We start from the raw sequence: 121,896 nt of genomic DNA on the forward strand, positions 1-121,896 counted from the left end.
TGGCCCTCAGAGGCCGTGTATGGGCTTTGGAGACCAGAGTGGCTGAGCTGGAGGAGCTAAGGGAGACAGAGAGGTACATAGATGGGACACAGTAGTATGGTTCCACCCTCTGTCTGACAGCCTCTGTGCTGTTGAGGAGGATCAAAGTCTCAGAGAAGGAGAACATCCAACTGGAGCAGAGGGAAACAATCCCATAGTTGGGACCCTCCTTCCAGATGATGGTGTGGTATTAGGAAGAGACAGGTATTAGCAATGGGCGATTTGATCATCAGAAACATAGCTGGATTTGCGATGACTAGGAGAATCGCATGGTGACTTGCCTGCCTGGTGCAAAGTTTACGGCTCTCTCGAGACATCTAGATGTCTCTCCTTATGTGCAGTGCTGGAGAGGAGCCAGTGGTTGTGGTACATGTATGTACCAATGACATAGGGACGGATAGGAGAGAGATTCTGGAGGCCAAATTTAGGCTGCTAGGCACGAGATTGAAGTCCAGGACCTCCGTGGTAGCATTTTCTAAAATACTTCCAGTTTCACGCGCAGGGCCAGGTAGGCAGGCAGAACTGCAGGGTCTCAATGCATGGATGAGAGGATGGTGTAGATTTGGGGTTTAGATTTATTAGGAACTGGGGAAACTTTGGGGAAAGGGCAAGCCTATACAGGAGGAATGGACTCCACCTAAACCAAAATGGAACCAGATTGCTGGCACTTAAAATTAAAAAGTTTGTAGAACAGTTTTTAAACTAAGGGCTGGGGGAAAGCTGACATGTGCGGAGGAGCACATAGTTCAGACAGAGACATACCTTAGGGGAGGCTCTACTAATAGAGATTGTCTATGTCCTAGTAAGGAGGAGATATTAAATAAGGATATTGTTATAAAAGGTGTCACTGAACTCTAGGGTGCAGATGTGGGACCTGCATGAAAGACCCCCTAAGCTTATTCTTACCATTCTCCCCAAGGTACAAACTTTGCCTTGTCCTTGAACAGTATGCTGCCACCACCAAGCATTTTAAACAAAGAACAGGGAAAGAGCCCACTTGGAGACGTCTTCCCCCAAAATATCCCCCTCAAGCCCTACATCCCCTTTCCTGGGGAAGTCTTGATAAGAATCCTCACCAATTGGTATAGGTGAACAGAGACCCAAACCCTTGGATCTTAAGAACAATGAAAAATCAATCACGTTCTTAAAAGAAGAATTTTAATTAAAGAAAAAGTAAAAGAATCACCTCTGTAAAATCAGGATGGTAAACACCTTGCAGGTTAATCAGATTCAAAACATAGAGAATCCCTCTAGGCAAAACCTTAAGTTACAAAAAGACACAAAAACAGGAACATACATTCCCTCCAGCACAGCTTATTTTACCAGCCATTAAACAAAAGGAAATCTAACACATTTTCTAGCTAGATTACTTACTAACTTAACAGGAGTTGGAAGGCTTACATTTCTGATCTGTTCCCAGCAAAAGCATCACACAGACAGACAGAACCCTTTGTCCCCCCCGCCCGCCTCCAGATTTGAAAGTATCTTGTCCCCTCATTGGTCATTTTGGGTCAGATGCCAGTGAAGTTATCTTAGCTTCTTAACCCTTTACAGGTGAAAGGGTTTTGCCTCTGACCAGGAGGGATTTTATAGCACTCTATACAGAAAGGTGGTTACCCTTTCCTTTATATTTCTGACAATAGGCATCACAGAAACTTGGTGGAATGACGATAATCAATGTGACACAGTAATACCAGTGTACAAAATATATTGGCTGGACAGAACAGGTAGTGCTGGTGGGTGAGTGGCACTATATGTGAAAGAAAGTGTAGAATCAAATGAAGTAAAATCTTAAATGAACCAAACTGTACCATAGAATCTCTATGGATAGTAATTACATGTTCTAATAATAAGAATATAGCAGTACGGATATATTACTGACCACCTGACCAGGATGGTGATAGTGACTGTGAAATGCTCAGGGAGATTAGAGAGACTATTATAATAAAACTTAATAATAGTGCAGGACTTCAACTTATTGACTGGGTACGTATCATCTCAGGATGGGATGCAGAGATAAAGCTTCGTGACACCTTAAATGACTGCTTCTTGGAGCAGTTAGTCCTGGAACCCACAAGAGGAGAAACAATTCTTGATTTAGTGCTAAGTGATCAGGATCAGGTCCATGAGGTGAACATCCCTGTGGCAGCGAAAACACCACAGCAGCCCAACACTGTAACATTTAATTTCAGAAAGGGGAACTATAGAAAAGTTAGGAGGTTAGTGAAACAGAAATTAAAAGGTACAGCACGAAAAGTAAAATCCCTGAAAGCTGCATTGAAACTTTTTAAAGACACCATAACAGAGGCTCAATTTAAATGTATACCCCAAGTTACAAAACATAGTAAGAGAACCAAAAAAGAGCCACTGTGACTAAACAATAAAGTAAAAGAAGCAGTGAGAGGCAAAAAGGCATTCTATAAAAACTGGAAGTTAAATCCTAGTGAGGAAAATAGAAAGAAGCATAAACTCTGGCAAATGAAGTGTAAAAATGTAATTAGGAAGGCCAAAAAAGAATTTGAAGAACAGCTTGCCAAAGACACAAAAAGTAATAGCAATTTTTTTTAAAGTACATCAGAAGCAGTGGGGTCACTGGATGATCAAGATGCTAAAGGAGCACTCATGGATGATAAGGCTGTTGTGGAGAAACTAAATGAATTCTTCATGGTTGAGGATGTGAGGGAGATTCACAAACCTGAGCCATTCTTTTTAGGTGACAAATCTGAGAAACTGTCCCAGATTGAGGTGTCATTAGAGGAGGTTTTGGAACAAACTGATACACTAAACAGTAATAAGTCACTAAGACCAGATGGTATTCACCCAAGAATTCTGAAGGAACTCAAATGTGAAATTGCAGGACTACTAACTGTAGTCTGTAACTTACCATTTAAATCAGCTTCTGTACCAAATGACTGGAGGATAGCTAATTTGATGCCAATTTTTAAAAAGGGCTCCAGAGGTGAGCCCAGCAATTACAGGCCGATAAGCCTAACTTCAGTGCCAAGCAAACTGGTTGAAACTATAATAAAGACCAAAATTGTCAGACAGATAGATGAACACAATTTGTTGGGGAAGAGTCAACATGTTTTTTGTAAAGGGAAATCATGCCTCACCAATCTCCTAGAATTCTTTGAGCTGGTCAACAAGAATTTGGACAAGGGGGATCCAGTGTATTTAGATTTTCAGGAAGCCTTTAAGAAGGTTCCTCACCAAAGGCTATTAAGCAAAGTAAGCAGTCATGGGATAAGCGGGAAGGTCCTCCCATGGATTGGTAACTGGTTAAAAGATAGGAAACGAAGGGTAGTAATAAACGGTCAGTTTTCAGAATAGAGAGAGTGGTGTCCCGCAGGGGTCTGTTCTGGGACCAGTCCTATTCAACATATTCATAAATGATCTGGAAAAAGGGGTAAACAGTGAAGTGGTAAAATTGGCAGATGATATGAAACTACTCATGATAGTTAAGTCCCAGGCAGACTGCAAAGAGCTACAAAAGGATCTCTCAAACCTGGGTGACTGGGCAACAAATGGCAGATGAAATTCAGTGGTGATAAATGAAAAATAATGCACATTGGAAAACATAATCCCAACTATACGTATAAAATTATGGGGTCTAAATTAGCTCTTACCACTCAAGGAAGAGATCTTGGACTCATTGTGGATAGTTCTCTGAAAACATCCTCTCAATGTGCAGTGGCAGTCAAAAAAGTGAACAGAATGTTGGGAATCATTAAGAAAATGATAGATAATAAGAGAGAACATATCATATTGCCTCTATATAAATTCATGGTACGCCCACATCTTGAATACTTGGTGCAGATGTGGTCGCCCCATCTCAAAAAAGATATATTGGAATTGGAAAAAGTTCAGAAAAGGACAACAAAAATGATTAGCGGTATGGAGTGTCTGCCATATGAGGAGAGATTAAGACTGGGACTTTTCAGCTTGGAAAAAAGATGACTAAGGAGGGATATGATAGAGGTCTATAAAATCATGATTGGTGTGGAGAAAGTAAATAAGGACGTGTTATTTACTCCCTCTCATAACACAAGAGCAAAGGGTCACCAAATGAAATTAATAGGCAGCAGGTTTTAAACAAACAAAGGGAAGTATTTTTTCACACAATACGCAGTCAACCTGTGGAACTCCTTGCCAGAGGATGTTGTGAAGGCCAAGACTCTAACAGGGATCAAAAAAGAACTAGATTAATTCATGGAGGACAGGTCCATCAATGGCTGCTAGCTAGGATGGGCAGGAATGGTGTCCCTAACCTCTGTTTTCCAGAAGCTGGGAATGGGCCACAGGGGATGGATCACTTGATGATTATCTGTTCTGTTCATTCCCTCAGGGGCACCTGGCATTGGCCACTGTTGGAAGACAGGATACTGGGCTAGATGGACCTTTGGTCTGACCCAGAATGGCCATTCTTATGTTTTTACGTCATCTTCTTGATTCACTTTGTTGAAACTTCACTTTCCATATTTCTTCCACAGGTTTCGGTTTCAAAGAACAGCATTATATAGCTAAGCACATATTTCTTTTGCTGGTCCAGAAGTGCAGCTTTAGCACTGTAGTTGAGTGCTAAACAACAACAAAATCGGACCAATAATACTATGGATAGTACAATGACCATATTACCCACAGATCACTAAGGGTTACATCCACTTCTCAGAATTGCAGCACCTAGCTTTTAGGCACCCTACCACCCCATGGAACCCTCAGCCCCAAGTTAGGCACCCAGTGTCCCTAGCCAATGTATGAGAAGAGTTAGGCATCTAAGAAGGGAATTCACACTCCAGCAAGCTGATCTATAAATCACCTAAGCTAGCTAGTAGAAAATGCCAGGGATGGGGGTGTGGCTTAAGCCTCCCTTGTCAAAAGTAATTAGGCATCTCCTTCCTCTCAGGAGTCACAGCCACGAACTCTCTCCTGGAATACCGTTCCTAGCTCAGGTCGGCCTTTTAGCATGAAAAATCACAAAGAGAGACTCATCCCATAATCCAGTGGTTAGGGTACACATCACAGATAGGGGAGACCAGTCTGCTCTGTCCAGTTTGGAACAGGGAGTTGAATTTGGATCTTTTCTATCCCAGTTCAATGCCCTAACCAGACTGTTGAACAAGTGATTCTCTTCTCTTGGAGCTGTTCCATTTTATATAAATAATTAGATTTTCACTGGTGCAAGAACTAAGAACTTGGGGCTAGATTCACAAAGGGTTGTGATGCTGATCATCACAATGCCTAACTTTTAGGTGTCTAGAAAATCACAGTAACACTGATTCACAGAGCCTGTTCATCACCTAGGGCTCCCTACAACATGAATGGAGAGAGATAGGTGTCTTAGATTGCAATTCACAAAAACCAGCATGATAGGCAGAGAGCTGCCTATGTTAGCCAGCTGGAGATGCCGAAGACAGGTATGTCCTTAGGCACCTATCTTCAAGGCTGGGGTTAAGTCCAAGCTTCATGGAGACACATATCTTTGCTTGCAATCCACAATTGGAAACCCCTCCTAGTGAGGTGGCTTAGGAGCCTAAGATATATCATTTTTTCAGGCATCTTGCTCCACAAAAAATGTTTAGAGGAGGCCCACATTGTTACTTTTAGCCTAGTGATTAGAGCTCTTACTTGGGAGGTCCAGGTTCAATACCCTCCTCTACCTGAGATAGAGAAAGGATTTGAACAGTGGTCTCTAGCATACCTCAGGCAATTGAGCAAACCACTGAGCTATGGGATAGTTCAAGAGTTATTGGGTTAGCAAGAGAGAATGATTCTGTCACATGGTGGTTAGGGCACCAACCTGGGAAGTGAGCCCCCCCAGGGTCCAGTCCCCCTGTTCCAATGGTTCTTCAATTATTTATACACAGTGGAACAGCTTCACCAGAGAGATTGAAAGAGCCACACACCAGACTATCTCACTGAGCTAACTCACCAGATTTTGAATGGGACCAGATAGGGACCTTTCCTGTGAAATAGGCAAGTGAATGCCTATCTTCCCTGCATCACTCAGGTCTTAGGTGGAAGATAGGCATCCATGTGCCTTGAGTGGGGCAGCAGGTGCTTAGGTGCTAAGGGAACTTTTACAGCAGAAAGGAGTTATGTGAATAGTGGTGGAGCCTAAGACTGGGATTTAGGTGGCTAAACCCCAGATTTAGGTGACTAAATCAAGGATTAAGGCACCTAAGTACCTTTGTAAAAAGAAAAGGAGCACTTGTGGCACCTTAAAGACTAGCAAATTTATTTGAGCATAAGCTTTCGTGAGCTACAGCTCACTTCATCGGATGCATTCAGTGGAAAATGATTTTCCACTGAATGCATCTGATGAAGTGAGCTGTAGTTCACGAAAACTTATGCTCAAATAAATTTGTTAGTCTTTAAGGTGCCACAAGTACTCCTTTTCTTTTTGTGAATACAGACTAACACGGCTGCTACTCTAAGTACCTTTGTGAATCCCATGGTTGGTCTCCCTCTTCCCAGAGAATTCCCTTAAAACTGGGATATGAAGTTAGTTGCTCCCTCTCTGGCCCTATGAATGTTTGTTCATTTATACAGTGGAACAGCTTCAGGAGGAGAGCTTTTCCCCTTCTATCATATAGAATACCCAATAGCTCAGTGGTTAGGGTACTCACTGGAGATGTCAGAGACTTGGGGCTGGCACTTAAGCCCAGATCTCACACGTCCCACTTGAGTATTGGGTATTCTAGGGGATAGCCCTGCCCCAGTAATTTTTTGGAGAGGCTCAGTTTGGTAATGTTACTCCTGTTTATTATTCATCTATACAAATAGTGTATAGGGGCTGAAACAAACAAACTAGCCTACCTCAGTACAGTGCATTAACTGATAAAAGTGCTTAATTTCATTTTTCCTTCCATTTATTTTACTTTCCTTTTCTTCCAAAAGAAGTCATCAGTCAACCCTTTTAACTGAGTGATGGAAACTAAGTAAGCTTCCTACCAAGGCTGGGGGATGGCTTTTTCTGATCAAAGCTGTTTAGGATTATTTTTAAGAAACACTTTTTAAAATATTTTATTATATTAATGTGATCTGAATGTTGCAAGATATTTTTTGTTTTCAGATGACAAAACTTTTGTAAAGTATCTGAGAACCCAGAGGTTTAATAGGAATCTACAAAGAAAACAAACTATTTGACCCTGAGTTACCAATTAACAGTATCTCTCTGTGTTCTAGAAATAAAGAAGAAAATCACAAAAAAAGGGCAAGGGAGATAGCTCCCTCTACATATCAATCATTCCCAGTTTTGGTTTTAAATTGCAAAACCTTACACTCATAAATTTTGGATGATGTAAAGTGATGAAAGCTCCACCTCTTTTCCAGAAATCTTCAGACTCTCCTCGTATAAAACTTGTAGAAGAGCCAGGCTCTGAATTATATAAAGTTTTTTCCCCCTATTCGTTAAACAGGAGGATAAAAGAATACCACACTTTGTAAGGATGTCAAATGCTCAGTCATTGGACATCCCTGAAGTTCTTAAAGAAGATGACAGACCGAAGTGGGATAATAAATTGCAGTATATTTTAAGCTGTGTTGGATTTGCAGTAGGCTTGGGAAATGTTTGGAGATTTCCATACTTGTGTCAAATATATGGAGGAGGTAAGAGCAAGTTGGGATCTTTGTCAGAAATTAAACATAGAATACTAATTTAACGATATATATAAAGCATGAACGGGCAGGGAAAATATGTTAATATCTAATATTCTATTTTTGCTTTTTTAATGTAACCTTTTCCACAAAGTAGAATAGCTTTCTCACTGTGTGAAAATTATATTTTAAAAAGATATATTGATTTAGGAAATGTCCACAAACTAGGAATACTTTACAGTAATCATGAATTAGGAAAAATCAGTGTTAAAACTTTTTGCAAACAATTTCTCATTATTACAGCTGTGCCATCAGAGCAGATTTAAACTTGGTTCTATGAGCTGAATTAAAAAGTGACACTTTGGAAAAGTGTCTGGAAGGCCTTTTGAAAGCTTCCTTTCTTTAGGAAAATTAAACCAATTGCTTCGTAATGCCATGCCTCATCAAAAGACAACTCAATTAAAATTCTAAATTATAAGTAAAATAAAATTGTATTTTAAATATATATCTTTAAATTATTTTAAGAAATGTTTGTTCACTATTGGATATTAAAGGTCTGAATACAAGTTGAAAAGGGCAACTGTGTTGACATAATGTACTCATACTTCTGTGAGGCATTTGATTTTAGTATTGCACAATTAATACTACACAAAAATAATGTAGCCCATATTAAGTGCATTCCCAACTGTTAAAAAGTAACTGCACCTGGAGAATCATCATAAAATGAGGTGTTTTTAGTGGGGTCACACAAGGATTTAGTTTTGGGCAATGTTATTCAATATCTTTCTCAATAACCTGTGTAATGCTGATGCCTTTGGGTTGATCATCATCCTCATCAGCAAATCAAACCTGGGACTTCTGGATCTTAATATCCACTACTACCTCAGCTGAAAGTTTCAGCTATCCTATGCTAAGGCTGTAGAAGGCTCACCAATGTCTGTGTGATTTAGTCCCCACCAGAAGGGAATATAGTGCCACGGTGAGTGGACATGGCTTACATCTGGTAAATGTATAAAATCCATGCCAGTACAGTTTGCAGATGACACAAAACACGGAGTGTTAAATGAGCAATCAGGATTGTTTGGTAAACTAAGTTTAGTTGAATAATATGCCTTTTGGTAGAGCTAAATACAAGATCAGACATCTGAGAACCAAGAATGTAGGTCACACTTATAGGATGGGGGTACTCTGGAAACAAGTGGCTCAGAAAGCTATTTAGGTGGCATGGTGGATAACTAAGTGAACGTAAGCTTCAAATGCAATGTAGTGTTTAAGAGTATAAACACTTGGAAGTATAAGCAGAGAACTATCAAGTAAATGTAGGGAGGTGTTATTACAACTAAATCAAGCATTAGTGAGACCATTTTTGAAATGGTATGTGTGACGGGTTGGATCACAGAAACCCTCTTGGGGCTGCCAACTGATATGCCAAGACTACTTCTTCCCCTGTTTTCCCGCCCTGGCAGCTTGGGACTTGAGTGCCCTGCATGGTTTGAGCCAGACCCGCTAGGCTGCTTCAACCCAGGCCCAGGTCTGAACCATGTCCCCTAACAACTGTAGGCTTAATTGAAAGCAGTTTAAGAAATGTTCCTGTCTTTAACACTCAGATGCCCAACTACCAATGGGGTCCAAACCCCAAATAAATCTGTTTTACCCTGTATAAAGCTTATACAGGGTAAACTCATAAATTGTTCCCCCTCTATAACACTGATAGAAAGGTATGCACAACTGTTTGCCCCCCGCCATGTATTAATACATACTTTGGTTAATTAATAAGTTAAAAGTGATTTTATTGAATACAGAAAGTAGGATTTAAGTGGTTCCAAGTAGTAACAGACAGAACAAAGTGAATTACCAAGCAAAATAAAATAAAACATGCAAGTCTAAACCCAATACAGTAATAAAACTGAATACAGATAAAATCTCACCCTCACAGATGTTTCAATAAGTTTCTTTCACAGACTGGATGCCTTCCTAGTCTGGGCACAATCTTTTCCATCTCTCTGGGTCCCGTCCCCCGCAATGGAAAAGCACCAGGTTCAAGATGGACCCCAGCACCAGGTGACATGGCCACATCTCCTGTGAGACTCCAAGCCTTCATTCCTCCCAGCCTGACTCACAATTGTCCTGGCTGATGGGAGCCATCAAGATTCCAAACCACCACCAATGGCCCACACCCTGCATAATCACAATAGGACCTCAGAGCCACACTTCACACTTCCAGCTTCAGACACAAGAGTGATACATTTACACAAACAGGATGACCACACTCAGCAGATCAGAAGCTCTGCAATGATACTCCACAAGAGATCCTCCACACGAAGCACATTCCAGCCACACCACATCCACACTCACCAGCACACCTTCACAGAATCATATCGAGTGCAACATCACAGTACGCACACCTTTTAAAAAGTAAGCCGAAAAATTCGAAAGGGTGCAAAAATGAGCTACAAGAATGCTTCAAGGTCTGGAAAACCTGCCTTACAGTGAGAGACTTAAAAAGGTCAATACAGTAGCTCACAGAGAAGGTTAAGAGGTGACTTACTGATGATTTATATGCAAGTAGTAGGTGTGATGGCTAGAAGCAGAAACTAGACAAATTTAGATTAAAACATTTTTTTTTACAGTAAGGATTGTTAGCCATTAGAACAACACCCCAGAGATATGGTGGATTCTCTGTGATTTGAAGTCTTTAAATCAAGTCTAGATATCTTTCTAAAAAGATATGCTCTGGCTCAACCAAAAGTTATGGGCTTGATTCAAGAATCACATTGAAATTCTATGGCCTGTGTCATGCAGGAGGCCAACCTATGTAACCTATCAAATTAATCAGCCTCTGACCCAGATGACTGGAGGATAGCTAATGCAACATTGATTTCTAAAAAAAAGCTCAAGAGGCAACTCTGGCAATTACAGACTGGTATGTCTAACTTCAGTACCAGAGAAAGTATTGAAACTATAGTAAAGAACAGAAATATCAGACACATCGATGAACACAATATGTTGAGGAAGAGTCAACACACCTTTTGTAAGGGGAATTTTGCCTCACCTATCTATTAGAATTCTTTGAGGATATAAACAAGCATGTGGGCAAGGGTGATCCAGTGGATATATTGTACTTGGGCTTTCAGAAAGCCTTTGACAAAGCCCCACACCAAAGGCTTGTAAGCAAAGTAAGCTGTCATGGGTCAGTTTTCACAATGGAGCAAGGTAAAACTGGGTTACTGGACCACAAAATAGCATACGAAATTCAATATTGATGAGTGCAAAATAAGGTATATTGGAAAATATAATGCCAACTATACATATAAAATATTGGGGTCTAAATTAGCTCTTATCACTCAAGAAAGAGCTCTTGGGTCATTGTGGATAGTTCTCTGAAAACATCTGCTCAATGTACAGCAGCAGTCAAAAAAGCTAACAGAATGTTAAGAAACATTAGGCAAGGGACAGATAATGAAACAGAAAATATCATAATGCCACTATATAAATCCATGGTATGCCCACACCTTAAATACTGTGTGCAGTTCTGGTTGCCCCACCTCAAAAAAGATATTTTAAAATTGGAGAAGGTATAGAGAAGGTCAGCTACAGTGATTAGGAGTATGGAACAGCTTCTATACAAGGAGAGATTAAAACGAGTGGGATCGTTCTGCTTAGAAAAGAGATAACTAAGGGAGGATATGACAGAAGTCTATAAAATTATGAATGGTGACAAGAAAGTGCATAGGAAAATGTTATTTTGCCCCGCACATAACACAAGAACCAGGGGACATCCAATGAAATTAATAGGCAGCAGATTTAAAACTAACATAAGAAATTATTTCTTCACACAACACACAGTCAACCTGTGGAACTTGTTGCTAGGGGGTGTTGTGAAGGCCAAATGTATAACTGGTTTCCAAAAAGAATTAGATAAGTTCATGGAGGATAGGTGCATCAGTGGCTATGAGCCAAGATGGTCAAGGACACAGCCCCATGCTTGGGTGTCTCTAAACCTCTGATTGCCAGAAGCTGGGACTGGACAACAAGGGATGGATCACTCAATAATTGCCCTGACTTGTTCATTTCCTCTGAAGCATCTGGCAGGGCCACTATTGGAAGACAGGATACTGTGCTAGATAGACCATTGTTCTGACACAGTATGGCTGTTCTTATGTCCTTAAAAATCTATGAATCTTAGTTATTTTATTATTTAAAAATGAACCAGAATATTATTTTCCCAAGTTTACAATAGCAGTACTTAGCAATAACATTTAAAAATCACTTGTGTGGCAGTGATTGAATAATTTTTTCTCTAATGAATCATATCCTGCCATGGACTCTTATTGGCCTCCAGCTTGAGTTTTTCCCTAAATGGGACTCAGACACCAGGCTAACCCTTTGGGCTTGGTTCCATCTCAGTTATGGGGAGAAAAAAAATGATTCAATACTCATCCACTTGTACACCAAAATGTATGATCTGTCAGCGTACACTCCGTTACCCTTCATAACTTCCTTTCCTTTCTTACATGCTTTGATAAACTGTGAAAAAGTATCATTCACACCTGCATTAACACTCAGATGAATGGATCCATTCACACCTCAGAGGTTTTGTTTCAGGCTCACTGCAAACATCACTGTATTGGTTACACAGGTCACATCTAAAAATTTATATTTCTTTCTTTCTTTTTTCTTTTTTTTTTTTTGAAGAGAGACTGTTCACAATCTGCTGCAAGGAAAAAAAATAACATCTTTGTCCTGAATTGAACTAAATCCAAAGAAAATCTTTCAGCTGAAATACATTTTCATATGCCTCTGCATTTCATGGTTCAATTTTGGACTAGAAGCAGAAGTGTAAAAATGTTATAAGCAAGTCCGTTATTCTGAGATTTATAAACCAATTTTTCAGATTCCAAATTGAACTTCTAAACCTTTTGTTTTTTGCTCTTCACTAATTTAAACATAATTAGGACAACTATGAAAAATGGCAGAATTATAAACTTGCATAAATGTCAAACAATGCACATTGACAAAAATAATTGAATTCATACAACAAAAGGCCCTGAACTTGCAGGATCCTCTGAGGAAAACACATTAAGAGCCGTTGTGGATACCTCAGTTGAGATGATGTCTTTTTTAATAAGGCCTTTGGGTGCTCTGGGGCGTTACAAGCCAGTAAACCTTATAGCTGTATCTGGCAAATTGGTTGAAACATTTAAAAATAGAAAACAAAACAAATGGAAGATTATGATATGGTGGCCTCTAACCAACACTGTTTCTGCAAAGGGACATTGCATTTAACTACGATTACAATTCTCTGAATATATCAAACAGTAGAAGATAAAGGAGAATCAGTTAACATTATTTATTTAGCCTTTACAAGGCATTTGACAAGGTCCCTCAAAATAGGCTACCAACAAAACTAAGTAATCATGGGATGAGAGATAAAGTACTGTCATGTATCTGGCTAAGACAGGAAGCAAAGGGCTTGTGTACACGGTGTGACAGCGTGTACTAGAGGTGTGTGATTCTAAAGCCCAGCAATGTGTTGCACACTAATTGATCCATGTAGACCCTGCTGGTGCTCACTATCATTAACATTGAAACCGTACTATATTAACTCATAACAGGAAACTTTTCGTTTATGCCAGCAGGATCTATACAGGCCCGTTACTGTGCAACACGTTGGTTGTGCATTAGAATTCACACCCCTGTAGTGAGCATTGAAAAGGTTAACAGTGGGGTGCCTTAAGTTTCCATACTATGTCTAGTGCTGTTTAGTGTGTTTATTTATGATCTAGAAAGGGGGTTGAGCAGTAAAATAGCAAAATTTGCAGATTACATAAAGTTATTTAGGTTAAACAATATCCAAAGGGCCTATGAGTAACTTCAGAGAGACCTAAACAAGCTAGGTAGATGGGCAGCACAACAGCAAATGAAATTCAATGATGAAAAATGCATAGTAATGCACAGTGAAGGGAAAAAATATACACCTTACAGGATTCTAAGTTAATAGTATCAACTTTGGAAAGGGACCAGGGCATCATTATAGACAGCTTAATGTGCAGCTGTGGTCAAAAAAACAAATAAGATATTAGGATTCATAAGGATGGAGAATACTACAGAAAATACTATAATGCCATTACATAAATCAGTGCTACAAACTCATTTTGAGTACTATGTACAGAACTGGTTACCCCCTTGCAAAAAAGATACTGCCAAACTGGAGAGGGTCCAGAAAAGGGTGAGAAAAATTATTAGGGACGTGGACAAACTTTCATCTGAAGAGTGACTGAAAAGAGTGGATAAGAGGGGCATAAAAAGGATATAAAATAGTGAATGGTACAGAAGATAATAGGTTGGGAGATTCTGTTCTCTGTCTCATAACACAAGAACAAAAAGACATTGAATGAAACTAAAAGGTGGCAAATCCAAAACTGACAAAAGGAAATACTTTTTCACACAATGTGCAATTAGACTGTGGAACTAATTGCCATATATAATTAAGGGCAAGAACTTAGCAAGATTCAAAAAGGAATTAGACATTTCATGTGGTTAACAAGAATATCCTGAGTTCGTAGTTAATGCTAACAAAATTTTGGAAGGAATATAAAACCTCATATTTCAGGGTTTACACCAATCTCTAAGTATTAGGGATTAGAATTAGGGTTCTTTGGGGGTGCAGTTATACTACATCTGCCTACTTAGGGGTTTCTTTCACTTTCCTGTGAAGCATCTGGTACTGGTCGCTGTTGGAGGCAGGCTATTGAACTAGCTGGAACATTATTCTCATCAAGTCTGACAATTCCCAAGTGCTTATGTTGTCTACCCAGCACACAGCAGCAGTCAGAAAAAAAAAAAGTAGAGTGAGCTAGATATTTTTAAAAGGGATTGAAAAATATTGAGATGTGATGCTTTGCAATTCCATAGTTACACCAGTGCAAAGTTGGTATAAAATGATATAATTATGTAGTAATTTATATCCACTTTGCATTGTTGTAAGCAATGACACAAAGTTACAGTGGTGAATAAGCTCTACTATATTGAACTGTAATCAGTGCTCCACACTTGAAGTTCCAGTTTGGTTACTTTACCTTAAGAAAGATGAAGTCATGAGACTAAAAAAGGTGTGGTGATACGGTGTGGCCTTGCACAGCACCTGACCTACCATTTGCTGCTCCATCTGAGGCATGGCTGGGTGCCCCTCTTCCTGTTGTCAACTACCTTCATTCTCTTTAGGTTATGAGCCCTCCATGCCCCGACTATTTATAATAAGGAATTATACAAACTAGGTGTTTCTTGTGCATTCAGAAACTCCCAAGATTATTTATTCTGGAAAGTAGAAATTAGAAGATGTTTTGCAGATTATAGTGAAAAAAAATGATGGCCACAAGGTTTATCAAGATAAATAAATAATGTGGCTAGATTGATTTATTTAAGTCTTGTTAATTTCAGACTAAAATGTGACTTTGGGTGGGATTTTCAAAAGCACTCACTCAAACAACTTAGAAGCACAAGTCCCATTGACTTTCAATGATTTAGGAACATAAATCCCATTTATGTACTTTTGAAAAAAATCTCATCTTTCAAACCCAGCCCTGAGCAAGGAATGCACTTGGCCATATGAAATCCTGTAAAGCATTGTACCTCAAAGCCAGTCTATCCTGGGGATATCTGTGCCAATGTAGGTACAACACTATAAACCCTTAGTGTAGCTGCAATGCACCCATGCAGTGTAGCCTAATTTGAACCTGGCATAGACAGGCCCTGAGGCACAGTGCCTTCCAAGGCATAAACTGCAATTCCCACAAGTGGTTCAGGTTTGGGTTTTATTCAAGTGTTTGGAAATCAGAGGCTATATTTTTCCTCATCTTTAAGTGCTCTACCAAACAAGATATAAAAAGCAGGAACATATTTTCGATTAATGTCAATTGCTTTTCATCAGACCTCTGAACCTTATTCACGGCAATTTGTGTTACTAAGTAACTTGGGTCTAACACACTCAGCTCAGTACATTTGCAATCACAGAGAAAAACACAATATCGGTGCTGAAACTTTTATCACCTTCTGTCGTTAGTGATTATTTAGGTTTATTGCCTGAGTTAAGTAAGTTATTTACTTGCTATGACTAATAGATATGGATGCTGTTTGCCAGAGTAATAGGAGGTAAACAGACAGGATCCCTGGCAACTGGGATTGTAAAGGATTATTTTTAAAGACCCTGTTATGTACTTTGGAACTTAAAATTGACACATGAAAAAAGGTTTTTTAAATAACAAATATGTATTGTGATTTGGAAAATATGTGGGACTTGAAAAGAAGTAGCTAGTCTAACAGCATCTTGGTGCAGTGTTTTATTTCTGATTATAGCCTACCATAGGTATGCCTGCCTCAAGCAAAAGTCCTCAGTAAGAGAGCTTATGGGTCATATCAACTATTACTACTGCAACTAAGCCCAGGCATGTGCCCTTACAGGATGAATTAAAAAAAATTACCATTCATGCAAACAGCAAGTTTTATTCTGGGGAAATAAAGTCACATTTTTCACCTTGGCATTCAAATCCCATTAGGGACGCAGTGCTACATTGCACCCAAACAACTGCTTTAGAAATCCCTATGGCCTACCTTATCCTCTGGCCTGATTTTGAACTAGCTGTCACAAAATACAAGAGTATCTGGAATAAAACAGATTCCTTATATTCTCAGCAGTGAAATATGACCTATACATATGAAATTCATTAGTTGTTTCAGTAAATGGGTTAGATCTTGAAAGTGAGAATTATGAAGTTATTGTAGGTAGAATAGATGTCTAACTTGCTCCTGCTTCTGGCCAAGTTTGAGACTCAGGAGGCCTCCATTTTACTGTACGGGAAGAGAGAAGTTAAAATTCAAGTGTACCTTTTTCAGAGGTGAAAGTAAGCTGGTCCGGTCTGGTATGGAGTACCGGTAAAAAAAGATGCAGTAGTGTACTGGCAAATAAGTGGAGCATTCAGTACTGGCTTACTTTCACCTCTTTTGGCTGCAGAACAAAAAGTTCAAACTAAAAGCTAATAAAAGCTTGGAAAGGGAAAACTCACTGTCAAATTTGTTTGTTGTTTCTCTCCCTCTCCTCCTCCAGCCAGGCTGCCCACGTGGCTAGGCTCCCTGTTCCCCCGACCCCCGCACTCTGCAGGGGCTGCGGGGGCTCCCCTCTAGCTTGTAGCAGGGAGCAGGAGGGAGAAGCCTCCCCAGGTAGCCTGCTGCCTGCATAAGAACAGTTTAAATTGAGCTGTTCACTCCCCAGTCTGAACCAGGGAATGAGGGGCTATTTCTGGCTTCCTTGTTAATTTCACTCAGGGTTGTTGCTGGCAGCGGGCGAGGGGGCATTGTGTGAGACCAAGGCAGGGGCAGAATACAATAGCCATTTGGCCGCACAGCTTAAATCCAGAGGTAATAAAAGCCAGTGGAAGGGGAAAACTCACTGTCACATTGGTTTCTCTCTCCCTCCTCCTCCAGCCAGGCTGCCCACAGGGCTAGGCTCAGTGCTTCCCCGAACCCCGCACTCAGCAGGGGCTGCAGCAGCTCCCCTCTAGCCTGTAGCAGGCAGCAGGGGGACTGACTGAGGGAGAAGCCTCCCCAGGGTGCCTGCTGTCTGCATAGGAACAGTTTAAACTTGCCGCTCCCTCCCTGGTTCAGACTGGGATTGGGGCTATTTCTGGCATCCTTGTTAATTTCATTCATAGTTGGGGGGAGAGGAAGGTGAGACCAAGGCTAGGCATTTACTGCACAGCTTAAATCCAGAGCTAATAAAAGCCAGTGGAAGGGGAAAACTCACTGTCACATCGGCTTCTCTCTTCCCTCCTCCTCCAGCCAGGCTGCCCCACGCTGCTAGGCTCCCCGTTCCCCTCCCCCACAGCAGGGGCTGCAGCGGCTCCCCTCTAGCTTGTAGCAGGGAGGAGGGGGACTGGCTTAGGGAAAAGCCTCCCCAGGATGCCTGCTGTCTGCATAAGAACAGTTTAAATTGAGCTGTTCACTCTGTGGTCTAAACCCCAAATTAGGGGCTATTTCTGGCTTTCTTGTTAATTTCACTCAAGGTTGTTGGGGTGGGGGGTACCAAAGCCTGGGCAGTTCTTTTCTGCCCCTTGGATGAGGAGATCTTCAATAATATAATACACGAAAAATACAATCAAAATCAGGAACCATTTCCAAGTTCAACTCTATCCCATTCCCTCCCCAGCAGAGGATCATGATTGTGATGTCTAAACTGCTTGCAGATCCTCTTTGAAATGTTACTGTTTAAAAAAAAAACATGGAGAACATGGTGGGAAGATGTGTTCTGATGATCAGGGTTTATTTTGGGCAAAGCAATTTTGCAAAACAACTAAAGATTCAAGGGGAAAGCAAATAGCCCTGTTGCTGGCACAGAGTACCCGAGGCAAGCAACAGGTGGGTTTGTTGCCCCGTGTGCGCTGCACCAATGACCACAATGGGGTGGAGAAGCAGAGAGTTTTATTTGAAGCTTTAGATATGGTGCAGGGAGACTGAGCTGTTTTAAATCCTGCAGCCCCAATGCAGATTACATTATACAATTTATACCTTTTTTTTATTTAATTACACAAGCATATACAACCAATTACCTGTTGCCCCGTACAATACCGTAGCCAATTAGCTAAAGCAGCTAGTTATGTTTTTTTTTTATTAGCATTGCTTGAGACTTGCCTTATTTGGTTATATTTATTACTAGTTTTTGCTAAACATTTTTTTTATTTTATGTTTTTTTGGCCGAAGCTGGTTTTGGCTAGCGAGCCGTGTGCAAACCTGTCTATTTGTGTGCTAGCTTTTTTATAGTTTTGCAGGGTTACAGAAAGTTCAAGGAACGGAGGGGCTTCAGTTTGCCTGGGCCTAGAGCAAGAGGGCTTCATCGACACTCATGGTCTTCCACCCTCCCGAGTTACCTAGAGCAGTGCCCAGTGTTACCAACAACTTCCTTCTTTGAGTACACTTAATAAGCTTGTGACTGAGTTTTTTTATATTTTAAGGACAACAAGTGATTAAGCGCTGAGGAGTTAGAATTCTTAACAAGAGGATATAATGGGGTTTCTGTGGAGCGGGAGGCACAAAGTTTATATATGAGTGCCTTACAACAGGCAAGCAAGAGGAGAGTGATAATACACAACAGGGCACTTGTGAACAGGAGACGAACAATGCCTCCCCCCAGGTCAGGCAGCCATCCCCAGAGTGAGTCAAAAATAGTGGGCTTTTTTTTCTGGGCTTTTTACTAGTTAAGAGCCTGTTTGGCTGACAGGATGTGCTTGTTAATATTCTGTGAATTTTTTGGGACATACGTACAGCATGTATTTTTAATAATGGCACACACCCCGCCCTGTGTATCTAAAAGGTAATCTAGGGCCTGGCGGTTTTGCAGGGACAACAATTGGAGTTGATAAAGTTCCATGTTGAGGCTCCTTTTTATGGCTAAGGTATTATTGGCGAACTTGGTGAGGAATGCAGAGAGCTGGCGATAGAGCTTGGCTAATTTACCCACCTTATATGCTGGGATAAGGATTATACTGAATTTATTTTTTTTATTAATGGGTACGGGGGTGGCATACAGGGACTGCTGATGCCGGGGACAGCCCGACGGGAGTTGGGCCATGACCCGAAGGGGAGGGGTAAGGTATTCCAAATAACAGCTTTTGTGCCAGTGGTGGGGTAGCCATTTATAGGCTGAGTTACTACAGACATAAAAGGACTGTTTATTAGCTACCATGCCATTGTGGCTTAATTTGTTGACTGCGGCTTTTAAGGGGGTATAATATTGAAGCCCTTTGCCTGTGTTTTGGCTAGCACTATTAAATAGAGGGATAGTGGTATTTGCGGAAGGGGACAAATAAAACTGACAGGTACTATTACCAGCGAACTAGGTACGGTTAGCTGTGGCTTTTTGGCGATAACAAAGGAGGCCCAATGGGACGGAGCATAGCTGGATGGATTTGGGGCGATGGGTCGCATTCCAGTAGGGTTTCCAGGGATTAGTGTTGCTGCTAAACTTGGCCTTTTTAGTACAGTTTTTTGTTAAAGTAGGCTGTGTTTGCAACTGAGTGGTGTTTGCTTTTAACTATTGGTTACAGAGGTCTGACCAGTTGTGGGGGGTCGCCCTTCAAGGGAAGCCGGCCGCATGGTAGGGGATCTGGAAACATATTTAGCAGTTGGAAAGATTAAATTTACGGGCAAAGGCTATTTTGAGGGCCTTATAGGTATTTACATTTAGGTTAACGGTTTTTATTTATTTTTTAGAGAGTGAGATATGGGGAATACTAGGCAAATGACACTCACTATGAGGGACCTTATGGTGTATATGCCCCTTTAGCCCCCCTCCCCCGTGCTTATGTTTTTTTAAACAATAATTTGAGTTTAAGATTATTGGAGGGTGAAGTGGTGATGGGCTGGATGGTCCACCGTTCTGCTGGTGGAGGAGTAGGCACCGCCTTCAGGCAAGAGTGATGGATTCAGTTTTTGTGTTTTTTGACCTTTGCTGCTGTGTGGGAAACCAGCAGGATGGTGTGGGGTCCCTTTTACTTTTTTGGAGAGGCTTGTTTTTTTAGGTACGAACAAGCACGGAGTCACCTGACTGCAAGGAGTGGACAGGGGCATTCAATGAAAGAGGCTGGAAGTCTTTGGTATACTTGTGGAGAGAAGAGAGAACAGCAGACAGAGAGCACATATACTGAGACAAAAAACTACACTTTATTTCTTATTTTTTTGCCAGAACCAGTGTCTCATTTATAGGCCATGCCCTTTTAAACATAATTTTAAAGGGACTAAGCCCTAATTTACCCTTTGGGAGAGCGCGGACGCAGAGCAGGACAAAGGGCAGAGCATCAGGCCATTGCAGGGAGGCTTCTTGGCACACTTTTGAGAGGTGTCGCTTAAGGGTTTGATTGGTACCCTTTATTACGCCACTGGCCTGCGGTCTTTATGGCGTATGGAGTTTTCAGGGGATCTGTAAGGCATCTGAGATGTTTTGAATGATCTGTGATGTGAAGTGCATTTCATTGTTAGATTCCATTCATTGGGGCAGTCCGAAGCGGGGAATAAATTTTTTAACGAATTTGAGGGCTACTGTTTTGGCAGTGCAATTACGGCATGGGAAGGCTTTAGGCCATCCGCTGAATCGATTCACCAAGACAAGGAGATATCTGAACCCTTGGGTCCGGGGAAATTTAGTAAAATTTATTTGCCATACTAGTCCGGGGCCTGGAGTGGGTTTCAGGTAGCTGGTGTTACTGGATGTCCCGGCTGAGGGTTATTTTTTTGGCAGACTAAACATTCAGCTTGTATCTGGGTAGCCAGGGGTTGGAGTCCAGAAGCCAATAAGTTTTTTTTTATTAGCTGGATAAGGGCTTCTTTGCCAGCATGAGTGGTTTGGTGTAGCTGCTGCAGTACTGGCCGGATCAAGCTCTTTGGTAGGAGGATATTTTGCGGGGGGGGAATGAAGCCATTTTTTTTTTTGAAGACCGAGTTTGTTAGCTAGTTTTTTTTTTCCAGAGTACTGAGGGGTCGGAAGCTCCCCCACTGATGGGATAAGGGCATGCATATGGGCATCCTTAGTTTCTAGTGGAGTCAAGGTGGTGGCATGCTTGGCTTTTTTGTTTGTGTGGGCGTTGCCCCTGGCCATGTCTTGATTTTTTTGATGGGCTTTACAGTGCACCACCACTACTTTTGAGGGGAGTTGAATGGCTTCTAGGAGCTGGAGAATTTGGGGCCCGTACTTGACTGGGGAACCTTGGGCCATTAGCATTCCCCTTTGCTTCCACAGGCCAGCATGAGCATGTAGCACTTCAAAAGCATATTTTGAATCGGTAAAAATGTTGACCCGCTTTCCCTTTGACAGTTTGAGCGCACGGGTCAGGGCTACTAGCTCAGCAAGCTGGGCAGAGGTCCCGGTGGGCAACCCTTCGGCCTTTATGGTATCATGGAGGGTCATGACAGCATAACCCGCCCTCCTTTGCTTATTTATGACAATGCTGCTATTATTAGTGTACCACTTATAATTTGCATTTGGGAGGGGTTGATCCTTTAAGTCCTGGCGGCTGGAGTATTGGGCATTTATAATTTTTAAACAGTTGTGTTTTTGTGTTTTTGTTTTTGGCAAAAGGGTGGCTGGGTTAAGGGAGGGGCAAGGCTGCAGGGTGACCTCGGGGGTTTTTAACAGCTTAGCCTGATATTGAGCTATCCGAGCCTGGGTGAGCCAGAGCCCACTCTTGGTGTTTAGCAGGGCTCGGACCACATGGGGAGTATACACTTACATGACCCCCCCAATGTTAGCTTCTTGGCTTCCTTAAGTACTAGGGAGGTGGCTGCGACTGCCCGTAAACATGCTGGCCAGCCCTTGGCAACTTGATTAAGTTGTTTGGAAAAATGGGCCATGGGACGTTTACAGGTCCCCAACAACTGGGTTAGCACTCCCAGGGCTACCCCTTTTTGTTCATGTATATACAACTGAAATGGCTTAGAGAGATTCAGCAGACCCAGGGCTGGAGCTTTTATTAGCTTTTTTTAAAAGATTTTAAATGCCTTGTTGGCTTTTGGGGACCAGTGAAAGGGGTCGTGATTTGTTCCCTTGACACAGTCATATAATGGTTTAGTTTATAGTCCAAACTTTGGGATCTATATCCTGCAAAAACCCGCCATACCCAGAAAGGCCATGAGCCATTTACGAGTACTTGGGGTAGTGTCTTGACATATAGTTTTTTTTTTTTGTTTAAAAGCTGACGCTCCCCTTGCCGTATGTGAAACCTTAGGTACCGTACTTTTGGGAGGGCGATTTGAGCCTTACTTTGTGCAACCCAATATTTTTGGAGCCCAATATGGTTTAGGAGGCTCACGGTGGCTTCAAGGCAGGGGGATAGGCCCACAGTGGCAATTAACAAATTGTCTATATATTGCAGAAGGAGGACCTCCTTCTTATTGTTCCACATTTTTAGGTTCCTGGCTAAAGCCTGGCCGAAGAGGGTGAGGGAATTTTTAAATCCCTGGGCTAACACTGTTCAGCAAAGTTGCTTTTTAACTTTTTTTTGGTTTTTTTACTTGAAGGAGAAGATCTCCTGAGATGGGGTGTCAACTGGAATGGTAAAGAAAGTGTCTTTCAGATTGAGCACCGAAATATGGGTATACTGTCCCCCTATAGAAGCCAGTAATGTATACGGGTTTGGGACAAGGGGGTGCAGAGTCTTAACCCGTTTATTTACCGCCCGTAGGTCTTGTACCAGTTGATACGTGCCATCAGGCTTTTGTACGGGCAGAATGGGAGTGTTCCAGGCTGACTGGCATTCTTGCAGGATGCCGTATGCTTGGAACTGGTCTATAGGCTCCTGCAGACCTTTTCTGGCTTTTTTTTTTATTGGATACTGTTTGATTTGCACTGGGCTTTTCCCTGGCATAAGCTGAACATTGACGGAGGTTTGGTGGGTGGCCTTTCCTGGGACCCCTGCTGCCCACACTAGGGGGTACACCTGGTCTTTCCACTGGCTTCATTCTGGGGCTTGCATAGCTGAGGGTTTAACTGCAAGGGACATGATCCATGCATTCTTGGGGGGTAAGATAAGGTTATTTTATTTTTAGTAAAATGCAGGGTGGCGCCTAGGCGACAAAGCAGATCCCATCCCAGCAGAGGCGTTGGGCAGTCGGGGAGGTATACCAGCTTGTGGGATATAGTTCTGTTTCTTAAAGCGCATTTCGCTGAGACATACACTGGGCACTTGGTGCCTCTGCCTGTGGTGCCCACCACGATAAGGGAATCTGCTACCAGCAACCAAAGGGGTCGGTTTATGGCAGTTTGTGCCACTTTAGAGGTTACTAAAAAATTTATATCCGAGCTTTCCACCTGCATTTTTACTCAGGGTTCCAGGGGCAGGGCGGTCTGTCTCCCCTGACACCTCTATTCCTGCTCCACCGCTGCCATTATGGGGGCATGCTTCCTTTTTGGGCATTTATTTTTTTAGTGTTTTTTTTTTCTGGCATAAGGCACACTGGTTGCGACTTAGCCGTCTCTCCTGCGTCCTCGTCCTTGGTTTTTTCTTTCCTGTCCACTGCTACCATTCCAGGATTTTTTTTTTGTGCCAGCCTGCACTGCTGCTACCAGTATTTTACATTGCCTTTTTTTTTTAGGCTATAAGCTCGGTTTGCAGTTTCTAAAATTTGTGCCATAGTCATGCCCATTAAGTTTTTTTTTTTACAACTTTTTTTTAATGTTGGGGGCTGCTCGGCTGGTAAAAATGCCTTTTATAATTGCCTCGGTTGCCTGGTCATCGGGGTTTGCGTTAGTATTCTGCCGAATGGCATTCTGAATGCACTGTAAAAAGGCAACCGGGCTTTTCTTTGGTTTTTGTATTATTTTACATGGTTTGGCCCAATTGTTGTGTCGGACAGCCGAGTGTCAGAATCCATGCAAAAGTAACTTCTTATAGGAGGTGAGACGGGTCATGTGTACGGGTCATGCGGGTTCCACCTGGGATCTGCTAGGGGGACCACGTCTGTGGCAGCGGGGACATTATTTGGATTTCTTTTGTGTCTTTGCCGTGCCTCCTTCCTTGCCTTAGCTATAACCTGATTTTGCTCCACCTCAGACAACAAGGTTCTTAGGAGGATATTACAGTCATCCCAGTCTGGATTGTGACTACTGAGGCACCCCTCGAAGACTGAAATAAACCGGCTTGGGTTCGTTGAGAATTCCCCAGCTTGTGTTTTAAAAGCTGCTAAGTTTATTGGATTGAATGGCACACGGGTGTAAACTTGCATAGTGGTGGCCTGGCACCCATCTGCCCCTGGGCGAGCCACAACAGTCTCGGTAATCAAAGGATAGAGTCCCACCGAGGGGGCAATCTCTGTAACCTGAGGTGTCCTACCTTTATAAGGTGGGGGTGTTGGGGCCGAAGGGGACACCGAATCTGCCATTACAACATTAGGGAGGTTCTGGGGGCTAACATTAGTTACTACCGGTCTTGTTGGAGTCAAATTACATCTCTGTAGAACATCTGTTTTCTTTCTTAAAGTCATAAATGCTTGCGCATACAGATGTTTATTTCATTTACCCGTTTGCTGACAAAACAGGACTAATTGGAGGATCATATTATAATTAATTGACCGTCCCGATGGCCACCGTTTCTGGTCCTCTAGCCGATATTGAGGCCAGTCTACTATACAGAACCTTTTTAATTTGTTTTTTGTTATTGGATCTGATTCAAACACTTTCCAGTTTGCTAGAATGCATTCTAGGGGCGTGCACTCTGCCCTGCCTGTGTTACTCTGTCCCTGTCCCATATTCCCGGACGACACTGGGCGTCCCCAGGTTTTAACAGAGAAAGTCCAGACCACTGGACTGTTCTTACCTTTTCCAGGGGACCGGTTCCTCACCATCGCCCGCAGTCACTTCTCCATTATAGGGGCGCGTTGCACCATTGTGCCCTCCGGGGTCGAGCAAATCGCGTCTCCTCTGATGCCTCCCGATGAACTCACCAGTGCGCACTGGGCGTCGGTTGTCGCCACAATCCGTTGACCACCAGGAGGGGTCCAGGCAAGGCTAAATAGCAGCCTCGAGCCCCACGCTGGGCGCCAAAACCTGTTGCCAGCACAGAGTGCCTGAGGCAAGCAACAGGTGGGTTCATTGCCCGGTATGCGTTGCACCAATGACCACAATGGGGTGGAGAAGAAGAGAGTTTTATTTGAAGCTTTAAATATGGTGCAAGGAGACTGAGCTGTTTAAATCCTGCAGCCCCGAATGCAGATTACATTATACAATTTATACCTTTTTTTAATTTAATTACACAAGCATATACAACCAATTACCTGTTGCCCCGTACAATACCGTAGCCAATTAGCTAAAGCAGTCAGTTATATTTTTCCCTATTAGCATTGCTTGAGCCTTGCCTTATTTGGTTATATTTGTTACTAGTTTTTGTTAAACATTTTTTTTATTTATATGTTTTTTTGGCCGAAGCTGGTTTTGGCTAGTGAGCTGTGTGCAAACCTGTCTGTTTGTGTGCTAGCTTTTTCATAGTTTTGCAGGGTTACAGAAAGTTCAAGGAACGGAGGGGCTTCAGTTTGCCTGGAATTAGAGCAAGAGGGCTTCATCGACACTCGTGGTCTTCCATCCTCCTGAGTTACCTAGAGTAGTGCCCAGTGTTACCAATAGCCCCACAGACAAAACCACAAAGGGACTGGAGGGGAAAACTGGATATTCAGAGAAATTATTGTGCTTCCTTTGAAAGAAATAGTAGTTTTCATTCCACTCTCTTTATATATTGAATTAAACACCTGAAATGTGCTTAGGACGTAGGGGCTCAGATCTCTTTTTGTTTTGTGGGTGTCCGTGTCCTGCAGAGTGCGGAGACTGAAATTGACAAAACTTTCTCTAAGTATCTTGTATATTTCATGGCAGCTATTCTAGTTGCCCTTCATTCACCTCAGTCTTCCCCTACTAATAGCCACCCATTGGTGTACCCCCTGCCCACTTTTATATGCTTGGGTGGGAGATTAAACAATCCTTGATATCTGACTTGCTAGGAAATAGGGAGCATCTAGGGAAAGTGGGGCACTGGTGGGCATGGCGCAGTGGCTGGCTGGCTGGCTGTGGTTTTTGCCTTGGTTACTTACTCCTTGGCAGACCCAGCCCAGTGGCACCTGCTGGCTCTCTGCAGGTAGCAGTCCACAGGGGTTGGTTGCTGGGGTCGCTGCTGGTCAGCGGCAGGCTGCAGCTGCATCGTTTGTGACACATTCATACACATACATACTGTATGTATTGCTGTCCTTATGCAAGCAAGTGACCACCCATTGCAGTGGCCAGGCACATTCTCCAGGAGTGCAGCCCATGGGGAGGGCGCCAGTGCCCTTTTGAGTGATGGGGGGATAGGGGAGACAGTGTTTCTGCAGCTAACACCTCAGGAACTTCTGCAAGAGGCAAGGTCTGGCTGGGTACTGTCAGCGCACCTGTGGACACACAGCTTTTGGGTTGCTGCTTAATGGTGTCCACAGGAAAACTTCCAGCCTCAGCAACTGCTACTCTGTCAGGTTGCAGGAGAGAGCCACCTAGGAGGCAGGGGAGGAGACAAAGGTCCGGGGGGTGTGCAGCAGCAACAACACAAGCGATAGCGGGTGGCAGGAGGGGGCTGCAGCTCCAAGGGGAACCACTACCCACAGCAAAGCCGCCCCAGTCCCTGGCTCAGTCCTGGCATGTGGAAGGTGTGAGATGGCTAGCCAATGGGGGCAAGAAAGGGGCATCCCTGGGAAGGACTAGATGGAGCAAAGCATCCTTGTAGAAACTCCCCACATTGGGCCATAAGCTGATCTCGCTGCTCTCTCTGTTGTCGTGCCATGCCTCGAGATGAATGTGGTGCACGTCTGCCCTTTGCAAGCCACAATTTCACATATGGCATTCCCCTAAGTCTAAGGAGGTCCCACACATGAAATGAATAGCAAGTCCGCCACATGACGAGTGGTAAGTACAGTCTGTTTCACTGTAATGATGTTGTTCATCGCACTGAATCCTCTTTTGCAGTCAGCGTTGCTTGCAGCAAGGGTGTCCACTGCAAGGATGAGTTTTTTAAGTTTACCAGGAATGTTTTTTCCTCCAGAAGCCTTGAATTCAACAAATCCCAAGTGTGTTTCTTGTTGATTGATTCTCAGTTGATCAGCCAATGCTCTTATTTCCTTTTCTCCAAAGTGGGGATTCTCTGGATTCTCGTGCCATTTTTCAGGATTCAAAATTGACAAATTGTTAATTAAGTCCTTATAATTGGAAGCCCTTTCTTCACGTGTGCTTTGATTGGCTTTGTTTGAGGCAGTTGTGAAGAGTTTTGTCCTCACGTTGTCAATGACTGCTTGAATGAATTGAGACGAGTTGATTCTGGGGCTTTTTCCAGCACCGTTTAATCTGCTGTTTTTGAACATCATGGATTGTTCAGCCTTCTGAGCTTCTTCAGAGTGAATTCCTGGGTCTGTTTTTAGGTTTTTGATTCTCTTGATGTATATTTGCATTAGATTGTCTGCTTTTGGAATGGTTATGTCTCGTTCTTGTAACATCTTGGACAAGTTCTTCAGTTCTGTCAGCACATGCAGCATTAACGAAAGGTTTCTGGTGAAATTTACAGAACACAGCTTTGAGTGTAGTCCTTAAAATTTAATACGTTCGCTTCCGACTCTTGACAGGTCTTGTGAGGCCGTCTCAAAGTGTTTTGCCAAAGCAGGGTATGTTTGCCACACTGCATTGACTGCTCTCCATGTTGACACCACCCACCTTAAATTGAATATTTTGCCGATTTTTTTAAGTACAATGGGTAATTCATTGGCATGAGCACTCAGTTCACAAGAGCTTTCTGGTGATTGACTGTACAAGGAATATAATGCATCCCAAAAGGCCTTACAGTCATTTCTACCTCCGGTGACTTCTTAAGCTTCATCAACAGCAAGTTCCAGTCTATGGTTGAAACAATGCCATAATAGCACATTAGGAAAGTCCATTTGTAGTAGTTTTCCAACACCAGCTTTGACTCCTAACATCACATTTGCGCCATCACTACAGAAGCTGATCATCTCTTCCAATAACAGTTCTTTAGTAAACCCACAACGCAGCAAGCATTTCAAAATTTCCCCTTTAATGGCTGCTGCTGTTGTGCTTTGCTGCTCTAACCAGTCCAGAGGAAATGTAAGAGGCCTCATAATTCCATCTATACTGGCTTTGAAAAAAATGATGAGAGTCGAGTTTCCAGCAAGAGTAGTTGATTCATCGACAAATACTGTAATTTTTGCCTTATTGTTGATGATTTTGTTGACAATTCTCTTTTTCATTTCAGTGGCTATATGATTGATTATGTCTACACAAACTGTTCTACTATGCAACAAATGCCCCATTTCAATTCCGTTGATTTGCTGTAGATCAATAAGGATCTCGTGGTCACTGAGGGGTTGATTTGTTTTGGCAATGTAGTAGGCTGTTTGGAATACACGAGCAGTAGTTTCAAATGCTGCTTCTTCACTTTTAGCATTCAGATTAAGAAGAGTTTCTTTTTTAGCCCTGGCTTGAATTTTTTCAGCCTCCATGTGAACTGCAGATTTCTTATGTTCATTTATTTTTTTGTGAAGAGAAGACAGCTCTGTCTCTTTATTCTTTCCATATGAGGATATTTCACAAGAGGCCCACTTTGGAGAGATGTTAACCCCTCTTGCAGAATGGAGCTTCAAATCTGAAACGTCATGACATACTGTGCACCCAAGTTTACCGCCTGAAGCAAAAAGCCAGTAGTTTTTCTTTTTGAACTCCTCAAATTGAATTTTTGACCACACAGCAGGGTATGGTGGTGGAGTATCAGCTTTTCTACAGGGCAATTCAGCAGTTTCATTTGTCTCCTTTCTTTGTGGTGGCTGCAGCTCACCACATGACAAAGGTGTAAAAGTGTCAGCATTTTTTCCCTGTGGATGACTAGTTACAGCTTCTTCATTTGTTGCTGTTCTTTTTGACTGACAATCCCCCATTTCCTCACTTTTACTTTTAAACATACCTGTTAGGGTCTGTTGAAAGTGTATCTTCTTAGGCGGCATTTTTTCCCCCACTTCCTGTCCTCCAGCTGTTGACCAATAAGAAGCAAGCCCGCGCAATTACCATGTGGCGGTATGGCACTCAAAAGCTAACTTTGGAACAGCCACATGAATGTCTTCTTGTGAAAACAAAATCTTCTTGTCTTCCTTGACAGATCTAAATCTACTCTTATTCCAGGTATGTTCTAAATATATATGTCCAGTATGGATGGATCTCTCGGAAAAGATAGCTCTTCAGTGTAGGAATCGGACCAACAGACCCACAGGGGCAAGATGCCATTAAGCAGCACACATTAAGCAGAAGTTCCTGAGCTGCAAGGTGCAGGGGGCACACCAATATGTGGCTATTAGTAGGGGAAGACGGGTGAATGAAGGACAACTAGAAGAGCTGCCATGAAATATACAAAATACTTAGAGAAAGTTTTGTCAATTTCAGTCTCCCACTCTGCAGGACACAGACACCTACAAAACAAAAAGAGATCTGAGCCCCTATGTCCTAAGCACATTTCAGGTGTTTAATTCAATATACAGAGAGGGTAGAATGAAAACTATTATTTCTTTCAAAGGAGGCACAATAATTTCCCTGAAAATCCAGTTTTCCCCTCCAGTCCCTTTGTGGTTTTGTCTATGGGGCTATTTGCTTTCCCTGTGAATCTTTAGTTGTTTTTTTTTTTAATCAAAATTGCTTTACCCAAAATAAACCCCGATCATCAGAACACATCTTCCCACCATGTTCTCCATGTTTTTTTTTTTTAACAGTAATATTTCAAAGAGGATCTGCAAGCAGTTTGGACGTCACAACCATGATCCTCTGCTGGGGAGATAATGGGATAGAGTTGAACTTGGAAATGGTTCCTGATTTTGATTGTATTTTTGTGTATTATATTATTGAAGATCGCCTCATCCAGGGGGCAGAAAAGAACTGCCCAGGCTTTGGTACCCCCGCCCCAACAACCTTGAGTGAAATTAACAAGAAAGCCAGAAATAGCCCCTAATTCCCCAGTTCAGACCACAGAGTGAACAGCTAAATTTAAACTGTTCTTATGCAGACAGCAGGCATCCTGGGGAGGCTTTTCCCTCAGCCAGTCCCCCTGTTTTCTGCTACAAGCTAGAGGGGAGCCGCTGCAGCCTCTGCTGGGGGGGGGGGGGCAATCGGGGAAACAGGGAGCCTAGCCCAGTCAGGCAGCCTGGCTGGAGGAGGAGGGAGAGAGAAACCAATGTGACAGTGAGTTTTCCCCTTCCACTGGCTTTTATTAGCTCTAGATTTAAGCTGTGCAGTAAAATGGCTATTGTATTCTGCCCCTGCCTTGGTCTCACACAACGCCCCTTCCCCCGCTGCCAGCAACAACCCTGTGTGAAATTAACAAGGAAGCCAGAAATAGCCCTGAATCTGCAGAGTGAACAGCTGAATTTAAACTATTCTTATGCAGACAGCAGGCTACCTGGGGAGGCTTCTCCCTCAGCCAGTCCCACTGCTCCCTGCTCCAAGCTAGAGGGGAGCCCCTGCAGCCCCTGCTGAGCGTGGGGGTCCGGGGAACGGGGAGCGTAGCCCCATCAGCAGCCTGGCTGGAGGAGGAGGAGGGAGGACAAGGAGAAATATGTGACAGTGAGTTTTCTGGCTTATTCCAATAGTAAAGTTTTATTACAGACCATACTGGTAGTAGTAATAGTAGCTTTATTTTCTATAGCTAAGTCACACAATGGGAGGGATCCATGAAGTATATAGGAGAGGTGGGTTGCTTGTGTTTGGACTGTAAGGGTAAGAAATGTAACTTACTTCCAGCCCTGGCCTCGCCCCTTCTGCCTGAGGCCCCTCCCCTTCCGGAGGGAAAGAGTGGGACCTGTATTGGTAAGAGCTGTATTTTACTTTCACCCCTGACCTTTTTCCTAAGGAAGCAACAGGTTAGGTATGTGTGCATAAAATTGGAAGAAATTAAATCCCACTGTACACGTATCTGGCTATAGTGCATGTAAGTGTATATTCATAGAAAATTTAAGGCCAGCAGGAACAATTAGATAACCAAGTCTGTTTATCACAGTCCATTACATTTCACCATTACCCCTGTATTGAGCCCAGTAACTTGAATTTGATTAAAGGCACCCAGTCTGAATCTGAAGACTCCAAGAGATGGAGAATCTACCACTTTGTTGGTAGTTTGTTCCAATCTTCACTAACTCTCACTGTTAAAAAAAATTGGCCTTGATTTTTAATTTGAATTTGTCTGTATTTAGTTTCCATTCACTGTTTTGCCTTTCTCCACTAGATTAAAGACAACTTTCATAGATGTTATTTTCTCCCTGTGAATGTACATATACACAATCAAGTCACCTTTCAGTCTTAGTTTTGATAAATTAAACAGATTATGTTCTTTAAGTGCAGTCCTAGCCAGAAAAGCTCCAGGATCTTCTGGAGACTAGCCAGAGTTTCTGAGGGCAGGCTTAGGGTGTTGAACCAGTGTGAGAGCATGGACAGGACCAGCTGGTTGAGCACCAGTGCCCTTTCCAAAGGGAAAAGCAACGGAACAGTCCTGTCCACCTCCACAGCCAGTCAGATCCCGGAAAGTGAGTAGTGAATGAGACAGGGGATTGCAGGAAAATAAAGAATGTCTTATAATGAAGGTAGTAGAATGCTGCCCTGGAGAGATGGGGTGTCACCAGATTTGCCCATTACTTTGGGGTATGCTCATTTATTAGGGTTACTCTTCGAGGGGGGGGGTGTTTCTATAATTTTATCAATGTTGTCAGGGATTTTTTAATCAGTTGTCCGAGATAAATCATATCCCCTGATCACCATGAGTTTTCAAAGATAATAGCCAATGGCCCTGCAATCACATCCACCAACTGCTTGTGTCACGTGTGTTTTCAGATGGAGCTCTACTTCTCCCTTCTTCAAGACCCCTCCCAATCACAGAATCATAGACTATCAGAGGTGGAAGGGACCTCAGGAGGTCATCTAGTCCAACCCCCTGCTCAAAGCAGGACCAATCCCCAACTAAATCAGCCCAGCCAGGGCTTTGCAAAGCCTGACCCTAAAAACCTTTAAGGGAGGAGATTCCAAGCACCTCCCTAGGTAATGCATTCCAGTGCTTCACCACCCTCCTTGTGAAAAAGGTTTTCCTAATATCCAACCCAAATCTCCCCCACTGCAACTTGAGACCATTACTCCTTGTTCTGTCATCTGCTACCACTGAGAACAGTCTAGATCCATCCTCTTTGGATCCACCTTTCAGGTAGTTGAAAGTAGCTATCAAATACCCCCTCATTCTTCTCTTCCGCAGACTAAACAATCCCAGTTCCCTCAGCCTCTCCTCATAAATCATATGTTCCAGCCCCCTAATCATTTTTGTTGCCCTCTGCTGGACTCTTTCCAATTTTTCCACATCCTTCTTGTAGTGTGGTGCCCAAAACTGGACACAGTACTCCAGATGAGGCCTCACCAATGTCGAATAGAGGGGAACGATCACATCCCTCGATCTGCTGGCAATGCCCCTAATTATACATCCCAAAATGCCATTGGCCTTCTTGGCAACAAGGGCACACTGTTGACTCATATCCAGCTTCTGGTCCACTGTATCCCCTAGGTCCTTTTCTGCAGAACTGCTGCCGAGCCTGTAGCGGTGCATGGGATTTTTCCGTCCTAAGTGCAGGACTCTGCACTTGTCCTTGATGAACCTCATCAGATTTCTTTTGCCCCAATCCTCTCATTTCTCTAGGTCCCTCTGTATCCTATACCTACCCTCCAGTGTATCTACCTCTCCTCCCAGTTTAGTGTCATCTGCAAACTTGCTGAGGGTGCAATCCACACCATCCACCAGATCATTAATGAAGATATTGAACAAAACCAACCCTTGTGGCACTCCGCTTGATACCAGCTGCCAACTAGACATAGAGCCATTCATCACTACCCACTGAGCCCGACTATATAGCCAGCCTTCTATCCACTTTATAGTCCATTCATCCAGTCCATACTTCTTTAACTTGCTGGCAAGAATACTGTGGGAGACCGTGTCAAAAGCTTTGCTAAAGTCAAGAAACAATAAATCCACTGCTTTCCCTTCATCCACAGAACCAGTAATCTCATCATAGAAGGTGATTAGATTAGTCAGGCATGACCTTCCCTTGGTGAATCCATGCTGACTGTTCCTGATCACTTTCCTCTCATGTAAGTGCTTCAGGATTGATTCCTTGAGGATATGCTCCATGATTTTTCCGGGGACTGAGGTGAGGCTGACTGGCCTGTAGTTCCCAGGATCCTCCTTCTTCCCTTTTTTAAAGATTGGCACTACATTAGCCTTACAGTAGTCTGGGAGCTGACCTTGTTTGTGAAGACAGAGGCAAAAAAAGCATTGAGTACATTAGCTTTTCCAACATCCTCTGTCACTAGGTTGCCTCCCTCATTCAGTAAAGGGCCCACATTTTCCTTGACTTCTTGTTGCTAACATACCTGAAGAAATCCTTCTCATTACTCTTAACGTCTCTTGCTAGCTGCAATTCCAAGTGTGATTTGGCCTTCCTGATTTCACTCCTGTATGCCTGAGCAACATTTTTATACTCCCCTCTGGTTATTTGTCCAATCTTCCACTTCTTGTAAGCTTCTTTTTTGTGTTTAAGATCAGCAAGGATTTCACTGTTACGCCAAGCTGGTTGCCTGCCATATTTACTATTCTTTCTACACATCGGGATGGTTTGTCCCTGTAACCTCAATGAAGATTCTTTAAAATACAGCCAGCTCTCCTCGACTCCTTTCCCCCTCATGTTATTCTCCCAGGGGATCCTGCCCATCAGTTCCCTGAGGGAGTCAAAGTCTGCTTTTCTGAAGTCCAGGGTCCATATTCTGCTGCTCTCCTTTCTTCCTTGTGTCAGGATCCTGAACTCAACTATTTCATGGTCACTGCCTCCCAGGTTCCCATCCACTTTTGCTTCCCCTACTAATTCTTCCCGGTTTGTGAGCAGCAGGTCAAGAAGAGCTCTGCCTCTAGTTGGTTCCTTCAGCACTTGCACCAGACAATTTGTCTCCTGCACTTTCCAAAAACTTCCTGGATTGTCTGTGCACTGCTGTATTGCTCTCCCAGCAGATATCAGGGTGACTGAAGTCTCCCATGAGAACCAGGGCCTGCGATCTAGTAACTTCCGTGAGTTGCTGGAAGAAAGCCTCGTCCACCTCATCCCCCTGGTCTGATGGTCTATAGCAGACTCCCACCATGACATCACCCTTGTTGCTCACACGTCTAAACTTAACCCAGAGACTCTCAGGTTTTCTGCAGTTTCATGCCAGAGCTTTGAGCAGTCATACTGCTCTCTTACATACAATGCAACTCCCGCACCTTTTCTGCCCTGCCTGTCCTTCCTGAACAGTTTATATCCATCCAGGACAAGACTCCAGTCATGTGAGTTATCCCACCAAGTCTCAGTTATCCCAATCACATCATAATTCCTTGACTGTGCCAGGATTTCCAGTTCTCCCAGCTTGTTTCCCAGGCTTCTTGCATTTGTATATAGGCACTTAAGAGAACTCGCTGATTGTCCCGCTTTCTCAGTATGAGGCAGGAGCCCTCCTTTCTCGTGCTCTCCTGCTCATGCTTCCTCCCAGTATCCCACTTACCCCAAGGCTTTGGTGTCCTTCCTCCACTGAACCTAGTTTAAAGCCCTCCTCACTAGATTAGCCAGCCTGCTTGCGAAGATGCTCTTCCCTCTCTTTGTTAGGTGGAGCCCGTCTCTGCCTAGCACTTCTCCTTCTTGGAACACCATCCCATGGTCAAAGAATCCAAAGCCTTCTCTCCGACACTACCTGTGTAGCCATTCATTGACTTCCATGATTCGACGGTCTCTACCCAGGCCTTCTCCTTCCACAGGGAGGATAGACAAGACCACCACTTGCACCTCAAACTCCTGTATCCTTCTTCCCAGAGTCATAGTCTGCAGTGGTCCACTCAAGGTCATTCTTGGCAGTATCATTGGTGCCCACGTGGAGAAGCAGGAAGGGGTAGCGATCCGAGGGCTTGATGAGTCTCAGCAGTCTCTCCGTCACATCATGAATCCTAGCTCTTAGCAAGAAGCAGACTTCTCGGTTTTCCTGGTTGGGGTTGCAGATAGATGACTCAGTCCCCCTGAGGAGGGAGTCCCTGACCCCCACCACCCGCCTCCTTTTCTTGGGAGCGACGGTTGTGGAACCCCCATCCCTGGGACAGTGCATCTCATGCCTTCCAATCGGCGGAGTCTCCCTGTGTTCCCTTTTCTCAGATGTATCATCTAGTCCACTTTCAGCATTAGTACCTGTGGAGAGAACATGAAAATGGTTGCTTACCTGTATCTGCATTGCTGGTACATGGATGCTCCCCTTTCTTCTTCTGGAGGTCACATGCTGCCAAATTTCTGCACCGTCCTTCTATCCCCGCTGAGCAGCCTGGTCTGAATCTTCAGAACGTTGTGTCCATAGAAGCATATCCTGATGTCTGTCCAGAAAATCTTCAGTTTCTCTTATGCAACACAGGGTCGATACTTGTTTTTCCAGACCTTGAACCTTCTCTTCAATATGGAGACCAGCTTGCACTTTGTACAGACAAAGTCGCTTCTGTCCTGTGGAAGAAAGACAAACATAGCACATCCTGTGCAGGTAACAACAGCTGAACGCTCACCATCCATATCACCTTTCTTCTACAAGCTTCCTCAGGTGTTGTAGTAAGAAGTGTTGCTGCAGAGTGAATGGGGAAGCTAAAAACACAAAAGAGTAAAGTTCAGAGAGAGAAGCAACCAGCTTAACTGAAAAAGTTATTTATTGGATAATAGTGATAACTACACAAGGAGAGCCTAAACCAACATAACATACATTATTAAAGGTTAATACCTGAAGTAGAAAGGAAAACAGAGACAGAAAGAAAAGGATCTCACTGCTCCCTGAAGCTTGAAATGGTCGGAGTTCCCAGGTGATGGTGGTAGCTCAGGGTTCTGAGTGCGGGAGACAGGTAGAGCCCCCAGCATGATCAGTCAGGAGATGGAGTCTCAGTGGGATACAGAGTTTGGGTCTCAGAGTAGCAGCCGTGTTAGTCTGTATCCGCAAAAAGAAAAAGGAGTACTTGTGGCACCCTAGAGATGAACAAATTTATTTGAGCATAAGCTTTCGTGAGCTACAGCTCACTTCATCGGATGCATGCAGTGGAAAATACAGTGGGGAGATTTATATACACAGAGAACATGAAACAGTGGGTGTTATCATACACACTGTAACGAGAGTGATCAGGTAAGGTGAGCTATTACCAGCAGGAGAGCGGGGGCGGGGGGGAAACATTTTGTAGCGATAATCAAGGTGGGCCATTTCCAGCAGTTGACAAGAACGTGTGAGGAACAGTGGGGTGGAGGGGAAACAAACACTGGGAAATGGTTTTACTTTGTGTAACGACACATCCACTCCCAGTCGCTATTCAAGCCTAAGTTAACTGTATCAAGTTTGCAAATTAATTCCAATTCAGCAGTCTCTTGTTGGAGTCCATTTCTGAAGTATTTTTGTTGAAGAATTGCCACTTTTAGATCTGTAATCGCGTGACTAAAGAGATTGAAGTGTTCTCTGACTGTTTTTTGAATGTTATAATTCTTGATGTCTAATTTGTGTCCATTTATTCTTTTATGTACAGACTGTCCAGTTTCACCAATGTACATGGCAGAGGGGCATTGTTGGCACATATCACATTGGTAGATGTGCAGTAGAATGAGCCTCTGATAGTGTGGCTGATGTGATTAGGCCCTATGATGGTGTCCCCTGAATAGATATATGGACACAGTTGGCAACGGACTTTGTTGCAAGGATAGGTTCCTGGGTTAGTGGTTTTGTTGTGTGGTTGCTGGTGAGTATTGGCTTCAGGTTGGGGGGCTGTCTGTAAGCAAGGACTGGCCTATCTCCCAAGATCTGTGATCATGATGGGTCATCCTTCAGGATAGGTTGTAGATCCTTGATGATGTGTTGGAGAGGTTTTAATTGGGGGCTTAAGGTGATGGCTAGTGGCGTTCCGTTATTTTCTTTGTTGGGCCTGTCCTGTAATAGGTGACTTCTGGGTACTCTTCTGGCTCTGTCAATCTGTTTCTTCATTTCAGCAGGTGGGTATTGTAGTTGTAAGAATGCTTGATAGAGATCTTGTAGGTTTTTGTCTCTGTCTGAGGGGTTGGAGCAAATGCAGTTGTATCATAGAGCTTGGCTGTAGACAATGGATCGTGTGGTGTGGTGTGGATGAAAGCTGGAGGCGCGTAGGTAGGCATAGCGGTCAGTAGGTTTCCGGTATAGGGTGGTGTTTATGTGACCATCGCTTATTAGCACCGTAGTGTCCAGGAAGTGGATCTCTTGTGTGGACTGGTCCAGGCTGAGGTTGATGGTGGGATGGCTGACTTAGAACAACGCTTCCTCAGCTCTCGTCCCCTAATGCCCCTATTCTACTTGCGCTACATTGATGACATCTTCATCATCTGGACCCATGGAAAAGAAGCCCTTGAGGAATTCCACCATGATTTCAACAATTTCCATCCCACCATCAACCTCAGCCTGGACCAGTCCACACAAGAGATCCACTTCCTGGACACAACGGTGCTAATAAGCGATGGTCACATAAACACCACCTATACCAGAAACCTTCTGACCGCTATGCCTACCTACATGTTCTTGTCAACTGCTGGAAATGGCCCACCTTGATTATCACTACAAAAGGTTTCCCCCCTGCTCCTGCTGATAATAGCTCATCTTACCTGATCACTCGTTACAGTGTGTATGGTAACACCCATTGTTTCATGTTCTCTGTGTATATAAATCTCCCCACTGTATTTTGGGGAACCAGGGCGCAGGATCTAGGGGAGTGGTCTCTGTTCTCCATTCTGCATACTAATGGAGAGGTCTTAATCTTGTCACCCTTGTCAGGAGGGGTCTGGGTGCGTCTCCCAGCACCCTTCACTGCTCTCTGCAAGCCTTTTTTCTGATCGGTTTTGGTTCAAGCAGAGACGGGGGTGGAGGTGTCTTTCATGAGTCAGATAGGCTAGATACTGCGCCCTCATTCCCCAAGAACACAGAACTGACTGGTATCAAGTCCCCCTATTGATGGGGTGCTTGCGCTGAGCGAGTATCCCCATCACATCCTTACTCTGTGGTACCGGATCTGATCTTCCATCCATTGCAGCCACCGCATCAGTTGTTGTATCCAACAAACCAGTAGAACCAGACCAATTGCTAGTATAATTTGGAAACCAATGATCACCACAATGGGGTGAAGCATGATATTCAAAAGACCTGTTGCACTGGGGCTCCACCCAAGCAAAGACTCCCACCAGGAGTGATGGCCTGTGTTTTTAACTGTGGCTGAAATGGGGGAAACCTCCTTGTAAAGCTCAGGATAGGCATTTAAATGTTGTACAGTCCATATAGGCACAGTAAACTTAATATCACAACTAACAATGGTTGTTACATTACAGAAACAGTGATTAGCATAAGGCACCATGGTTTGGGTCCAATGTCCATTAATTAATACAATATTACATTTTGTTCTTATACACACACACGTGCTTTACCAACAAAGACAACAACAGACCCCTCTTCCTGGATAACATCAAAGGAACAGTGAGACTTATTCCCAAGTTACCCATTTATCCCAACCCTTATGGCTAGTTCCAAGCAAGGGAGCACATGCAGGTGCTGTGTGAGAGATATTCATGCCCTCTAAGTGGATTTGAACCTCCTTCAGAGAAGTCTGAGGTTGCAGCTAGCAAGGGATGTTAAGAGTAACAAGAAGGGTGTCTTCGGGTATGTTGGCAACAAGAAGAAAGCCAAGGAAAGTGTGGGCCCCTTACTGAATGAGGGAGGCAACCTAGGGACAGAGGATGTGGAAAAAGCTAATGTACTCAATGCTTTTTTTGCCTCTGTCTTCACGAACAAGGGCAGCTCCCAGACTACTGCACTGGGCAGCACAGCATGGGGAGGAGGTGGCCAGCCCTCTCTGAAGGAAGAAGTGGTTCGGGACTATTTAGAAAAACTGGATGTGCACAAGTCCATGGGGCTAGATGCGTTGCATCCGAGAGTGCTAAAGAAATTGGCGGATGTGATTGCAGAGCCATTGGCCATTATCTTTGAAAACTCATGGCGATCCGGGGAAGTCCCGGAAGACTGGAAAAAGGCTAATGTAATGCCAATCTTTAAAAAAGGGAAGAAGGAGGATCCTGGGAACTACAGGCCAGTCAGCCTCACCTCAGTCCCCGGAAAAATCATGGAGCATGTCCTCAAGGAATCAATTCTGAAGCACTTAGACGAGAGGAAAGTGATCAGGAACAGTCAGCATGGATTCACCAAGGGAAAGTCATGCCTGACTAACCTAATTGCGTTCTATGATGAGATAACTAGTTCCATGGATGAAGGGAAAACAGTGGACGTGTTATTCCTCGACTTTAGCAAAGCTTTTAACAAGGTCTCCCACAGTATTCTTGTCAGCAAGTTAAAGAAGTATGAGCTGGATGGATGCACTACAAGGTGGGTAGAAAGTTAGCTAGATTGTCGGGCTCAAAAGGTAGTGATCAATGGCTCCATGTCTAATTGGCAGCCGGTATCTAGCGGAGTGCCCCAAGGGTCAGTCCTGGGGCCGGTTTTGTTCAATATCTTCATTAATGATCTGGAGGATGGTGTGGATTGCACCCTCAGCAAGTTTGCGGATGACACTAAACTGGGAGGAGTGGTAGATACACTGGAGGGTAGGGATAGGATACAGAGGGACCTAGACAAATTGGAGGATTGGGCCAAAAGAAATCTGATGAAGTTCAACAAGGACAAGTGCAGAGTCCTGCACTTAGGACGGAAGAATCCAATGCACGGCTACAGACTAGGGACCGAATGGCTAGGCAGCAGTTCTGCAGAGAAGGACCTAGGGGTGACAGTGGACAAAAAGATGGATATGAGTCAACAGTGTGCCCTTGTAGCCAAGAAGGCCAATGGCATTTTGGGGTGTATAATTAGGGGTATTGCCAGCAGATCGAGGGATGTGATCATTCCCCTCTATTTGACATTGGTGAGGCCTCATCTGGAGTACTGTGTCCAGTTTTGGGCTCCACACTACAAGAAGGATGTGGAGATATTGGAGAGAGTCCAGCGAAGGGCAACAAAAATGATTAGAAAAGGAGTAGTTGTGGCACCTTAGAGACTAACCAATTTATTTGAGCATGAGCTTTCGTGAGCTACAGCTCACTTCATTGGATGCATACTGTGGAAACTGCAGAAGACATTATATGCATCCAATGAAGTGAGCTGTAGCTCACGAAAACTCATGCTCAAATAAATTGGTTAGTCTCTAAGGTGCCACAACTACTCCTTTTCTTTTTGCAAATACAGACTAACACAGCTATTACTCTGAAAAATGATTAAGGGTCTGGAACACATGACTTATGAGGAGAGGCTGAGGGAACTGGGATTGTTTAGTCTGCGGAAGAGAAGAATGAGGGGGGATTTGATAGCTGCTTTTAACTACCTGAAAGGTGGATCCAAAGAGGATGGATCTAGACTATTCTCAGTGATAGCAGATGACAGGACAAGGAGTAATGGTCTCAAGTTGCAGTGGGGGAGATTTAGGTTGGATATTAGGAAAAAAGTTTTCACTAGGAGGGTGGTGAAACACTGGAATGCGTTACCTAGGGAGGTGGTGGAATCCCCTTCCTTAGAAGTTTTTAGGTCAGGCTTGACAAAGCCCTGGCTGGGACGATTTAGTTGGGATTGGTCCTGCTCTGGGCAGGGGGTTGGACTAGATGACCTCCAGAGGTCCCTTCCAACTCTGGATATTCTATGAAGAACCAAATGTTTTTGTTGATCCAATTTCAACACATGGGGTCCTGAAATTGGGGCTCTTAAACATTGGAGGAGAGCAAGGTTTGTGATCAGAGGGTTGAAATTTAAAATTTTCTTTTGTTGTTGGCCCAATTCCACTCTGTACAAATCGGGCTCATGAAATCCCTCCGAAATGGCAATATGCCCATAGAATTTAAACCAAATTGCTGTCATGAGCTTGTTACAATGTGTGCCTTTTAATAGAACTACCCAATCTGGGGGACTTTGCTGAATCAAGTCATGTCCAGCTAAAGTCCAGTTCAGCGTTTGGCACAGCAATTTTGCTTTCTGGGCTCCACTGGAAAGCACCTCCAGAGGCTCAGAGGGATCACAGGTACAGCATAGAGCCTGGACCGCATCAGACTCCAGACACTTATGACCAGTAGGGTGTTGGTGCACCACTGGGATGTCATGGGTTGTGTTCGGGACCTGTGAGGGGCCAGACAAGAGAGAACAAATTCCCACACTCCCCCTGTATATATTGGGAGAATCTGGGACCAATATTACAGGACAAACATGAAGTAGTGACCTACGTGAGGGTGGCCATAAGAAGTCAAGGACTTTTCTGGACTTTTCCTGTCTTAACATCAGGGTAGGCACTGACCAGCCCACTCGATGCGTATTTTCCAATGGCTCAAAGCTGTTCCTTCTTGCTGGCCAAGAAGGGAGGCTGACAGGATGGAGAAGACAGTCTTGAGGGTCAGGTGGTTTATCCTTCCATTCTTTGAGCTGTGAGGAATGAAACCATTTCCGCCAGGGTTTCCCATTTTTCCTATTCAGGATTTCTACCTGACAAACATTAGAGCTAGCCCAATTCACAATAGAGTAGTGGCCATCCCAGGTGTGTGTAAAGAGCTGCTTAGCAGTGACAGAGGCAGTGTTGGTTTTAGTAGAGATGGCTTCCACCCTGGATCTTTTTAAAACAAAGTCAGTGGATTTATACACAGTTGAAAAACTTTGGCAGCTAGAAACTGAACCACATTTCTCAGCACCTATACTGTTGCTTGCTACAGGCAATGATTCATTATGAGCTAACTCAATCAACTCACTTCCATACCCTTCAGTTGCAGCAAATCGCTTGCAAAAGCTAGCATGAGGTTCTATTCCTTCAGGAGCACTTTTAGGCAACAATTCATTTTCCCCAGAAATTTTGTCCTTTCCCTTTTTAGATAGGGGTTGCTCTACAGAAACATCTTCCTGAGCATCTTTCTGGGGTTCATTTGAGTCCAGAAGGACTCCTGAGACAACTGACATATCCTCAATCATTATAAGCTGAGGGGCACATTCTGTCTGTTCCTCAGACAGAAGATTGGTGACAAACTCTCCCCCAGCAGATAAACTGCCATTCTTAATATTCACAGCATTCGGAATTTTCTCCCCTTTGTTCCCAGACAAACGTTTGGAGATTGAGGTAGCTCCCTACATGGACAAGTCATTACCCCCAACAGACGCAGGTTTAGGAACACTTCCTTCCTGGTTTTTAGTTGAGTCCAGAACCACATCTGGCACAACTGACAAATCCTTAGTCTGCATAAACTGAGAGATATTTTCTGCCTGCTCCACGGACAGAGCACTGGAGACATTTTCTCCCTGTGACAAAGCTCTGTCCTTGCCTCAGTGGGTGCTACATTTCCTGGCAGATTTCGCTAGCCTCAGGGGCTCACTGTGACCCTCTGCGTAGCCCTTCTTTCTCTAGAGGCAAGGGTCACAGCCTACTGAGCCATTTTCATCATAAGTCAGCAAGGGAGGTGAGGAGAGGCTACTCTCCCTTGCACAGTCTCTGTTGTCTCCCAGTCTCACTGATTAACTCAGGGTGGGGGGGGAGCCCAGGCACACCCTCTACTCTGGGCTCCAGCCCAGGGATCCTAATAGTATCAGCTATGGTAGCTGACCTTTTAGAAACAGGACAAGTACAATTTCCTGGTCCACTTCCCCACAGCAGCAGCCCCCCAATTCCTCAATATCTCTTTCACCCTTACCTCAGGGCCTCCTTCCTTCTACCTATTTTGGTTTGTACTGCTCAGTTTATCCAACAGCACGACTTCCTCCTACAGCTCCTGACATGCACCTCACTGACTAACTGGGAGGCTTTTAACTAGTTCCAGGCAGCCCTTGATTGGCTTCAGGTGTCCCAATCAACCTAGCTATCTCCACTGCTTTCTAGAAGGATCTTAATTGGCCCCAGGTGTCTTGATTAACCTGGAGCAACTGCCATTTGATTACCATGGTACCAGGAATTTGTTTAGCCTGGGGCTAACACACCTGTTCCTCACTACTTTACTGTAGCCATCTGGCCTTGCCCCATGACATATCTCTCCCACCTCCCACTCAACACCACAGAGTTGGGCAACTTGGGATGCCAGGCAGTGTGCTTGCAACAGACCATCAACATTGCCGTGGTGGCATCCAGCCCTGTGCCGTATGCAGAACTGGAATGGTTGGAGGGATAAGAACCACCTGGTAACCCTTGCGTTCTTTTCCTTCTTCCGCTGCATCCACTAGAGGGGTGCATGGTCTGTCACAAGAGTAAATCGCCGGCTTAAGAGGATATAACACAGTGCCTCCGTGGCCCATGTGACAGCCCTGTTCTCCGTTCTGTATACTAATGGAGATGTCTTAATCTTGTCACCCTTGTCAGGAGGGGTCTAGGTGTGTCTCCCAACACCCTTCACTGCTCTCTGCAAGTATTTTCTCTGATCGGTTTTGGTTCAAGGAGAGGTGTGTGTGTGGGGGGGTTCGACAGGCTCGATACTGCGCTCTGGTTCCCCAAGAACACAGAGCTGACTAGTATCAGGGGTCTATCCCTGCCTCTCACGCAGAGTTCCGGTATAATACTGGGCAGGTCACTGAAACTAAACTTTTCACAGGTGTGCGCCTCATTTTTTAGGTGCCTGACTTGAGACCCTGCAGTCTGATTTGCAGAAGAGTTGAGCATTCACAGCACCAACTGAAATCAATGTCAAGTTAATTTTGCATTTGGAGCAGGGTTTGAATAGTGTCCAGTAAACGATGCTTTGGAACCATCCATTGAACAATGAAAATAAAACACTGGATATGTGCTAATTCAGTGGCTCTCAAGCAGGGGTCTGGGGCTCCTTGGGGAGCTGCAAGCAGGTTTCAGGGGGTCCACCAAGCATAGCTGCCATTAGATTCATAGCCCCGGGCTGAAGCCAAAGCCTGAGCAACTTAGCTTCGCAGTTTGCAGTTCCCCCTGTGGTGTGGGGCCCCAGGCAATTGCCCTGCTTCCTACCCCTTAATGCTGGCCCTGGCTTTTATATGGAAGAAAACAGTTGTTATGGCACAGGTGAGCTGTGAAGTTTTTATAGCATGATGGGGGTGGGGGTTCGGGCTCAAAGAAAAAGGGTTGAGAACCCTGGTGCTAATTCAATGAGCAAGCACCATCCATTCTGTGCACTGAATGTGACAGGAATCCAGTGGGGAAAAATAGTATTATCATGTAATTAAAGACTGAATTATAATGAATATGCATAAGTGAACTAATTTAAAGTTGCACAGGCAGGCTTAATTCTGGCATTTTCTAACTTCTGAGTACTTGTTTTAATAACCCTTCTGAGAGGTGGTGCTGGCAGTAACAAGGGCCAGGTTTAATATCTAGAGGTTGCTCTTAACATTACAAAACAGAACTGGCTCCAGCCCTCACACAGAAAAACTGGAAAATGAACCACTATCCCTGGGCTGCCTCAAAGAGTCAATAGTCCCCACCTGCAAGCATTAAGTCTGTGTATAACAAAAGAAAACTTTTATTAAGAGGAGAGGGAACATAGGATTAATTTGCGAAAACACTGCGATAGAGATTCTGAAGTAAACAAACAATAAGTAAACCCACCATACAGTATCTTGAGCAGTAGTCCTTTGCCTCAGTTTCCCCCCTTGTGGTGTGAATGTCCTTAAACACACCACTCCCCTTTTCCCTCTGTTGCACCCCACTCTGGTTTGATGTCCCAGGTCAGTGAAGTTCCAGAGTCCAGGGGGTGTTGAGGTGGTGCCTGAGCAATGCCAACTTCTGCTCATCTGCTCACCACTGCTACTGCTGGTAAACATCTCTGCCACCACCTGCAGTAGTCTAAGGTTCCTCCATCTAGCCCAGTGCTTGTGATTTCACTGGGTAACATGGAACCTCATTGGGTTAGACCCATAATAGAGGTCTCCCTACGGGATGGGGAGCAAGCAGATATTAGACACAGTGTTGGTATATAATACTCTAAATGCTCTTTATTGATTACAAAACAAACCTTACTCACTCCACATTCACACCCTAAACATACTAAAGCAGAGTCCAAAGGTCAGAATGATCCTGATGGCCAGTCAAAGTACCTTCCATCAGGATAAAATCATGAGATGTGGAGAGCTGGCAAAACCACATCTATATCCACACGGGACTCTGGATCAATAAATGACTCCAATTTGCAGAAATCATAGGCATCCATTTCTAGTTCATTCCGTTGGGTCATCGGTTTTTTGCCTTTGTTTACTAGGCCTTCTATCCGCACAATTCCAAAGAGACAATCTTGGGCGGGCCACCATGATCCAAGGCGTGCCATTTCCTCCAATTCTTATACAATTTTATAATCAGTCTAGCTGGTGTTATTTCCTTTTCTGATGATTTTCCGCATTTGTCTCAAAACATAAGATTGCTTTTGCACAAAGAGTTCTAATAGTCCCTGACCTTAAGTCCTTGCTTCAGTTGCTAACTTGCAATGCATGCATTCATGTCAAGCACGCATAATTCATACCAGGCCTCAATGACATCTTACATGGATATATGAATCACAATGTATATATATATATATATATAATCTTTCCCAACAACTGTTGCTGCCATTACCTCCCCTGCATTGTTTTCACCACTGTTTTCAACACTGTCCCCACACCAGGACTATGGCTCAGCCTCAAGACCAGCTTATCAGAGATTTCAGCTCTAGCGATCACTGAGAAGAAACAAGAACTCCCAATTGAATCCTAGCACCTCTCTCTTTAAAGACAGGGTGGGGGGAGATCACATGACATCTAGTACCATTTAAATGAGCCAACAGCACCAACCAGGAACACCTGTTGTCCGCCCCAACCCTGTCTTTCACATGGGTTTGGCATCAATACCCCACACCTAGCAAACAAGGCTAGATTTCAGGTGACTCCCCTCCATTAGGGCATATTAAGTATAGTTTGTTGCCTTTTAGTCAGCCAATAACAACATTTTATTACCCTTGAATCCAAAACTTATAATTTTTGATCAACATTGAAAATTGATCACTTTGGCAAAGCAGGCCTCTTTGCTGATCAGAGGCAAGTATGTGTGTCTATGCAAACACAGTCTTCTTCTGAGGGCTTTCCCCCCAGTTTGTCAACAGATGGCAGAGTAGAACACATTCAGTTCACTGGCTTACATCTTTGCAAGCTTAATAATGTTCTTTTTACAGTTTTTTTTTGTAATTTAACAGTTTAAAAAAAAAGAAAATTCCATCATATGGAATCATACTGATGCAAACCTTGGTCACAAGTAGGACTGGAACTTTTAGACCCACTGCCATTTTCTGTCAATTATTCCATTTGTTCAAATGGCAACCTACTACTGCTAGCTGGGGCTTCTCTGACATTTGCTAGCAGTAGGGGAATGTTGAGACCCATGAATCTTGGTTTCCATTCCAGTCTCTGGAGGGGAGCATATCTGAGTGGACACAGACGCTTTTCCCTGGGTCTCCTACAGCCTGTACCCATTCTGTTTCTTACACACATCCCACGCTAGCTCATCATCCAAGTCTCCCCAGCTTCCTCCTTGCATCCTCATACCAGTCCCGGTTCCCACATCTAGTGAGTCTCCACTGCTGGTCTACCTGTCTGAGTCCCAGTCTCCCTATCCCAGTCTCTTCAACCAATCTTCTCCCTGGCTCCTTCTCAGATCTTGTGCTTCCCTCCCCCTACTTGCTCCATATCCCATTGCACAGCCAAACTATTAACTCCACCACTCTTCCCCTCCCCTCTGCCAATTCTGCATTAGAGTCAGGTCGCTTCCACTTTCTTGATGTTCCCTGGGTTCCAGAAGATTGTATCCCTGCTCTTGGTTGCTGTGCCCAGAATCCCAGTGCCCACATCAGCAATTGTAAGGTTTTCTAATCCTTTAATTATTATCATAGCTCTTCTCTGAACTGGAGCTCCTCTCCATTTTATCAACATCCTTCCTGAGGCAGACACCTGGCATGGGAAATTTTCAGTGAAGTGGTTGAAGTTTGGCTGAATTATAAAATTGTTTCTCCCTGTCTAGTCTCAGCTGCCATGCAACCTTCCCCTCCCCTCACCGTCCAGCCTCATGAAGTAGAGGTAGTAGTAGAGGAGAGGGGCAGCCATGTTACGCATCAGAGATAGGTAGTGAAGGTAGGAGAAGAACTTGAGTCTTAATCTGGCCCTGTTTTCCATTGTGGAAATTTCTTCCTTCTCCCCTAATATAATGCTGCTGCTGCTGCTTTTCCTCCAGCTAGATTTTGAATGGACCTGATTCAGGTAGGCATGCTCAAGTCCTAGAAGTGAAATAGATCATTTGTGGGTTGCTCTGGCATTTAGACATCCAGGTGCCTAGAGCGAGACAGCAATGCACATAGCAAGAGGCAAAAAATTTAGGCATGTAGAGAACTTTAACAGCGGAAATGTAGACACCAGGTGAGTTAGGCACCTACAGCATTCAGCAGCAGCTGAACAGGGTATTGTAAATGTAAGGGGCATGTAAATGCTGGACTTAGGTGTCTAGGTCCTATCTCTTACTTTTTTCTGATCCTCCCCTTACTATGAAGAAGGTTCAAGTATGTGCAATGTCAGGTGATCAGAGGAGAAGGACAGGTGAGGATCCTGGGGTGGAAAACTGAGTGAGGGTCAGGTTTGTGGGAACCTTAGGGAGGGAAACTGAGGCAGGGGGAGAAAAGGTACTGGCTAGGAAGCGAGATGAGGGTGTTTGCTGGTGAGAGAGAAAAAAGTAGAATAAGTAGTGCTTGCTGGAGAAGGAGGGGAGATTAAACATTTGAAAGGAGGAGAAATGGAGGGAATGTTGGAGGATATTTGTAGCCTTATGATTACTGAAGAGAATCTGCATTGCTTAAGGTTAGGGGGTTTGTAACATGAAGAATCTGAGTCATGCCTCCCACAACTAAATTGCTGACTGAGTAATCTGACCCTGTGCTTGTACAAGACCTATAGCAGTTGGGCCACTATCTGATTGTGGGCCTTGAGTATTACAGTAATAAAATATAACAAGCAGCAATAAAGCAAAAAAATCTGTGTGAGATGCAGAGCTTCTATGGCGTAACTATTTTTAATTATGTTCCCAGGGGCATTCTTGATCCCATATGTCATAGCACTTGTCTTTGAAGGAATCCCATTGTTTCATCTTGAACTAGCCATGGGACAGCGCTTGAGAAAAGGCAGCATTGGTGTCTGGAATACCATCTCACCTTACTTTGGAGGAGTTGGTAGGTTTCTCCATGTTCTCTGAAAACTAGTTAGCCCATTGTCAAGAGCCATATTAAATATTGACTAGGGAACTGGTTAAGTAACTGAAACAAGTGCCTCAAGCTCCAACCCAGAGCAATACTGGCTCTAGGAAACTAAAGTTTGATCTCCCTGGTCACACTGTCCAGCAGTTCTTACCCATTCACAAGCATACAGGACTGCTCTCTGATATGAAGCCTCAAAACGCTTTTATTTAGGAAACACAAGACAGTTACATAAAATAAAATCAGTCTAGTGGGGACACAGTGGGTTTGTTAAAAATATCTCAAGACCAAGCGATGTGCCCAAGAGAACTCTGCTTGCCTCCCACTAGACCCAACCCCCTTTGGGTCCCTTCCACTCTGTTTGAGGAAAACTAAATGAATTAGGAATTAACCCTGGACAGAGACAAACCATTAATTAAAACAAGGGACCATTTGGGGTCCTTATCAGGAGTCACACAAACCTTCCTCCATCAAAAACTAATAATAGGACAATGTACAAGTCCCCAGCAGTTAAGCATGTAGAGGAATACTCTAACACTATTATGGGTCTGAACAGCCTAGCCCCATCCTGGGTACCTTCTGCAGGCCATTGACACTTGGGTGCAATACTCACAAACAGCCTCCAACATGTAAGTCACTCCCAGCTATGTCTGTGTGTGTGCTGCAGCCAGCTAGCCACACTTTGGCTCTCACCAGTCTTGGTTATGCTGCAGGGTGACTCCAACACACATCCCGTCCCAGATCTTCCCCAAAAAAATGTATGTTCTGTACTGCCCAGCCCTCTCCCGAACAGTACAAATATGTTAAGTGCATTATTCGTTTAAGGGAATAATATGCACACAACCTGTTACCCAGACACTTAAACTTGAACACACTGGATTAGATAAAACAGTAAAACAAGTTTATTAATTACAAAGACAGATTTTAAGTGAAAACACGTAATGAGGCATAAAAGCCAGAAATGGGTACAAGAAAAATAAAGATAAAATCCTAAACTGGTGCTGAACTTCAATATTAATTTCAAAGTTCTCACCACATGCTTTCACTGACCAAACTGTCAGGTTAGGACTCCTCCCCCAGAGTCCAACAGCTGTTTCCTTTGTCTCTTCAGGCTTAGTGAATGCAATGGGTGGAGGGAAGGGGGTACCTTGGGTGTTTGTCCTTCCTTTTTATAGTTTCAGTCCTTCTTGAAAAAGATTTCCAGCTGAGAACCAGGAGCCAAAGAGTCTGTGGAAGGATATTCCTTACTGTTTTTTTCACCTGTTTGAACTTTGTCTTCCCTTCCTTCTTGATGAATCTGTTCACTGCTTAAATCAATCAAATTAAAGCAAGCATGCATTCCTTTGTTTAGGACAGACCTGTTTGCAACTTGTGTAGGCAAAGCTATGGGGTTTGGAACATGTGTTAATAAACACCATACAGGGGAATATTATAACTTCATATACAATGTTGCCACACAGATGATACCTCACAATACGTCTTGTACAAAATTGTTATAGTAATGTGTAGGGTATGAACACATGGGCCTACTCGGTCACACACACACACAGTGAAAGACAGCAGCATATTAAGCTACTACCTGTAATGTGAAAAGGAGTACTTGTGACACCTTAGAGACTAACCAATTTGAGCATAAGCTTTCGTAAGCTACAGCTCACGTCATCGGATGCATACCTGTAATGTGTAGACAGCAGCAGAGTGCACCAGAGACATTCCTCTGCATGCAGCACTAAATGGGCACTTTGTGGCATGAATTTCCTCTCACATACACCAATGGAAATCAGGCTTTTCTGGCTTCCACCAAAATAAGTATGGTTCTGCCCACTGATTCCTAGAACATTCCCTCACGTGTTGGAAGTGATTGGATGGGCAACACCACAATCCTTCAGGCCAAAGATTATCTATTTGTAGCAGGATGGTGAGGAGTGGAATGAAAATGTTTAATTCCATTTGAAGCAAGGAACCTCTGAAATTCTTCAGAACAGAATTTAGGTCCATTGTCACTCATCAACTGTACCAGTAAACCAACCTGGCTAAAACAAGTTACCAAGACCACTGGACATCCTTGTAACTATAGCACAAGTAATTCTGGAAACTTCTGGTTATTCTGAATGGGCGCTGATTACAACCAAAAACATATCACCTTCTAAAGGTCCAGCAAAGTCCACATGAACATGTGTCCAAGGAGTCCGAGGCCACAACCAAAGGATGTAGATAAACTGGGCTAGGATCATGCTGAATTTTCTGACACTTAGTAGAGCACTTCGCCTTGCTCGCAATATCTTTGTTGATCCTCAGCTACCAGATGTGATTCTGGGTTATGGTCTTCATCCATACAATGGCAAAATGACCTTCCTGAAGAGCTTCCAAAACCTGAGACTGAAGTGATTTCAGAATGATCCCTTGTATTCCACATCTGATGCGACCGTGATTCACAGATAATTCACATGAGACAAATTGTGTAAACTGGGGATTCTTTTGATCTTGAACAGTGTACATTGCAGTATGAATCCTTTCAGAACAAAAAGCATATCATCCTTAGTGGTTACTTTGTTGACGTCTATGCTAGTGATAGGTAATTGTAACAGGGTCAGCACCTGCCTCTCATGAGCGTCCCCTTTCTCTGGCTTAGTGCCTACAGTCTTAATTCTTTTCAGCAGGGCGGTACCCACCTCTCATGAGTGCCCCTTTCTGTCCTATCTCAAAGCCCTCAGTAATGTCCTGTAGCCCTCCCCAGGCTCTGGTCCTCAGTTCTGACCAACAGGGCCTCTCTCAGTACCCTAATTGTCCAGCTTACATGTGAAGGTTCCTGCTCGGGGGTTCATCGCCTGCCCTTTAGTCCTCTGACCCCAGCTCTCCAGCTGGGTCAGTCTAGATCAGTCCCCTTCCAGGGGTAAAAAGTTCCATGGACAGTCCTTTCCCTCGGCTGGTCTTCAGTGAGTCCTGGCAGCCAGCCAGAAGCTATTCCATTGCTTCCCTGGTCCCTGCCATCAACTACCTGCCCTAGCCCTTGCAGCCAGCCAGGAGCACCTCTTGCTCCCCCAGTCTCTGCAAGCAGACTGCCCTCACTCTGGCCCTGCAGCTCCTTTTATATGAGCCTGCTGCGTCCTCACTGGCTGCTTCCTGCAGCCTCTCTGATTGGCTGCTTCCCCTTCAGCCACTTTAGCCCACTTGGAGGGCCTCTCCACTGCTCCTTTCCTGGGATGGGTGAGACAGGACTCCAAGGCCTCCAGTAGGAGGCCTTTGGGCCTAGTCCACCCCATCACAGTAATCTATTCATCAAATTGAGATAGATTACTTTGTCTGAAGTTTCTTTGGGTTGACAGGAGTTTAAGCGTAGCAGTCGCAACAGCCCATCAGCTTTGCCATGCTGAGTCCCATACAGTATAGGATAGAAATGAGTTGAAAGTAGCAATTCTCATCATTGCATATGAGCAGAAGCTAATGACGGAAAGCCAGGTTTTGGTCCAAAAAAAATTGAAAGTAACAGGCAACGATCCATCAGCAAGGTAAAATGTCTACCATACAGATTGGTATGGAACTTTCCGAATTCCTAAGATAATGCTGAGAGCTTCTTGCTTTATCTGTTCTTCTCAGGAGTAGTGAATGTTCATTATGCAAAAGCAATTGCTTTCTCCATGCCATTAGGAAAAATGTGGGAAAGAACTGCAGCCACTCCGTGTCATAAAGCATTACAAGCCAAATTCAATGGTAGTGAAGCATCAAAATGTGTAAGAACTTCAGCTGATGTCAACAGTTTATTTGCTTCCTTAAATGCACACTCGCACTCTTTAGTCCATTCCCATTTTTTCTTTGCTTGTAACAGTTCATGTAAAGGTGCCATTATCATCAGAACAGGCAGAAATGTACCATAGTAGTTAAGCAGTCCTAAGAATGAATGTAATACTGAAATGTTCTCTGGTGGTGGCAGCACTTCAGGAACTACCTTTTCTTTCTTTCTCTGGTGATTTCCTTAAGCCACTGGCATCAATTACAGGTCCAAGGTATTCAACTGAAGATTTGAAAAACTCACATTTGTTTTGGTATACTCTCAGTCCATGGTATTGCAGTGTTTGAAAGACAGCACCCAAATTTTGAAGATGATCCTTTCCTATAACAAGGATGTCATCCAAAACAGCATTGAACTTCATTCAGCCCTTCAAAATCTCATCTATGGCTTTCTGGAACAGGGCAGGTGCCAATGTGATACTGAAAGGCAACCTGTTGTAAGAAAATAAGCTTTTTTGCGTGTGATAGTGAGATATTTGCAAGCTCAGCCTACATTTGTAGGTATGCATTAGTATGCAAATCCAATATACTGAAATACTGTCCACCACTAACAAACAAACAAATCTTCAGTAGGAGGCAGTGGACACTGGTCTGCACATAAAGCCGGATTCCGTGTCACTTCAAAGTCTCCACAAATTCAGACCGAGCCATCCTCCTTGATTACTGGTACAATGGATGTAGCCTACTCACTGTGAAACCAGTGACAGCGATCAATCAACAGTCCAAATCTGCTTCTACCAGAGGCTTCAGAGCATAAGGCACAACTCTGGGCTCTCAATACTTTGGTTGGTTTTCAGAGTTAACAGTAAGCTTCACTGACATGTTGTTCATCTTTCCAAGCTCTTTTTCAAAAACTTCAAAGTATCTGTCCACTATGTGATCATCATCAAGAATGGGGTGTAGCTATTTGATGATATGGGTCCCAGTGTGGGGTGACAGGTGACAACTAGGAGTGTGGAACTATAGAACTACTGACTGATTGTGCTATGTAACCTATCATTTAAATCAACTTCTATATCAGATGACTGGAGGATAGCTAATGTGACACCAATTTTAAAAAAGGCTCCAGAGGCAATCCCAGCCATTACAGGCAGGTAATCCTAACTTCTAATTGGTTGAAACTATAGTAAGGAAGAGAATTATCAGCAACATACAGATGAACATGATTTCTTGGGGAAGATTCAACATGGTTTTTGTAACGGGACATCATGCCTCACCAATCTACTAGAATTCTTTGAGGGGGGTGATCCAGTGGATATAGTGTACTTAGACTGTTAGAAAGCCTTCAACAGGGTCCCTCACCAAAGGCTCTCAGCAAAGTAAGCAGTCATGGTCCCCTCATGGATCAGTAACTGGTTAAAAGATAGTAAACAAAGGGTAGGAATAAATGGTCAGTTTTCAGAAAGGAAAGTAGTAAATAGTGGTATTCCCCAGATGTCTGAACAGGGATCAGTTGTGTTCAACATATTCATAAATGATCTTGAAAAGAGGCAAACAGTGAGGTGGCAAAATTTGCACAAGCTACTCATGATAGTTAAGTCCAAAGCAGACTGCGAAGAGTTACAAAGGGACCTCCCAAAACTGAGTGACTGGGCAACAAAATGGCAGATGAAATTCAATGCTGATAAATGCAAAATAATGCACATTGGAAAACATAATCCCAACTATATATACACATACACAGAAAGGTGGAATCTAAATTAACTGTTACCACTCAAGAAAGAGCTCTTGGAGTCATTGTGGATAGTTTTTTGAAAATATCCATTCATTATGCAGCAGTAGTCAAAAAAAGCTAACAGAATGTTGGGAATAATTAGGAAAGGGATAGATAATAAGACAGAAAATATCATATTGCCTCTATATAAATAGATGGTATGGCCACATGGCATGCAGATGTGACTGTCCCATCTCAAAAATGATATATTGGAATTGGAAAAGGTACACAGAGAAGAGCAACAAAAATGATTAGGTGTATGGAACAGCTTCCATATGAGGAGAGATTAATAAGAGTGGGACTTTTCAGCTTGGAAAAAAGAAGACTAAGGGGGATATGATAGAGGTCTATAAAATCATGACTTGTGTGGAGAACGTAAATAAGGTTTAAAACAAACAAAAGGAAGTACTGCTTCACACAATGCAGTCAACCTGTGGAACTCTTTGCCAGAGGATGCTGTGAAGGCCAAGACTATAAGAGGGTTAAAAAAAGAACTAGATAAATTCATGGAGGATAGGTCCACCAATGACTATTAGCCAGGATGGACAGGGATGGTGTCCCTAGCCTCTGTTTGCCAGAAGCTGGGAATGGGTGAAAGGGGTTGGCTCACTTGATGATCACCTGGTCTGTTCTTTCCCTCTGAAGCACCTGGTATTGGCCACTGTCAGAGGACAGGATACTGAGCTAGACGGACCCTTAGTCTGAGACAGTATGGCCATTCTTATGTTCTCCCAGGCTGCAAAAGCCAGCTGACACTCCTGTAGAGCCCTACATTACTGCTTCAGCTTCCTTCTGAGTCCACTCACCCGCCTCCCCACTTCTTTTCCATGGCTCTCCTCCTGTTCCATAGCTGTAAGATGAAGCTAGGTGTTCCTGCACTAGAAAACACTCTTGGTCCCACTCATCACTGAGGGAACCTTGAGATCATAGAATATCAGGGTTGGAAGGGACCTCAGGAGGTCATCTAGTCCAACCCCCTGCTCAAAGCAGGGCCAATCCCCACTTAAATCATCCCAGCCAGGGCTTTGTCAAGCCTGACCTTAAAAACTTCTAAGGAAGGAGATTCTACCACCTCTCTAGGTAACGTATTCCAGTGTTTCACCACCCTCCTAGTGAAAAGGTTTTTCCTAATATCCAACCTAAACCTCCCCCACTGCAACTTGAGACCATTACTCCTTGTCCTGTCCTCTTCTACCACTGAGAATAGTCCAGAACCATCCTCTCTGGAACCACCTCTCAGATAGTTGAAAGCAGCTATCAAATCCCCCCTCATTCTTCTCTTCCGCAGACTAAACAATCCCAGTTCCCTCAGCCTCTCCTCATAAGTCATGTGTTCCAGACTCCTAATCATTTTTGTTGCCCTTCACTGGACTCTCTCCAATTTATCCACATCCTTCTTGTAGTGTGGGGCCCAAAACTGGACACAGTACTCCAGATGAGGCCTCACCAATGTCGAATAGAGGGGAATGATCACGTCCCTCGATCTGCTCGCTATGCCCCTACTTATACATCCCAAAATGCCATTGGCCTTCTTGGCAACAAGGGCACACTGCTGACTCATATCCAGCTTCTCGTCCACTGTCACCCCTAGGTCCTTTTCCGCAGAACTGCTGCCTAGCCATTCGGTCCCTAGTCTGTAGCTGTGCATTGGGTTCTTCTGTCCTAAGTGCAGGACCCTGCACTTATCCTTATTGAACCTCATCAGATTTCTTTTGGCCCAATCCTCCAATTTGTCTAGGTCCTTCTGTATTCTATCCCTGCCCTCCAGCGTATCTACCACTCCTCCCAGTTTAGTATCATCTGCAAATTTGCTGAGAGTGCAATCCACACCATCCTCCAGATCATTTATGAAGATATTGAACAAAACCGGCCCCAGGACCAACCCCTGGGGCACTCCACTTGACACCGGCTGCCAACTAGACATGGAGCCATTGATCACTACCTGTTGATGATGATGGAGGCTGTTCTTGCACCTGTATCTTAAAAGAAAAGTTAAACTATCATGTACCATCAAGTGTTGTGGGTAGCTGTGGTAGTAGGGCCAGGGACCTGAGGTTTGTGCTCTTCCTCTCCCTCACGCATTTGGAGTACCTCTACCTCCTCAGGACTCCTGTACAAAAGTTGATTCCATAGAATTGCTGCACTGTCACCGCCACCCACTCATATGTGAACACCTCATAGTCCTCTGCACAGGGGCAGCAGCAAACTATACCTGGTTTCCCCACTGCTATTGTGAAATGCTCTCATGCATGAGAGTTCAGTGTTCTGGCCTTCACCCTGCCCCTTCTTCTGATCACCTGAATCTACATTTTCCCCATACCCTTAAACTCTTCCACCCCCTTTTCCACCACTTTTCTCCTCCACCCTTTTCATTTTAGATTAAGATATTTGTTATAATCCCATCTCCTTCCATAGTCCTTTCTTTCCTTCACTATCACAGAATGGTAAGGACAAAGTGGCCACTCTTGTACTGCTCCCTGAATTTGAAATGTTATCCTAGCACTTTCACTCCCAGGGGAGAAGGTTTCCTGTCTGTGCTGTTGAGTAATTGTCATCTTGGTTCTATTCAGGGGAAGAGACCATCACAGATGACCTAGACTGTTTTTAAAACCACCAAAGGGGAAAAACAAACAAAAACACTCACACAAAAACGAGAGATTAGGGCAAATGCAGTAGCAGGAGTGGCATAAATTTGTTGGGTAAAGTAAATAAGTGTTCTGACAGCTTATTTAAGCAATTTGTTTAAACTGAAATTTTTTTGTATTCAATAGGTATTGGTTCATTGATGGTGTCATTCATTGTGAGCTTATATTATAACACCATTTTAACCTGGGTGATGTGGTATTTCATTAACTCCTTCCAAGAGCCCCTTCCTTGGAGTGCTTGCCCACTAAATGGGAACAGAACAGGTAATTAATATTTCAAGTCTCTTGTTGGTGTTAAGGTTGCAAAGTGTTACCAACTCTTTTTTATTCCTATAATATGGCATTAAGTCCTACTGTACAGATTTTTTAAATGGCTCATTTTAAAATCTTCTCTTTGAACTAGGGCTGTCAAGTGATTAAAAAAATTGTGATTAATTGCACGGTTAAAGAATAATAGAATACCATTTATTTAAATATTTTTGGATGTTTTCTACATTTTCAAATATATTGATTTCAACTATCACACAGACTATGAAGTGAACAGTGCTCACTTTATATTATTTTTAATTACAAATATTTGCACAGTAAAAAAAATAGTATTTTTCAATTCACCTAATACAAATGATGAAATGCAATCTCTTTATCATAAAAAGTTGATCTTACAATTCTAGAAATATGTACAAAAAATAACTGCACTCAAAAATAAAACAATGCAAAACTTTACAGCCCACAAGTCCACTCAATCCTACTTCTTGTTCAGCCAATCGCTCAGACAATCAAGTTTGTTTACATTTGCAGGAGATAATGCTGCCCGCTTCTTGTTTACAATGTCATCTGAAAGTGACAACAGGTGTTTGTATGGCACTGTTGTAGCGGGTTTTCAAGGTTCCTTCCCCACTCTGAACTCTAGGGTACAGATGTGGGGACCTGCATTAAAGACCCCCTGTCATAAATATAAAGGGAAGGGTAAACCCCTTTAAAATCCCTCCTGGCCAGAGGAAAAATCCTCTCACCTGTAAAGGGTTAAGAAGCTGAAGGTAACCTCGCTAGTACCTGACCAAAATGACCTATGAGGAGACAAGAGACTTTCAAAAGCTGGGAGGAGGGAGAGAAACAAAGGGTTTGTGTCTGTCTGTATGCTGCTTTTGCCGGGGACAGAACAGGAATGGAGTCTTAGAACTTTTAGTAAGTAATCTAGCTAGGTATGTGTTAGATTATGATTTCTTTAAATGGCTGAGAAAAGAACTATGCTAAATAGAATGACTATTCCTGTCTGTGTACCTTTTTTGTAACTTAAGGTTTTGCCTAGAGGGATTCTCTATGTTTTGAATCTAATTACCCTGTAAGATATCTACCATCCTGATTTTACAGAGGTGATTCCTTTACTTCTATTAAAAGTCTTCTTGTAAGAAAACTGAATGCTTTTTTATTCTCAGATCCAAGGGTTTGGGTCTGTGGTCACCTATGCAAATTGGTGAGGATTTTTGCCAAACCTTTCCCAGGAAGTGGGGTGCAAGGGTTGGGAGGATTTTGGGGGGGAAAGATGTGTCCAAACTACGTTTCCCAGTAAACCCAGTTAGAGTTTGGTGGTGACAGTGGAAATCCAGGGTCAAAGGATAGAATTAATTTGTACCTTGGGGAAGTTTTAACCTAAGCTGGTGAAAGTAAGCTTAGGAGGTTTTCATGCAGGTCCCCACATCTGTACCCTAGAGTTCAGAGTGGGGGAGGAACCTTGATACCCCCTAAGCTTATTCTTACCAGCTTAGGTTTAAAAACTTCCCCAAGGTACAAACTTTGCCTTGTCCTTGAACAGTATGCTGCCACCACCAAGCGTTTTAAACAAAGAACAGGGAAAGAGCCCACTTGGAGACATCTTCCCCCAAAATATCCCCCCAAACCCTACACCTCCTTTCCTGGGGAAGGCTTGATCAGAATCCTCACCAATTTGTACAGGTGAACACAGACCCAAACCCTTGGATCTTAAGAACAATGAAAAAATCAATCAGGTTCTTAAAAGAAGAATTTTAATTAAAGAAAAAGGTAAAAGAATCACCTCTGTAAAATCAGGATGGTAAATACCTTACAGGGTAATTAGATTCAAAACATAGAGAATCCCTCTAGGCAAAACCTTAAGTTACAAAAAGACAACAGGAACATACATTCCCTCCAGCACAGCTTATTTTACCAGCCATTAAACAAAATGAAATCTAATGCATTTCTAGCTAGATTTCTTCTTCCTGGTAAGTAAGTAAGTAAGTAAAGGAGTACTTGTGGCACCTTAGAGATTAACCAATTTATTTGAGCATAAGCTTTCGTGAGCTACAGCTCACTTCATCGGATGCTGTAGCTCACGAAAGCTTATGCTCAAATAAATTGGTTAGTCTCTAAGGTGCCACAATTACTTCTTTTCTTTTTGCGAATACAGACTAACACGGCTGTTACTCTGAAACGTAACTTAACAGGAGTTGTAAGGCTGCATTCCTGATCTGTTCCCGGCAAAAGCATCACACAGACAGACCCTTTGTTCCCCTCCTCCAGATTTGAAAGTATCTTGTCCCCTCATTGGTCATTTTGGGTCAAGTGCCAGTGAGGTTATCTTAGCTTCTTAACCCTTTACAGGTGAAAGGGTTTTGCCTCTGGCCAGGAGGGATTTTATAGCACTGTATACAGAAAGGTGGTTACCTTCCATTGATATTTATGACACTGGTGTAGCAAGATATTTATGTCCCAGATGCACTAAAGATTCATGTCCCTTCATACCTCAACAATTCCAGAAGATATGCATCCATGCTGATGACGGGATCTGCATGTTCATTTTCATCATCTGATTCACATGCCACCAGCAGAAAGTTGATTTTTTTTTTGGTGGTTCAGTTCTGTAGTTTCTGCATTGGAGTGTTGCTCTTTTAAGATTTCAGAAAGCATGCTCCACACCTCATCTCGCTCTGATTTTGGAAGGCACTTCAGATTCTTAAACCTGGGGTCGAGTGCTGTAGCTATCTTTAGAAATCTCACATTGGTACCTATGTGTTTTGTCAAATCTGCAGTGAAAGTGTTCTTAAAAACGAACATATGCTGGGTCATCATCGGAGATTGCTATAACATCAAATATATGGCAGAATGTGGTTAAAATAGAGCAGGAGACATACAATTCTCCCCCAAGGAGTTCAGTCACAAATTTAATGAATTCATTCTTTTTTAAAAAATGAGTGTCATCATCATGGAAGTATGTCCTCTGGAATGTTGGCCAAAGCATGAAGGGGCATACGAATGTTTAGCATATTTGGCACATAAATACCTTGCAATGCCAGCTACAAAAGTGCCATGCAAATCATAGAATATTAGGGTTGGAGGAGACCTCAGGAGGTCATCTAGTCCAGCCCCCAGATCAAAGCAGGACCAGCACCAACTAAATCATCCTAGCCAGGGCTTTGTCAAGCCAGGCCTTAAAAACCTCTAAAGATGGAGATTCCACCACCTCACTAGGTAACCCATTCCAGTGTTTCACCACCCTCCTAGTGAAATAGTGTTTCCTAATATCCAACCTAGACCTCCCCCACTGCAACTTGAGACCATTGCTTCTTGGTCTGTCATCTGCCACCACTGAGAACAGCCTAGCTCCATCCTCTTTGGAACCCCCGCTTCGGGTAATTGAAGGCTGCTATCAAATCCCCCCTCACCCTTCTCTTCTGCACACTAACAATGCTTCACATGGGGAGACAAGCTGCTAGTGGGCATTGTCTTATGACTGTAGGATCACAACCAGGCAAGCTGTTAAGCACTGGGAGAAAGACTTTGGAGTGAGCTATGCTTTTAGACGAGAGTGTATCTTGTTACTTAAGTCTAGGTTTTAGAATGTATTTAATGATTTTGTTTAATATATAACCATTTGTTTCCATTATTTCAACTTACCATTTGAATCTCTATTCCTCATTAAACTTTTGCTTGTTTTTTCTATAAACATATCTAAGTGCTATGTGTTAAGCAGAGCTGTGACCTAAGGTGTAACAGATAACCTGATATATAGTGTTCCTTTGAGAGCAGAATATCTGTGTCTGTGAACACTGAGTGGATCAGGGGCTGGGCACTCCAGGGGGATGTTTGGTGGCTTTGGGGCTTGGAGTGTTCCTATCACTAACCTACAGAGGGATAGTGGAGCCTCTGCAGTTTGAGAGGAGAGTGATTGTGTTGTCTGTGGCCAATGGAGGTGAGGAGCTGACATCCAGCAGACACAGTAAAGGCTCTCTCATGCTATAGGCAGGTGATAACAAGGTGCCTCATAACCTTGGGTGCTCCCAGGAAGCATCACAGAGAGCCACCTTTTTCAAAAGAAATTTAAAATTTTTTTCACCCAAACACGACAAACAAAAAAGAGGTGATAGTTTAACAGTCTCAACTTCAGATTTCAAACACCTAGCATTCCTGGAACCACCTCAGTGGTACTGACTAAACCCATTATCCTACTGAGTTAGATCAGAGTACCATGCAGTTTGCTGTCTATGGGTCTTTAAGAGAAGACCTGGACAACTAGTATCTTATTTGGATAAGAAAGACATTAAAAACACCTTGGCACTTTTTGTAAGAGGAAGGAATTTTCCCCAATGTTCTTCAACAAAATGTTTCCATCCCCACTGTTGTGTAAGATGCTGTGTACTGGTTGCCTTCCACACTCCATCTCCTGGAGCTAGCTGAATTTCAGTAGTGCTATACTTTACAGTTTGTGAAGTGCTTTGGGATTTCTTGGATTATTCCAGATCCCAGATGTATAGAAACTGAATAGGTCATGAAAGGGTTGATCTAGTTTTCCAGAGTGACAAATTCCTGAGATCAGATGTTCTGACTTAAAATAAATAAATATCATAATCATAGACTTTAAGGTCAGAAGGGACTATTATGATAGTCTAGTCTGACCTCCTGCACAACGCAGGCCACAGAATCTCCCCCACCCACTCCTGTAACAAACCCCTAACCTATGTCTGAGCTATTGAAGTCCTCAGATTGTGGTTTAAGGACTTCAAGGTGCAGAGAATCCTCCAGCAAGTGACCCGTGCCCCAGCAAGTGATTCCTGCCAATCTGCCCTGGAGGAAAGTTCCTTCCCAACCCCAAATATGGCGATCAGCTAAACCCTGAGCACGTGGGCAAGACTCACTAGCCAGACACCCAGGAAAGAATTCTCTGCAGGAACTCAGATCCCACCCCATCTAACATCCCATCACAGACCATTGGGCACATTTACCGCTAATAGCTGACGATCAATTAATTGCCAAAATTAGGCTATCCCATCGTATCATCCCTTCTATAAACTTATCAAGCTTAGTCTTGAAGCCAGATATGTCTTTTCCCCCACTGCTTCCCTTGGAAGGCTGTTCCAGAACTTCACTCCTCTGAGGGTTAGAAACCTTCATCTAATTTCAAGTCTAAGCTTCCTGCTGGCCAGTTTATATCTACTTGTTCTTGTGTCCACATTGGTACTGAGTTTAAATAATTCTTCTCCCTCAGTGGTATTTATCCCTTGGATATATTTATAGAGAGCAATCATATCTCCTCTCAGCCTTCTTTTGGTTAGGCTAAACAAGCCAAGCTCTTTGAGTCTCCTTTCATAAGACAGGTTTTCCATTCCTCGGATCATCCTAGCAGCCCTTCTCTGTACCTGTTCCAGTTTGAATTCATCTTTCTTTAACATGGGAGACCAGAACTGCACACAATATTCTAGATGAGGTCTCACCAGTGCCTTGTATAACGGTACTAACACCTCCTTATCTCTACTGGAAATACCTCGCCTGCTACTTCCCAAGACCGCATTAGCTTTTTTCACAGCCGTATCATATTAGTGGTTCACAGTCATCCTATGATCAACCAATACTCCAAGGTCCTTCTCCTCCTCTGTTACTTCCAAGTGATGTGTCCCCAGTTTATAACAAAAATTCTTGTTATTAATCTCTAATCCCTTGCACTTTTCCACTATTAAATTTCATCCTATTACTATTACTCCAGTTTACAGTCATCCAGATCTTCCTGTATGATATCCCAGTCCTTCTCTGTATTGGCAATACCTCCCAGCTTTGTGTCATCTGCAAACTTTACTAGCACATTCCTGCTTTTTGTGCCAAGGTCCCTAACCTCTTCATTAAAGACGGAGGCAAAGTATTTGTTTAGCTATTGGGCCATGCCTAGATTATCCTTAACCTCCACTCCATCCTCAGTGTTTAGTGGTCCCACTTCTCCTTTCTTTGTTTTCTTCTTATTTATATGGCTATAGAACCTTTTACTATTGGTTTTAATTCCCTTTGCAAGGTTCAACTCTACAGGGCTTTTGGCCTTTCTCACTTTATCCCTACATGTTCTGACCTCAATAAAGTAGCTTTCCTTGCTAATCCCTCCCATCTTCCACTCCTTGTAGGCTTTCTGCTTTTTCTTAATCACCTCTCTGAGATGCTTGCTCATCCAGCTTGGTCTACAACTCCTGCCTATGAATTTTTCCCTTTTCTTGAGATGCAGGCTTCTGATAGTTTCTGCAACTTTGACATGAAATAATTCCAGGCCGCCTTCGCCTTAGATCCACAAGTTTTTCAGTCCAATCCACTTCCCTAACTAATTTCCTTAATTTTTTACAGTTAGCCCTTTTGAAATAAAAAACCCTAGTCACAGATCTATTTTTGTTTATCCTTCCATTTAGATTGAACTGAATTAGCTCATGATCGCTCAAATCAAGGTTGCCCCCCTACAACCATTTCTTCTAGTACTCACCAAAACCAAATCTAAAATGGCATCCCTTTTATTGGTTCAGCAACTGCTTGGTGAAGGAACCCATCAGTTATTGCATCCAGGAAAATCTGAGCCCCTATTATTATTACTAGCACTTGTCCTCCAGTCTATATCTGGGAAGTTGAAGTCTCCCATGATCACACAATTCCCATTAGTATTTACTTAATTAAAAACGTTAAAGAAGTCTCTATCCATATCCAGATCAGATCCTGGCAGTCTATAGCACACCCCATGCACTAAGGCTCAAGTAGCTTTCTTCCCCAATGTGATTTTTGCCCAGACAGACTGTCTTGTCCATTCCAACACTTATTTCTTTACAGTCTACCTCATCATTGATATACAATGCTCCATCACCTTTGCCTTTATTTCTGTCTTTCCTAAACAGCACATACCCTTCAATACCTGTAGTCCAGCCATGACTACTATTCCACCATGTTTCTGTTATCCCTATAATATCTGGTTTCACTTCCTGCACCAGTAGCTCTAGTTCCTCCATCTTGTTACCTAGGCTCCTCGCATTGGTGTATAAACATCTTAATTTTTGCTGTTTGGCCTTGCTCACATTCTTTATCCGATTAGGCACAGACATTCTATTGTCAATATCACCTATTAGACTGGTATGTACACTACCCTTCCTCCTTATGTCCATTCTCCTACCCACTGCTGTATCCTTTCTTACTTTGTTTTCTTCCCTCTCAATGTTAAAATCCGGCATGGCGATTACCTGGACATCTCCCAACCATCTCCCCAAATTCCTAGTTTAAAGCTCTCTTGATCAGTTGTGCCATCCTCCATCCTAGATGTCTATTTCCCTCCTTACTCAGTGAAGTCCATCCCAAGAGAACAGTCCTCTGTCCATGAACGCTTCCCAGCGGCCATAGCCACTTCCCAAAGCCCTCCTTATAGCACCAGTGCCTGAGCCATCTGTTGAGCATCATAATCTTGTCACACCTTTGTTGCCCTTCTCTAGGAACAGGTAGAATCCCACTAAAGATCACCTGAGCCTCGATTTCCTTAAGCGTCTTCCCCAGCCTGGCATAGTCTCCCTTGATACATTCCAGCGAGAATCTAGCCTTATCATTTGTTCCCACATGAAGGGCAATCAGTGGATTCTTTCCCGCTCCTGTTAGGATCCTCTTCAGCCTCAGGTCCACATCCTGTATCTTAGCACCTGGCAGACAGCACACCCTTCTGTTCTCTGGATCAGCTCATTACAGACCTGTCTATTCTTCTCAGTAAGGAGTCCCCAATCACGTAGATCTGCCTTTTCCTGGCAATGGTGCGATTCTCCAGTCTATCCCCTGTTCCCTCTGGCTGCAAGTCCTCTCGATTCCTATTGTCCCTTGCAATCCTCTGCAACCCATCCTGTATCCTCCTGGGGCTCATATTTGGTGTTGTTATCTCCATTGACTCTTGCCCTCTTCCTATACGGCTAGCTGCTCTTTTCTTCTTCCTTCCCCTCTCACCTTCAGTGACCACTTGCTGTGCCCCTTCTTAATTTTCCAACTCCGCAAACCTGTTCCTGAGCTCTGTTTCTTCTTCACTAGCCCGTCTTTTCCTCTGCCTGGTTCTCTTAGTCACATGCTTCCACTGTCCATTTTCCTCACCCAGCAGTCTCCCCTCAGAGTTCTTTGGTCCTGCTTCCATCTGCAAGTCTGACCTTTTCCCTTTAGCCTCCTCATGTCTTTGCTCCTTCATCTGCTTGAACCCCCTTCTAAACTCAAACAGAGTTTCCACCTGCATCTCCAATCCTCAGATCTTTTCTTCCACCAGCTCTATCAGGCGGCACTTCATGCAGACGAAACTCTTTTCAGGTACCCCCTCCAGGATCATGTACATGCCTCAGCTTCTACATCCAGTCATCTTCATTGTGTCTTCCACTACTTGGGTCACTACCACTGCTGCCTCTGTATTGGTCATAGCCTTCCTACCTAAGTCCTTCTCCTCCAACAGAATTCTCACTCAAACTCCCCTGTTTACAGCTCTGTTTGCTGGCTCCTGTGCCACTGCAGCTGTCCTAGCTGCTGCCTGACTGGCTGGCTGCCTTTATAGGACCCCTAGTCAGAGAAGCCCCGCCCCCTAATCAGGGCTCAGCTTCTCTCCCAGCACACTGCCCCTACCAGCCTCTTCTCCTCCAACAGAATACCTTCTCCTCCAACAGAACTCCCACTCAAACTCATATGGACCACCTCAACCTCCCACTCTTGATAACACAACATCCTTGTTGTTATGAGGCAGGCAGCTCCTCCAGCTCTTGTGTAGAACGGGACAGAATCGCACTCGTTCCCACAAAAACTATTTAGGCACCTAGACCACCTGACTCTACAGGTGGGGTTCCTATTCATGGATCACAAGTAGAGATAGTCCTAGGGCTGGTCTACAATGGGAATTTACATTGGCATAGCTATTTCTCCCAGGGGTGTGAAATATGCATACCCACAGAAGACATAGCTATACTGATCTACCCCTAGTGTAGACAGTGCTAGGTTGACAGAAGAATCCTTCCATTGATCTAGCTACTACCTCTCGGAGTGGGAGGGTGGATTACCTACACTGGCAGGAGAACCCCTCCTGTCTGTGTAAGTAGGGTCTATGCTGAAGTGCTACAGCAGCACAGCTACAACATTTAAAATGTACACTTTTAAAATGTACACATTTGGGCACCTATCTCCATGAGAACAGTGGGGCTTAGGACACATCCTTGTCATCAGCATCTCCCATTGGCTATCTTAGGCAGCTCCCCACCTAGTGTGCTAGCTTTTGTGAACTGCAGTCTAAGGCATGTATCTCATGGACACCTCAGCAGTGGGAGGGGCATGGGCAATGCCCCTACTTCTGGCTGCACAGAGGGACCCTGCTCCCAACACCTTCCCCAATGACCTCCCACCCTGCGCCCAGCCTGGGGCCACCACACTCTCCCTGCCAGAGTTACCTGTGCGGAGTGGGGGCTCTGCTTTCTCCTGCACCTCCCCACATTTCTGACTCATTTGTCCCGTCCCAGCAGCAGGCCCAAGTGGGGAATATAGGGGGCGGGGCAGAGCCGCTTCTCACACCAGCTGAGGCTGGCTGCTCAGTCGCTGCCTAGCAAGCTGGAGACCCCCATTCCTCTGCATATTTCCAGGTCACTTGGCCCCTGTCCCTGTCAGCTGGGACCAGGCAGGGAGCAGAGCGGATGAGCCACCACTGCCTCCCCGCCAGGCTCTCTCCCAGGCGGGGTCCCTGAGCTGAGTCAGCCGACACAAGAAGCAACTCCATACTGCACTTTCAGCTCCCTGCCCAGGCCCAACTACTGGGGAAGGGGCCGAGCAAGCTGGAAGTGCCAAGGGAGACGCACAGCAGCAGGACAGAGCTAGCAAGGCTCTCGCAGAAATGTGGGGGGGCACTTGACCCCACATGCATCACCTCTTTTACAGGTAGTCTTTGTCCATGCTTTATTGCCTAAGACTAAAGGTCACCCAGGAGGGTGTGGCACTGGAAGGAATTGAACTCTGGTCTCCCAAATTCCATGCTAGTGCTCTAATCACTGGACTATCTTGAGATGGGTGTGGTTGCTTAGGAACTGTGAAATATTAGCTTTCCTGACCTGAATAGTGCTGAAGCTTTATCCCTGCACACTTCTTGAGGTTCCTGTAACAAAAGTCCCCTTGTAAGCTGGTATGGTCTCACCAGCCTATCTGGATCTGGTCCTGCAGGAGAGAGAAAAGGCAGGGAAATGCCTAGTTTGAGGATGCTGCTGGCTCTTAGGTGCCTGGGTGTCAGGACTAAGGAAGTTATGCACAGGCCCAGCAACATATCCATACTATTGTAGGACTGGAAGGGACCTCAAAAGGTCATCTGGTCCAGTCCCCTGCATTCATGGCAGGACTAAGTATTATCTAGATCAGAGGTGGGCAAACTATGGCCCACAGGCTACATAGGGGTTGGAAAACTATATGGAGGGCCGGGTAGGGAAGGCTGTGCCTCCCCAAACAGCCTGGCCCCCACCCCTTATCTGCCCCATTCCACTTCCCGCCCCCCCGACTACCCCGCTCAGAATCCCTGACCCATCCAACCCCCCCGCTTCTTGTCCCCTGACTGCCAGCTCCTTGGACCCCCACCCCTAACTGCCTCCCGGGACCCCAGCCCCTATCCAATCCCCCCTTCTCCCTGTCCCCTGACTGCCCCAACCCCTATCCACACCCCTGACAGGCCCCCTGGGATTCCCACACCCTATCCAACCCCCCCTTTCCTGTTCCCTGACTGCCCTCCCCAAACCCCCAACTCATTCAACCGCTCCCTGACTGCTGCACTGGGACCCTTGCCCCCTTACCATGCTGGAACCAGCCATGCCGCCATGCTGCCCAGCAAGAGCGGTGGGCCAGAGTGCTGGCGGCGCGGCATGCTCAGGCTGCAGGGGAGGGGGCTGGGGGCGAGCCTCCCCGGCCTGAGCTCAGGGGCCAGTCAGGAAGGTCCTGCAGGTCAGATGTGGCCCATGGGCCATAGTTTGCCCACCTCTGATCTAGATAATACTTAGTCCTGCCATGAATGCAGGGGACTGGACTAGATGACCTTTTGAGGTCCCTTCCAGTCCTACAATAGTATGGATATGTTGCTGGGCCTGTGCATAACTTCCTTAGTCCTGACACCCAGGCACCTAAGAGCCAGCAGCATCCTCAAACTAGGCATTTCCCTGCCTTTCTCTCTCCTGCAGGACCAGATCCAGATAGGCTGGTGAGAGACCATACCAGCTTACAAGGGGACTTTGGCTACAGGAACCTCAGGCAAACAAGTTTGCCCACCCCTGATCTAGATCATCCCTGACAGGTGTTTGTCTAACCTGCTCTTAAAAATCTCCAATGATGGAGATTCCACAACCTCTCTAGGCAATTTATTCCAGTCCTTAACCACCCTGACTGTTAGGAGGTGTTTCCTAATGTCCAACCTTAACCACCCGTGCTGCACTTTAAGCCTATTGCTTCTTATTACAAGGAGGGAGAAAAATTGTTTTCCTTAACCACTGAGGATAGGACAATCTTTTATGTACTTGAAAATGTCTACCAGCTGCCAACTAGACACTGAGCCGTTGATCACCACCCATTGAGCACGACAATCTAGCCAGTTTTCTATCCACCTTATAGTCCATTCATCCAATCCATACTTTAACTTGCTGGCAAGAATACTATGGGAGACTGTATCAAAAGCTTTGCTAAAGTCAAGATATATCATGTCCACTGCTTTCCCCATATCCACAGAGCTAGTTATCTCATCACAGATGGCAATCAGGTTGGTCAGGCATGACTTGCCCTTGGTGAATCCATGTTGACTGCTCCTGATCACCTTCCTCTCCTTCAAGTGCTTCAAAATGGATTCCTTGAGGACCTGCTCCATGATTTTTCCAGCGACTGAGGGGAGGCTGACTGGTCTGTAGTTCCCCAGGTTCTCCTTCTTCCCTTTTTTAAAGATGGGCATTATATTTGCTTTTTTCCAATTGTCCAGGACCTCCCCCAATCGCCATGAGTTTTCAAAGATAATGGCTAATGGCTCTGCAATCACATCAGATCAAGGGACATAATCGTTCCCCTCTATTCGACATTGGTGAGGCCTCATCTGGAGTACTGTGTCCAGTTTTGGGCCCCACGCTACAAGAAGGATGTGGAAAAATTGGAAAGAGTCCAGCGGAGGGCAACAAAAACGATTAGGGGACTGGAACACATGACTTATGAGGAGAGGCTGAGGGAACTGGGATTGTTTAGTCTGCAGAAGAGAAGAATGAGGGGGGATTTGATAGCTGCTTTCAACTACCTGAAAGGGGGTTCCAAAGAGGATGGACCTAGACTGTTCTCAGTGGTAGCAGATGACAGAACAAGGAGTAATGGTCTCAAGTTGCAGTGGGGGAGATTTAGGTTGGATATTAGGAAAAACTTTTTCACTAGGAGGGTGATGAAACACTGGAATGTGTTAGCTAGAGAGGTGGTAGAATCTCCTTCCCTAGAAGTTTAAGGTCAGGTCTGACAAAGCCCTGGCTGGGATGATTTAGTTGGGGATCGGTCCTGCTTTGAGCAGGGGGTTGGACTAGATGACCTCCTGAGGTCCCTTCCAACCCTGATATTCTATGATCAGCCAATTCCCTCAGCACCCTGCATTAGATCTGGACCCATGGACTTGTGCATGTCCAGTTTTTCTAAATAGTCCTTAACCTCTTCTTTCACCACTGAGGACTGCTCACCTCCTCCCCATACTTTGTTGCCCAGGACAGCAATTTGGAAGCTGACCTTGTCTGTGAAGACTGAGGCAAAAAATAGCATTGAGGACTTCAGCTTTTTCCACATCTGTCACTAGGTTGCCTCCCCCATTCATTAAGGGTCCCACACTTTCCCCGACCTTTCTCTTGTTGCTAACATACCTGTAGAAACCTTTGTTACCCTTCACATCCCTTGCTAGCTGCAACTCCAGTTGTGCTTTGGCCTTCCTGATTACACCCCTGCATGCTCGAGCAATATTTTTATACTCCTCCCTGGTCATCTGTCCAGATTTCCACTTCTTGCAAGCTTCCTTTTTGCGTTTAAGTTCACTGAAGATTTCACAGTTAAGCTAAGCTGGTTGCCTGCCATATTTGCTATTCTTTCTGCACATTGGGATGGTTTGTTCCTGTGCCATCAATAAGGCTTCTTTAAAATACAGCCAGCTTTTCTGGACTCCTTTCCCCCGCATAGTAACCTCCCAGGGGATCCTGCCCATCAGTTCCCTAAGGTCTGCTTTTCTGAAGTCCAGGGTCTGTATTTTGCTACTGTCTTTTCTTCCTTTTGTGAGGATCCTGAACTCAACCATCTCATGGTCACTGCTGCCCAGGTTGCCACATCTACTGCTTCCCCTTACCCACAAGGCTTGTTACCCTTTGAAAGAAAGCTATTAGGTTGGTTTGACACGATTTGTTTTTGACAAATCCATGGCGACTGTCACTATTTGCCTTATTATCATCTTCTAGGTGTTTGCTAATTGATTGATTGTTTAATTAGTTGTGTCATTATCTTTCCAGGTACTGAAGTTAAATTGACTGGTCTGTAATTCCTCAGGTTGTACTTATTTCCCTTTTTATAGATGGGCAAATATAGTGCTCCAGTCCTCTAGAATCGCTCCCATCTTCCATTACTTTTTGAAGATAAGTTCTGATGGCTCAGATATCTCTTCATTAAGCTCCTTGAGTATTCTAGAATGTATTTCATCAGGCCCTGGTGACTTGACGACATCAGACTTGTCTAAATAATTTTTAACATATTCTCTCCTTATTTTAGCCTCTGGTCCCACCTAATTTTTACTGGCATTCACTATGTCAGATGTCCAATTGCTACTAACCTTTTCTTTCTCCTCAGTCATTTCCAAGTGATATGGCCCCAGCTGATAAAGTCTAACAAGAATTTTTGCTAAGTGGGTGGCCTTGCACTTTGCATCATTACATTTCATCCCATATCTATTACTCCAGTTTTAAAGGTCATTCAGATCTATTTGTGTGGTATTCCAGTCCTCCTCCATGTTGACAGTATCCCCAACTTTGTGTCATCCACAAATTTTATTAGCATGCTCCCTCTTGTTGTATGCATTGGCAGAGCTGGGGATGCAGTGGGTTTGGGGTGCACTGGCAGAGGTGTGGCATACATGGGGTTCACCCTGGGCTCCAAATCCTAGTTCCTGCCCTAGCTGTGACCCTTGGCTCTGGCCCCTGATACCTGCTCTAACCACTAGGCACAACCACCCATATCCTGATCACTGACAGTTTGAGCAGCCCCAAACACAAACAATAAGAGAACTAGAGCGGATATGGCAAATATGGACTCTGCAAAGGTCAATCTCTCTCTGATGGAGACAGTGGAAGCCCTTAGGGTGACCAGATGTCCTGATTTTAAAGGGACAGTCCTGATATTTGGGGCTTTGTCTTAAATTGGCACCTATTACCCCCCACCTCCTGTCTGGATTTTTCACACTTGCTGTCTGGTCACCCTAGAAGCCCTACAGATCTTGCAGGCTCAAGTTGCCACCCTGTAGACACAGAATGCAGTGCTGCAAGCTCAAGCCACACTGCCTTCAGCTTTGACCCCTATGCAAGCCCAAGCTCCCCTACATGAGAAGTTTAATGGCAATAGCAACAAATTTTGTGAGTTCTTAAAATCAGCGTTGGCTCTTATTTCTGCTATGCCCACATTTGTATCCACTGATGAACTGCAAGTGAGATTATCAGCCTGCTTACTGGGGAAGTCCCGGTTTAGACATCTCCACTCCTAGAAAAATTGATCCTGCTTCTGGGACAATTTGAAGACTTCATTAAAGCTATGGTTGTGCTCTTCAGTGATCCAGGTCACAAGCGGACATCTGAAGCTGTGCTTCGGGTATTGCTGTAGGAACACCAGCCACTTACTAAAACATGCAGCAGAGTTCCAACCCATGTGTGACACTTTATGGTGCCCAGGGTTGTGACACTGATAGCTTTTTGGGTTGCCCAGGACTGAGTCACCTTTTTACTCCTTGTTTTCAGCAATAGGGAGGGGTGTGGGATTTTTTTTGTCGTAGCTGGTGTCAGCTCCTTGACACTGCCAGCCCTTCAATCACTTAAGCACTCTCCTCTGGGCTTATGCCAGCTCTAAATTCACCTTGCAAGTTAACAATAGGTGCACTCTGTCAAGGTTCCTTCCCCATTCTGAACTCTAGGGTACAGATGTGGGGACCTGCATGAAAACCTCCTAAGCTTACTTTCACCAGCTTAGGTTAAAACTTCCCCAAGGTACAAATTAATTTTACCCTTTGCCCTTGGATTTCCAATGCCACCACCAAACTTTATCTGCGTTTACTGGGAAACTTAGTTTGGACACGTCTTTCCCCCCCAAAATCTTCCCAACCCTTGCACCCCACTCCCTAGGGAAGGTTTGGTAAAAATCCTCACCAATTTGCATAGGTGACCACAGACCCAAACCCTTGGATCTGAGAACAATGAAAAAGCATTCAGTTTTCTTACAAGAAGACTTTTAATAGAAGTAAAGGAATCACCTCTGTAAAATCAGGATGGTAGATACCTTACAGGGTAATTAGATTCAAAACATAGAGAATCCCTCTAGGCAAAACCTTAAGTTACAAAAAAGGTACACAGACAGGAATAGTCATTCTATTCAGCACAGTTCTTTTCTCAGCCATTTAAAGAAATCATAATCTAACACACACCTAGCTAGATTACTTACTAAAAGTTCTAAGACTCCATTCCTGTTCTGTCCCTGGCAAAAGCAGCATACAGACAGACACAGATCCTTTGTTTCTCTCCCTCCTCCCAGCTTTTGAAAGTATCTTGTCTCCTCATAGGTCATTTTGGTCAGGTACCAGCGAGGTTACCTTTAGCTTCTTAACCCTTTACAGGTGAGAGGATTTTTCCTCTGGCCAGGAGGGATTTTAAAGGGGTTTACCCATCCCTTTATATTTATGACACACCCCAATCTCAAAGAGCATCTGAAGTGTCCCCCTGCAGTACCCAGACGCTCACAGATATTACGTAAAAACTGTTTAAGAAACAGTATGCTCATCTAGACTGGTACAAACTCAAGATCAGGTCTCTTATAACATTAAAGCACTGAAATATATTTCTAGTGAAACAGTCATAAATTTATGATTAATGTTAAATTTTAAGAGATACTGAGTAAGGCTAGTAAATGGAAACAGAAATGTTTACACATATAAAAAACGAAACATAAAACACTATCCTAGGTCTTCACTTATTAAGTGTTTCTTTTTCTGTTTAAGAAAGTAGATTTTCTCCTAAGGATTCAGTTTGACAGAGCTGCTGGTTTTCAGTCAAAACTGGAATCCAAGTATTTGTGAACATCCTGTGCCCTTCCAGTGCACCCCCAATAAAAAACTCTTCTCCTCCATTGCTTGTTGTCGTTTTTTTTGTTTCACTTTATATCATTGTTCTTTTATTAGCATTTACTTCAAACTGATGATGGGAGGCCCATTGGGAAACAATGCAATGCTTAATTTTCATGGCAATTAGCTAGATGGACAAACACTCCTGGCTTGAGATAACTGGTCTCTGCTGGTGACTTATATCTGGAGAGTCTGGGTATTAAAGTATATGTTCAATACTTATACACAACTCCATAAATATCTGTACATACAACATACAAGGATATTAATGACCAGCATGATCCTCAGTTTCATTTAATTTCTTATATGACACTTTTCATGGATAAATACTACGAAAGCAGTACGTTAAGTGAAGGGAGTATGTCAGACCTGATAGGAGTTGCTGACATAGTAATGAACCCTTTGCCAGCTAACACTAATAGATCCCTAGGTCACAGCTTGGTAGTAGTCACGGAGTGGAATGAGGCCACCCAGCATCATCTTTTCTCTCTCAGCCTAAACAATGATACTAAGAATGAACTGGCACTGGTGGAATAGTCATCTGGCCTGGATGCCTTAGTCAACTTAAGGATCAGGATTGAAGACCACCTGACCAAACACCACCAAGAAAAAAAGATGGCCCTCCTGGCTCTCTCCAGCCCTGCTGGCTCTGGACCAACTCCCCTCATAGAATATCAGGGTTGGAAGGGACCTCAGGAGGCCATCTAGTCCAACCCCCTGCTCAAAGCAGGACCAATCCCCAACTAAATCATCCCAGCCAGGGCAAGCCTGACCTTAAAAATATTTAAGGAAGGAGATTCCACCACCTCCCTAGGTAACGCATTCCAGTGTTTCACCACCCTCCTAGTGAAAAAGTTTTTCCTAATATCCAACCTAAACCTCCTCCACTGCAACTTGAGACCATTACTCCTTGTTCTGTCATCAGCTACCACTGAGAACAGTATAGATCCATCCTCTTTGGAACCCCCTTTCAGGTAGTTGAAAGCAGCTATCAAATCCCCCCTCATTCTTCTCCTCTGCAGAAGAAACAATCCCAGTTCCCTCAGCCTCTCCTCAAAAGTCATGTGTTCCAATCCCCTAATCATTTTGGTTGCCCTCCGCTGGACGCTTTTCAATTTTTCCACACCCTTCTTGTAGTGTGGGGCCCAAAACCGGACACAGTACTCCAGATGAGGCCTCACCAATGTTGAATAGAGGGGAACGATCACGTCCCTCGATCTGCTGGCAATGCCCCTACTTATACATCCCAAAATGCCATTGGCCTTCTTGGCAACAAGAGCACACTGTTGACTCCTATCCAGCTTCTCATCCACTGTAACCCCTAGGTCCTTTTCTGCAGAACTGCTGCTGAGCCATTCGGTCCCTAGTCTGTAGCGGTGCATGGGATTCTTCTGTCCTAAGTGCAGGACTCTGCACTTGTCCTTGTTGAACCTCATCAGATTTCTTTTGGCCCAATCCTCTAATTTGTCTAGGGTCCTCTGTATCCTATCCCTACCCTCCAGCATATCTACCTCGCATCCCAGTTTAGTGTCATCTGCAAACTTGCTGAGGGTGCAATCCACACCATCCTCCAAATCACCAGTCCCTTCTCTGTCATCCAAACCCATACAAGTTGATCAGGTCAAGCCTTGCCTTTCTATGTCGAGAAGGCTCAATGCTGGGCATTGGGCTTCTGCCTATACTGCGGGAGACCAGAACACACTGCAACAAGCTGCTTTGCCAATGTCCAATCTGTGCCTGAATCAGGAAATGCCAAGCCCCAACCCGATAGGGGACCCTGGGCTGGGCTGGTGCCCTTCCCCTCTTCCCAGCAGCACATGCCAACACTCATCCACGGTATCCTGGTGATGGCCAAACTTCCTCCCTGTCTCCAGCACCCGGAGATACCCAACACCAACTTAGAGGTGGACTTGGGTGCCTCAGCCAATTTCATGAATCTGGAGTTTCCCCAAGGACACAATATCCCCACTGAGCACAAGGACTCCCCCAGTTAGTGGAGTCCATAGACAGCTCACTCCTTTTGTTGGGACTGGTCACCAACAGATGGCTCCTTATGTGTATGTCTACACTGCAATTAGACCCCTGTGGCTAGCCTATGCCAGCTGACTTGTGCTCCTTGGGCTTGGGCTGAGGGGCTATTTAATTGTGGTGTAAATGTTTGGGCTCAGGCTGCAGCATGAGCTCTGGGACCTTCCCACCTCACAGGGTCCAGCCAGAGCCCAAATGTCTATATCACAATTAAACATCCCTTTTGCCCAAACCCATTCGCCAGATTCCGCTGGCATAGGCCAGCCATGGGTTTTTAATTGCAGTGTAGATGTACATAGAGGTACCTACCCTTCAAGGGCATTCAGAAACCATCTAGTTTGGGTTAATTCATGCACAGCATTTACTAGGTGTCCTTGGAATCCCCTGGTTAGTTGCCCAGAACCTGCACATCTGCTGGTGGTTAGGCAGGATATGCTTTGACTTCCTGTCTTACCAACAATGCTATCTCCCCAAAAGCAGACCTGGTGGCCAGCAACCTTTTGTGGCTTATTCAGTCTTTGAACAAATTCTGTGATACAAAGAGAGGATCCAAAAGCAACTTTGGCAACCTGCATAATCTTCCCCAATTGCTGCAGGAATTTATGTTGGCAAACAATTGCTATTTAACATATTGAGCAAAAAGAAAGCTGACCTGCACTGCCTTAACACAGCTATGACTGCCTCAATGACCTCCAGCCAGGAGCAAAGGTTCCATTTGGGTGCATTTACTCCCTCTGAACCCAATCTAGAGGAAAACCTGCAGAAGGGGTTCATTGGCTTCTCCACATCCCCAGCAGGGGGCTTAATAGTCTTTGTAAGAAGAAAGGTGGCTCCCTCCAGCCTTGTGTGGACTAGAGAGTGCTGAACAAGATTACATTCTGAAACTGGTACCCGTAACCACTTATTAATGAGTTGTTCAAAAGACTCCACTCCACCAAGGTCTTCACAAAGTTGGACCTCCATGGAGCTTATAACCCAAGGAAAGCAGATTAATGGAAGACAGTCTTCCATACCAGGTTGGCCAGTTGGAGTATTTGGTCATGCTGTTTGGATTTTGCAACACCCTGGTGACTTTCCAGCACTCCATAAAGGACACCTTTAGGGACATGCCAGAGCAATTTGCCTTCATTCACCTGGATGACATCCTTATTGTCTCTGAAAGACAGGACCTCCACAATCATCATATGCACATTGTCTTGGAGAGACTCTGCCAAAAAAAAAAAAAAAAAAAAAAAAAAAAAAAAAAAACACCTCTACACAATGCTCAAGAAATTTGAATTCAATAAGGACACCATGGAATTCTTGGGATATATCATCCCACCTGAGGGAATCACGATAGACCTGTGTGAAGTGGTGACAACATCTGACTGGACAACATCCAAGGATGTATGTGGGATGCAGCAATTCCTGGGGGTTGGCAATTTCTACCAGCAATTTATTGAAGGATTCTGTAGCCTGGTTGCATCCATAACGGCAGTCCTGAAAAAGGGGACCCAGTTCACCTGGTCCATGGAGGCTCAGTTGGCCTTTGATTAACTAAAGAGGGCATTCACTTTAGCACCTACCCTGAATCACCCAGATACCACTAAACAACTTGCAATCAAGGCAGACACTTAATACTGCACCTACAGCAAAGTTTGATCTCAAAACATGGGCCTCCACAACCAATTCTACCCTGTGATTATTATTTGAAAATAACCCCAGCAGAGAAAAATATGATATTTGGGACACGGAGCTCGTGGCATCTTTTGATTAATGCCACCTCCTAGAAGGGGACATTCCCAGTCCAAGTTCTGACAGTCCATAAGAGCCTAGAATATCTACTGACTGCTAAAAACCTTAGTCAATTCAGATCTGCTGGTCCCTCTTTTTGGCTCACTTAGATTTTGTTGTAACCTATTGCCTTGGGATGAGCAACTTGAAGGCACGTGCCCTATCCCACAATGATGATTATCTCGAACCCGGCAAAATGTCCTCTGCCAACATGTTCAACTTTGTCAACAGGACACTCAGTCTGTCTTCCATCCACTGCCTGTGATCCACATCTGTCAGACACTGAATGATGCAGACACCCAACCCAGAATTCTGATGACAGAATGGCCTCCTATCATAAGGGTTGTCTTTATGGTCCAGAGGGATAACCAAAGCTCAAGTATTGAAACTATGTCACAATTCACCACTTGTTGTACATTCTGGCTAATTCAAAATCTGAAATCTAGTCTGGAGAAGCTTCTGATGGCCAGCCTACGAGCTTACATGAGGTCCTGCAACTTCTGTTCCTGTACCAAGAACCCACAATCAAATCCCGTATGGTCTCCTCCAGCCTCTGTCCATTTCAAGAGACTTCCCTGTAGAACTGCCACACAACCAGGAACACTCAGTAATCCTTGTTATTGTTGAGCTCCTAACAAAGATGGTGCACTTCATCATGTGCTGTACTGTTCCTACCTCCTGGGAGACAGCTCAGTTCTTCCTAGAAAATACCTTCTGTTATCACAGGTTAACAACTAGCATTGTATTGCCAGTTCATCTGATTCTGGCAGGAATTTCTTAGATTCCTAGGCATCAAGTCCCTCACTTTGTCTGCCTAGCGCCCACAGACTAATGGGCAAATACAGACTCAATCAAGTCTTGAAGCAGTACATTAACTGCTTTTTGAGCTACCACCCAACTGGCTTCTGCTGCTGTGCAATGCCAAATTTGCATATAACAATGCAATCCATGCCTTGACCTAACATAGCCAATTCTTTGCAAACTATGGCTTTCACCCCAACTTCCACCCAGACTTTCCCATGAATTCCCCAGTACCAGCCACCATGGATTTTGACTACACCAGCAGAGCCAGCCTCCAGACAACCTAACAAGTGCAGCTGGCCTACAGTAAGATGCCTAATTGGCTATACAGCAACTAATCCTGTTCTCTGATTTTATTTGGTAATCTGTAACAGATCCTGTCAAAAATAAAGGGAAGGTAACCACCTTTCTGTATACAGTGCTATAAAATCCCTCCTGGCCAGAGGCAAAATCCTTCACCTGTAAAGGGTTAAGAAGCTAAGGTAACCATGCTGGCACCTGACCCAAAATGGCCAATGAGGGGACAAGATTCTTTCAAATCTGGATGGGGGGGGAAAGGCTTTTGTCTGTGTGATACCTTTGCTGGGAATAGATCAAGGATGCAAGCCTTACAACTCCTGTAGAGTTAGTAAGTAATCTAGCTAGAAAATGCCTTAGGTTCTCTCTGTTTTTTGGTTTGTATATTTGCTGTGCTGGAGGGAATGTGTATTCCTATTTTTGTGTCTTTTTGTAACTTAAGGTTTTGCCTAGAGGGATTCTCTATGTTTTGAATCTGATTACCCTGTAAGGTATTTACCATCCTTGTTTTATAGAGGTGATTCTTTTACCTTTTATTTAAATAAAATTATTCTTTTAAGAACCTGATTGATGGTTCATTGTTCTTAAGATCCAAGGGTTTGGGTCTGTGTTCACCTGTACCAAGTAGTGAGGATATTATTATCAAGCCTTCCTCAGCAAAGGGGTGTAGAGCTTGGGGGGATTTTGGGGAAAAGACCAAGTGGTCTCTTTCCCTGTTCTTTGTTTAAATCGCTTGGTGGTAGCAGCGTATCAGGTTTTTAACCTAAGCTGGTAAGAATAAGCTTAGGGGGTCTTTCATGCAGGTCCCCACATCTGTACCCTAAAGTTCAGAGTGGGGAAGGAACCTTGACATATCCTAACTAGTACCCTCTCCTGGCTACTGGTAGGGAACAGTTTTCTGGTGACTGGTGTCATGATTCCCTGTTATTGTTTCTTATAGTGGCCCCTACTGGTTGCTGCTCAGTTAGCTATTCCTCTCACCTTCTACAGCCATCCACACTGATGTGGGACTCTAGGGCGTCATAGTACAGCTGGGCCAAATTTTTTGGAAGAAAAGTTTATTTGCCAAAAATGCAGTTTGGCTCAACCAAAACTATTTGTGAATTTGACACATTAGTGGAACAGTTTCAGACAAAAATAATTGCGGGAGGCTATATTCAAAAAGGGATTTGGGTTGTTCTGTGAATGGTGCCTGAGGAGAAAAATGTGGAAAATGCCAGGTTGAATCCCTACTCACTAACAGGGACTTGAACTTGGGTCTCTCCTTCCTAGGTAAGTGCCCTAGGCTAGTGGTTTTCAAACTTTTTGGGCTGTGTATCCCTTTCCAAATGATGTAGTCTACCGCATATCCCCATCTGAGATAGGTATATTATGATCCTATGATTAGATGCCAAGTCTGTCTAAATAAAATGTGTTGTCTGCCATTACATGATTTTCCTCATGTATCCCCAACGAGAGCTTATGCACCCCTATGGATATATGCACCCCAGTTTGAAAACCACTGCCGTAGGCTATAGTCATTATCTCTCTGGCCCAATGACTACTCAAGTATTTGATACAAAGCAGAATGGCTTCAACAGGAGAGACAGAGAGAGAAAGACCCAGCCCAGAATACCTACAAGTCTGGGATTAGTGCACTCACCTGAGGGGGTGGGGGTGGGGGTGGGGAGACCTTCACTCAAGTTCCTATTCCAGAGTTTCCTGTATCTCAGGTGAATGCCCTAGCCATTGGGGAGGGCAGAAAAAGGGTGAATGCACATGCCATCATGTCCTCCTTCTGTCCTGTCAATCTAGCTCTTCATTTCCTGTGCTTTCTCACACACACACACACACACACACACAGCCCACAATAAAATGTTTCATTCCATTTAAACAATTTTTGTCAACACTTCCGATTTGCCAAAAATTCTGAATTTCAGTTTTGCTCAAACCAATTTTCTTCATTTTTGGAACTGCCAGTGAACCACAAAATCAGTTACTTGCCCAGCTCTATTCCACAGGACTGACCACTGGTAAAAAACTCTGGAGAATACCAGTGGTTAGTGGACCACAGTTTGGTTACTGCTGCCCTAGCTAAGACTGCAGACTTGGAAACTGAATAAAAGATCTCCCCCACTGTATTTTCCACTGAATGCATCCGATGAAGTGAGCTGTAGCTCATGAAAGCTTATGCTCAAATACATTTGGTAGTCTCTAAGGTGCCACAAGTATTCCTTTTCTTTTTGCGAATACAGACTAACACAGCTGCTACTCTGAAACCTGCTGAATATTGGGTCCCATGGCTCCCATTCTGGCTTTCACAAAGTGAGTTGAAAGCAGTCTTCAGCTGAGGAGTCCCTCAATACAAGGGAATTCACCAGTGGAAGGATGACCAGCGTTCTGTCTCCCCTTCACAGCCCTTACATAGGAGGATATGTTGGGGCATGAGCATAGCCTCCTCTGCACTCTGTCATTCCCTAACTGCTGAAACAGCCCATTGGGCAGGGATTGTTGCCATGTGCAATGTAGAATAGCTCCTCATGGCTGCTTATAACTGGTCCCATAGGGTCGCTGTAAAATGATGTATTGCCCCCTTCTGTACACTACCCAGATGAGGATTTCAGTCCTTGATCGTTTAGTCTTGACTAAATATTTTAAGTTTCCAGAATAGCTGCCTTTCTTGAATAATATAGAATGTTGCTTCATAATTACTGATCCCACAGTGCATGGGAAATGAGGTATTGTTTAAATTTCACACTTGACAGTTTAGTAATACTTGTCATACTTTTCTTTTCAGGACACATTGAAGAATGCCATGAAAGTACTGCAGTAAATTATTTCTGGTACAGGAGAACTTTAAACATAAGCTCTGATATCACTGACAGTGGCAACTTACAATGGTGGTTAGTTTTGTGCTTGGCCATTTGCTGGACAATTGTGTACATTTGTACCATTCGAGGAATTGAATCCACAGGAAAGGTGAGGAAATAGAGAGCGGACCACTTAGAAAAGTTGACTTGCTGCTCTGTCTCTTGTCCTTAAAGTACTGAATTTCAACTTCAGGGGAAATACAAAAACAATTATAAAAAGAAAAGGAGTACTTGTGGCACCTTAGAGACTAACCAATTTATTTGAGCATGAGCTTTCGTGAGCTACAGCTCGCTTCATCGGATGCATACCGTGGAAACTGCAGTAGACATTATATACACACAGAGACCATGAAAAAATACCCCCTCCCACCCCACTGTCCTGCTGGTAATAGCTTATCTAAAGTGATCATCAAGTTGGGCCATTTCCAGCACAAATCCAGGTTCTCACCCTCTGCCCCCCCTCACACAAACTCACTCTCCTGCTGGTAATAGCTCATCCAAAGTGACCACTCTCCCTACAATGTGCATGGTAATCAAGGTGGGTCATTTCCAGCACAGATCCAGGCTCTCTCACTCCCCCCCACCCCCGGGAACACACACACACACACGTATAAACTCACTCTCCTGCTGGCAATAGCTCATCCAAACTGACCACTCTCCAAGTTTAAATCCAAGTTTAACCAGAACGTCTTGGGGGGGGGGGGGGGCGGGTTAGGAAAAAACAAGGGGAAATAGCCACTCCCAGTCTCTATTTAAGCCTAAATTAACAGTATCCAATTATCCAATTTGCAAATAGAGACTGGGAGTGGCTAAGTCTTTATGCAAGGTAGCCTATTTCCCCTTGCTTTTTCCTACTCCCCCCCATCCCCCGACGTTCTGGTTAAACTTGGATTTAAACTTGGAGAGTGGTCAGTTTGGATGAGCTATTGCCAGCAGGAGAGTGAGTTTATGCTTATGCGTGTGTGTGTTTTCCCAGGGGGAGTGAGAAAGCCTGGATCTGTGCTGGAAATGACCCACCTTGATTACCATGCACATTGTAGGGAGAGTGGTCACTTTAGATAAGCTATTACCAGCAGGACAGTGGAGTGGGAGGGGGTATTGTTTCATGGTCTCTGTGTGTATATAACGTCTACTGCAGTTTCCACGGTATGCATCCGATGAAGTGAGCTGTAGCTCACGAAAGCTCATGCTCAAATAAATTGGTTAGTCTCTAAGGTGCCACAAGTACTCCTTTTCTTTTTGCAAAGACAGACTAACACGGCTGTTACTCTAAAAACAATTATGTTTTTTCAAACCCTAATTCTTGGAGTAGATACCCCCAAATGTATTTTAGGGAGGGATTTTATGACAAAACAAAATGGTCTTTCTGCTTCCTGAAAAAAAAGTTATATTTAGAATATGCTGCTTCAAAAAATTGTACTAGAATGAGATGTTGTAGTAACTAAAATAACCTCTATTGATCCTGTTGTCTCTGTCTCACTTTTCTTATTTCCCTATTAGGCTATTTATGTAACAGCCATATTTCCTTATCTGGTCCTAACTATATTCCTTATTCGTGGACTCACCCTACCAGGAGCCACTGAAGGTTTAGTTTACCTCTTCACTCCTAATGTAAGTATCAGTGTTGGCAGTATAAAAAAAAATATTTTTCTAATTGTACTGTCCCTCTAGCTTTCAAATATCACTTTTCTAAAACTTCCTATCCAGTATGTCATCTAAGGTTTTTTTCAGTCAAAGTATTTGTAGTTGTCTGAATATATCTTAAATCTCGATAAGAGTGAAAGGAGTACTAAATCATTTTTTTTATTAAGCATTTTCCCATACTTTGATACAATATATGCTTAGGCGGAAGCATATTATGAAGGCATCATTAGTGACACCATAGTTTATGTGGAATTGAGTTTTGCTCCTTAAGGACTGATTCAGCTTCTTGTGTATCCTTCTGAAAATTACAGCACTTACTGAGTAAAAAAATTATTCTGAGATTTTAAAATAAATTCACTTTAGGAATTAAACACTTGATTTTTTTTAAAAAAAAATTAATGGTAATTCTGCTCCCATCCCCCGCAATTAATGATTCTTCATAATTGAAAGCTTCTTCAGGAGAGCCTGAAAGAATCAGGATTCACTGTGAAGAACTGTCCTATTTCAAAATGACTGCCATCCCCCAATTGTCCTCAATAGGACTGAAGGCACAGATCCCCTCATTTGTAGCCATTTTGAGAACGCTACTTAGCTTGTAATTGCTTTTTGAGGAGGGGAGGGGGAAGGGAGAAGCAAACAGCAAATCAGCACAGGGCGGAGAAAGTCAAAATTCTCTATAGTTTTTGCCTAGAACATCTACAGGTCCCTGCTTTAGCTACTTTTGCTTCTGCTGGCTGGAGTTTCCCGCTGGCTCCTCTCTACCCTTCTTCTCGAACACAAAATGGGGGGAGGGGAAGAGGAGTGGCACCACCTGGACCCTAGTATCCCCAGAGTGTGTGTGGGTCTCCCCATCACTGTTCGAGGACCAGGGAAGGAATGGCCCAGCTGGGCACCATTTTATCACCATCCCTTACTGCCACAGTTCCTGCTTTGGATGTTTCTGTTCTCACATCTCCCAGGTGAGTGCCTTATTCACTGGGATATTGGGTATTCCGAACACACACACCAACCAATCCCTAAAATCCCCAGCTGGCTCACCCCTGGCTGTATTTTGTGGGAGGTAGGCATGCTCTGAGCATGCCTACCAGATCGGGCCGCAGAGGCAAGACAGGCAGGAGAAAAGCCTAGTTTGAAAATCACATTGGGGTAAGGCATCTAGCAGCTCATCTAGCTGTGAGGAAGTGTTAGGATTTAGGCAACTTTGTGTGTTCCCAGTGGGGGGAAATTGGGATTAGGTGCTCATAGGGTTAGGCAGCACAAGAACAGTGGTTTTGTGAATGTCAGGCATCAAAGGCCATTATTTAGGCACCACTAAGTAAGTCCCCTTGTGTCCCACAGTGTTTCTGGCTCCTCATAGCATAGTGGGCCACCATCTTCCCTCTGGGCAGTTATGGCTTCAATTCCCATTGAGAAAAATGGAAAGCGGGCAGCAGTTTGTGAAAGATGAACTGTCATTTATGAAAAATAAATGGCAAAAATTGACCATTAATCCTAAATATCTTTTCAAAAGCAACCCATTGCATCAGATCTACTCCACAGGTAGGCCAGGAGCAGGTATCTAAGCTGTAAGTGTGTATATGCAGGGTCACATAAGGAGTCTAAGAAGAAGGGGGAATTTGTAGGTGGTGCGCATGGGGTAATGTAGGGCAGTACAAGACGGAGGGGGACTTTGGAGGACAGAAGGGAGGGTGAAACTGGTGTACACTTTAGCTATTTTCTTCTGCTCTAGCTAAGAAGGCAGTTGAAAAAATACAGTTTTAACTGATCCTATGCTTGGAGCCACTCCATAGTAATGTAAAGCAGCTAGAGTGTATCAGTAAATCTGGCCATAAAAGTTAAAATTAAGAAAGTGATTTAAGGTTGATACATCATATCTTCAAATCATTAAACCACCACATGGTGACATTAAGTTTCTTCAGTATACATGTATGAAATTTTATTTTATAAAGGAGGACACTCCTAGGCAAAAACTGTTAAGATGTTAAGGTGGAGCGTACAGTTTAGCAATTTAGGATAAACTACATTACAGGGATGTTGCAGCTATCCTAGAACCTAGCATTATAAACATCAGTGGGCTTTGGATTAGGCCCTTAAATATTACACAAAGTATTTTAAATTCATGTCAGTGGAGGAGTATGATAACAATGGCACTTCAGTCTCTCTCTTACAGCTAAATAAGAATTCTTCTTTATAAAATTGGATAACCGAAGTCTTAAAAATCTGTTCAGATCAGTAGTTCGGTGGACAAAAACCTATTTAATTGACTTTCACTGTCTTAATAGCTAAAATAAATACTATAAAATCCTGTACTGCAAGATGGATCTAATTCTTAACATTTTCTAAAAGGCTTCAAATTCTATTTACATAAAAATATAATTAGAGTTTTGTAACAAGATGCACTCACGTCTCACAAGCACACCCTGTCTCAGTGAGTGTGCCTGCACATTCTCTCTCAGTTTGTGGTGTGTCTTTGGTGACTCAGCCCTCCAGCCAAGTCTGTCTTCCGGAGTACAAGTGCAATAGGGGTTCTCTCAGTGCCCTCTGTAACATCTCTTTCAAATTGTCCCTGCTTCAGAATAGGGCCGTGCCCCAGGCCTCTTTCCCTGGAGGCAGTGTCTTCACCCTCTCAAAGCCTTTCTGGCTTCAGCTCTTCAGCTGGGCCACTACAGTTCGGTTCCCCTTCTGGGGTGCCTCAGAGCTCAGGCCACTTTCCCAGTGGCTGGGGTGGGGTGGGGGTAGGGAACCCAAGCCCACCCTCTACTCTGGGTCCAAATAAATAGCAGACATGCCATGTCCCTTTATTTAAGCTGCACTGCTGCTCTAATTCTCTAGGCCACTTCCCCAAGGCTCCAGCACATTCTTCATCCTTACCTCAGGGCCCTGTCCTGATGAAGTCCCAGCAGCAAGAGCTCCTTCTTGCTCTCTTTCAGCAGCCCAGCCCTGGGTCCTGTAGTTCCCTCAGCCAGCCAGGCATGCCATCTACTCTCCTCCAAGCAAGGGACTGGACTCATACTGGCCCTTCAGCTCTTCTTATATGAGCCTGCTGGGTTACGATTGGCAGCTTTCCGCACAGCCACTCTAGGCAGATTGGAGGACTGCTCTATTGTCCTTTTCTGGGACAGGATGTGGCAGGTGCCTCAGGACCGAGTCCACCCCCATCACAAGCATGTTAAACCTTACATACATACTCTTACTTTGTACATACTCCAAAAGGAAATAACATATAGCTTAGGTGAAAATAATGGAAACAACTTTTGAAGTTTCACCTTGTTAGTGTTTAGGGGAACTAAATTGTATTAAATACCACACTGCCTTCTAGATGGTTTCAAATAATATTTTTAAGATGCTATATTTTATAAATATTTAGTTTATAAATTGAACAATCAGATTTTAAAATGAATGAATTAAACATTTCAATTATGCTGTCAAAGCAAAGTTGAAAGTGATGAATACTAATTCTATAAATATATGTTCTTGATTCTTTTGAAGTATAATTCATATAAATTAAAAGTTTATTCTTGCAGCTGCTCCCTCTGTAGTACTCCCATTGACTTAATTGAGACCATTATCGCACTACATCTAGCGCTATGCTGATGGGAGAGTGCTCTCTCATCAGCATACTTACTCCACCTCCACAAAGAGGTGGAAGCTATGTCGGCAGGAGAGTGTCTCCCCACCAGCATAGCATGGTGTGGACAGTGCTTAAGTCGATGTAACTTATGTCTTTTTCACACCTGAGTGACATAAGTTATATTGACTTAAGAGGCAGTGTAGACCAGTCCTCAGAGTTCTGCATACACCACATCTGTAGGCCTATGATGGATCCATTACCTTTTTACTGTGGTACTTGACAATGCCTTAATCATGTCTCTACTACGGTACTTCAGTTTCCCTTCGTTTGGGGCAGTTGTGTGATTTTGATGCAGTTTAGCTTTCCACCCAAACCATAAATTCTTTCCTTTCCAGGGTAACAAAAAGTACAGAAGAAACAAAATACATTCCTTTCCCTCCCTGGCCATAATCTTCTTCCAGGAACATATGTTCTCCCTCTGCCTGCTATCCTTCATTCAGAGGAACGAAGGGTGCAGTATTGCTAACCCTGAAGTTCAAAAATAATGAATGTGGCTGAAAAATCATAAATCATGAGGGATTTTTTAAAATTATGTTGTGTGTTTAGGTCTCTTGACTTTTCAACTCTCTCTGCTCACACACTGGATGAGCGAGACAATTAGTGTTGCCAGCACTCCCAAATGTATTAAAGTGATTTTGACCCCCGCCCCGCCACTCTCATCTACACGTCTGCCCATCAATGAATTTTGCACCCCACCCAACTTCACCTCTGCTCCTTCTGCAGTTGCTGGGGCTCTTCATCCCCCTCTTCTAGGCTAGCAGGAGTTGCAGCAGGGTCCCCTTCTCCCTTCCAGACTGGAGGGGCAACTCCAAGGGCCTTTCACCCCCCTCAGCCTTTGCCAAGCTGGTATTGCAGGAAGGGAAAGGGAAACAGAGCTACGCTGAGCTCATGGGCTCTTTCTATTCCCTCCTCCCCTCTGTGAGAGTGGTGTCTACTCCTGTGGGGAGGAGGGAGAGCCCTTCCTGCACCAGCTCCGATTGGCTGCTATGTCCCAGGGGGTGGGGAGTACTGGGAAAAGCAGCCAGTCAAAGGGGGATTTCCCACAGTCAGAGTAGGGTGAATTGGGTGGGACAATCCCAAAATACAGAGTTCAAGTCCTGGTCCTGGACTGAGACAGCATTTGTCCTGGATTCCCTGTGGTGCTGCTCCATGCCTGCCCGAGGCTCAGGGCTGGCACCAGTCTCTTTACAGTGGTAGGGGAGGGGATGTGAGCTGGGCTTTAGCCTCCTCCCCTCACCCCAGGAAGCCCCATTCCTGCTTCTCTTCTTCACCGCAAGACCCACCCCCTGGCCAGCTCAGAAGTGAAAGCTGGGACATGGTAAGAGGGATAGCTCAGTGGTTTGAGCATTGACCTGCTAAACCCAGGGTTGTGAGTTCAATCCTTGAGGGGGCTGTTTGGGATCTCAGGCAAAAATTGGGGATTGATCCTGCTTTGAGCAGGGGGTTGGACTAGATGACCTCCTGAGGTCCCTTCCAACCCTGATATTCTATGATTCTAAGAGCTGCCCAGAGAGCCCTGGCTGCTGTGGGGTGCCCTGAACCCTCCGCCTGCCCTTGCTGGGTGGGGACACAGGCTGATGACTGCTCTGGGGCACCCCAGCCCCTCACCCAGGGCAGGTGGCGGGTCCAGGATTCCCCACAGAGGCCCGGGCTCCTTGGATGGCTCTTATTGTGGCCTGGCTCCAGCTTCCAGCTTGGTCAGGGGGCAGGGCCTCTGCCTGCATGTGTCCTGCTTTTGCCTTTTGAAAAGGTGGTCACTCTAAGTCAGAGCTGAAATTTGCAAGAGAGCTGGAGCTTCTCCTATCACCCAAGCCAAACTCAGATGACTCACAAGAAACACAAGAGTTGTCAACACTAGAAGTGTGGCTTTGTCCCTCCCTTTCAGGAAGCCCTGGTCTGGGACCCCTCAATAAAAGCAGATATACTCAGCAGGCCTCTGGCTCACACCAAGTCTCTCCCTCCCAGGCCCTAACCTTCTACTTCCACCACAAGTTTAAATCTTTACCACTTGTGATCAGGATCACCTCTCTTGATATAGGGATAATAGTCATTTGTCCCTCCTCTTTGCATTCCTTCCTTTTCAGGTCTCAAACATCTTGTCCTCCTCTTGAGTTCCTGATCCTTTAGGCCTGCTCCCTGGCCCTTCACCAGTACTCTTAATGGAGATCCCTACTTGAGATCTTGCTTCATCTCTAGTGGTCGTCTTCCTCCTAACAGGTATGGGTTTCCCTGGCCCCTCTCTGTACTGAAGGAAGGTTGTGCCTTATATTTCATAGAATATCAGGGTTGGAGGGGACCTCAGGAGATCATCTGGTCCAACCCCCTACTCAAAGCAGGACCAATCCTCAATTAAATCATCCAACCGATTTTTGCCCCATATCCCTAAATGGCCCCCACAAGGACTGAACTCACAACCCTGGGTTTAGCAGGCCAATGCTTAAACCACTGAGCTATCCCTTCCCCTGGAACTCCTTCTCATCCTGTCTTGATACAGCTTACAATTCCCAAAGTTCCCCTGGGACCTTGATCTCCCATATTCCATTTTTGTGTGCTAAACCAAGACCAGGGATTTAACTGGGAATTGGTCCTGCTTCAAGCAGGGGGTTGGACTAGATGACCTTCAGGGGTCCCTTCCAACCCTGATATTCTATGATTCTATGATTCTATGATTCAGGGCTCTTTTTGCATTATAGCCTCCCTTAAAGGTCAATGTAACAAGACTGTCATTCCATCAAAATATCTGATTTCATCCTCAACCACAAGACAAAAGGCTGAATTACTGATATGTTATCAGAACCAGAGACAGAATGAACACACTTGTTACACATTTTCATAGATTATAAGGTCAGAAGGGACTATTTTGATCATCTGGTCTGACCTCCTACATTACACAGGCCATAGAATTTCAAGATAGTAGTTCCAGCATCAAATCCATAACTTGTGGTTGAACTACAAAATATCTTTTAGAAATCCATAGAATCCTGACTTAGAGATGTTAAGTGATTCAGAATCCACCACATCCCTTGGCAAGTTGTTTCCATAAATAATTACTCACTGTTAAATTTGTGCCTTATTTCAAGTTTAAATTTGTTGAGCTTTTTATGCTTTATCGACTAGATTAAAGAGCCTTCTACTATCAAATCTTTTTTCCCCATGTGGGTACTTCTAGACTGTGCTCAAGTCCTCTCTTAACCGTCTCTTTGATAAATAGATTGATTTAAGGAGTTCATTCTTAGGACTCCTCTCTGAACTGTCTCCAATTTTTCAACATCCTTTTTAAAATGTTAACACAAGAAGCGGACACACTATTCCAAGAGAGGGTCTCACTGGTGCCATATACAATGGTAATAACTTTAATACTCCTGCTCAATATTCCCCTGTCTATACATACAAAGATCACCTTATATCCCCCTTGACAATAGCACTGCACTGATAGGGGTCATGGCTGACATGAGCAAAGTCCTTTTCTGAGTCAATTTTTTTACAGGATGCAGTCCCCTATCTTGTAAATATGGCCTACATTCTTTCTTTCCTAGATGTATAATCTTGCAGTTGGCTTTATTAAAATGCACATTTGATTGTGCCCTGTTTACCAAGCAATCCATATCACATTGTATTAGTGACCTATTGTGATGTTTCTGAAGCCACTTGGAGCTGAGAGTCACCTTGTGACCACCTGCCTCCAGTGAAAGGGATTCTTGCCTGTGCCACCTGGGTGTTAGCTCCCTAACACAACCAGCCCTTCCCTTGCCTTGAAGGTTCAAAATAGATGCACTCCAGCCCCTGAGTCCCTTCAAAGTGTTGCCATGTGGCCACTGATTACTCATAGAAATCCCAGATCCTCTGTTCCCAAAGGAAAGTGTACCACAGTTTACCCATTTTACCTTAGATCACAACTTCTGTATCACACATAGCAGTTGAGTTCAATTATAGTAAAACAAAAGGAAATTTATTTAAGAATAGAGATTCAAATGGAAATAAGTGTGAGTGGTAGAAAAATTCTTACACACAAAAAACCACAAAACATGTACTACGGTGTACAATTAATAGCTACTTTTCTTATCTAATAAAGTAGATTGTCACCCCAAAGTTCAGTCTCTTACAATGCTTGCTAGTCTCAAGGAGATAGAGCCAATCTTCCATGAAACACCCCTGCTTATCAAGATACTTCCATAGTGAATGGATGCAGAGTATCTTTCCCTACCACCGGATATACTGAATGAGTCTTGTCTTTATTCAGACAAGATCGTCCCCTCGCTATCATAGAATTCCTTGTCACTTCTGATTGGTTTCGATTGTTTATAGTTAAGGCTACAATTTAGTCATGGGTATTTTTAGTGATATGGACAGGCCACGAGCCATAAACAAAAATTCACGGCCTATGACCTGTCCATGATTTGTGCTATAAATACCCCTGACTAAATTTTAGGTGCTGCAGGTGTTCTGACGGGGAGGGGCGTTCCGGCGGACTCTGCTGCTACTGCAGGTGGGTGGGTGGATGAGGGGGCAGCCCAAGGCCCTGCCGCTGCTGCTCCCAAGGGCCCTACCACTGCTGCTCCAGGGGAGGAGGGCAGCCCGGGGACCCTGCCGCTGCCACTCCTGGACCAGCTGCCTGGGGCCGCCTGAACAGCGGCCAGTGTGGCTGGCCCCAGGGCCACCCCAGCTGCTCGGGTGACCCTGGGGTCACCCACATCAGCGTCTGCAGGAGGTCCCAGAAAGTCATGGAATCCGTGACTTCCGTGGAAGACTCACAGCCTTATTTATAGTTTGTCTTTGATGGTTTCCACTGACTTTTGGGTTGGTGCAAAGGTAGACACTACCTTACCAACCAAGGAAAGATGACAACTCCCTTCCATTTCAATGAGATATATTATTCCGCAATGATTCACTTTCACGCCAAGACTATAAGGGTACAACTTTTCAATATAGTTACATTATTCCTTAAATAGTACCCAGACACACATCTGCTATAATTGAATAGTGATATGTTACAAGCTTTTAGTACAGACCTTGTGTGCTAACCTTTATGGATAAATACCATGAAAGCAGTGTATTAGGTGTAGTGAGTTTGTCAGGTCTGAGACAGTTGCCAGTAAAGAACAGTGAACCCTTTATAGTTGACACCTATGCGCTTCGTTTATATATCCAAGGATACATTCACTCTTTTTGCCACACTATCACACTATTCAGCTCAGAGGATGAGAAAATAAACATCTGGCAGATGTTAGCCACACATACTGCACAAAAGTGCTCAGATATTAGGGTGATGAGCATGGTATAAGAACCTGAATAGAACAGTTGCTTGTCCACTATGACTCCTAAATCCTGTTCAGAATCTCTGATTTCCAGGATATAGTCCTTCATTTTGTAGGTGTGTCCTGCATTCTTTGATCTTAGGCGCATGGGCTTTCCTTTGGCTGACTTAAAATGCATTTTGTTTCAATTGGCCCACCCTACCAAAAGACCCAGATCACTTTCTATAGTTGCAACATCATTATTTACCACCCTGCCAATCTTTGTTATCTGCAAATTTTAATCAGCAGTGATGTTACATTTACTTTCAGATAACTGATGAAAATATTGACTAGTGTCAGGCATAGATCTGAGCCCTTTTAAAATACTGACACAGCATTTGTTTTCTTGCCTTCTGGAACTTCCCTACTATTTCAAGATCTACTAAAAAATCATCAGTGAGCCAAAGAGTTCTTTGGCCAACTGTTTTAAAACTCCAGGGTGCAAGTTATGTGCCCTTTCTGATTTTTAAAATGTTTAACTTCACTAGATGCTCTTTAACATCCTCCACAGTTATTGCTGAAATAGAAAAGTATATGATATAACTAGATCACTCAGCTTTTTTCCCAAATACAGAACAAATATGTATGTACATGTTTGTACATTTATTATATTTGACAATTTTAACATTTTCATCAGTGTTCGGATTCCTTTCCCACCATACATTTTTAAAAATTTCTTCTTGTTGTAATATGGGGACTTTGTCTGTTAGCAACCCCTTGCAGTGGGATGAGGAGCTACAACATCCCAACTCCATCACCCTTATGCCGCCACATTTGATTCCCTGTTTGTCAAGACCTTGTTATGACCCAGCGATGTGGCCAGGTTCTTAATAGTCTCTGCCCTCCAGGATAATGGAGAGTCAGAAGCCCCATGGCTTTAGTGGGGCTAGACAGCCCTAGGTCTCCTCGGTTTAGAGATTTCTTCTCAAGAGTCCTTGGCTGGAAAAGGTAGAAGAGCCCAGACCCACGCACTCCACTCAGTGTTCCAACTCAGGGACCTTGTTTAGGGCAGCCAGAACTAATAATTTTCTATCCCTTCCTGCTCTATAAGCTATTTATTACCTCTCCTTCTCTATAGGCTCCCCCAGCCTCTTGCCCTGGGCCCTGCTTCTCCCCCTTCAGAGCATTGGCTTCTCTGGTAGCTTCTCCCCAGTCTACTGGAGGGATCATATCACTGCAATTCTTCTGCATCTCTGGCAGTTTCTATTCTCCTCAGAAATTCCCCCCCTAACTGAGGTCCTTTTATCATGCCTGGGTGCTTCCCTGCCTAATTAACTACATCCCAGTTACTTGGTGAGTTAACTACTCCCAAGTGAACATGAGCTGCCCCATTTCCCACTGTGGAGCCTGTCAGAGGGCCACCTACCCACTAACATTGTTTTTAACCCTACCGGTCATGAATTCTTTCATTGATACCTTTAGCTTTCCTTTATGAAGTGTTTGCATTTCTTAACTTCTAATGCATTCTTCATTATTAACATCCCCTTTTTTATTATCTTTTTACTTTTTATTGCTGCTTTCTTTTCTCTGCAATTAGTACACCTTTTTAACTGATAAAGCCTTGTTATGTGATTGTAGCTTTTTGGTGCCGCTAGTATATTTTAATATTTTTAAACACATTGATTCAAGAGACATGGAAAAATAAACACACTTTTCTCCAAAAAACAGAAAACAGTGAAGGTTAAATACAATTTTCATACACCACAATTGGTGGCATTAGCAAGACAATACTGAAGTAGCTTGATTTCATAGATACTCAGTTATTACTGTGGCGAGCACCATAGAAATACATATACATAAGTAGGGAGAAAAAAGTATTAATCAAAGTTTAATATGTCCATGTAAAGTGTCACTCAGAAAAACTTATAAAATAGAAGATTTTTACTACAATAAAAACTAAGACATTTCAGAATCCCTACATAATGGGCCTTCAAATTATGCTGATTTATTGGAATATTTTGGCATTCACTTCCATTTTTCAGCACACTTAAGTAGGACCACAATTCATGAAATATGAGAACAAAGAAAAAGACAACTGAAAATTTGAAAGGAAGTCTAATACTCACATTCATTGCAATTGTTTCAGCTGAACATTCTCAAAAATCCCCGTGTATGGCTTGATGCAGCCACCCAGATATTTTTCTCTCTCTCCTTGGCTTTTGGAGGACTCATAGCATTCTCAAGCTACAACTCACCAAAGTAAGTATGGCTATGACTTTCACAGATTAGATTTCAAAGTAGCAGTCATGTTAGTCTGTATCCACAAAAAGAAAGCTGTAGCTCACGAAAGCTTATGCTCAAATAAATTTGTTAGTCTCTAAGGTGCCACAAGTACTCCTTTTCTTTTTGCAGATACAGACTAACCATTTGTTGCATATTATTATATTCTTCAAATTGTCAAAACCAGCATTTATTTGTGATACTTGTAAAGTATCTTATCAAACTTTGACCTTCCAATGGCTAAACTATGTTCACACTAAATTGTGTATTTTAAATAGATTAGAAGATGGTAAGAAAAAATTACTAATTTTAAACCTGAAGGGAAAAAAAGATGACAATTTCCCAAATATCACTATTTGCAAGAATATTATTTCTTATTGAAACTGAGCATAGTTTTATTTCAGGACTTACATTTTGTGATTTTTCTATGGGTAAAATTTATATCTATATCTATACACACACACACACACACACACACACACACACACACACACACACACACACACACGAGAGCTGTCGACTAATCGCAGTTAACTCATACGATTAACTCAAAAAAATTAATTGTGCTTAAAAAATGTCTGGTAATTAATCACAGTTTTAATCACATTAATAAATTTCAATTGGTATTCTATTGTTTAATAAACATTTTTGGATGTTTTTCTACATTTTAAAATATATTGATTTCAATTACAACAGAATACAAAGTGTACACTGCTCACTTTATATTATTTTTATTACAAATATTTGCACTGTAAAAATGATAAACAAAAGAAACAGTATTTTTCAATTCACCTCATGCATGTACTGTAGTGCAATCTCTTTATCGTGAAAGTGCAACTTACAAATGTAGATTTTTTTTTTTGTTCCATAACTGCACTCAAACAAAACAATGCAAAACTTTAGAGCCTACAAGTCCACTCACTCCTACTTCTTGTTCAGCCAATCGCTAAGACAAACAAGTTTGTTTACATTTACAGGAGATAATGCTGCCCTCTTCTTGTTTACAATGTCACCAGAAAGTGAGAACAGGTGTTCGCATGAGACTTTTGTAGCTGGCATTGCAAAGTATTTACGTGCCAGATATGCTAAACATTCATATGCCCCTTCATGCTTCAGCCACCATTCCCAGAGGACATGCTTCCATGATGATGCTCATTAAAAGAATAATGCGTTAATTAAATTTGTGACCGAACTCCTTGGGGGAGAATTGTATGTCTCATTGACATTGTATGTCAATTGTCTGCCATATATTTCATATTATAGTAATTTCAGATGATGACTCAGCAGATATTCATTTTAAGAACACTTTTGCTGCAGATTTGACAAAACGCAAAGAAGGTACCAATGTGAAATTTCTATATAGCTACAGCACTTGACCCAAGGTTTAAGAATCTGAAGTGTCTTCCAAGAGCTGATAAGGACGAGGCATGGAGTATGCTTTCAGAAGTCTTAAAAGAGCAACACTCCAATGCGGAAACTACAGAACCTGAACCACCAAAAAAGAAAATCAACCTTCTGCCGATGGCATCTGACTCAAATGATGAAAATGAACATGCATTGGTCCGCACTGCTTCGGATTATTATCGAGCAAAACCCGTCATCAGCATGGCTGCATGTCCACTGGAATGGTGGTTGAAGCATGAAGGGACATATGAATCTTTAGCGCCTCTGGCATGTAAATACCTTGCAATGCTGGCTACAACAATGCCATGAGAACACCTGTTCTCACTTTCAGATGACTTTGTGAACAAGAAGCAGGCAGCATTATCTCCTGCAAATGTAAACAAAGTTGTTTGCCTGAGAGATAGGACTGAATGGACTTGTAGGCACTAAAGTTTTACATTTTATTTTTGAATGCAGGGTTTTTTGGTTTTTTTTTACATAATTCTACATTTGTAAGGTAAATTTTCAGGATAAAGAGATAGCACTTTTTTTTTACAGTGCAAATATTTGTAATAAAAAATATAAAGTGAGCACTGTGCACTTTGTATTCTGTGTTGCAATTGAAATCAATATACTGGAAAATGTAGAAAACATCAAAAATATTTAAATAAATGGTATTTTATTATTAACAGTGTGATTAATCGAGCCATTAATTTTTTTAATAGTTTGACAGCCCTTATACATGTTTATCCATATTATATGGATAAACAGTCCACAGTCTAGGTCCATGAATTAAATTGTAGACTAATTACTAAAAACTAATTATTTTGCTAAAATATATATGTTGAATAAACCCTATCATGTTGTGTAAATTAATTTGTATGTGTTTTCTTTCTAGAAATGACTGTGAGAAGGATGCTGTGACAATAGCAATTGTAAATAGTATGACATCACTGTATGCCTCCATCCCAATTTTTTCTATTTTGGGATTTAAGGCAACCACTGGTTACTGGGACTGCCTGGACAGGTGGGACATCTTGGATTTTCAGATGCTATGGTGCAGCCTAAATAGATAACATGCTACTGCAGAAACATATATTCGGAGAACACATTTGTATTGAAGGGGAACAAGTTATAAATAGGAAACCTAATATAAACATTTTATGGCAATGCACATTAAAAGGTCATTATTAATAATTATCAGAGGAGGCATTAATAACATGTAAAACAAATACTAAAATACTTATTCATTATTATTATTATTATTTACTTATTTGTATTACAGTTGTGCCTGAAGGCCCCAGTCAGGGATCAGTGTTAAGTTGTGCTAGGTGCTGTACAACTATATAGTAAAATGACATTTCCTACCCCAGAGAACTCTCAGTCTTACAAAACACAAGTGGCTCTGACAACAGGTGGAAGTGGGAGGGAGAGAGAACAAGATAGCAATAATATGAGCTGTTTTTACAAAGACCTGCTTTATGTACTATGTCTGCATAGTCTGAAGGTGGAGTTTGTATTTGAGACTATAAGCCAAATTGTAATACTTAGTTTCTCCAAATATTTTCCCCATAATTTTAACAATACCCTCGTTTAACATTTTTGTTTCTATTGTGAAAACTGTATAAAACTCAACGCAATTCTCTATTAATATTTTAAATGTACATTGTACCATAAATATATACAGTACTGACTATAGCTAGGTGACTACAAAATAGATAATGGGTTCCTGCAAAAGCTTCTGTAGCTATAATCTAAAGATATCTAAACAAATTATTATACATTAAGGAAAAATGTTGAAGCATGCTTTCTCTGGCAGGAACATTATCAGTATCCTCAATGAATTTGATCTTCCGGACCAAAGCATCACAAGAGACAACTATACAATCTGGTTTGGATTCCTGAATACAACCCATCCAAAAAAAATCACTAGTCTCAAATTGAGAAGTTGTGACCTTCAAGAATTTCTTGACCAGGTATCACGCTTGCATGCTAAAAAATAACCCTTGCTCAAAAATGTTATGGACTGTGATACTTTTCATCTTCTTAACATATATGTTCCATTGCACTTGCAAAACATTGCTACAAAGAACATTGGATACCTACCAAACTGACCATATTTCTTTTGTTTCTACATTTCAGGCATCAGTATTGTTATAAAAACTTTGAGCTCAAAGTTCTCTGGCTTAGCATTCCAAGAATTCCTCTATTAACTTACACCATAACACAACTTTTTAAACTGCACCAAGGTTTTCCCATCTGGAAGCTACCATGGGCACATGATTCACCCTAATTTGGCTTATTTGAATAGCACAGGAAATACATTTGTACCAAGATTTTTTTTTAAATTAATCTTATGCTAGACCCCTAAATACATAGTTTTGCAGATCAATTCACTTATTTAGGTGTCTAAGTGCTAAGCACCTAGCAGCCCCCACTTACTTCAGTACGTAACACTTTGGAAAACCAGGTAATTTATTTAGGAGCCTAATTTACAAACTCATTTTCTTAAAATTAATAGATTCTTAGATTTTAAGGCCAGAAGGGATCATCTAAGTCTGATCTCCTTAATAACACAGGTCATAGGACTTCCCTGAATTCATTCTTGCTTCACATCCAATAGCTTGCAATTACAGGATCTCTTTTAGAAAAACATCCAATCCAAAATCTTGACCTTGGGGTTTAGAATTTGAATGAACAAGATCTGCATGTGCATTATAATGCTATATGTTTGAAAAATAAATCTTATTCATCAAAATGTGTTATCTGTTTGTGAATTCTGCAGAGTGCATCTGGAACTGGCCTTGCCTTTATTGTTTTCACTGAAGCAATTATTCTGATGCCTGGCTCACAGGGCTGGGCTGTCCTGTTTTTTGTAATGCTGTTCAGCTTGGGTCTTTCCTCTATGTTTGGAAACATTGAGGGAATTTTGACTCCTCTCTTGGAGCTTCCTGTTGTATCTAAATCTGTACCCAAGGAGGTTCTATCAGGTGAGCAGGTTATTTATAGGACTTTCTTCATTTTGTTCACAGAAGCTAGGCTCGTTACAAACTCATGAATTCTTAATAGTTTAATAAATATTTTATGGGGAATTAGTTTGCAATATTTACTCATTGCCACTTCAGAATGTAAATGAAGATATTACAATTGTGAGTTCAACTGCTTTATCAAGTCTCTTTATAGGAGACATAAGGTATAGATCAGATTGTGTTACGGCAGGAGTTGCCAGATGGTGATGTTACATAGTCCTTCACATTTTTTTCTTAGCTTGAGAGTACTGACCAGTCTTAGAAAAATTGCTTGTAGTATTGTTAGTTTTCATATGCAGTTTCCTTTTGTGGAAGCAAGCAGAATAAGAGTGTTCTCTACCTTAATCTCTCTAACGAGAGCCAATTAGTGAAGCAGAATTGCTCCCAGGGAACTGGGCATTGGAGCTGTAGCAGGTTCTGTTTGGCTTTCTTCTCTGGAGTTTAAAAGTGATTATTGGCAACTGGAAATGGATCCAAAGGACAGGGGAAAGACTGCTTTCACAGCTGGACAAGGCCTGTGGCAATTTAAAGTAATAGCTCTGGGTTTATGTAATGTCCTTGCCACCGCTGAAGCTTTTGGAGAGAGTATTGCATTCCATCTCTCTCTCTCAGCCTATTACACTTGGATCCTAGTTCATGATAAAACTTTTGAGCAGGAATGGATACATTTACAAAAGGTCTGCAATAAGGATAAGGGTGGTGATCTGAAAATGAACCTGAGGAAATGTGTGCTATTAAAAAATTACTCTGGGCACACAATTAGCGAGGAGGGGATTTTGCCCTAATGGGTCTTTACAGGAATCAGAGATTACCACAATGCAGGATTTTGACTGACAGAAAGAAAAACAAGGCAATAGAGAACTGGACAATTCTCCAGATACTCGTAGATTTACAGAGTTCTGTAAGAATCTGCACTGAAGTTCCATTTATGAGTTCTGCACAGGTTGGGTGAGAAGACCATTCCAGTGGTCATGGGAGTAGGATTTGACATTTGCACTACTAAAAAGAACATTGTGACCATCCTTGTTTTAGCACACCCAAGTTTCAAAAGCTCTTTCCCCTTTCCAGATAAAAATGACAATAAAATGGAACTACTTCTTTTCTTCTCTGGCCCAATACTACTCCTTGACCTCTACCTAATGCACAGTGAGCCCTTACCCTTATGAATACACTGTGCTACAGTGGCATACAGGCGGAGATCCTCCATTCAGAGCACCCAGCCCAACTTCAGGAGACTAGGGACTCAGAGTCCCCTTTAAAAAGAAAAAGAGGACTTGTGGCACCTTAGAGACTAACAAATTTATTTGAGCATAAGCTTTCGTGAGCTACAGCTCACTTCATCAGATACATTCCCCTTTGTACTCCCACAATCCTGGGCTGTTTTGGGGCCAGTTATGCAGTATAAATTAAGGCAGCTGAAGGCCAGTCTAAATTATGCTGGAAGCCATTTGCCCTAAGGGGTCTTTACGGAAGTCAGAGATTACCAGACTGCAGGAAAGCCCTAGCCACACCTCTCACATTGGCCACAGGCAGTTGGGGGCTATGACAAAAAACTGCCACACCTGCTCTACACTCCAGAGGATCCTCCTTCACCATACTGATTTTCCTGTTGCCAGTTATTCCAGCTTTATGGCTGCTTTGCACCATCGTACAGTATCTCTTGGCCAAAATGCCAGGGAGAATTTGGTCTGTGTATTAATTCCCCAAACAATGTAGCACTTTGAATTTAACTGTTGCTTACACTGAGATAGCAAATTATAACTCCATACAGAAGTTTGTTGGATAAAATTGTTAAAATGAGAGCAAAAATATTAACCATATCTGAACAGAGCACCCACCATGTATTCTTTATTAACAGAAATAACTTTTATTTAGGTGTAATATGCCTGGTCTCCTTCGTGACAGCTCTGTGTTTTACCCTGAGGTCTGGAAGTTACTGGCTTGAAATTTTTGACAGTTATGCCGGTTCCTTGCCTTTGCTAATCATCGCTTTCTTTGAAGTGACTGGTGTTGTCTATGTTTATGGAATTAAAAGGTAAACTGGGAACAAGTTTGGATTTTTTATTTTTAGGGCTGTCAATTAATCACAGTTAACTCAAGCAATTAATACAAAACAAATTAACTAGATTTTAAAAATCAATCATGATTAATAGCAGTTTTAATTGCACTGTTAAATAATAGATTACCCATTTAAATTTGTTTTTCAAGAATTTTCAAGTATATTGATTTCAATTACAATACAGAATACAAAGTGTTCAGTGCTCACTTTATATTATTATTTTTGTTACAAATATTTGCAGTGTAAAAAAGATAAACATATTGTGGCAGAGCTCTGACCTTGTCCCCATGTGTCCTGCACTTCCAGGTGGTTTATGCTAACCTCAGAGACTCACTGTGACCCTCTATGTAGCCCTTCTCTTTCTAGGGCCAGGGTTACAGTTTACTGAGCCCTTTTCATCATAAGCCAGCAAGGAGGTTGGTGAGAGAGCTCCTACAGTCGCTGTTGTCCCTGTGGACTTATTCCTAAACAGTTTAGCCTCCTGTCCTGACAGGGGCCGGTCTTCCCCTCCCAGGAAGTCGGTTTCTGTAGTGTCAGGTTCAGGGGAACCTGAGCCCACCCTCTACTCTGGGTTCCGGCCCAGGGATCCTAATGGCAACAGTTGTTGGCAGCCAACCTTTCATTGACAGAGTTGCTACATTTCCCTGGGTTACTTCCCCACAGCTCTCCTGCTTCTTTCTCTCTTAACGCCTTCTTCACCCTTACCTTAGGGCTCCCTTTCTAGTAGCTTGAGGGCATCTTTATTACCTAACCCTTCAACCACACATCTTCTCCCCTGGCTCCCTAGATCTCCTTAACCTGGCCAGAGTGAGCCCTTTTATAGTATCAGAGGGGCCTTAATTAGAGTCAGGTGTTCGCATTAGCTTAACGGCCTCACCTGACTCTTTGCAGGTTAATTGGAGTCAGGTGTTCTCATTAGGCTAACAGCTTCAGCTGACTCTTTGCAGGCTAATGTGTCAGCCAGGGAACAGAAACCTGTTCATTTAGGGGACAATAGATCTGACTCCTCTGCTGAACCCAACTGGCCTGGAAGAAGGAGGGAGATTAGAGCTCCTGCTGCTGGGCCTTGGGCTCCAGCTTCTTCTCTGGCTGGGCCGGACACCACCCACCCCTTCTCTGGTACCTGGTTGCTGGCTAACTGCTGGACTCCCCCACCCTTGGGTGCTGCTACTGCTCCAACTACAGCCCCTTGTGGGGGTGTGGTGGCGGTGGCCTGCTGGCCTACTCCCCGGGGGGGGGAGTGAAGGACCCCTACCCCAGCCATTGCTACTGCTGCTGTGGACACCACCACCACCACCACCACCTGTGAGGGGTCCTCTCTGCCTGCCTGGCCACTGGGCTGCTGCGTGGAGCTGCGGCTGCCTTTGCTGTCTGGGAGCTGCTGGACCCCAGAGGAGGAGGAGGGGATGCAGCCATCTGCTGCTGGGGGAGTGCGCAGGGACTCTGCAGACCACTGTGGAGGGGACCTGAAGGCTGAGTAACTTTTGAACTGTGTTCTTGTGGTGGGGGTTTTGACTGTGTTTGTGGGGACATGGGGGTGTGGCATGGAGCCTGCCCCCCAGTCCATCTGTTAGTCCCCCCCCACAACCCCCACCACCACCATTGTTGCTGCCCCCTCCACCACCCCTAGTGGACACTTATCATCTGCCATCCAACGCGGTGACCTCCGCTACTGCCACGTCCCTCGCCTCCTCCAATTCTGGGGGAGCCCCCCCAGCTGGCGGGAAGGGCCAGGGTAAGAAGAAGGGGAAGGACCCCGCTAAAAAGACCAGGCCCTCCATGGCAGGGACTGCCCCCACTGCCGTGGCCCCGCCACAGGCTGCGGCGTCCCTACCCGCTGCTCCCTCCACCAGCTCTGCAGGTGTCCCTCCCCCGGCTCCCAGGGCATAAGCCCAGGTGGTGGCAGCCCCCCCCCGCCTGTGACTATGTCATCTCTCCCATCCACCGCCTCCGCTACCATCTATAGTGGCCAGGGCCCCTTTCCCCCTATGACCAGAAAGCACGGTGTCCGTTGCCTCCTGGTGCCTGCCTCGCCCCACATGGAGACCTACGTGCGGGCATTGGCGAGGGTGGTGGGGCCCACGGTCATTGTGGTGGCCTCCAAAATGTATGGCAAGGTCGTCTTCTTCTTAGCATCGGAGGCCACCGCCCAGGAGGCGGTGGAGAAGGACCTGGTGGTGGGGAGTGTGTTCGTCCCCCTGGAGCCGCTGGATGACCTGGGCGTCCGCCTGGTCCTGACCTCCGTCCCTCCCCAATGCCGTCCTATTACCCATCCTCTCCACCCTGAGGAAACACATCTCTGTTGTGAGCCCTCTCCCACTGGGCTGCAAAGACCCCGCCCTCCATCACGTCCTCTTGTTCCCCTGGCAAGTGCGGCTTCAACTGCCGCCAGCGGCATGTGATGGAGAGGCACTTGAGGGGTCATTCTTGGTCCCCTACCAGGGGGCCCATTACCGGGTGCATTATTCCACAGGGGAGGCCCCGGTGCTACCTCTGCTGGGTGATGGGGCACACTCGCAGGGACTGCCCCTTGGCCGGGCAAGGAGGGGCATCTGGGACCTCTCAGCCCTGGCGGGGCGCCGACCCCATCATCGCTGGCACTCCTGGCTGCCCGGCACTTGGAGCCGCCCCTCCTCCTACTCAGTCCACCAGTGCTCCCGCTCAGGCCCAAGGGGTGCTTTCCCCAGTGCGCACAGACAAGTGGGAGAGCCCCACCTTTGCTGCCTGCAATCCGGCAGGGCCCCAAAAGGAGGGTGCGGCAGGGATACTGCCAAGCATGGGAGAGGGCCTGCCCCAGGGGAATCTTCCCTCCCTCATGCCGCCCCACCGCTGCCTCCCACAGTCCCTGAGCCATCGCCCCTGCCCCCCCCCCGCATGATGCCATGGAAGGCCGGGCCCTAGTCCACGGGAAGTGTGGCAAGCGGAAGGCTCAAGCTCCGCTCCTTTCCACTGATGCGGAAGCCCCCCGGAAGACCAGAAAGGGGGGCACTGATGCCGAGCCTTCTGCCTTGCCTGCAGGTGCGTTCCATCCCCCGGTACCAGCTGGGGAAGACGTGGCAGCATGGGAGGGCAGTACCGCCCTTCCATTGGAGTCATAGAATCATAGAATAACAGAGTTGGAAGGGACCACTGAAGGCCATCTAGTCCAACCCCCTGCCCAGAGCAGGACCAATCCCAACTAAATCATCCCAGCCAGGGCTTTGTCAAGCCTGACCTTAAAAACTTCTAAGGAAGGGGATTCCACCACCTCCCTAGGCAACGCATTCCAGTGTTTCACCACCCTCCTAGTGAAAAAGTGTTTCCTAATATCCAACCTAAACCTCCTCCACTGCAACTTGAGACCATTACTCCTTGTCCTGTCATCTGCTATCACTGAGAATAGTCTAGAGCCATCCTCTTTGGATCCACCTTTCAGGTAGTTAAAAGCAGCTATCAAATCCCCCCTCATTCTTCTCTTCCGCAGACTAAACAATCCCAGTTCTCTCAGCCTCTCCTCATAAGTCATGTGTTCCAGACCCCTAATCATTTTTGTTGCCCTTCACCGGACTCTCTCCAATATCTCCACATCCTTCTTGTAGTGTGGGGCCCAAAACTGGACACAGTACTCCAGATGGGGCCTCACCAATGTCGAATAGAGGGGAACGATCACGTCCCTCGATCTGCTGGCAATGCCCCTACTTATACACCCCCAAATGCCATTGGCCTTCTTGGCAACAAGGGCACACTGTTGACTCATAACCAGCTTCTCGTCCACTGTCACCCCAGGTCCTTCTCTGCAGAACTGCTGCCTAGCTATTCGGTCCCTAGTCTGTAGCTGTGCATTGGATTCTTCCGTCCTAAGTGCAGGACTCTGCACTTGTCCTTGTTGAACCTCATCAGATTTCTTTTGGCCCAATCCTCCAATTTGTCTAGGTCCCTCTGTATCCTATCCCTACCCTCCAGCACATACCACTTCTCCCAGTTTAATGTCATCCACAAACTTGCTGAGGGTGCAATCCACACCATCCTCCAGATCATTAATGAAGATATTGAACAAAACCAGCCCCAGGACCGACCCTTGGGGCACTCCGCTAGATACCGGCTGCCAACTAGACATGGAGCCATTGATCACTACCCGTTGAGCCCGACAATCTAGCCAACTTTCTACCCACCTTGTAGTGCATCCATTCAGCCCATACTTCTTTAACTTGCTGACAAGAATACTGTAGGAGACCGTGTCAAAAGCTTTGCTAAAGTCGAGGAATAACACATCCACTGCTTTCCTTTCATCCACAGAACCAGTTATCTTGTCATAGAAGGCAATTAGATTAATCAGGCATGACTTTCCCTTGGTGAATCCATTCTGACTGTTCCTGATCACTTTCCTCTCCTCTAAGTGCTTCAGAATTGATTCCTTGAGGACATGCTCTGTGATTTTTCTGGGGACTGAGGAGCGGCTGACCGGCCTGTAGTTCCCAGGATCATCCTTCTTCCCTTTTTTAAAGATGGGCACTACGTTAGCCTTTTTCCAATCTTCTGGGACTTCTCCCGATCGCCATGAGTTTTCAAAGATAATAGCCAATGGCTCTGCAATCACATCCGCCAATTCCTTTAGCACTCTCGGACGCATCTGGCCCCATAGACTTGTGCACGTCCAGTTTTTCTAAATAGTCCTGAACCACTTCTTCCTTCACAGAGAGCTGGCCACCTCCTCCCCATGCTGTGCTGCCCAGTGCAGTAATCTGGGAGCTGACCTTGTTTGTGAAGACAGAGGCAAAAAAAGCATTGAGTACATTAGCTTTTGCCACATCCTCTGTCACTAGGTTGCCTCCCTCATTTAGTAAGGGGCCCACACTTTCCTTGGCTTTCTTCTTATTGCCAACATACCTGAAAAAACCCTTCTTGTTACTCTTAACTTCCCTCGCTAGCTGCAACTCCAGGTGTGATTTTTGCCTTCCTGATTCCATTCCTACATGCCCGAGCAATATTTATATACTCATCCCTGGTCATTTGTCCAATCTTCCACTTCTTGTAAGCCTCTTTTTTGTATTTAAGAGCAGCAAGGATTTCACTGTGAAGCCAAGCTGGTCGCCTGCCATATTTACTATTCTTTCTACACATTGGGATGGTTTGTCCCCGTAACCTCAATAAGGATTCTTTAAAATACAGCCAGCTCTCCTGGACTCCTTTCCCCCTCATGTTATTCTCCCAGGTGATCTTGCCCATCAGTTCCCTGAGGGAGTCAAAGTCTGCTTTTCTGAAGTCTAGGGTCCATATTCTGCTGCTTTCCTTTCTTCCTTGTGTCAGGATCCTGAACTTGACCATTTCATGGTCACTGCCTCCCAGGTTCCCACCCACTTTTGCTTCCCCTACTAATTCTTCCCAGTTTGTGAGCAGCAGGTCAAGAAGAGCTTTGCCCCTAGTTGGTTCCTCCAGCACTTGCATCAGGAAACTGAGTCCCTTCCCTCCAAGGCCCCCGATGGAGCCCCTCCTGCCCCGTTACCATCTGGAGCCCCTGTGAGCCCCAAGGTGAGCGTCGCTTCGGGCACTGGTGGGGAGAACTCCGGAGTGGTGGAAGGAGAGCTCCCTTCCATCTACGAGGAGATCGAAGCCCTGGGTCTGATCCCGGTCACCCAGGGGGAGGATGACCGTCTGCCAGCAGGCCTCGATCTGAGCGACCTCACCCCGGCCCCCCTTTTCTCCATGCTCCCGCCTCCGAGGGTTCCCTGGACTCCTCCATCTGCCCGGCCGCAGGTGGCACCCTGCTGATGGCAGCCGAGCCTATTGAGGCGATGGCCAGTGCCATGTGGCTGGGACCCAAGCCCCATGGGATGTCCCTCGTGGGCATGGGGCAACCGACCTCCTTCTCGGGTAGGGACCCCACTGACGATGCCGTGGCTACTACGCCGGCCATGGAGCCACAGCCTGGCATCTGGAGGGCCCCCTTCCCACCCCCAGATCCCTGAGCTTGACTGAGATGGGCCATTTCCCAGCGGCCTGGCTACTGGGGCCCAGGATCCTGTCTTTGCCCCTCTCCTGGATTCTGCTCCCGACCCCTGCCCTGCTCCTACTCTGGATCCCTGTCCCCTCCACCTCCCATGATATCATTGCTGCCCCTGGGACCATCATCTCCTCACTCCCAGAGGATAGCCCTCAGGGAGCGGCCTCTGTATTTCCCTGTCCCGACTCACCAGGGACTCCTATCTTCCCTCCGCTGCCCCCAATTGAGCTGGGGTTTGAGGGGGGCTGCGTGGCGCCAGCCCATCGGGTGCCACGTCGGGGATCCGCCCCTTGTCTGCCCGTTTCAGTGGGCCACGGGGCTGTGTCAGTGGTCCCTCCAGAGGAAAGCTGGGAGCTAGTGACCCCGGCCCCCATACGCTATGAGAGGAGCTGCAGGAGTTCTTGGAGGACATCCATGGCTCCCGTTAACAAGGTGCAACTCGCTCTCCAGCGATGAGGGGACTTCCATCAAATTCTCCGGGCTGCGAGGGCCCTCATGGGGGAGGCTAAAAGGACTGGGAAGCAGGCCGCCGCGGCCTACCAGCGGGTCCACCTCTTCCATGACTCCTTACTCACTTATGGGGTAGGTCATGGATTGTTGCGTGGCCCGTTGGGAGCCGTGAGCATCCCTGCCGGTGTGGATCCTCCCCCCCAGCCCTCCTCGTGGCACCTCTCACCATTGCAATGTTCAACACCCAGGGCTGTAGGATGGGTTTCCGCGGTAGGGGATGAGGAAGGACCTCTCGAGCATCTCTCCGTCAGGCGCTGCCAGCTGCAGTTGAAGCTGCACCTGCCAGTGGAACGAGAGGACATGACAGAGGGCAGAGTCTTTGCAGCCCAGTGGGAGAGGGCTAATCATGGATATAGGTTTCCCCAGAGTAGAGAGGATGGGTAACAGGGCAGCATTAGGAAGGAAGGGAGGGACGGAGGTCAGGACTACTCAGACACCCAGGTCCTCCAGCGGGTCCAGGGCGATGAACATGGCCCCCACCACCAGGCCCTTCTCCACTGCCTCCTAGGCGGCAGCCTCCAATGCTAGGAAGAACACGACCTTTCCATACATCTTGGAGGCTGCTACAATGGCTGTGGGTCCCACCACCCTCACCAACGCCTACACGTAGGTCTCCACATGAGGTAAGGTGGGCACCAGGAGGCAATGAGTTCCAAGAGATCCTGGACCAGATACAGGTTGTCGAAGATGGTGCGGCCCGGGACGGCGTAGGTCTGGTCTGGGTGGATCACATCCGCCAGCACGGACCCCAGCCGCAGCGAGATGGCTTTCACTATGACCTTGTAGTCCATGCTGAGGAGCGAGACGGGATGCCAATTTTGTAAATCGCGGAGGCTGTGACTGGGTCTGGGCCGAGGACATCCCAGAACACGCGGTAGAACTTCACGGTCAGCCTGTCCATGCCTGGAGATTTATTGGTGGGCGTGCGGCGGACGGCTTCAAAGAACTCTACCAGAGTGAGAGGCAGCTCTAGCCAGTCTTGGTCGCCCGCACTGACTATCAGAAGTTCGTCCCAGAGCACTCTGCAAGCGTTAGGATTGGTCAGATCCGGGGAGAAGAGGCCTGCGTAGAAGTCATGGGCACTCCCACACATCTCCACCGGATCTGTGAGGGGGGTGCCGTCTTCTGCTAGAAGGCAGGTGACATGTTCCTTGGCCCCCCCCTCGTTTTCTCCAGGGCGTAGAAGAAACGGGAGCCGCGATCCATCTCTCGAAGGAGGCGGATGCGGGATCGAACAAAGGCACCTTAGGCCTGATGGTCCTCGAGGGCCCAGAGCTCCTCCCGCTTCTCCTGGCATGCCCCACAGAGGGATGGAACCTCGGGGCTGGTGACCAGAAGCCTCTCTAGCTCTAAGACCTCCTGTTCCAGCTGCCCTATTGCTGCATCCCTCCATCGGCTGGTGCCCCGGGTATAGTCACAGCAGAAGAGCCAGGCTTGCACCTTCCCCAGGTCCCACCACAGCCGTGCCGAGGAAGAGGCACACCGCTGCTCTTGCCAGGCCAGCCAGAACTCCCAGAAGGATGCCACGAAGCCCACATCCTCCAACAAGCTGTTGTTAAAATGCCAATAGGCCAGCCCCGGCCTCTCTGCACAGAGAGAGGCCGTCACAGTGGCTAAATGATGATCGGAGAAAGGGGCCGACCGGATGTTGGAGGAGTGGGCCCGTGAAAGGTGGAAACATGATAAGTAGATGCGGTCCAACCAGGAGTGTCACGACCGATGGGCCTCCACCCGGACAAAGGTGAACGTAGAGACGTCATCCAGGTGGTGGTCACGCCAGACGTCCGCCAGGGAGTGATGGTCGACTATCTCCTGGAAGACATCCACGGCAGCTGGGCACTGCTTGGTCCCAGAGCAGTCCCGCTCCTCGAGGGTAGTATTAAAGTCCCTGTCCAGGATCAGGCACTCATGAGGATCCAAGGTGTTGAGGAAGGCGGACACCTGCTGAAAGAAACGCAGCTGATCCGGGCCCAATGTCAGGGCATAGACGTTAACAAGGTTGACCACAAGCCCCTCAACAGTTGGCCCGGCACAGCCTCAGCGACCCCCAGCACCTCCCCATGGGGGAGGCCCGGTGCTACCTTTACCGAACAATGGGACACATCCGGAGGGACTGCCCCTTGGCCTGGCACGGAGGAGCAGCCGGGACCCCAGAGCCCCAGCAGGGCACCGTCCCTGTCATTGCCTGGCGCCACCCCTCCTCCTTCCCAGCCCACCACTGTTCCCGCTCAGGCCCAAGGGGTACCTCCCCCAGTAAGCCCAGACAAGCAGGAGAGCCCTGCCTCCACTGCCTGCAATCTGGCAGGGAGGACGGTGCGGTGGGGATACCACTGGATATGAGAGGGCCCGCCCCAGGGGCAATCTTCCCTCCCTCATACTGCCCACTATTACCTCCCCAAGTCCCTGATCGATCGCCCCTACCCCTAGACCCGATCCCTGTTAGCTAGTCCCCAGATGATGCCGTGGAGGGCTGGGCCCTAGTACGGGGAAGCGGGGCAAGTGGAAGGCTTGAGCTCTGCTCCTTCCATCTGATTCAGAGGCCCTCCAGAAGACCAGGAAGCGGGGCACCGCTGCCGAGCCTTCCACCTTGCCCACAGGTGTGTTCCATCCACTGGTGCTGGCTGGGGAAGACGTGGCAGCACTGGAGAGAAGTGCCCCCCCCTGCACTGGAGTCCCTTCCCACAGCGGCCCCCGATGGAGCCCCTCCTGCCCCCTTAACATCTTGAACCTTCTGCGAGCCCCGAGGCGACCTTCACTTCAGGTGCTGTTGGGGAGAGCCCCGAAGTGGTGGAAGGTGATCTCCCTTCTATCTACGAGGAGATCGAGACCCTGGTCACCCAGGGGGAGGATGACCCTCTGCCAACAGGCCTCAATCTGGGCAACCTCACCCCAGCCCCCCTTTCCCCATGCTCCCACCCCCTAACCACTGCTTCCGCTCCCTCCTCCGAGGGTCCCCCAGATTGTTCCATCTGCCTGGCCACAGGCAGTACCCTGCTGCCGAGCCTACTGAGGCGACAGCCAGTGCCCCGCGGCCGGGACCCAAGTCACCGGGGCATCCCTCGTTGGTGCGGGGCAACCGACCTCCTTCTCTGGCAGGGGCCCTGTCATAAATATAAAGGGAAGGGTAAACACCTTTCTGTATACAGTGCTATAAAATTCCTCCTGGCCAGAGGCAACATCCTGTTACCTGTCAAGGATTAAGAAGCTCAGCTAACCTGGCTGGCACCTGACCCAAAGGACCAATAAGGGGACAAGATACTTTCAAATCTTGGGGGGTGGGGGGAGAGAGGGACTTTTGTTTGTGCTCTTTGTTTACATGGTGGTTCTCTCTTGGGACTGAGAGAGGCCAGACAGAAATCCATCTTCTCCAACGCATCTTAGTCCAAGTCTCCAATATTGCAACAGTATAGGTAATCCAGGCAAGGCAGATTAGTTTTTTTGTTTTATGTGAATTTTCCCTGTTAAGAGGGAGGTTTATTCCTGTTTTCTGTAACTTTAAGGTTTTGCCTAGAGGGGGATCCTCTATCTTTTGAATCTGAATACCCTGTAAAGTATGTTCTATCCTGATTTTACAGAGGTGACTCTTTTACCTTTTATTTAATTAAAATTCTTCTTTTAACAATCTGATTTTTCATTGTTCTTAAGATCCAAGGGTTTGGGTCTGTGCTCACCTGTACAAATTGGTGAGGATTCTTATCAAGCCTTCCCCAGAAAAGGGGGTGTAGGGCTTGAGGGGATATTTTGGGGGGGAAGACATCTCCAAGTGGTATCTTTCCCAAGGTACAAACTTTGCCTTGTCCTTGAACCGTATGCTGTCACCACCAAGCGTTTTAAACAAAGAACAGGGAAAGTTTTTAACCTAAGCTGGTAAGAATAGGCTGGGGAGGGGGGGTGTATTTCATGCAGGTCCTCACATCTGTACCCTAGAGTTTGGTGGGGCCTGCCAGAGTTCCTTCCCCACTCTAAAGATTGTCCACCTCCTGCTGCCATGGCTGTCACACCTGCCTTAGAGCCTGAGCCCAGCATCACTGGGGACCTCCTTCCCACCCCCAGACCCCTGAGCCAGACCAAGAGGGGATGCTGCCCAGTGACCAGGCTACTGGGGCCCAGGATCCTGTCTCTGCTCTTCTCTCCAGCCCTGCCCTGTCCCTATCCCCTCCACCTCCTGCAATGCTATTGCCGCCCCTAGGGCTGTCTCCTTCCCTTTGCCAGAGGATGATCCCCAGGGAGCGGCCTTTGTGTTTTCCTGTCCCAACCCACTAAGGGCTGCTATCTTCCCTCCACTGCACCCCATTGAACTGGGGTCTGAGGTGGACCATGTAGCGCCAGCCTATCAGGGGCCATGTGTGTGCGTGGGGTCCTCCCTATGTCTGCCCATCTCAGTGGGCCACAGGGCTGTGCCGGGAGCCCCTCTGGAGGAAGGCTGGGGGCCAGTGATGACCACACCCCCCCCCATATGCTGCAAGAGGAGCTGTGGGAGTTTCTGGAAGATGTCCATGGCTCCTGCAACAAGTGCAGCTTGCTCTCCAGTGATTGGGAGGGATTTTCATCAAATCCTCTGGGCCCTAAGGGCCCTCATGGGGGAGGGTAAAAGGACTGAGAAGCAGGCCCCTGCAGCCTACCAGTGGGTCCACGGCTTCCGTGACTCCTTGCTCGACTATGAGGTAGGTCATGGTTTGCTGTGCGGCCCAATGGGGGCTGTGAGCATCCCTGCTGGTGCAGATTCCCCCCCCCAGCCCTCCTCATGGCACCCATCATCTTTGCAACGTTGAATGCTGTAGGCTGGGTCTCCGCAGGTGCCAGGTGCTCTCCTTCCTTCAGGAGGGAAGGTACCCAGTAGTTTTCCTGCAGGAGACCCACACGGATCTGGCCGCTGAAGATAGCTAGCAGCTGGAATGGGGGCCAGCACCTACTTTAGCCATCTCACAGTTCGTACAGCTGGAGTGGTACCCTGTTATCCCCCAACCTTAAAAGAACCTTCATGCTGTTATACGTGGGTTTGTTTTTAATGTATTATTGTATCTTTCCATTTATTGTAACATTTTCAGAACTTTACAGTAAGCACCAAATACTCTCCTCACTGTAACACCCAGACGGGCTGCATATGTGGACTCTCCCAAAGTACCTGGGATGAAAGGAATCCTTTTCCCACACTCTTCTCTTCACAACTTCCTTCAAGCAACAAGCAAACTTATCTATTATTTGTTCTCCCTGATATGCTCTTTAAAATCTCCACTCACTGACTGTCTGTCTAAATTTCTTCATCTATCAGGAAATAAATCTTCATATCAAGATATTTATTTTTCTTTTGGCATGTTTTTTTATATAAAATTTATATATTGTGACTGGACAAGGCCAGATGGCTATGGAAAAGTAGTGGGAGATAGATACATTAGCTCCAGGCTAAACAAATCCCTGGTACCAGGATAAGTGAAATGGCAGCTGCTCCGGGTCAATTAAGACACCTGGGGCCAATTAAGAACTTTCCAGAAGGCAGGGAGAAGGCTAGGCTGCTTGGGACACCTGAAGCCAATCAGGGGCTGGCTGAAACTAGTTAAAAGCCTCCCAGTTAGTCAGGTGGATATGCATGTCAGGAGCTGTGGGAGAAAGTTGTGCTGTTGGAGAGGTTGAGTAGTACACACCATATCAGGCACAAGGAAGGAGGCCCTGGGGTAAGGGTGAAGTGGAGCTTGAGGAAGTGAGGGCTGCTGTGGGGGAAGTAGCCCAGGGAATTGTACATGTCATGTTTCTAAAGGGTCAGCTACCATAGCTGATACTATTGCATAGACAATCCAGGAAGTTTTTGGAAAGCGTAGGGAACAATTTCCTGGTGCAAGTGCTAGAGGAGCCAACTAGGGGGGGCGCTTTTCTTGACCTGCTGCTCACAAACCGGGTAGAATTAGTGGGGGAAGCAAAAGTGGATGGGAATCTGGGAGGCAGTGACCATGAGTTGGTTGAGTTCAGGATCCTGACGCAGGGAAGAAAGGTAAGCAGCAGGATACGGACCCTGGACTTCAGGAAAGCAGACTTCGACTCCCTCAGGGAACGGATGGCCAGGATCCCCTGGGGGACTAACTTGAAGGGGAAAGGAGTCCAGGAGAGCTGGCTGTATTTCAAGGAATCCCTGTTGAGGTTACAGGGACAAACCATCCCGATGAGTCGAAAGAATAGTAAATATGGCAGGCGACCGGCTTGGCTTAACGGTGAAATCCTAGCGGATCTTAAACATAAAAAAGAAGCTTACAAGAAGTGGAAGGTTGGACATATGACCAGGGAAGAGTATAAAAATATTGCTCGGGCATGTAGGAATGAAATCAGGAGGGCCAAATCGCACCTGGAGCTGCAGCTAGCGAGAGATGTCAAGAGTAACAAGAAGGGTTTCTTCAGGTATGTTGGCAACAAGAAGAAAGCCAAGGAAAGTGTGGGCCCCTTACTGAATGAGGGAGGCAACCTAGTGACAGAGGATGTGGAAAAAGCTAATGTACTCAATGCTTTTTTTGCCTCTGTTTTCACTAACAAGGTCAGCTCCCAGACTGCTACGCTGGGCATCACAAAATGGGGAAGAGATGGCCAGCCCTCTGTGGAGATAGAGGTGGTTAGGGACTATTTAGAAAAGCTGGACGTGCACAAGTCCATGGGGCCGGACGAGTTGCATCCGAGAGTGCTGAAGGAATTGGCGGCTGTGATTGCAGAGCCATTGGCCATTATCTTTGAAAACTCGTGGCGAACCGGGGAAGTCCCGGATGACTGGAAAAAGGCTAATGTAGTGCCAATCTTTAAAAAAGGGAAGAAGGAGGATCCTGGGAACTACAGGCCAGTCAGCCTCACCTCAGTCCCTGGAAAAATCATGGAGCAGGTCCTCAAAGAATCAGTCTTGAAGTACTTGCATGAGAGGAAAGTGATCAGGAACAGCCAGCATGGATTCACCAAGGGAAGGTCATGCCTGACTAATCTAATCGCCTTTTATCATGAGATAACTGGTTCTGTGGATGAAGGGAAAGCAGTGGATGTATTGTTTCTTGACTTTAGCAAAGCTTTTGACACGGTCTCCCACAGTATTCTTGTCAGCAAGTTAAGGAAGTATGGGCTGGATGAATGCACTATAGGGTGGGTAGAAAGCTGGCTAGATTGTCGGGCTCAATGGGTAGTGATCAATGGCTCCATGTCTAGTTGGCAGCCGGTGTCAAGTGGAGTGCCCCAGGGGTCTGTCCTGGGGCCGGTTTTGTTCAATATCTTCATAAATGATCTGGAGGATGGTGTGGATTCCACTCTCAGCAAATTTGCGGACGATACTAAACTGGGAGGAGTGGTAGATACGCTGGAGGGGAGGGATAGGATACAGAAGGACCTAGACAAATTGGAGGATTGGGCCAAAAGAAATCTGATGAGGTTCAATAAGGATAAGTGCAGGGTCCTGCACTTAGGACGGAAGAATCCAATGCACCGCTACAGACTAGGGACCGAATGGCTAGGCAGCAGTTCTGCGGAAAAGGACCTAGGGGTGACAGTGGACGAGAAGCTGGATATGAGTCAGCAGTGTGCCCTTGTTGCCAAGAAGGCCAATGGCATTTTGGGATGTATAAGTAGGGGCATAGCGAGCAGATCGAGGGACGTGATCGTCCCCCTCTATTCGACATTGGTGAGGCCTCATCTGGAGTACTGTGTCCAGTTTTGGGCCCCACACTACAAGAAGGATGTGGATAAATTGGAGAGAGTCCAGCGAAGGGCAACAAAAATGATTAGGGGTCTAGAACACATGACTTATGAGGAGAGGCTGAGGGAGCTGGGATTGTTTAGCCTGCAGAAGAGAAGAATGAGGGGGGATTTGATAGCTGCTTTCAACTACCTGAAAGGGGGTTCCAAAGAGGATGGCTCTAGACTGTTCTCAATGGTAGCAGATGACAGAACGAGGAGTAATGGCCTCAAGTTGCAGTGGGGGAGGTTTAGATTGGATATTAGGAAAAACTTTTTCACTAGGAGGGTGGTGAAACACTGGAATGCGTTGCCTAGGGAGGTGGTGGAATCTCCTTCCTTGGAAGTTTTTAAGGTCAGGCTTGACAAAGCCCTGGCTGGGATGATTTAACTGGGAATTGGTCCTGCTTCGAGCAGGGGGTTGGACTAGATGACCTTCAGGGGTCCCTTCCAACCCTGATATTCTATGATTCTATGATTCTATGATTAGGGTCCCTGGGCTGGAGCCCGGAGTAGAGGGTGGGCCCGGGCTCCCCCCCGACCTTTGCCCCCTGATTAATCACTGAGACTGGGAGATAACGGAGACTGTGCAAGGAAGGATAAGTTCTCCTCACCTCCCTCGCTGGCTTATGATGAAAATGACTCAGTAGACTGTGACCCTTATCTCTAGAGAGAGAAGGGTTACGTGGAGGATCACAGTGAGCCTCTGAGGCTAGCGAAATCCGCCAGGAAACATGGGACCCATGGAGGCAAGGATAGAGCTTTGTCACAATATGTATAAATTAAATTAATAAATATAAATAAATTCCCTTATGGCCTGAAATTAATCCTTTGACTAAAACTTATGTGCTTACCTCTTTCTTTATAATTGTCTATATTTATAATGGTTATACTTTCTCCTTGCCTTTTACCAAGGAATAGAATTCTGCAAAGGCTACTATGTAATTGTCAGATATCATAACCCCCAGATTTAGTCCTTGGATATCTTAGCAGCTGAGGAAATCAGAGAATCCAAGAAATGAAGCGCCAGAAGCGGAGCCTAGTAACTTTACAAATTATTCTTGTTTTGTTTGAAAATTATTTAATTTGTTAATAGTCTGGTTAAAATTACTACTCTTCCTCAATCATTAAGAGAAGCATCATCACAGATGATGGTGGTTGTTCATAAGGTTGAATGGACAACCTTAATCTTGACACTTTATTTTTATTTTTGAGTATCTCACTTTACTGACTTCTTATTCATTTATCAGTTTTTTATGGAATATCTGTAAGGCTGCGAATCTGTCAGGGAGGTCACAGAAGTCACTGATTCTGTGACTTTCTGGGACTTCTGCAGTGGCCGGTGCAGCTGGCCTGGGGTCTGCTGGGGCACTCTCAGGCCAGAACCCCCTCACCCCCACCCCAGCAGCAGCAGGAGTTTAGATGTGGGAGGGGGGTTGGAGTGCAGGAGGGGGTGAGGGCTCTGGGTGTTGCTTACCTTGGGGGGGGCTCCCCAGAAGCAGCAAGATGTCTCTCCCTCAGCTCCTAACTCTGTATGCTGCCTCCACCTGCAGGCACTACCCTTGCAGCTCCCATTGGCCATGGTTCCTGGACAATGGGAGGTGCGGAGGTGGCGTTTGGGTCTGGACAGCATGCGGAGTTAGGAGCTGAGTGACAGACATATCACTACTTCTGGGGAGCAGTGTTGAGCTTGCCAACCCCATCCCCTTCGCATCCACGGCACCTCCCAGGCCGCTCCCCCTCTGAGCACCCACGGCACCTCCCTGGCTGCATCCCCCAAGCACCTGTAGCCCCCCCCCCCCAAGCATCTGAGGCAGCCCCTGGGCTGCCAGTCCCTCAAGATTTAGTCAGGGGTATACAGTACAAATCATGGACAGGTCATGGGTGGTGAATTTTTGTTTACTGCCCGTGACCTGTCCATGACTTTTACTGAAAATACCCATGAATAAAATGTGGCCTTAAATATAGGGCATATAGCATCTATATAGAACAGAGGTTTTGCAGGCATTATGGGTATCACTTCCCATTTAAATTTTAACAGAAGCTTCACTTAAAACATTTTTAAAATAGGAATTTAAATAAAAAGTTGTTCAACTACTACAGAAGCTGCTAAGTTAATTCATGAGAAGACATACCTTTAAATATTTTGTAATCAATTTAAAAATTAAAAATTGTAAATCAAAAGGTAAGGTTTCCTAAATAATTTAACACCAACCTTAATAATCAGATCTCTCTCACCAAACACCTTCCCATCCCTCAAGCACACAATTAAAGCAGGAAGAAAAAAAAAAGCCACTGACTGATACCCAAGCAAACTTAAATGTGCCCCCTGCATCAACCCTCACAATCACTACAAAGTCTAAACGACCTTAAGCATTCAGTAGATCGCTTCCGCTAAGCTATCTGTATTAAATATTTAGAGATTTTAATGTAGAGTTGGAAAAAGTCTGGCCTTACATAATACTATCCACAAAATACATTTGATTCAATAGTATTTGAATTTCATCAATCTGTCTGTCTAATCTGTCCCCCAGAACCCATAGAGTATAAAGACATCCAAACAGACTTTCTAATGAACAAAATAATTCCAACTTTCTCTAATTAGACTAATATAATTGGAGACAAAACCACTGTTTGAACATAGAATAAACATAATTCTCACTCCAGATTATAAATCTGTCCTATACATTAAAACAAACTGTTCATGTAATAAAAAACCATCAAACTTGATAATACACAATGATACATGCAGTTATATTATTCATATTTATCATGTTTAAAATGCATATTAAAGTTCAGTCCAGATCCCAGTAATATCAAAGATTAGACCCTGATTTCAGTGGAAGCTGACTGAGACACTGCCATCGTAATACCAATTTGGGGGCACAGATAAAGGGATGGTCACTGATAATTTCTTTTTAAGATGTGTGTGTGCTGTATTAGTTGGGGGGGGAAGGGTTAATCCTCAGATGATGTAAATACAGTTGCATCCAGCTGAGCATCTGGTTTAAGGTTTCTAAGAGCAATACATGTGCTCACATACCACTGAGCAGATTTATAGAACAATTCGAACATTAAGAAGTATGGAAATCACAAGCTGAGGATCTGGCCTCTTACTTGTAACTTAAAGGTTTTTGTTATTAATTAAAATCCAGGGTAAGGACATAAGAATATATAATATACTTCTCAATAAAAATGTAAAAAAATTGTATAAATCTAAAAATAATCGTAAACATTATTTGGCTCATAGGTTCAGTGATGATGTGAAATGGATGACAGGACGACAACCAAACTTCTACTGGCAGGTGTCGTGGAGAATTATTAGCCCTCTGCTAATGCTTACAGTCTTTATTGCCTTTGTTACCCTTCAGACCCAGAATCAACCAAGCTATGGTGCCTGGAATCCTAAATATGTATGTTGTCCAATATTTTTAATCCATTTATTTTCAAAAAACATTGTTACACTCTTCTCCTATCTCCGGATGCTTCCAAATGAAGGCATTCACCTGGGAGGTAGGAGATGTAATTCGAATCTTCTGTCTTCCTGGTTCAGAGGAGACATTTGAATCCATATCTCGTACCTCCCTAATCACCAGGCTAAAAACTCAATTTGTCTTTCGTTTTGGCCCAGTGAGTACTAAATATTTATATGGAACAGCTTCAACAGTAGCAACTGAGAGGAATCCAACCGCAAAGAGTCGATAGCCTGGTGGTTATGATGCTCACTTCAGAGGGGAGAGCAGTGAGTTAATGTTCCTTCTTCAGCAGAGGGACTCAAAAGCTGGGTCTCCCATATCCCAAGGCAAGTGCCATAACAACTGGCCTAAAGGTGATGAGGGGAACACACACACATTTCTGAAGCTGACTGGACTTTTCCAAAACAAATTCCAAACATTTTCGGAACCAAACTAAATACTACTTCTGATTTTTCAGTTTGCTGGCTGAACTGAAAATCAATTATTTGTCCAGTTCTACTCTCAGGTCCATTTGTGCGAAAGTGGAGGCGTGCACATTTCATTCTTTTTAAATACCTTTATTTTCACATACATTGTGCAAAATGCAGAAATTAGGGAGAAAACAAATAAGCAAAACAGTAATTGCAAGTCAAAAGTCATCTCCAGCTGGCCTACCATCCCCCCAAAACACACTCAGTTTACACCCAGCATCTGCTCAGTTGAATCTTCTTATTTGCTTTGTGCACATTTTCGGTATAAGGTCCCATAATGCAGGGTAGTAGTGGCTATGCAGGGCCCCCAATATCACAATTAGTCCCAAGATTGTTACGAAGAGTTCTATTTGACTCTCTCTAAAAGAGTACTAAATCCTTAGAAATTCTCACATCATACATTTTTCTAGGCCATCTGATCTAGAGGTCCTTGGATCTACTAAGGTCCACATCATCAAATAGCTATACTCCATCTTTTAATGTAGTCTTTGGCTTGACGTGGAAGACACAGAATGGGCACCTGGATACACAGTTGTTCTGGTATGATTTGGGAAGACTAACTGCTCTAGTCCCTCATTAAGTAATGGACCATTGGCCACCTTGATAACATGACACTGAAAAACATGATGGTTGTCTTTGCACATCTCCATGGTGGATTAAATAATACTACATATCTTGAACATAGTATTTTTCATCAGTAGGTCTCAAAGCACTTTATAAAGGATATCAGTATTGTTATCCCCATTTTAGAGCTGGGACAACTGAGAAACACAGAAGGGCTGTGACTTGCCTATTACCCAGCAGAAGAACAAGGACTAAAACCCAGGTCTTCTAAATCCCTGTGCAGTGCTCTGTCCACTAAGCCACACTGCCTTCCTAACTTTATGATACTTCTCCACTGACCAATAGCAATCTGGTATGGCCAGCTTCCACAGAGCAACTGCCATTCACTTTTCTGTGTTCAAAAGAGGGTAGATAACACTTAACCTAGATATCTGCCTGCCACTGCAGGGTCGGGACCAGCACAGGAAAGCATTCCAGGAATGTCACTTTCCTCAAAATGAAGTGCTGCAGCCATTGCCAATTACCCCAGGTCTGGAGAACTATGTGGTCCCACCAAACTGTAGCTGTGGTCTAGTTCCAAAAGGATTCCACAATGTACACTGCATCTCGCTGTATGGCTTGCAGCCATGAAGGCACTGCTTGCAAGAACCTTCCCCATTGAAGTGCATGCACTGTTTATATTGGTCAAAGACTCTCTACAGGAATCCCCAGAATACTCACAACATCCTCACTGAAGATGCCTCAAAAGCTCCAGCACAAATGTTTCTTCCTTGGCAAAGAAGACAACAGAACATTCCGCCTGGGCTCCATATTGCAAAACAGCCTAGTAACTGTGCTGACATCAAACAAGTTCTGGGATACCCCCATGAGAATTATGGGAGTTTCCCAGGAGATAGTGAAAGTTTGATAACTTCTTCCACAAGGGGTCCCATATGCTTCAAGATGTATCCCACACTGCCTGCAGAAAATCCTTCCGACTGCAGAGCATCTACAGCTGTAGCAGGTATTGTGAGATAGTTACCGAGAGGACATTGCAACTGAGCGCAAGTGTGGAAAAAGAGCAAGAGTGAAGCTGTCTTTTAACAAAATTTAGCACGGATTGTATGGACACACTGAATCATTTGTGTTACAATTGGTCCAAAACAGTTGGTTCATTTACAATCAACTTAGTTCTCCAATCCTGACAAGGCCTTAGAAAGGGGGTAGTATAGACTCATATTACCTCAGCAGTACTTCCTAGAAGGACTGTGCTTCCCTGAGCTCCCTAGTCTACAGAGAGACATGACAGATAACACAACACAGAGCATCCTGCTGCCTTCTGTTTGTCTCATCCACCCTGTAAACTGTTGTGAGTAGTGAGCAGGGCTTTGGCCCTGCTTCTTCTTTGTCCCATTTGAGAAGATATTTCTCAGTAGGGGCACACTGAAGGAACACTGCTTGGCAGGGCCAGTTCTAGGGTTCCATTATGGGGGAGTGCAGGGGAGAGAATGAGCATTTTGGGATCCCTGGATGTAGCTATTTAAAAAAAAACAAAAAAAACCCCAAAACCTTCCAGGAATCCAAGGGACAGTTGGACCCTTGGAAAATCTTGGATTCTGAGAGTTTCAAAAAGCAACATTTGGCTACTGTGTCAGTATTTTGCTGTGATTTATAATTTATATAAAGGATGAAGACTCTCCAATCTGCTGCTATTCCACTGCTTCATACTGAATAACTCTGTACATATTGTGGCCTTTCTGACAATAATTTGTAACTCTTTGAAGATCATTTGGGGTGGGGAGGGAAATGTCCCTTTTGTCTCCCTGGTAGCATTGGACCTGCTGCTTGATTCTTGTAAGCCTCATGCAAAATTGATGGAATGGTTCTTGAACCCACACAAGAGCCAAGGACAAATTGTGACCTAAAATTGCAACTGAAAATGCCAAAATTGAAAAAAAATCAGTTCTTCTGATTTATGAAGTTAAAAAATTATGGGATTAAGTTCAATATAAACTTAATTTTTCTGTTTTTAAAATTGGATTTATCTGAGATTTAAAAAGTTATTCTATACTGTTTTTTTCATGTATGCCAATCTGTATGTTTAAATACTTGTTTACAGTAAAATGTATACATTAAAACCCCTTCATGTTTCAATTTGGAAGAACAGGTACAGTAACAGTGTCACTGGTCTCCTGTTTTTATTGCTAGCATAATTTTTCTTCTTTTTTTCTTCTTATTTTTCCATGTATGTCAATTGATGCCATAAGTCATTATATATTTCAGTAACTGTTTATATTTATTTTTATCTCCATAGAAAGATTTTCCCATGAAGGAGGAGAAAGACTATCCAGCTTGGATACTGGCCATCTGTGTCCTGTTGGTAGTCCTCCCTTGTATATTCATACCTCTGGTAGCATTCTATCATCTGATCAAAAGAATGCTAGGAAGGAGAAAGAAGGAAGGAACCTAACCCTGTGAAAACACTACCAATGGCACCTCAGGAAACTGATAATGCTTTTTATAAAGTTCAAGAATATGTATTTATCCTAACTATACATCAGCAAAATATGTGAAAATTTTAATTGTTAGACAGTAGCACCATCAGTATTTCTCTTTAAATTACTGTCAATATCTCCTTATTCCCTAATGTTTCTCCTTTTCTCAATATCTAATAGGCCACTTCATGCCCATACACATAGATACAGCACTGACAACTAAAGTATCTCTTATAGTGGAGAGATATTAGCACCAATATTAATCCATTTGAGTACAATATGCTACATTTTAACTCAAGAACTTGTTTTTTTCAGAGAAAAGACAGTTACCTTTTCCGTAACTGGTGTACTTCGAGATGTGTTGCTCATGTCTATTCCACAATAGGTGTGCATGCATGCCACGTGCA

General features: G+C 44.6%; 1 protein-coding gene across 1 annotated transcript; it reads left to right on the forward strand.

Moving 5' to 3' along the window:
- The first annotated feature begins 7,487 nt into the window (after positions 1-7,487).
- Positions 7,488-121,464, forward strand: LOC144260525 (sodium-dependent neutral amino acid transporter B(0)AT3-like). The gene is made up of 12 exons (XM_077809179.1): positions 7,488-7,647; positions 48,358-48,498; positions 56,797-56,934; positions 80,991-81,172; positions 82,564-82,674; positions 93,719-93,831; positions 96,134-96,262; positions 97,055-97,211; positions 98,021-98,225; positions 100,140-100,299; positions 117,756-117,918; positions 121,309-121,464. Exons 1-12 carry the CDS (start codon positions 7,488-7,490, stop codon positions 121,462-121,464), a joined length of 1,815 nt encoding a protein of 604 aa, XP_077665305.1.
- The last annotated feature ends 432 nt before the right edge of the window (positions 121,465-121,896 follow it).

The sequence above is a fragment of the Eretmochelys imbricata genome, chromosome 2, assembly GCF_965152235.1.
Source record: "Eretmochelys imbricata isolate rEreImb1 chromosome 2, rEreImb1.hap1, whole genome shotgun sequence".
Taxonomy (NCBI): domain Eukaryota; kingdom Metazoa; phylum Chordata; order Testudines; family Cheloniidae; genus Eretmochelys; species Eretmochelys imbricata.

What these genes read in the sequence shown, in the direction of transcription:
- LOC144260525 (XM_077809179.1), top strand. Translation starts at nt 7,488, where the DNA reads ATGTCAAATGCTCAGTCATTGGACATCCCTGAAGTTCTTAAAGAAGAT. An exon ending in GAATTGAATCCACAGGAAAG is followed by an intron (nt 81,173 to 82,563) that starts GTGAGGAAATAG and finishes TTTCCCTATTAG; the next exon opens with GCTATTTATGTAACAGCCAT. An exon ending in ACCCAAGGAGGTTCTATCAG is followed by an intron (nt 98,226 to 100,139) that starts GTGAGCAGGTTA and finishes ACTTTTATTTAG; the next exon opens with GTGTAATATGCCTGGTCTCC.